The 144,179-nt window shown below is 36.6% G+C and overlaps 6 protein-coding genes and 1 pseudogene across 10 annotated transcripts; 5 read left to right on the forward strand and 2 right to left on the reverse strand.

Annotated features, from left to right (window-relative positions):
• The first annotated feature begins 2,837 nt into the window (after window positions 1–2,837).
• LOC110743005 (olfactory receptor 2H2-like) lies at window positions 2,838–5,734 on the forward strand. Its single transcript, XM_021936914.2, has one exon. The coding sequence runs from the start codon at window positions 3,109–3,111 to the stop codon at window positions 4,051–4,053; it is 945 nt and encodes a 314-aa protein (XP_021792606.2). The 5' UTR covers window positions 2,838–3,108; the 3' UTR covers window positions 4,054–5,734.
• A 2,369-nt stretch (window positions 5,735–8,103) lies between these two features.
• Window positions 8,104–92,629, forward strand: LOC110740371 (olfactory receptor 2G3-like). 4 transcript variants are annotated; one of them, XR_004184258.1, is made up of 7 exons: window positions 73,250–73,555; window positions 75,051–76,569; window positions 77,120–77,172; window positions 78,865–78,918; window positions 88,626–88,785; window positions 91,126–91,178; window positions 92,449–92,629. XR_004184258.1 is itself a non-coding variant. In XM_031667011.1 (6 exons), the coding sequence occupies exon 6, from the start codon at window positions 91,248–91,250 to the stop codon at window positions 92,181–92,183; it is 936 nt and encodes a 311-aa protein (XP_031522871.1). In that variant the 5' UTR covers window positions 8,104–10,158; window positions 75,051–75,113; window positions 77,120–77,172; window positions 78,865–78,918; window positions 88,626–88,785; window positions 91,126–91,247; the 3' UTR covers window positions 92,184–92,629. The 4 variants fall into 4 exon arrangements, 3 of the variants coding, with proteins under 3 accessions (XP_031522871.1, XP_031522870.1, XP_031522872.1); XM_031667011.1 differs by lacking the exon at window positions 73,250–73,555 and adding an exon at window positions 8,104–10,158 and having other exon boundaries at window positions 75,051–75,113; window positions 91,126–92,629; XM_031667010.1 differs by having other exon boundaries at window positions 91,126–92,629.
• Window positions 25,907–28,448, reverse strand: LOC116275264 (olfactory receptor 2G3-like). Its single transcript, XM_031667013.1, has one exon. The coding sequence runs from the start codon at window positions 27,599–27,601 to the stop codon at window positions 26,669–26,671; it is 933 nt and encodes a 310-aa protein (XP_031522873.1). The 5' UTR covers window positions 27,602–28,448; the 3' UTR covers window positions 25,907–26,668.
• LOC116275263 lies at window positions 39,252–44,612 on the reverse strand (annotated as a pseudogene).
• Window positions 78,929–82,665, forward strand: LOC101020438 (olfactory receptor 10C1-like). The gene has a single exon (XM_021939389.2). It carries the CDS (start codon window positions 81,214–81,216, stop codon window positions 82,162–82,164), a length of 951 nt encoding a protein of 316 aa, XP_021795081.2. The 5' UTR covers window positions 78,929–81,213; the 3' UTR covers window positions 82,165–82,665.
• A 5,663-nt stretch (window positions 92,630–98,292) lies between the features above and the next one.
• Window positions 98,293–105,302, forward strand: LOC103881079 (olfactory receptor 2B6-like). Of its 2 annotated transcripts, XM_021933249.2 has the most exons (4): window positions 98,293–99,164; window positions 99,705–99,870; window positions 101,090–101,227; window positions 102,441–105,302. In XM_021933249.2, the coding sequence occupies exon 4, from the start codon at window positions 102,962–102,964 to the stop codon at window positions 103,967–103,969; it is 1,008 nt and encodes a 335-aa protein (XP_021788941.2). In that variant the 5' UTR covers window positions 98,293–99,164; window positions 99,705–99,870; window positions 101,090–101,227; window positions 102,441–102,961; the 3' UTR covers window positions 103,970–105,302. The 2 variants fall into 2 exon arrangements, with proteins under 2 accessions (XP_021788941.2, XP_021788942.2); XM_021933250.2 differs by having other exon boundaries at window positions 98,293–99,870.
• A 13,491-nt stretch (window positions 105,303–118,793) lies between these two features.
• On the forward strand, window positions 118,794–125,634 carry LOC116275265 (olfactory receptor 14J1). The gene has a single exon (XM_031667014.1). It carries the CDS (start codon window positions 123,397–123,399, stop codon window positions 124,432–124,434), a length of 1,038 nt encoding a protein of 345 aa, XP_031522874.1. The 5' UTR covers window positions 118,794–123,396; the 3' UTR covers window positions 124,435–125,634.
• The last annotated feature ends 18,545 nt before the right edge of the window (window positions 125,635–144,179 follow it).

A 144,179-nucleotide genomic window follows, 5' to 3' on the forward strand; every position in this document is an offset into this window, starting at 1 on the left:
AATCAGAAACTCTGAGCATGGGGCCCAGAAATCTATGTTCAACAAGCAGTTGTGCACCAATGCCCTAGGTTGATAGTTGGCTTACTTGACTATGCTGTTCTTTTTCTTCAAGACTTCCAAAACAATCAACGAAAGCCAGTCAACTTGACAATTATCTAATTACTTTTACCTCCAAAACTTTCAAAGGCTAGAAGACCATATAAGCCAATGCTCCTCCTTCTACCTGTACCTCATCCCAGGCCACAATAGGTAAGACTATGAGTAGTGGTGATATTGAAGCATGCCAAGAGTTGCTAGCATTCCATTTACTCCCAACAATGGATGACCTGTTGCAATCTGACTGATGAGTAATTCATTTCCTGAATATTCTTCTAAAACTCTCATTTCTTGGTCCATTTCAGAACCAACTCTCTTAATTTAGGTCCCCCCTGAAAGCAGAACTTAAGATAAGGAATTAAGTACCAGTAAGTGATTTTGGAGGTGATTACAAGAAGAACGAGTGAAGAAACAGAAAGAGTTAAACATTTAAGAAAGAAAGGTAATTTAGGGATGCATTAGCCAGGTTGTGTGTAATGGGAGTCCAGTTCTCTAAAGACCTTTTGAAAAGCACACAGTATGTTTTTGCCTGAAGGAAGAGCTTCTGGACCATTTATTCCTAGTTAAAATTCTTCATTGTTGGAGGATTTCCCCTAGGGTCATTAAGCGTTTTGTACTTCTAGGCAGCACTTGTCTACAAGCCAAATGGGCTCCCATGGTGTCAGACAAGCCTTGGGGCTGAGGGAAGCCATATACAGCATACTTGAGGTAGGTCACTCTCAGTATGTGTGAAATGAATCTGAGTTCACACACAACTGTCCCTTGCAGCTCTGCTGTAATTAGAGCTGGGCTGAGGAGACGTGATACACTGGTACTAGAGGCACCTACTTTAGAAGGTGAGATAGAAATGCTGTATTTTACATTTATAACCATAGGAATGGAGGTGTGCTGGCTTTTACCATGAACTCCCCCAGATAGTGTTCTGCAAAGCAGAGGAGGCCAACTAAAATAAAATCACAGGAAAAATTGTATTTGCGGGAAGAAGATAATCTCAAGAGAAGCAGAGATTAAGAGTATTCTTGAATTTTGCATAGTAAAAACCATCTAGTCTAAGACTCTGTCCCCTAACCAAGGACCTTTTATAAATAGTTGATCCAGGAAAAAAAACGCATCTCCTTCAATGATTAGTAATTTAAAAGGAACTGGAAGAGATAAGACATACGGATGGATACATATATAAAACTAGCTAGGTAGAGACCTGTAGGTGATAATATACAAGAAAGAAAATGGGGAAAGGAAAAGCAATCTGAATAGGAAAAAAACAAAATCAGTAGTTAGTGGTTATGAAGTGGATGAAAATCAAAGGATGGGATAAGAGGCAGGTTGATTCTGGACATGGAAAAATCTACAAGACTGAGATTCTTTAAAACATCAAACTACTCTTCTATCTAATATAATATCAAGCTCAAATTCACAACTAAAGTGGTAACATTTCATCATTAATTTGAAAAATTCTAAAGAAAATAAAGGAACAATAACACACAAAAAACAGACAAAAAGGAGAATGTATAGATGTTCTAGAATGCACAGCATAGTAAAGACAAATGTGAGTAAAATTATGGTGAAATTTAAGCCATGAGGGTCAGTGCATCTTAATGCCCTGTGACATTTTACTTGTGGGTTTACCTGTAGATTAAAACCCTTTAAGCATGAGAACTACTGATTGAGAGAACTTCAAATGAATTTGCTTCTAGTGTATTGATAAAGTTATATGTGACATATCATAGGTGGGTAAGAATATGGTTGGAAGATAGGAGACAACAGGGCTAGGATATTCAGAAAATAACCTCCAGCAAGCTTTGTAAAAGCAAAAGCATATATTGATGTAAAAATTTTACATATGTAATTGCATAATATACCATCATATTGCTCCAACTACATTAAAGTGTGATTAAGAATTCACCACAATGTATGATGATGTAATAGTAAATATCAGACTATGTCATAATTTTCCTTAGAATTATGGCTTGAGTGGTCTATTTGACATGATTATTATTGTTAATTATTTTAAATATTTTCATCTAATTTCAAGCTTTTGGTTTTCTTTAATATACTTTATCATTCTTCATCAAAGAAGGTCATGTAGAAATATAATATTTCTTTTTTCTAAATGTTATTTTTACTCATGCTCTCTGCAAAACTTTGGTAATCAATTTTGGTTTCTGAAACAATCTATTGAACAGTGTCATCATCATGATAATTATTGCTAACTTACATTGAACAGTTACTTTGTGCCAAGAACACTTTTCAGTATTTCCCCCATTTTCACATTTAATTTCTCCAACAAGCATATGTAGGTTTTTAATTTTGCCTATTTTCTAAATAGAAAATCTAAGGAAAGAACTAAGGTAAGAACAAAAATGTTAACCACTTTTCCTAATATCACACAGCATAAAGGTGACTGAGGGAGAATTCAAGCTCATCAATAAGAGATAGAGTGAAAAGGAGGAATGGAGAAAAGGAGAATGAGAGAGAAAAAAGAGAAGATAAAGGGAGAATATCCAGGGAGAGAAGAGGGGAAGGAAAGAGAGGAAAGATGGGAGACAGTGAAATAAATCAAGATACAAGGTCACAGAGAACTAAGAGAACAAAAGAAATAGAGAAAGAGTTATAAAGCTAATATGCAGTGAATAGAACTATGTAATAAATGTAGTAAATGTATACTCTTTGAGAGCACAGATGGAACACATCTAATATTTAGCAAAGTGATTTTTTACTAGCTGGTGCTTACATATATTTTATATAATATTTATAATGAACAATTTTAATCAGAGACAAAATATGAGGAAGATGTAAAAGAGGAAGAGAGAGAGTGAATGATGAATATCAAAGATTAAAGCACTTCACTAAATCTTGCATTTTTTCCCAAAATACAGCTGGTGAAAATCTTATCCTTGAGAGGAATCAAACAAGTCATATACCACCCTTCTTCCTGTCTGTACTGGAACCATCACAGGCTTTTGAGCAACTACTTTTGAAACATTCCCCAGAGAGGTATTTGCCCCAGTAGCTATGATTATAATTTGCAATGACAGCCACAGTGATTTCATCCTTCTGGGCTTCTCTAACAAGCCACATTTGGAGAAGATACTTTTTTGGGTCATTTTTATTTTTTATTTTTTGACTCTTGCAGGAAATATGGTCATAGTTCTTGTGTCCTTGAAGGATCCAAAACTCCACATCCCTATGTATTTCTTTCTTTCCAACCTTTCCTTGGTAGACCTATGTTTCACCAGCAGCTGTGTTCCACAGATGTTGATTAACTTCTGGGGCCCAGAAAAGACCATCAGCTACATTGGCTGTGCCATTCAACTCTATGTTTTTTTGTGGCTTGGGGCCACGGAATGTGTCCTTCTTGTTGTCATGGCTGTGGATCGTTACGTAGCAGTGTGTCATCCACTGCAATATACCATGATCATGCACCCAAAACTTTGTCTGCAGCTGGCTATCCTGGCATGGGGGACTGGCTTGGCCCAGTCTCTGATCCAGTCCCCTGCCACCCTCCTGTTACCCTTCTGCTCCCATCGGATGGTGGATGATGTCGTTTGTGAAGTCCCAGCTCTGATTCAGCTCTCCAGTACTGATACTACCTACAATGAAATTCAGATGTCTACAGCCAGTGTTATCCTCCTGGTGGTGCCCTTGATCATTATCCTTTCCTCTTACGGTGCTATTGCTAAGGCCGTGCTGAGGATTAAGTCAACTGTGGGACAGAAGAAAGCATTTGGCACCTGCACCTCTCACCTTCTTGTGGTTTCTCTCTTTTATGGCACTGTCACAGGTGTCTACCTTCAACCAAAAAATCACTATGCTCATGAATGGGGTAAATTTCTCACTCTTTTCTACACTGTGGTAACCCCAACTCTTAATCCCCTCATCTACACTCTAAGGAACAAGGAGGTAAAGGGAGCACTGATAAGATTGGGGAGGAGGACCTGGGATTCTAAGAATAACTAACAAGGTTACCCCATCACAAAAAGCTGGAGATACACCTCCTAAGCCAAAAGTAGGAGAGAAAAAGCTGCATTCTGTTCAGGTTGAGATTTCAGTTCCCTTTATCAATCATTCATTGGGCCTTAAATTCTTCATATTGTGGATTTAGACACAGTATGGTATAGAAATTAATATACTTAATAGCTATTGTCTTGAAAAGGACACAATGCAATTGAATGGGAGAGGAGGAGAAGACACAAGAAACACATTACTTGCAAAATAAAATACCAAGTAGTACATTTCATGCCTTTTTATTTCATTCTTTTTTTGTTCTATTTTCCTACAAGCTTCACCAGTGCTTTCAGTCACAAGAAGATTTCTAAAGTTTTGAGACAGAAACTTCTTGAGCAACGTATATGTACCCCTATACTGTAATCTGGCAGGTCTTGGTTTTAATTGCTGTGTCTCTCTGTCTCAGCATCACCACTGTTGACGTGTAATGTGCCTTTCACTATCCAATGCAAAGCATTTGCCATGCCAAAGTCCACATTTACTGCTCTCTGGTGCTGTTACCAAGGTAAGAGTGTATGTGCAAGTTTCTCAGTTTGAGCCTTGATATTCTGGGCCCCCAGTTACAGGAATAGACTTATGATTCTTCTTCATTCTGAGGCCTTATTGTAACAAAATGGCTATCTTTTTATCAGACCCAATTATTCTTTCATCTTATAGATATTTATGGCTTTCCTATTATATACCTATTACATTTTAGATGGTAGTTATATAATAGTAGATAAAACATATAAAATAATCAACATCATGAAACTTATAATAATACCATCTCTTGCTCTTAGACTCTTTCACAGTATTGATGTAATGTTAGATTTCCCTCATTACAAAACCCATTTGTTTATTGCTTTGCTCTTAGCTATTATTTCTGTTCTCCATTTACAACCAAACTTTTTCAACTTTGGAAGTAACATTAGGGTCAGCCACTGTGTTGCTTCACACTGCAGCTAACAACACTGGTCTAGCAAGTGCTTCCCCCTCAGTTCACTCCTGCTCAGACAGAGTGACAATGTGATGGAAAAGAAAAACCCATTTTCAGAGAAGAAATTCAAGCAGGCTGCAGAAATTTGCATAAGTAAGGAGGAGCCAAATGTTAATCACCAAGACAATGGGGAAAATGTCTCCAGGGCATGTCAGAGGTCTTCACAGCAGCCCCTTCCATCACAGGCCCAGAGGCCTAGGAGGAAGAAACGGTTTCCTAGGCCAAGTCCAGGACCCCCCTGCTCTATACAGCCTTGGTGCATGGTGTCCTGTGTCTCAGCTGCTTCAGCCCCATCCTTGGCTAAAAGAGGCCAAGGTACAGATTGCTTCAGAGAGTGCAAGCCCCAAGCATTGGCAGCTTCCACGTGGTGTTGGTCCTGTGGGTGTGCAGAAGACAAGAATTGAGCTTTAAGAACCTCCACCTAGATTTCAGAGGATGTATTGATATGCTTGGATGTCCAGGAAGAAGTTTGCTGGGTTGGCAAGAGCCCTTATGGAGAATCTCTGCTAGGGCAGTGCAGAAGAAAAATGTGGTGTTGGAGTCCCCCCACAGAGTACCCACTGGGGCACTGCCTGGTGGAGCTGTGGTCACCATCTTCCAGACTCCAGAATGGTAGATCCACCGACAGCTTGCACTGTGTGCCTGGAAAAGCTGCAGACACTCAATGCCAGCCTGTGAAAGCAGCCAGTAGGGGAGCAAAGCCACAGGGATGGAGTTGCCCAAGGCCATAGGAGCCCACCTCTTACATCAGCTTGACCTAGATTTGAGACGTGGAGTCAAAAGAGATCATTTTTGAGTTTTGAGAATTGACTGCCCTGCTGGATTTCGGACTTGCATGGGGCCTGCAACCCCTTTGTTTTGGCCAATTTCTCCCATCTGGAATGGGTGTATTTACCCAGTGCTGTACTTCCATTGTATCTAGGAAGTAACTAACTTGCTTTTGATTTTACAGGCTTATAAACAGAAGGAATTTGCCTTGTCTCAGATGAGACTTTGGACTTGGACTTTGAGTTAATGGTGGAATTAATTAAAGCTTTGAGGGACTCATTGGAAGGGCATAATTGTGTTTTGAAATGTGAGGACATGAGATTTGAAAGGGGCCAGGGACAGAATGATATGGTTTTGTCTTGTCCCCACCTAAATCAAATCTTGAATTGTAGTTCCCATAATCCCCACATGTCTTGGTAGGGACCCAGTGAGAGGTAATTGAATCATAGGAGCGGTTACCCCCCATGCTGCTGTTCTTATCATAGTGAGTGAGTTCTCACAAGATCTGATGGTTTTGTAAGGGGTTTTTCCCCTTTTGCTCTTTTTCTCTCTTCTGCTGCCACCTGAAGAAGGACATGTTTGCTTCCTTTTCTGCCATAATTGTAAGTTTCCTGAGGCCTCCCCAGCCCTATGGAACTGTGAGTCAATTAAACTTCTTTCCTTTATAAACTATCCAGTCTCAGGTACGTCTTTATTAGCAGTGTGAGAATGGACTAATATACCTTCTCTCATGTTAACTACCCTTTTGGATCAGAGATCGTAGAGATAATTTCTCTTGTTCCCAACATAATTTTTCTGTTTGGGGTGGTTTTGAGGTTAATGGTCTGAGTTCACACTCACCAAAATCTGAACTTAGTCTAGCATTAAGATCTGCTTTGGCATTCTCTTTTAATTTCAGTTTAGCTATTACAGATTATAATAAGCAATGGATTATTTATTTTTCTTTTAAAAATTAGTTTGCATTTCTTTATGGATCTCATGAACCAACTCTCTGGGGGTTGGATTTGTATCTAAATTATAGAAAATTTGAATGATCCTGGGAAGATAGGAGGCTTTTCTCTCCAGTAATTAGCAGAGTTGGGTCTGTAGTTAAGGTCAAGAGCAGTTGACAGAATTGGTAGTAGGCCAAGAGATCATGAGCAACCTAAGGTGACCTAACTGAGTTGTTTCTGGAGATCTATTTTTTTTTTTTTTTTTTTGAGATGGAGTCTCACTGTCAGTCAGGCTGGAGTGCAGTGGTGCCATCTCAGCTCACTGCAACCTCTGCTGTCTAGGTTCAAGCAATTCTCCTGCCTCAGCCTCCTGAGTAGCTGGGATTACAGGTGCCTGCCACTGCATCCAGCTAATTTTTGTAGTTTTAGTAGAGACGGGATTTCACTATCTTGTCCAGGCTGGTCTTGAACTCCTGGCCTCGTGATTTACCCACCTCGGTCTCCCAAAGTGCTGGGATTATAGGCATGAGCCACCATGACCAGCCTCTAATTTCTTTTTTAAAAATTTAATTTAATTTTAAGTTCCAGGATACATTGTTACATAGGTAAATGTGTGCCATGGTGGTTTGCTGCACCTATTAACCCACCACTAGGTATTAAGCCCCACAAGCATTAGCTATTTATTCTGATGCTCTCCCTACCTACTCCTGGCAGGTCCCAGTGTGTATTGTTCCCCTCCCTGTGTCCACATGTTTTCATTGTTCAGTTCCCACTTATAAGTGAGAACATGTAGTGTTTGCTCTTCTGTTCATGTGTTAGTTTGCTGAGAATGATGGCTTCCAGCTCCATCCATGTCCCTACAAAGGACATAATCTTGTTCCTTTTCATGGCTGCACAGTATTCCATGGTATATATGTACCACATTTTCTTTATCCAGTCTATCATTGATGGGCATTGGGGTTGATTCCATGCCTTTGCTATTGTGAATAGTGCTGCAAAGTTCATATGTGTGCATGTATCTTTATAATAGAATGATTTATATTCCTTTGGGTGTAAACCCAGTAATGGGATTGTTGGGTCAAATGGTATTTCTGGTTCTAGGTCTTTGAGGAATTGCCACACTGTCTTCCACAATGGTTGAACTCAGACAACCTATAGAAAGGGAGAAAATTTTTGCAATCTATCCATCTGACAAAGGTCTAATATCAAGCATCTACAAGGAACATCACTGATTATTAGAGAAATGCAAATCAAAACCACAGTGAGATAACATGTCACACCAGTCAGAATGGCCATTATTAAAAAGTCAAGAAACAATAGATGCTAGTAAGGCTTTGGAGAAATAGGAGACAGCTTTTACACTGTTGGTGACATCTGATTTCTTAACTTAGATACTAATTTATTAACAGACAGAAAACTAATTTCTAATTTCTTAACAGATACATACTGGCTTCTCAGTCAGGCTACTGACCTTTACCCCTTACATACGCACCTTAACTTTTGTATGAACATGGACGTGGCTGCATTGGGTAGGGGAGGGGAGAGGTGGTGGGCAGGGAGAGAGGCTGGCCTCTTTGACAAAGAGGTGGGTAAGGATAGCAGGATTCTACTTAGGGGTAGACAGCAGTGAACTTTCTGTGGATCAGAGACCTGGGTTTTGATTCTATGCTTGTACTGTCAGAGTATGCATATTCCATGTAGATTGTAGCCTGGGGCAGATAGAAGAAAGTAGTCATCCTTCGATGCCTTCTCATCAACTTCAAGATAGTATGTCATTCATTGAAAATATATTTATTGATCTCTTAGTGTATGCAAGAAAATATGTGGAAAGCAGTGGTGACTTAGAGACAGTAAGAAACTGTTTTGACAATAGGATGCCAATCGGGGGGACAGTATTATTAACTGAGCCTGCAGAGGTTGGTGTGGTCTTGTGGGTCAAAGTGTTGTACTTGGACTTTAAGAGCAACAGAGAAGCACTGCAGCTGTGTAAGCAGGAGAGACTCTCTTGGCTTTCTCTGAGATTCTCTCCCTATGTGTCCAAATCTGTTTCTCCATGGATCTCTGCCTTTATCCACATGCTCTTCATCTGTTTCTCTGCTTCTCTGTCTCTTTTTGTCTCTCTACTGCTTTGTTTCTCTCCATTACTGTTATTGTAGCAGTATCTATATATCTCTCCGGGTCCCTTTCCAGCACTGGACCTTCCTATGCCTTTAAGAAAATAAAGGAGCATAGGGCATTGGACCTGAAGCAGTATGTTTTGTTTCTTACCCTCTACTAGATCTTGCTGTCTGCCCTTGTTGATTATGAGACCCTTTATTCTCCTCCTTCTACACTTGAGATCTGACCAAACACAAGAAGGGACAGGTTGCCAAAGGGAGGACTTTGTTTAACTTTTTTGGAGTATTAGAACCTATGGGTCTAAAACAATGTTTATATTAAGAAAATATTTACCATGAAGGAGGGCATGTAAACTCTGTAAAACAATGAAAACAAACAAGACAGAAGTTTCCAGTTTCCCCATTGCTTTCTACCTTTGTCCTCTTTTCTTATTCTTTCTTAATCTTTTATTCTTTTTTCCTTCTTCTTTCCTTCCTCCCTTCCTCTCTCTTTTCCTTTCTTTCTTCTTCTCTCTCTCCCCACCCAATGAAACTTGACTAACTAACAAACCTCAAGGCTTGCAAAAGTCATTGTCAAAAAATACTGTTCTGATGATTATTGACATGAAAGGGGCATGAAAGCAGGTATAAGCCCCCAACTGAGATTTTAAAGTAGAAAACTGTTGCCTTAGCCAAAACAAGGTAATGAGGATGTGTACTCTACTTCCTCTATCCTATAAAAACGGATCTGGCTTCAGTAAGGAGGTCCCAATGCCCATCAATTGAATAAAGTCTTTAGCTTTTGAGTCACATCATTTTCATCAGACAGTCTTTGTCAGTGATTCCCAAATAGCACATGTGTAAAAATACATCTATCCTCCCAGATTTTGGGATTGCTGGATGTCGCCTTGGATGAACAAAGTCCCAGTGGCCAATCTTTCCTGGTGAAAGTCAGCCTCGTACATCTAACTTATGTGTGCTATGAAATGAAAACGTTTGGGAAGCACTGCCTATTTTCCCGTATCGCCACCCACACTGCTGGTCTCTCTTGGTTGCCAGGCCCTGGTTTAGGTTCTGAGCAGAATACTCCACAGTGTTCTCTACAGTGTGTTGTAGAATAGAGGGGTCCTGGCAACCTGAGGCAGAGCTGGTGCTACAGAGTACCTGCTTACTGCTCTAAAATTTTACTGTATACAAGTTCTGGAGAAGCTGAGTGAGGCCATGTCTGTTACCAGGAGACATGAGACTCACAGCAGATCTCTCTGGCTTAACATGGGAGACGGCGGTAAGTGCAGTTATATCTGAAGTTTTTTTAATAGTTAAAAGCTGACTTTATCCAAATAGGGATAAATGTGTTTTCCATAAGAAGTTCTGTTCTAGGTAGAAAAAAATGTGAAGATTTTGGTTAGGTTAAACTGATTTTAAAAGTATAGGAAGAGTTACAGATTTTTTTTCTTATTGAGTCTAGTCTTGAGAACAATTTATCGAGAACTCCAAATTTAAAGGCAGTTAGTTAATTAAAAACTTGAAAGATCTAACTCTTTCAGTTTAAACTGGACTCATTAGAAAAAAAATGGAAGGAAAAGGAATCTAAATGTTCATAATGATTTGTGTCTGACATTAAAATAAGGATTCAGTCACTAGAAGATATGTTGAAGTCCATCAGTACCAAACGGATAAAGCCAAAATAACTTTAAAATTATATCACATGAATGAAGACTTGCCATAGGAATGAAGTCGAGTTTGGATGAAAACGTCCATCTTTGGGAAAACCCAAACTAGCTTTTACAAAAAACTGAAGGATGAAATAAAAGATTAAGCCAACAGAAATAAACATATTGAAAATATTTCAATAAACAGAAATAACTTAGAATGAGTCAGAACTCAGAACATCCAGAACAAGTTCCAAGGAACAAGAAAAGTCAGAGCAAATCTCTGACACTTGGAGGAGATAAAAAAGATGCAGGTATGTTAGAGTGGATGTAATAGACAAATCAGAACATGTCTATTACTTAGATAGCTCTGAATAATCTGATTTATGCTTTTGTAAAAACCTTTGGAGAGGACACAAACAAAATATAGTCAATTATCTGAAAAGAATAAAAGGGACACTTAAAATCATATTAAGCATATAAAATAAATCAAGCATCTTTGGACGAGAACATGCACAGTATGAAAGTTAGCTTCAAAATCTCCAGGACAGAGATTAAATAATTACTGATATGTATCAAGAAAATGAAATAAAACTTTAGGTCTTTTCCATATTTATATATCTTATACGAGAAGAAGATAACCTTCCTGGTTGATTCCACCATCGAACCTGGCCCTGAACCTACTTTTAATATCCAGGAAAAACAGCCATATCACTGTTGTCCTAAAGTAATTAAAAATTCTCTCTATTCTAGTTTCATTGCTGTTAAATTGTCATACAGGAGTTCAAATGGAAGCTTAATAGAATTAAAACTCTTAGGATGGTGTTTTCTAAATATGTATTATCTAAATGTTGGGGAAGAGTAAATCATTTTAATTTCTAGATAGTACATGTACAATATTCTGTTTTTTAAATAAGTTATAGTGGGAGATTTATAAAGGCAGTTGAACAATCGAAGACATTTGGAACTAACTTTCTGTATATCAAGTGCTGTATTTACTGTAGTTAAAACACAGGTATGAAAACAATAGAATGTTTACATACAAATGACTTTTATAAATGACTATTTCAATTGTTTTAAGAAGTCATTTGATGAAAATGATAAAATAGTTAGAGATATAGTGAAAAAATAAAAGAGACCTATGGGGAAACACCATGACAGACTGAGCCAAACGTAGAGCTCAGCTCTTCCTCCCCCAGGATCATAACATATCACCAGATAAACCTTTGAAAAAAAACGAAATGCAACAAAACAAAAGGAAAATCCAGAAAAGAAAATCGTTAGTTTTCTGTATTTCATAATTTCTGTACTCTCCCTCTTCCCAGGTGTCTGTTCACACCTTCTCTTCTCTATCCAAGTGCACATCCTTTCCTTTTCTTCACTCCCAGCTGATGCCCCTGCTTTTCAAAACTTCAGAGAAAATTGGAGAAATCAGAAAGGAATTTCTATCGGATTTCAATGCTATCTCAACACACCCAGCTGCTTCTATATCCATGTATTCTACTTTCTGTCTGGTTCCTATTGATGAACTGTTTGTGTTCTAGCAAAGGCTGATCAATCCTCTGCTGCCCTGGATCCATCCCCTCACCGACCTAAAGACTTTGTTTCAGAGTTCACCCTTGCTCTCCTGCTATGTAATTTTGCGTACTCTATAGGTCATTACCATGGAACACAAGCATGCTCCAATTACATCCATCTTACAGAAAAAAACTCTTTCTGCCTTCTCTTGACCCCCTCTTTCCCTACAGCTATTGAATCATTTCTTTCTGCCTTCAGCAAAGCACCATTAATGAGTTTTCTATGCTTTCTGTCTCTAAGTTGTCTCCTACTGTTCTCTCTTGCTTCCATTCCAGTGTGGCTGTTGCCTTCATTTTTCTCTAGCAAAACTCCTCTCTTAGTGTCACAGAAGACTTCCTTATTGCTAAATCCAATGGTCAGTTCTTAATCTTCATCTCACTTGACCTACTATATTAGCAGCCATTGACACAGCTCCTTCTACTTTGATATACTGTAATACTTTCTTTTCTTTTTCTTTCACTCAAAGCAAGATTCCTCCTCCTACCTTGTCTGAAGGAGGGTGGCAAGAGCAGATTAAAGCATCTGTGAGGCAGCCTTCTAAAGTTTCTCAAGAAGTGGTAGCCAGTGTGAAAATGCATCACCTCACCTTGCTTCATATTTCCCTTCTCTCAGTTCCCTTTTTTCCTCACCTTTGCTGCCCTCTATTTGTATGTCCCAAATAAAGCCTTAATATTTCCTTTTTTGCCTCAAGCTCTGATTTTTAGAGAATCTAGGCTAAGAAACTCACCAAGGTCTTAAGGTAAAAGGCCCAGTAAACACACTGTTATTTTGCTCAATCACTGAAGGCTCTAGCTATTCAAAACTCTTTTCTCTTTCTCCTTCTTCCACATGCACATCCACTAAACCCCGGACCCCAAATTGACAGACCATTCCCAAAACAATAACTTCTGGGTATGTGCTGGCCCTCACTGGTGGCTTTTCAGTGTTGAGTTCCATAGTTCTAAATTCTTGACCTCAGAAACTCTCCAAATTATATAAAATGGCAAACTCAACCAGTTATTATTACTTGAAATATATTTTTATTTATAAAGAAATAAATTTTAATATATTAAAGGATAGTCACAGAACAAATGACAAGTATCGTCGTTGTACAGTCATCTAATATGTTTGGATTATAAAGGCACACAAGGATTTTTATGATAGGGAAGACATTACTATTGTTTTCAACAGAGAAATAGGAGGATTTGGCAGAGGAAGGGAATTAGGAGAAATTTCACCAATAAAACCCAAGAATCTCTGGGTAAGGCAGAGGAGGCCGGATATGACAGGAAGAATTTGCTGGATGCATTGTGGTCTCCTGGCACCATCTGGTGTTGAACCCAAGAACAAAACAGAAGATGAAGAAAACACTTTCAGAAAGTAATGGAGCCAAGATGAGGCCCACTGAGGGTCTTGTTCAAGTGACATTGGGATTTCATAACAGAACAAATGGCTGTCAAAGTAGTTGGGAAACCCCTAGGCTATATCACCTTAAGGCTCCTTCCTTCCCCAACTTTCCAGATGTCCGACTCTAACCTACCTCAGAGATAGCACTTCACCTGTCACCCTCTCTTACCCATGTTTCTCCAACTCGTGCCATTCCCATCTGACTATCCCATCCCCACACCCAGATCCAGAAACTGGATAACCCAGCCTCCCTAAGGAGCAGATGCCATGGTGGAGAGGTGAATGCAATTGGAATCACTGAGCATTTACCTCACATTCTCATTTCCATAGATTTTACCTCATGCCTTAATATTTAATAATATAAAATTAAGTAAAATCTTTCCTTCAAAAAATTTTTAATTGAAATAACATTGCTCTGAAAAAGATAGTTCAACATGTCAAAATGGCCTTTTCTCTTATAAAAATGAAAATTTAAAACCATGCATAATAAAACAAAAGGACACTAAAAACATTTTATCAAATATGTTTGCATATGTTCTTGTGCTTTTGTGTTTATACGTGCGCACCTATGCTTTGTGCCCTGGAATGACTGCTGCTAGTCTCACTGACTCTGTAGGCTTACTCCTACGTAATAAAACATGCCTCCTGATATAACAGTATGCCCTGATTTATGGCAGTGCTTCTATGCCAGGAGCACTTTTGCTTTCTAGGGCATATTTGACAATGTCTGGAGGTTTTTTTGCTTGTCACAACTTAGGGGGAAAGGAGATGCTATTAGCATCTAGTGCACTGAGGCCAAAGATGCTACTGAGCATCCTAAAATGCAGAGGACAGACCCTGACAACAGATAATTATCTGGTCTAAAATGTCCATAGGGCTAAGGGTGAGAAATTTTGATTTATAAAACACTGATACCCGTGTCCTGTTTGGATCTGAGCTCTTTTCCTTTTGTCAAGTGTGCATAGTTTGAAAACAGGCCCCAGATGAAATTCTGTGAACTCTCTGTTTAATTGAAGATTGAAAAGATATCATTAATTACTAACTGCTGGTGAATGTCCCTTCTTGTGAATAGCTGAAATAAAAAGTCATTTGCTATCAAGTGTTAGAATGAGTGATCAAATATACAACGTTATTAAATCAAAGGTTAACTTCATGAGCAAATGTAAGATATCATTTAGTAATTCTTTATAATTCACCATACTACAAAACAAGATTGCCAAGCTTTTTTCCTTCTTTTTTTATTTAAATGGCCAGTTAATACATCTTTTGGGCTTTGTGGTCATATGGGCTCTGTCAGCCACTCATCTCTGTCTTCGTAGCAGTGTGAAAGTAACCTTTGATAATCCATAAATTAATGTGTCTGGCTGTGTTCTGATAAGACTCTATTACAAAACCAGGAAGCTTTTGGATTTGGCCTGTTCTCCCAGTTTACCACAGCCTACTCTAGAACACCGATACCTATTCCTTTTCAGTGCTTGAGTGTATTTAAATAAAGCATGCCCTAATTTATAACCAATTATTAGTAACAAAAGTTAAGTTTTAAGTAATTCAAAAAGGGCTGTATACTTTTCTCTGAGTTGATCCAAAACAATGACTAATATATAATAAACAAGACCTTGTATACCAAAATTGTGTTTGAGGGCTTATATGTCTTTTTTTAATGAATAAAACGAAACGTTATTTAAAATTACTGATGAATTCATTATAACCTTTTTCACTATTTATCAACAGATAATAAAAGTATAATTACTAACATGTGGGTACTCGTACAGTTTTGGACATTTTTAAAAAGTTTGTAGAGTGAAAAGATTGTTAATCTCTGGACTGTAAATCATATATTTCACAGAAATGTAATCCAGCCTCTACCAGCCTCCAGAGCCTTATTTTTGTACTAGCCGCCAGATACCCTATTTCCCAGGCTGTATTATGTCCCTGACCCTTCGTTTGGCTGTTCCCTTTTACTGGAATGCCTCTCTGGCACTTCTTTCACACCATTGTTAAGAGATTTGTTCATTCTTTTTTTTTTTTTTTTTTTTTTTTTTTTTTTAATTTATTTGTATTATTATACTTTTAAGTTGGCAGGGTACATGTGCATAGCGATGCAGGTTTTATGTGCTCACTTGTGCCTTGTTGGTGTGCTGCACCCATCAGCTAGATCATTTATGCAGGTATAACTCCCAGTGCAATCCCTCCCCTCCCCCTCCCCTCCCCATGATAGAGGCGATTGTGTGATGTTCCCAATTCCTGGAGTCAAGAGTGATCTCATTGTTCAGTTCCACCTATGAGTGAGAACATCGCGGTGTTTAGTTTTTCTATTCTTGTGATAGTTTGCTAAGAATGGTGGTTTCCAGCTGCATCCATGTCCTATACAAAGGACTGAACTCATCCTTTTTATGGCTGCATATAGTATTCCATGATTGTATATGTGCCCACATTTTCTTAATCAATCTGTCACTGATGGACATTTAGGTTGATTCAAGTCTTTGCTATTATGAATAGTGCACTTAATAAACATGCGATGTGCATGTGTCTTTATAGCAGCATAATTTATGAAATCCTTTGGGTATATACCCAGTAATGGGATGCTTTTTTTTTTTTTTTAATCTTTTCCTAATTCATGCGTTTTTCCTTAGGTAGAAAACACAGGAGAGAAAAAAAAGGCCAAACACATTTTAATATTTAAATTCATAGATCCAGAACCCAGAGTTACAGTATATTGTTTATTGAGATAAAGGGGTAGGTGGATTCAGTAAATGTCACATGGGCAATTGTCTTAAGATGATAGAAACCATATAAGCTTCCTTGTTGTCCATTTTTAAATGGTGCCTAATACTGTGCAGTTTACCATGCACCACTCTCTTACACGTACTGTTATGTAGCTGCTGTAGCCAGGAATTAAACCTGTGGTCTGTTTGACATGAGGCCAGATTTTATTAAACTAGGTCATCAGGGCACACACAGGGGGCTGGGTCACGCTGACACTGTGTCATCTCTGGAAATTAAATGTGTAAGCATGTCAGTAGGCAAACGAAATGGCTGCTCCTGCTATGAGAAGCAGACAGCAGGGAGGTGTGTAATATTTGAGCATGCATCCAATTAATGATGAATTACAATGGGTGTCCTGGAAAAGTTCCTGTGATACTGATATTATGTGAAAGGAGTTCATCATATTTGAAATTATCACAAAAATTGCAGAATAATTCAAAACGAATGGGTAATTATCCAATTGTTGTATGAGTTATTGCTTCAACTTGCACATTCTTAATACATGTGGATTTCTGCCCTCTCCTTGTAGAAGCACTGAGAACCTGAGCTGACATGAGTCATTTGGTCATGATTTCCTAGGGCAGAAGTGGGGTACCCTGCATAGGGAGATCATTGATAGTTCTTTTGAAGGGTGAGTTTGGTTCTGTCTAGGAGATAGGAGAATGAATTAAATGACATTTAAAAAATGGCTTTTTAACATCTGTCTTTGCCTGAAAGGGATTTTGTATTTAATTCTTTTTGATAATTATGGAGTTGTTATTCATTATAATTAGCATCAGGATTTTTTTTTTTTTTTTTTTATACTTTAAGTTCTGGGGTATATGTGCAGAACGTGCAGGTTTGCTGCATAGGTATATGCATGCCATGGTGGTTTGCTGCACCCATAAAACTGTCATCTACATGAGGTATTTCTTCTAATGCTATCCCTTCCCTAGCCCCCTACCCCCTGACAGGCCCTGGTGTGTGATGTTCCCCTCCCTGTGTCCATGTGTTCTCATTGTTCAATTCCCACTTATGAGTGAGAACATGCAGTGTTTGGTTTTCTGTTCCTGTATTAGTTTGCTGAGAATGATTGTTTCCAACTTCATCCATGTCCTTGCAAAGGACATTAACTCATCCTTTTTATGGCTGCATAGTATTCCATGGTGTATATGTGCCACATTTTCTTTATCAAGTCTATCATTGATGGGTGTTTGTGTTGGTTCCAACTCTTAGATATTGTAAATGGTGTTGCAATAAACATACGTGTGCATGTGTTTTTATAGTAGAATGATTTATAATTCTTTGGGTATATACCCAGTAATGGGATTGCTGGTCAAATGCTATTTCTGGTTCTAGAGCCTTGGGGAATTACCATACTGTCTTCCACAATGGTTGAACTAATTTACTCTCCCAGCAACAGTGTAAAAACATTCCTATTTCTCCACATCCTCTCTAGCATCAGTTGTTTCCTGACTTTTTAATGATCACCATTGTTAGAATGGTGATCTCACACCAGTTAGTGGTGTGAGATGGTAGCTCATTGTGGTTTTGGTTTGCATTTCTCTAATGACCAGTGATGATGACCTTCTTTTCATATGTTTGTTGGCCACATAATTGTCTTCTCTTGAGCAGTGTCTGTTCATATCTTTTGCCCACTTTTTGATGGGGTTGGTTTTTTTTCTTATAAATTTTTTTCAGTTCCTTGTAGATTCTGGATATTAGTCCTTGTCAGATGAATGGATTGCAAAATTTTTCTCCCATTCTGTAGGTTGCCTGTTAACTCTGATGACAGTTTCTTTTGCACAGAAGCTCTTCAGTTTAATTAGATCCCATTTGTCAATTTTGGCTTTTGTTGCCATTGCTTTTGGTGTTTTAGTCATGAAGTGTTTGCCTATACCTGTGTCCTGAATGGTATTGCCCAGGTTTTCTTCTAGGGTTTTTATGGTTTTAGGTCTTACATTTAAGTCTTTAATCCATCTTGAGTTAATTTTTGTATAAGGTATAAGAAGGAGTCCAGTTTCAGTTTCCTACATATGGCCAGTCAGTTTTCCTAATACCATTTATTACGTGGGGAATCCTTTCCCCATGGTTTTTTTTTTTTTTTTTTTTGGTCAGGTTTGTCAAAAATCAGATGGTTGTAGATGTGTAGCATTATTTCTGAGTCCTCTGTTCTGTTCCATTGGTCTATATATCTGTTTTGGTATCAGTACCATGCTGTTTTGGTTACTGTACCCTTGCAGTATAGTTTGAAGTCAGGTAGCATGATGTATCCAGTTTTGTTCTTTTTGCTTATGATTGTCTTGGCTATATGGGCTCGTTTTGATTCCATATGAAATTTAGAGTAGTTTTTTTCTAATTCTGTGAAGCAAATCAATGGTAGCTTGATGGGGATAGCACTGAATCTATAAATTACTTTGGGCAGTATGGCCATTTTCACGATACTGATTTTTCCTATCCTTGAGCATGGAATGTTTTTTTCATTTTTTGTATCCTCTCTTACTTCCTTGAGCAGTGGTTTTTAGTTCTTTCTGAAGAGATCCTTCACATCCCTTGTAAGTTGTATTCCTAGGTATTTTATTCTCTTTATAGCAATTGTGAATGGGAGTTCACTCATGATTTGGGTCTCTGTCTATTATTGGTATATAGAAATGACTGTGATTTTGCACATTGATTATGTATCCTGAGACTTTGCTGAAGTTGCTTATCAGCTTAAGGAGATTTTGGGGTGAGACAATGGGGTTTTCTAAATATACAATCATATACAGTCATGTCATCCACAAGCAGAGACAATTTGACTTCCCCTCTTCCTAACTGAATATCCTTTACTTCTTTCTCTTGCCTGATTGCCCTGGCCAGAACTTTCAAAACTGTGTTGAATAGGAGTTGTCAGAGAGGGCATCCTTGTCTTGTGCTGGTTTTCAAAGGGAATGCTTCCAGTTTTCCCTTTGTCCTTTTGGTCCATTCAGTATGTCATTGGCTGTGGGTTTGTTACAAATAGCTCTTATTATTTTGAGATATGTTTCATTGATTCCTAGTTTATTGAGAGTTTTTAGCATGAAGGAGTATTGAATTTTATCAAAGACCTTTTCTGCATCTATTGAAATAATCATGTGGTTTTTGTTATTGGTTATGTTTGTATGATGGATGATGTTTATTGATTTGCATATGTTGAACCAGCCTTGCATCCCAGGGATGAAGCCAACTCACTCGTGGTGGATAAGCTTTTTGATGTGCTGCTGGATTTGGTTTGCCAGTATTTTATTGAGGAATTTTGCATTGATGTTCATCAGGGACATTGGCCTGAAATTTTCTTTTTTCATTGTGTCTTGGCCAGGTTTTGGTATCAGGATGATGCTGGCTTCACAGAATGAGTTAGAGAGGAGTCTCTATTTTTCTATTGTTTGAAATAGTTTCAGAAGGTATGGTACCAGCTCCTCTTTGTGACTCTGGTACAATTTGGGTGTGAATCGGTCTGGTCCTGGGTTTTTTCTGGTTGCTAGGCTATTAATTACTACCTCAATTTCAGAACTTGTTATTGGTCTGCTCAGGGATTAGACTTCTTCCTGGGTTAGTCTGGGGAGGGTGTATGTGTCCAGGAATTTATCCATTTCTTCTAGATTTTCTACTTCATTTACCTAGAGGTGTTTACAGTATTCTCTGATGGCAGTTTGTATTTCTGTGGGATCGGTGGTGATATCCCCTTTTTCATTTTGTATTGTGTCTATTTGATTCTTCTGTCTTTTCTTATTTGTCTAGCCAGCAGTCTATTTTGTTAATCTTTTCAAGAAATCAGCTCATAGATTCATTGATTCTTTGAAGGGTTTCTTGTGTCTCAATCTCCTTCATTTCTGCTCTGATCTTAGTTATTTCTTGTCTTCTGCTAGCTTTTGACATTGTTTGCTCTTGCTTCTCTAGTTCTTTTAATTATGATGGTAGGGTGTCAATTTTAGATGTGTCCTGCTTTCTCCTGTGGGCATTTAGTGCTATAAATTTCCCTCTAAACACTGCTTTAGCTGTGTCCCAGAGATTCTGGTATGTTGTGTCTTTGTTCTCATTGATTTCAAAGAACTTATTTATTTCTGCCTTAATTTTGTTATTTACCCAGTAGTCATTCAGGAGCAGGTTGTTCAGTTTCCATGTACTTTCACAGTTTTGAGTGAGTTTCTTAATATTGAAGTCTATTTTGATTGCACTGTGGTCTGAGAGACTTTTGTTATGATTTCCATTCTTTTGCATTTGCTGAGGAGTGTTTTACTTCCAATTATGTGGTCAATTTTAGAATAAGTGCTATGTGGTGCTGAGAAGAATGTATGTTCTGTTGATTTGGGGTGGAGAGTTCTGTAGATGTCTATTAGGTCTGCTTGGTCCAGAGCTGAGTTCAAGTCCTCAATATACTTATTAATCTGCTGTCTAATTGATCTGTATAATATTGATATTGGGTGTTAAAATCTCCCACTATTATTGTGTAGGAGTCTAAGTCTCTTTGTAGGTCTAATAACTTCCTTTATGAATCTGGGTGCTCCTGTATTGGGTGCATATATGTTTACAATAGTTAGCTCTTCTTGTTGCATTGATCTCTCTTCCATTATGTAATGCCCTTCTCTGTCTTTTTAAACTTTGTTGGTTTAAAGTCTGTTTTAACAGAGACTAGGATTGCAACCCCTGCTTTTTTTTTTTTTTTCTTTCTATTTGTTTGGTAAATATTCCTCCATCCCTTTATTTTGGGCCTATGTGTGTCTTTGCACATGAGATGGGTCTCCTGAATACAGCACACAGATGGGTCTTGACTCTTTTTCCAATTTGCCAGTCTGTGTCTTTTAATTGGGCCTTTTAGCCCATTTACGTTTAAGGTTAATATTGTTATGTGTGAATTTGATCCTGTCATTATGATGTTAACTGGTTATTTTGCCCATTAGTTAATGCAGTTTCTTCATAGTGTCAATGGTCTTTACAATTTGTTATGTTTTTGCAGTGGCTGGTACTGGGTTTTCCTTTCCTTGAGGTGTTCAGGAGTTTTTGCAGGGCAGGCTTGGTGGTGACAAAATCTCTCAGCATTTGCTTGTCTGTAAAGGATTTTATTTCTCCTTCACTTATGAAGCTTAGTTTGGATGGATATGAAATTCTGGGTGGAAAATTCTTTTCTTTTAGAATGTTGCATATTGGCCCACTTTCTTCTGGCTTGTAGAGTTTCTGCAGAGACATCTGTTGTTAGTCTGATGGGCTTCTTTTTGTGGGTAACCCAACCTTTCTCTCTGGCTGTCCTTAAATTTTTCCCTTCATTTCAACCTTGGTGAATCAGACAATTATGTTTCTTGGGGTTGCTCTTCTCGAGGAGTATCTTTGTGGTGTTTTCTCTATTTCCTGAATTTGAATGTTGGCCTGTCTTGCTAGGATGGGGAAGGTCTCCTGAATAATATCCTGAAGAGTGTTTTCCAACTTGGTTCCACTCTCCCTGTCACTTTCAGGTACACCAATCACACGTAGATTTGGTCTTTCCACATATTCCCATATTTCTCGGATACTTTGTTTGTAACTTTTTGTGTTTTTTTTCTCTAATCTTGTCTTCATGCTTTATTTCATTAAGTTGATCTTCAATCTCTGATATCCTTTTTTCCACTAGATTGATTTGGCTATTGATACTTGCGTATGATTCATGAAGTTCTCGTGGTGTGTTTTTCAGCTCCATCAGGTTATTTATGTTCTTCTCCAAACTGGTTATTCTAGTTATCAATTCCTCTAACCTTTTTTCAAGGTTCTTAGCTTCCTTGAATTGGGTTAGAACATGCTCCTTTAGCTTGGGGGAGTTTGTTATTACCCACCTTCTGAAGCCTGCTTCTGTCAATTCATCAAACTCATTCTCCATCCAGTTTTGTTCTCTTGCTGGCAAGGAGTTGTGATCCCTTGGAGGAGAAGAGGCGTTCTGGATTTTGGAATTTTCAGCCTTTCTGTGCTGGTTTTTCCTCGTCTTAGTGGATTTCTATACCTTTGGTCTTTGATGTTGGTGACCTTCGGATGGGGTTTCTGAGTAGATGTCCTTTCTGTTGATGTTGATGCTATTCCTTTCTGTTTGTTAGTTTTCCTTCTAACAGTCAGGGCCCTCTGCTGCAGATCTGCAGGAGTTTGCTGGAGGTCCACTCCAGACCTTATTTCCCTGGGTAACAACAGTGGAGGCTGCAGAACAGCAGAGATTGCTGCCTGTTCCTTCCTCTGGAAGCTTTGTCCTAGATGGGCACCTGCCAGATGCCAGCTGGAGCTGTCCTGTGTAATGTGTCTGTCGACCTCTGCTGGGAGGTGCCTCCCAGTCAGCAGGCATGGGGGTCAGGTACCCACTTGAGGAGACAGTCTGTCGCTTAGCATAGCTGGAACTCTGTGCTGGGAGATCCACTGCTCTCTTCAGAGCTGGCGGGCAGGGACGTTTAAGTCTGCTGAAGCTGCACCCACAGCCTCCTCTTTCCCCAGGTGCTCTGTCCCAGGGAGATGGGAATTTGATCTATAAGCCCCTGACTGGGGCTGATGCCTTTTTTTCAGAGATGCCCTGCCCAGAGAGAAGGAATCTAGAGAGGCAGTCTGCCTACAGGGGCTTTGGTGAAATGCAATGGGTTCTGCCCAGTTCTATCTTCCCTGTGGCATTGCTTACACTGTGAGGGAAAACTGCCTACTCAAGTCTCAGTAATGGCAGATGCCCCTCCCTACACCAAACTATAGTGTCCCAGGTTGACTTCAGACTGCTGTGCTTACTATGAAAACTTCAAGCCAGTGGTTGTTAGATTGTTGGGCTCCTGGGGGTGGGATCTGCTGAGCAAGACCACTTTGCTCCCTGGCTTCTGCCCCCTTTCCAGGGAAGTAAACTGTTCTGTCTTGTTGGTGTTCCAGATGCCACTGGGGTATGAAAATAAAATCCTGCAGCTAGCTCGGTGTCTGCCTAATTGGCAGCCCAGTTTTGTGCTTGCACTGTCAAGGGCCCAGGGCCCTTTGACAGAGGCACCCAAGGAATCTCCTGGTCTGCGGATTGTGAAAACCATGGGAAAAACATAGTATCTGGGCCTGAGTGCACCATTCCTCATGGCACAATCCCTCATGGCTTCCCTTGGCTAGTGGAGGGAGTTCCTCAACCCCTTGCACTTCCAGGGTGAGATGATGGCCCACCCAGCTTTGGCTCACCCTCTGTGGGCTGCACCCACTCTCTAACAAGTCCCAGTGAGATAAGCCAGGTCCCTCAGTTGGAAATGCAAAAATCTCCTGCCTTCTGCATTGATCTCACTGAGAGCTGCAGATCAGAGCTGTTCCTATTCGGCCATCTTGGGAAAAGTTCCTCATTAAAAATTTATATAGTTGGCTGGGTGCAGTGGTTCATGCCTGTAGTCCTAGCATTTTGATAGGCCAAAATGGTAGGATCCCCTGAGGTCAGGAGCTCGAGACCAGCCTGGCCAACATGGCGAAATCCTGTCTCTACTAAACATACAAAAAAAAAAAAAAAAAAAAAGATTAGCCAGGTGTGGTGGCACACGCCTGTAGTCCCAGCTACTTGGGAGGCTGAGGCAGAAGAATCGCTTGAACCTGGGAGGTGGAGGTTGCAGTGAGCCGAGATCACACCACTGCACTCCAGCCTGGGAGACAGAACAAGACTCTGTCTCAATTAAAGAAAAATTTATACAGTTCTAGCTATAAAAATGTAAGGTACCATGTTATTTTTATTCCTGATGTATGTCATTGGAAGCCAATGACCTGATTTCTATCTTCCAGAGATAATGACCTCTTATCCTTAGCATATTCAGGATGTTTTCACCTGGAATGTAGTTTTCTTTACTCCACATATGTTTATAGTTTTATTTCTTCCTTCAAAATAATATTCCGTAGTTGGTAGCCCATCTATTCTTTACTGTGAATTTCTCAAACACATAGACATTCAATATGTTTGCCTTCTTGTTTTATTTTGCATCTAGTAAAACCTTAAATTGCTTTTTAATTCTTTTATAAGTCATGATATACCCTATACCCTCTAGAGGAATATTATATATTATTTGTTGACAGTGCTAGCATCTTCTAATCACTCACGATGATAAACCTACATAAACTATTACTGATTGAATGAATCATGAATACACTGATATGTTGATCTATGAGTTGACATCAGTTCTTAGTGCACATTTCTATTTAAAGGGCGGTTCTTAAAGGGCGGAGATCACAGTTCACTTTATGTCATATAAACTTATTATTGATTGAATTTCGATGTAATTTAGCAAGTATACTGTTTGTTTGTTTGTTTGTTTGTTTTTGAGACAGTCTCACTCTGTAGCCCAGACTGGAGTGCAGTGGCATGATCTTGGCTCACTGCAACCTCCAACTCCTTCGGAGGTTGGGTTCAAGCAATTCTCCTGCCTCAGCCTCCCAGGTAACTGGGATTACAGGTGTGTGCCACTGAACCTGGATATTTTTTGTATTTTTAGTAGAGATGAAGTTTCATCATGTTGGCCAGGCTGGTTTTGAACTCTTGACCTCAGATAATTTGCCTGCCTCGGCCTCCCAAAGTGCTAGGATTACAGGCATGAACCACCTCGCCCGGCCAAGTATGTTGTAAAATTTAAAAAGTGTAACAGGATAATAGAGGGAGAGAGATTACCTGTGGTAATATTAAACATAAGAACAAACACTAAAGTGAATAATTGTACAGGTGAGTAACAGCTCATGCTAGCACAGCTTTCAAGAGAACTTTGCCAATCAGGACTATCATAGATGAATCCAGCTTATAGGCTGGAAGGTAAACTAGATGACTAAACATGAGGTGTGCTGCATAATGCTTGCATAAGAATATTTGTTGAGCAATTGAGTTTTATGTGAATATGAGGAATACATTTTCCCCTATACTCTGGGAATGGGGAACCACAGAAATCAAAGCAAGAATCATATACTATAATTGAGTGACAATCATTAGATCACAGTTGAGTCAAAATCATTACATAATAGTAGACTTGTTATTATTGGCTTATCTATGCAAAAGTGCATGTTTTCATAAAACAGCTAAAAACATATTGGTCACATGTCAAAAGCAGAACCTGCTTGATTATTGCAAGCAAACTTAGTTGAGTATTAATGACTAGTGACTCTCCATACAATATATGACTGGAAAAGATCTGTATATTTGCCTTCAAGACTACTCAATCTGATATTATTATTACTGAGAAAATCAACAGTTTATTAATCATAACTGACATTTACTGAGTCCTTACTGTCTGCCTTCTAATTATCTACTAAAGTACACTGAATTTTTGAGGTTGTCCTCATTTTAGAAATGTTCCCATTTTAGAAACTGAGGCTCAGAGTTATTAAATCATTTACCCACACTTATGCAGCTGATAAATAAATGGTGGAGATAGGATATAGACTCTGGTGTCTCCAAGTTCAAATAATATTTTTTACTGCCACACTGAAGTATCTGTACTTCTGGAAATGACACCTTCAACTCTGCTATCACCATTAAAAGCAAGTGTGTCACACTTCTATAACTTAGTAGAGAAAATAAATCATGTTCTTCACATATTATAAAGACAAAACACGGATTGACTTATTTTTCTTATATTTTCAGATATTTGTTTTTCCATTTGTATAGAAACACAAGTGGATAAATATAGACTACGTAAGAATTTTTATTGAATACAATTGAAAGTAATAAGCATATAAGAGATCAAAATATGAAGAAAACTATGACTAAAAAAGTAGATCACACATATGTTAATTGATTTTTATTGATCATGTATTACCAGGTGCTTTATTTATATTTTTATAGCTTAATCAACATAACAGTCAAGCTCTTTTTTTTTTTTTAACTCTGAAGTAAACTTAGGTCCAAAACTCCAGTGAAATTTACACAAACTCAAAAAGGAAGTTGTAGAGTTAAAATCCGAATTCTCTAGTCTAATCTCTCCACTATTCCCCACAAAGCAAATGCAAGCTTTTTATTGTGATAAATGAGAAACACATTTTAGAGCTAGTTGTTTTCAGGAATTGTTAGAATATTCATGGGAAAGGATATAATGTAGAAGCGCCGGGAAAATGGCTGTAAAACATATCACACAAATGAGAAGTAAAGAAGAAATAAAAGGTGGAAAAGGAAGGAAGGGAAGGAAAAAAGCAAGAAAGGAAGGAAGGCTAAAGAAAAGCACAGGGAGGGAGAGCGAGAAACAGAAATGATGTGACTCATGCAGATTTAAAAGGTATGGGGGAATATTGCCTTACATGGGCTCAAAAGAAGTCTGGGAAGAGATTGGAGAGGATAGACAGTTCTGAGGCCAAGTGAAATACAGTAATGCAGATGGAGAAGATTACATCTCTTCCTTTATAGACTGCTAAAATTCTTGAGTGAAGAATTATACAAGATGACCTTTAAAGTTTCTTTGTGAAAAAAGTTGAGCGCTGTGTACTCTGTTTCATTTTTTATGTGAAGTCTCTGTGAAATAATCTTCGCAGTGCTCCTTTCACATCATTATTCCTCAGTGTATAGATGAGGGGATTGAGGGTCGGGGTCACAACTGTATAGAAGAGGGAGATGAACTTCCCATGAGCATGGGCATAAGAACTGTTGGGCTGGATGTAGACAGCTGTGATGGTCCCATAGAAGAGGGACACTACTATCAAGTGGGATCCACATGTCCCTAGGGCTTTGCACCAGGCCTGGACTGACTTGATCCTTATGATCGCCTTGGCAATATGTCCATAGGACAGTAATATTAGCATTAAGGGCAAGAGGAGTAAGACCAATGAAGCAACAAAGAGCTGAACCTCATTGTCATGGATGTCCACACATGCAAGCTTAATCATGGAGGGTACCTCACAGAAGAAATGATGGAGCAACTGGTGTCCACAGCGAGGCAGCCAGAGGGTGACAGTTCCCTGGATGAGAGTGTTTCCCACTCCACTCAGCCACGCAACCCCTGCCAGAGCCTGGCACAGCCGAGGGTTCATTACAGCTGTATAGTGGAGAGGTTTGCAAACTGCAGCATAGCGATCAAAAGCCATTACAGCCAGGAGGACGCACTCAGTGGAGCCCAATGCCAGGGAGATATAGAGCTGGATGACACAACCCAGGAATGTGATTGTTTTGGCAGGTCCTTTTAGGTTCCACAGCAGCTGAGGGACAATACTGGTGGTAAAACAGATATCAACTAAGGAGAGGTGAATAAGAAAAAAGTACATGGGTGTCTTGAGTTTAGGGTCTACAGAGCAGATCAGAATAATTACTGTATTTCCCACAAGGGTAAGGAGATAGGATATCAAAACAGCCACAAAGAGTATGTTTTCCAGGTGGGGCTGATCCGAGAAGCCCACTAGGATGATGTCTCCCTTGACACTGCTATTGGTCATGCCCATCACCCTGCTCAGAACAGGAGCAAGACATTACAAGAATTCAGGGAGGATAATGTGTTGGCCATTGGGCACAATATCAACCTTTAATAAACATTTAATCAAAACACTGACTCAGAGATGTTACAGTGACTCATGGAATAAATTTTGGTATAGAAACCACAAAGGAAGACCTTAAAGAAAATACGTAATACAGAGAGACACATGAAGCCTATTGTGGAAGCAGTGTTTTCCTGACAGATAACTATTAGAAGCTGAGATAAAATGTATCACTGAAAAAAAAGGGAAAGAAAGAAAATATCAAAGGAATAAAGTACATTCAATCAATTTATAACTTAGGACAAATAGTTCAAATTCAGTGAAAAAACTCAATAATGGTTAATATACACAAGTAATTAAAATAAATAGCATTTCCATTCTTCAACTGTAAATTTTGAGTTGGGCATTTTTTAAAGGTTTTTCTTTATATGAATGGTAGCTAGCTTCTGGAGATTATAGATGTTATTTTTCCTATAAAATGGCAAACATTTGGCTATTGAGAGTAATAATATTAACATTTATAACTTAATGTTTGATTATATGGACACATACTTTCAATGACATGTTTTCTTTAGGGATCAGTTGACTCATTTAGTCCACCAGCATATTGATGATGTAAGCTCATGCAGTTTATTCACAGCAACCCTCCTTCTCTTCTTTGGTGTGTGGTGTTAGGGAAGGGAGTCAGCTCCCGATCTTGTGTGTTGAATGAAGAGGTGGTTGATTCTGTATGGAAAGAGTGGTGATCGGGGTAAGGAGGCTTCTTTAGTAAGACAAAGAAGCTGCCTCCATGGGCATCAAACCAACATAGAATGTTTATCTTCTAGAAGACTAAAAGATCAAAATTTTTAATTGGCTCTTTAAAAGTCCAAACAGTTATAAATGCAGAAGTTTAAAATATATTCACTGATACAAAGTATATACCCAAAGTTCCTGACTTTACCTCATAGTTAGGACAAATAGGCACTTTCCACATGGTATCAGCAAAAATTACTCCAGCCTAAAATTCTTCCCCTATAATAATTGTATATCCTGAAATTGCATTAATATTTGTTCTGAAAATTAATCATGAAAGTAAAATATATAAGGTAATTTTCACTGATTTTGTAAATATTTATTTCACTTACGTAAAAATTGTACTTAGCAGAACTCAATGGAAATGAAAGGAAGTCGCAGGAAAAATCAGAGGAGGCATCTGGGTACCCCATAAGAGGATGAAGACACTGAGCGATCCCTCAAAATAGGATGAGGAGAGCACAATAGTAAAAAGAGAACATGAAAGGACCCCTAAGGAACAAACCAGTTTATATATATGCTGTATGTGATATATTCAATATAACATACACTAAATATATATAGTTCTAATAAATTCACTCACAGTTATACACATATATACCCATAAAGACATACATACATGCGTAAGTCTTCTGATCCTCTCACTTACGTTAATTCCCACCCATTTAGCTACACTAAATTGTACTCATTTTACTTCTATCAAAGGAATGAGATAAAACCAGACACATGTCACTCTTGTTCTACTCTCTTTAATGCAGCCTGCTCATTGCCAATTTACCCATCCCAATCAAAGGAGACTTTTCCTGTGTTTTTAACACACACTCACACACAATACCTCCGAAGAAATGTGATGAGAGATCAATTCACAGTCATGAACCAGCTCCTTATTTGTAAGAATATGTTTGTTTCAGGCTTGTAGAAGAATTTTATTTTACCATGGTGCAAAATTTAACATGTGCACTATATCACCTCCCCTCACCCAGATGAACGTCACTTTAAACCAGTTTGCCATTAAAAGTTAAGAATCATGGGCATGGTATAGAAATAAAATCAAAGCATAAAAAGAAGTAAATATGTTACAAGAAAAAAAGTTTTCCACATTTTTTCACACTAATAATCATATTTTAATACAAAAAGGAAGTTTAAGCCACAGAGTTCAAACCATTATTACCTTCAAGTGACAAATCAGTGTCTAAGGCTCATGTATTGGTTGTCGAGGCTGTTATTTGAGATTCGAGATCGCTGAAGATCAGCAAATCAGGAGACACTGGCAAGGACACAGGACACTGAATCCAAAAAGGTCCCAGGGACACAGTTCTCCCAACGTGGCAATTAATATCAGGCTCTGTAGTATCCAAAGATGAACTGTCCCAGGAGATTATTCTGAAAGAAATACTTTTGACTCTCTGATCTTTCAATATTGTTTAAATGTGAGCAAAACTGCAAAGATATTTAACTTCTGCCCTCATAGCCTCCCAATATTTAATTTTCTCATTTCTGCTGTTAAGTTTCTATCAAAAATCTAGTATTTTATATATGCAAGTACCTATAATTAATTTATCATGTTGACTCATAACTTTAAATTCTCTTCTTAATAACTTTAAATTTTGGGGCACCTTGCCTTTACCTCACCTCTACTGAGACAAAAATGGCAGGTCTGGAGCCTTCCAACAGGGCCTTTTCCTTCATATCTAATAGGCACTTGACTGTTGCTGGAGATGGATATATAAATGTTTTGAATAGTGCCCTTAAACACCTCTGGTCTTTCTCAACTTCAAATGGGCTCTCTTCTGCCCAGAGGTCATTCTGTGTGTATCTTGTTGTTTGTCTCTTGCATTACAATAGCAAATTTCCAACAAATTCTTAAATCCTCCAACCCAATGTCCCACAGCTTGGACTTCCAAGACAAAACAGAGGGCCCAGGGGGAAATTCCATTAACTTCCTGTCTGTCACCTATAAATCTATACATATTCATATGCTTCCTTTATGATTTTTTTCAGGTCTCAATAGAGGAAGTGAACCTCTATTTGTCTAAGGCAAATTCTATAAATATTTTAGGGTCCAAGAAAAATCTCATGCATATTCAAGTATGAGCAGGTGATATGAATGACTGAGTGGATCAGGTATAAGAAAAACAATTGCAGAAATGCAATGATGAACGTCAACAAACATTTAGCTAAGGTCTATATGCAGTAATAAAAGAGTGGTGCACATTTTACTGCACATGCCACATCTGAAGAAAAAACAACTGCTGAGCTCTAGTTGATCAATTTTCTATGCATTGAGCCCCATGATTGCAAAGTATTTTGAATCTTCAATAGAATCTAGATTTTTATGAAAGCTTTCATTTTAAAAAATAGTCTATATAAAATAGTTCATGAAGGTGCAGCTTAATCAATTATTACAAAGTGAACACATCTTGATCAAGGAAAGAACGTAAGAAACATTCCAGAATGACTCTCAATTTCATTTCCATATACTACTTATACCTGTCCCTTGTAACCATTATTATGATTTTTTGAACTATATATAAATAAAATCATACAGCATTATTTCTTTTGTTTTTGCTAATATTTATTCAATGTTATCTTTGTGAGATTCATTTATGTGGTTGCATGTACCAGTACAGCACTGTATTTTTACTGCATTGTATTTCATTGAATAAATATGCCACAACTTTTTAATCCTTTGTAGTACTGATAGGCTAGACATTTGGGTGTTTATGATTTTTGTCTTTTGTGAATATTGCTGCTGCAATCATTTTAGTACATGTATTTGGTAAGAAATGTAAGCATTTTGTCAGGGACTATACTGTGGAGAAATTACTTAGGTTTGAGGTATGCATATATTCAGCTTTGGTAGATACCACTAATTCTGGAAGTTGGTTGCACAAACTTAAACTCCACAGTATGGTAAGAATTACAGTTGCTCCAAATCTATGCTAACAGTGTTTTCTGCCCTTTTAATTTTAGCCATTCTGGTAGTATGTCATGAATATATCATTATGATTTTAATTTGTACTCACCTACTAACTAATGAAGTTGACCAGTTTTTCTTATATTTATAGTCATTGAGAAATCTTAAGTGTAATATCCATTCAAGTCCTCGCCTTTTTCCAAATTCATTTGTAGGAAATCTTTGTATATACCAGAGGTTAACAAAATAAAAGGCAAGGTTCAAATACTATTTTAGTCAAGTATAACTCTGGCAACAAAACATCTTAAAATTGCATAATAGTCCCATGAATTAACATAGATTTGAAAATATTACAAATTAATTCAATTATTTAAATTATTCTACACACTGCTGAAAGTAAATTTATTCTTGTAAATAACAAAAACACAAAATAACACAATAAAGAAACAACATTTTATAATCATATTACCAGATAAAAAATCAAGTATTTGATAAATCTCAAAATACACAAAAATAATAAAAATGACTTAGTAAGCTATGAATAGAATGATAGATCCTAATCTGTTAAACAGGATCTGAAAGCCCTTTCAGCAAGCATTATGAATATGTTGAACATTTTCTCTTTGAAATTGAGGAAAAGACAAGGACACCTTCTATTTCCATTTCCATTCAAAATACTTTGTTCTAGAGACTTTAGCCAGTATAATAGGATAAGACAAGGAACAGGCAAGATTGGAGTAGAAGAAATAAAATTTCATTATTATATATATGATTATGTCTGTAGAAAATTCAAAGTGATTACAACTATTCATAGGTGATTCAAAATTGTATGGCTATTAATTATATCTTTGATCTCTATATTCAATGCTAACCCAATCAAAATTCAAAGACTATTTGTAAAATTTTCTAAGATTATTCTAAAATGTATATAGAATACCAAGTACCATTAATTCTGAGACACTCTTGAAGAAAAAATTGTCAACAAAAAAGAGTCAAACTCCATAAAATATTTAAAGGGTTTTATTCTGAGCCAGATGTGAGTAATCAAGGGCCTGAGGCGCAGGCTCAAGACATCCTGAGAATAAGTGCTCAAGGTGATTGAGTTACAACTTGGTTTTACACATTTTAGGAGCACATAAAAAAATCAATCAGTACATGTGGGGTCTATGTTGGTTCAGTCAGGAAAGGTGGAACAACTCAAAGTGGGGCCTTCCAGGTCAAAGGTAGATTCAAAGATTTTCTTACTGGCAATGGTTGAAAAAGTTATTACTATTTAAATACCTAGAATCAATAGAAAGGAGTGTCTGGATTAAAATAAGGGATTACAGAGAACAAGGTTCTTATTATGTAGATGAAGTCTCATAGGTGGTCACCCTTACAAGCAATAGGTGGGAAGTGTATTGTATTCAGACCTTTAAAAGGTACTGGACTCTCAGCTAAACTCTTCAGGATCAGAAAAAGACCTGGAAAGGAAAGGCAATTCTCTACAGAATGTAAATTTCCCCCACAAGAAGCAGTTTTGCAGGGACATACTCTCCTCCCTTTGGAATTCAGGCACAACTTGCCAGCATTATTAACTTTAAAACAGAGATCTTAAGACTGACAAAACAGACTCTTTATAGCAATAACATACCAAATTGCAACCTGACTCTAGTATAGCATCACATGATAGATAGCAGGTCCTGAAAGAAATCAAAGTATTTTACCCCAAAATAGATTTCTTTGACACATTTTGGAATGCCTTTGCAAAGCTGTTGAAGTGGCATTGTTGTATGGGGTAAATACCCAGGGTTCATTGTCTTGCACTAAGAAGATTAAAGACACGGACACATGTGGGTGAGTTAAGGATCAGAGAGTTTAACAGGCAGAAGAAAGGAGAGAGGCAAGCAGCTCTTTCTCTCTCTGTCTCATGAGAAAGAGGCTTTGGAAAGGGGAAAAACTGGCTTGTGGCAGACTATAGCATATTTTATAGGCAAGCTTGAGGTGGAGCTGGTGTCTGATTTACATAGGGCCCACAGATTGGTTCTATCAGGTGTGATATTTACATGGCCCACAGGGAAGGCTGGTTGACCCACCTTAATCTTATGCAAATGGGCTTTCCACTTGGCCAGCACCATCTTGTCTCCTCCTTATTCTACACGTGGCTGACAAAGAGAAGAGAAGATGGAGCCACCATTTTGATCATGCTTAATCCTAGGTAGCCTTTTTCTGTTAGCACAACTGCCAGCATTCACCAATGCAAACTTCCCGCTTGCTTGTCTATGTCTGCAGCTAGGTTCTATACAGCTGCTCTTTGTTAGAAAAACTGTTTTTGGGGCTGCTTTTTATTAAAAGGAAAACCTTACCCAGGAAGGATTTCCTTACCCTCACTATCTGCCTAAATAATTTCTTTATAACACCTATATTATTGTTGCTTGTGGGGAAAATCTACATTCTGTATAGAATTCCATACCCTTTCCACATCTTTTCCAGATCCAGGAGAGATTTAACTAATAGTCTGGCACTTTTTATGATCTCATAAGAGACATTTACCACTTATTCTCTCTGAAGCCTGATACCTGGAGACTTCATTTACATAACAAGAACCTTGGCTTCCACAACTCCCTTTATCTTAAACCCAAGCATTTCTGCTGACTTCAACTTTTTTTTTTTTTTTTTTTTTAAATAAAAACGTTATTTTAGGTTCAGGGGTACGTGTGAAGGTTTGTTACAGAAGGTAAACTGTGTCACAGGGGTGGGTTGTACAAATTATTTCATCACCCATGTATTATGCTCATTATTCAGTAGTTATCTTTTTCCCCTCCTCCCCCTCTCCCACCTTCCACCCTCAAGAAAATCTGTTTCTGTTGTTTCCTTCTTTGTGTTTATGAGTTCTCGTCATTTAGTTCTCACTTATAAGTGAGAACATGTGGTATTTGTTTATCTGTTCCTGCATTAGTTAATTAAGGATAATGGCCTCTAGCTCCATGCTCCCATAGAATACATGATCTTGTTCTTTTTTTATGGCTGTGTATACCACATTTTCTTTATCTAATTTGTTGTTGATGGGCATTTAGGTCAATTCCATGTCTTGCTTTTCTGAATAGTGCTGCAATGAACATTTACCTGCACATGTGCTATATCCTTTTTTTTTTTGAAACAGGATGCTACTCTCTCGCCCAGGCTGCAGTGCAGTGGGTGGCACAGTCATGGCTCACTGCAGCCTTGACCTCCCCAGTCTCAGGTGATCCTCCCGTCTCAGCTTCCCTGGTAGCTGGGACCACAGGCACACAGCACCACACTCGGCCAATTTTTGTATTTTTGGTAGAAATGCGGTTTGGTCATGTTGCCCAGGCTGGTCTCAAAGTGCTTGGATTATAGCTGTGAGCTGCCGCACCTGGCCAAATGTGTCTTTATGGTAAAATGATTTCTATTCTTCTGGGTATATACCCAGTAATGGGATTGCTGGATTGAATGGTAGTTTTGCTTTTAGCTGTTTGAGGAATAGCCATACTGTTTTCCACACTGGCTTAACTAATTTATACTCCCATCAACAGTGTATAAGTATTCCCTTTTCTCTGCAACCTTGCCAGCATCTGTTATTTTTTGACATTTTAATAATAGCCATTCTGACTAGTGTGAGATGGTATCTCATTCTGGATTTGATTTGCATTTCTCTGATGACCAGTGATATTGAGCTTTTTTTTTTTTTTTTTCATATGCTTATTGGCCATTCTGGATTTAATTTGCATTTCTCTGATGACCAGTGATATTGAGCTTTTTTTTTTCATATGCTTATTGGCCACATGTATGTGTTCTCTGGAAAAGTGTCTGTTCATGTCCTTCACCCACTTTTTGATGGGGTTGTTTTTCTCTTGTAAATTTGTTTAAGGTCCTTATAGAAGCTGGATATTAGCTAGTTCTAGTTATCCCAGCATGTTTGATGGAATAGGGAGTCTTTCCGCCTTCAGCTTTGTTGAAGATCAATTGGTCATAGGTGTGCATTCTTATTTCTAGTCTCTCTATTCTGTTCCATTGGTCTATGTGCCTGTTTTCATACCAGTACAATACTGTTTGGTTACTGTAGTCCTGTAGTGTAGTTTAAAGTTGGGTGATACCTCTAGCTTAGTTCTTTTTGCTTTGGATTGTCTTGGCTATTCAGGCTCTGTTTGGTTCCATATGAAATTTAAAATAGATTTTCCTAGTTCTGCAAAGAATGTCATTGGTATTTTGATAGGAATAGCATTGAATATGTAAATTGCTTTGGGTAGTATGGCCATTTTAATAATATTGATTCTTCCTATCCACAAGCATGGGATGTTATTCCATTTGTTTGTGTCTTCTCTGATTTCTTTAAGCAGTGTTTTGTAATTCTCATTGTGGAGATCTTTCACCTACCTGGTTAGCTGTATCCCTAAGTATTCTATCCTTTTTGTGGCAATTGTAATTCCCAAATTAGAAAGGGATTGCTGTTCTAAGTTGGCTCTTGGCTTGGCTGTTGCTGTATAGTAATGCTAGTGATTTTTGTATATGGATTTGTATTCTGAAACATTGCTGAAGTTGTTTATCAGCTGAAGGAGCTTTTAGGCTGAGGCAGTGGGTTTTCTAGATTTAGCATCATGTGGTCTGCAAACAGAGATAGTTTGACTTTCTTTCTTCCTATTTACGTGCCATTTTTTTCTTTCGCTTGCCTGATTATTCTGGATAGGAACAATTCCTTTATATATATATATTTTAAGTTCTGAGATACATGTGTAGACGTGGAGGTTTGTTACATAGGTATACACGTGCCATGGTGATTGATGCACCCATCAACCCATCATCTACATTAGGTATTTCTCCTAATGCTATCCCTTCCCTGGCTCCCCACCCCCTAAAAGACCCCAGTGTGTGATGTTCCCCTCCCTGTGTCCATATGTTCTCATTTTTCAACTCCCAGTTATGAGTGAGGACATGCAGTGTTTGGTTTTCTGTTCCTGTGTTAGTTTGCTGAAAATGATGATTTCCAGCTTCATCCATGTCCCTCCAAAGGACATGAACTCATCCTTTATTATGGCTGCATAGTATTCCATGGGGTATATATGCCACATTTTCTTTATCCAGTCTATCATTGATGGGCATTTGGGTTGGTTCCAAGTCTTTGCTATTGTAAACAGTGCTGCAATAAACATACGTGTACTTGTGTCTTTATAGCAGAATGATTTATAATCCTTTGGGTATATACCCAGTAATGGGAATGCTGGGTCAAATGGTATTGCTGGTTCTAGATCCTTGAGGAATTGCCACACTGTCTTCTACAATGGTCGAACTAATTTTCACCCCCCAAAACAGTGTAAAAGTGTTCCTATTTCTCCATATCCTCTCCAGTATCTGTAGTTTCCTAACTGTTTAATGATCGCCATTCTAACTGGCATGAGATGGTATCTCATTGTGGTTTTGATTTGCATTTCTCTAATGACCAGGGATGATGAGCTTTTTTTCATGTTTGTTGGCCACATATATGTCTTCTTCTGAGAAGTGTCTGTTCATATCCTTCACCTACTTTTTGATGGGTTTTTTTTGTTGCTGTTGTAAATTTGTTTAAGTTCCTTGTAGATTCTGGATGTTGGCCCTTTGTCAGATGGATAGATTGCAAAAATTTTCTCCCATTCTGTGGGTTACCTTTTCACTCTGTTGATAGTTTCTTTTGCTGTGCAGAAGCTCTTTACTTTAATTAGATCCCATTTGTCTATTTTGGCTTTTGTTGCCATTGCTTTTGGTGTTTTAGTCATGAAGTCTTTGCCCATCCTGATGGTATTGCCTAGGTTTTCCTCTAGGGTTTTTATGTTTTTAGGCCTTACATTTAAGCCTTTAATTCATTTTGAGTTAGTTTTTGTATAAGGTGTAAGGAAGGGGTCCAGTTTCAGTTTTTTGCATATGGGCAGCCAGTTTTTTCAATACCATTTATTAAACAGGGGATCCTTTCCCCATTGCTTGTTTTTTGTTAGGTTTGTCAAAGATCAAATGGTAGTAGATGTGTGGCATTATTTTTGAGGCCTCTGTTTTGTTCCATTGGTCTATATATCTGTTTTGGTACCAGTACCATGCTGTTTTGGCTACTGTACCCTTGCAGTATAGTTTGAAGTCAGGTAGTGTGATGCCTCCAGCTTTGTTCTTTTTGCTTAGGATTGTCCTGGCTGTACAGGCTCTTTTTTCATTCCATATGAAATTTAAAGTAGGTTTTTCTAATTCTGTGAAGAAAGTCAATGGTAGCTTGATGGGGAGAGCATTGAATCTATAAATTACTTTGGGCAATATCGCCCTTTTCACTATATTGATTCTTTCTATCCATAATCATGGAATGTTTGTCCATTTGTTTGTGTCCTCTGTTATTTCCTTGAGAAGTGGTTTGTAGTTGCGCTTGAGGAGAGGTCCTTCACATCCCTTGTAAGTTGTATTCCTAGGTATTTTATTCTCTTTGTAGCAATTGTGAATGGGAGTTCATTCATGATTTGGCTTTGCGTTTGTCTGTTTTTGGAGTATAGAAAATGCCTGTGATTTTTGCATGTTGATTATGTATTCTGAGACCTTGCTGAAGTTGCTTATCAGCTTAAGGAGATTTTGGGCTGAGGTGTTGGGGTTTTCTAAATATACAATCATATACAATCATGTCATCTGCAAACAGATACAATTTGACTTCCTCTCTTCCTAATTGAATATGCTTTATTTCTTTCTCTTGCCTGATTGCCCTGGCCAGAACTTCCAATACTATGTTGAATAGGAGTTGTGAGAGAGGGCATCCTTGTCTCGTGCCGGTTTTCAAAGGGAATGTTTCCAGCTTTTGCCCATTCAGTATGATATTAGCTATGAGTTTGTCATAAATACCTCTTACTATTTTTAGATATGTTCCATCAATACCTAGTTTATTGAGTGTTTTTAGAATCAAGAGAAGTTGAATTTTATCAAAAGCCTTTTCTGCAGCTATTGAATGCTCTGTTCTTCCCCTGTCCCTAGACAAAATCTTCTATGCCACTTTTCCAAGGCCAGTGCTGTAGCCAAGAGTGGTAGCTTTTACTTTTCTTTGCTTGCCTCTCCCAGTGTTGGACCTCTGTTTACAAGTGAGCTAGGGCAAGGGCGATAACAGTTCCAGTATTCTTGGCTTAACATGCTTGGCGTAGGGTATCCACCTTATATGTGGAGGGCAGGAAGGTAGCCCCAGTCTTTTATTTAGATCTCTGGGAATGTAGCCTTGATAACTCAGAAGTGAAAGTGATAAGAAATGCTGGCATTCTGCCCCTCCCAGTGAGATACTATATTCCATGACTGGGAGCTGAGGGGAAAGGGATCCTTTTCTTCTTGGCCACACCTGTCCAGAGTGGAGCTTCCATCACACTGAACTGGTTAGGAAAGCAGGCTGTGGCTCAAGTGCCTTAGACTCTTGCTCTTCTTACTGAGATTTAATAGATTATCTTGAATAAGTATTACTTCATTTGTTGTTTTCTCTTAAGACAATTTTCAGAGACTTGGAATTGAAAAAATTCTATCAGTCATGGTTGTTTTACAGGGCAATGAGCCACACCACCATTATGGAAGTGCCATTATAATTTATGAACATTTCTTTAAAAATCACAACTGATTAAAAGTATTTATAAATCAGAATGTGAACATGTTATTATTTTTCAGATATTATCAAAACAAAATTTGAGAAAAAGGACATATCATAAATTTTAATAGAAAATTCAGTGATGGATAAACCATGTGGTTCGATAGGACCCAAATGAAACCATTAATACACATAGTAGAAAAATATTCCTTTTCTTAATAAAAATAGCTTTTTGACTTTTTATTTCCCCCAAATTAAAAAAGTTTCTACAAAAATGGACAAATATCCTAAAAGACATTTTGGAAAAAAAGAAATAAACACGTGAAAATAATTTCAATCCTATTCTAATTAGTATGTTGAAATCGAAAAGTTGAGGCATCTTTTCTTCCTGAAATGGCTTATATTTAAGTGATTGTTAAGAACCAGCAATGTTGCAAATGTTTAGAAAATGGTCAGTTTCATAATCTGTATGGAGAAGTATAAATTCTTTTTGGAAGATAATTTGCTGTTATCTTTCACAATAAAAATGTACATAATAATATTTTGAACTAACTTTCATTAATTTCACTTCTAGGAATTTATTCTGCATGCATCCTAAAATATTTGCAAAACATTATTTTAATGTAAAAAGTTGGAAACAGCACACATGATCATCAAGAAGGAGCTAGTTAACGGAATATTATATACATTTAACATAATTGCACAAATTTGCATATACTCATATAGAAACAGGGTCAAGATATATTCGTAATTAAAAGTGGCAGAGCGTTGAATATATTGCATTTCATTTGTATGATATAATGCAGCAAAATTTGCCTTATAGCGACATTATTGGTTTTTGCAGGGTGATGTGCCTCATGATAGAAGAGTTACATATTTAATTTTCATTTAATACTATAATAGACATATTCTCTATATATGTAACAAAATTTGAATTATTCAAAATAACTTAAAATTTGAAAATAATTAAACAGTTTATTTGTATTCTCTTACTTAGGTTTGACAAACAACATAGTAAAGGAAATATCTTTTTATATAATTCCCAAAGCATTAATGTGATTAAAGGATGTGTATTTTATCATATACAGTGTCTACCATTGTCTGAGGTACTTTAATTCTACAACTTAAAGCTTTCCAGTTGCTGCAGTTTCTGACTGCACAATATTATAATCACAAAATTAAAATTAATACCAAATGATTTTCTTATAATATGTCAAACAATTTGGTGAGTTAAAAATAGGTGTGCTTTAAAAAAGTAAAATAAAAAATGATTTTTGAAAAATACGCATTTTGATTTTAGATCCCTGTATTAGTCAAATAAAAAAAAAACCTATTAGAGTCTCTACTAGACTGGTGCACTCTGTGGCTTAGTTTGTGTAAGTTCTACTACTACCTATTTACTGCTAAACTCAGTTTCTCACTAATGGTTTGCTCATAAATTTTTTCTTCTAACAACAAAGTATCAGTTCAAATAAAAAGATTAGAAGTTTTCTTTTCTCAAATGTTTGGTTATTCTTGAAAGCAGACAATTATTTACTATAAATTACTTTCAAGGTCTTTGATTTCCTATATTTTTACTACATTTCTCCTCAGCTCCCAAGTTAAAACGAAGATACAACTTGACATCTATTTTTCTGAAGCCTCATTTGCCTTATGGCTTTTATATTCTAAAGGTCTGAGAAAGGAAAAATGGAAGCACACATTGAGGTTAGATTGTGCTTCTATCTGTTGTTATCCCTGTTTCAGGCAATTCATTCCTACTTTCTGAGAAATTGATGAGTTGTTGTGTTTGCCCTTGCTATCTATCCTGGATAACTGGGGAAAATTCTCAAGGATTCTGAATAACAGACTCGTATTTGAGGTTTAAAGTCAAAGGAGGAGCAAGACAGATTTTCACGTAAGCAGTTATTTACCAGAGGGAAGGGCAAGGCCCAAGGGATCTCATTATGAAGTGAATGGAATTACTGGCATGGATGATCTCACTTTCTTCCTATCCCAAAATATTCTGTCACTTTAGATTTTAACTTCTCCCAATGCTATTTGAAACAGTTAAAAAGTTTCAGATAAATTTCATAGTAGTTCGTAGAGCAAAATTACTTTTAGAGTTTTTTCTCTTCAAGGAAATAGACAATAAAATAATTAACTGTTCAGAATGAAAGTGAACTAGCTAAAACTCAACCCATGTCTTTCATTTTCAGACACTAGGAATTCATCAAAGCAACCAGATCACCAGGGACTAGCAACAGTATCTAATAACCCCCTTCTTCAGTGATGATTAGCTAGTTAAGTGCCTGGAATGTCTCTCTAGACAAGACTTGAGGGAAAAACCTTGAATATTATGTTGCTTCATTGTCAGATCTATTTTTAAAGGGATTATTCTACCTCTCAGATGAGAAGATCTGGATCTGCAAACTGGCTTAATATGGAAACTGGGTAAAAAGCTATGAATTCCTATTATATTGTTTCAAGTTATGTTTCTGTCTCCACACCTAGTATTTTTTTCTGCTAATATACTCCAGCTAACATCTTAGTAGATATCTTAGTTCATTTGTGTTGCTATAACAAAATACCATAAACTGGGTAGCTAATAAACAAAAGAAATTTACTTCTCATAGTTCTAGAATTTAGGAAGTCTGACATTAAGGTTCTGGTAGATTGGTGTCTGTTGAAGGCCCCTTTATGGTTCACAGATGGTGTCTTCTCACTGTGTCTTCACATGGTGGAAGAGACAAAGCAGCTTTCTGAGGCCTCTTCTATAAAGGCATGAATTCCATTCGAGAAGGCTGTGCCCTGATGATTTAATCACCTCCCAAAGGGCCTACCTGCTAACACCATCACAAATAGGTTTTAACATATTTTGGGGGAGACAAACATTCACAATACAGCAGTAGGTTACCCAAATATTGTATTTTTAAGTACCGTTTGATAAATTATGTATCACTACAGGCCCTTTAGGTCAAAATACCATAGCCAATGTGACTTACTTGTAGTAACTACTTCCACTTTGTCTGCGATGGTGTCAATTCCTGGCATTTAATTTTCCAGAATTATCCTTTTTCTCAAGACCATATAATCCAATTTCACTGTTTCATTCCTCACCATCATCTCTGCACCAAAGAATTCAGATACCACAGAGCATTTTAAGACCACTGATGCCCTCCTCACTGATCCATTTCTTAATGCTGTAGTGAAGAAAATGTCCTCCAATCTTATAGCACAGGGTCTTATGCACAGAGGGCAGATGTGCATACTGTATTAGATTCCAAAATCCCTATCTTCCTGGGACTACTGATTCCTTATTTTACAAGGAAATTCTAGCTTTTCAAGCTCGTTAACTGTAGGCTATCTCTGAGTTCAAGCCTCAGTGAGCTAATGTAAAAGATCAATAACACTTTCAGGAGCTTGAGCCAATGCTTGTATCCTGTGCTCTGGGTGATAGCACTCACGTCATTAAATTCAGTTCATTCAAGCTTTCTATTTCATATTCCTTGACATCCACCCCCAAACAGACTCCCAAAGTTCTCATATACATCGTAAGAAACTGCATATCTTTTTATATTAATAGACCATGTTATTATGGAGCAGTATTTGTGTTTAACCATATCTCTTTGTTGTTATAATTTTCCCTGATGATTGGTGAAGTTGAGCACATTTTCATGTGTTGGCCATGTGGATATCCTCTTTTGTGAAGTGATTGTTCTATCATGTTGTTTGTGTTTTTTCTCACTGATTTGTAGAAATTCTTTTTATATTCTGAATAATTCCAAAAAAATCAGTGCATAGCATGTTATTTTTAGTGTTGGCACTTTAGTTTATAACTTCATTTTAAATATGAGTTTTTGTACATATATCAATCATCATGGATTAAGTATTCAATAAATACATTGGGCTTAATTATAATTTTTATTATATTTTTAATGGATATTACCTTTATCTCAGGCGACTACAAAATAAATTGTCTACATTTTAGATTGGGAAGGTCAATTGCCATATTAGAAATTGCTGAGAGGAAGAATCAATGTCCTCTTTTTTCCACGCAATCTTTTTCTTTTCCAATTAATCTCTTCATGGCCCCCTTGAACTCCTTATTCCTTAGCGTATAAATTAATGGGTTCAAGCTGGGAGTCACAACGGAGTAAAATATACTGAAAAGTTTGCCCTCATCCTGATTTGGACTGTTTCCTGGTTGTATATACATGTATGTAACTGTCCTGTAGAAGATGGATACCACAATGAGATGGGAGGAACAGGTCCCGAAATGCTTTTTTTCCTGCTGCAGACTTGATCTTGAGTACAGCCACAGCAATGAAACCATATGAAACAAGAATAAGAAGAAGAGGAACAAGAACTATAATCAGGCACATGGCAAATGTGGTTACCTCCATGGCTGTGGTGTCCACACATGCAATCTTGATCACTGCAGACATTTCACAAAAAAGTAGTCTAGGTGGTGGTTTCTACATCAAGGAAGACTCATGGCACAGGGGGAAAGTATGATGCGATTAATCACACCAACTACCCAGGAGATGACCACAAGGCCCTGGCAGAGTTGGGGGTTTATTATGGTCATATAGTGCAGAGACTTGCAGATAGCATTGAGTCGAACATATGACATCATGGCCAGAAGGATGCATTCACCTGAGTACAGTGCCACATCAGTGAAAAGTTGAAAGGCACAGCCGCCAAAGGTAATTCTTTTATCTTTGCCCCAGATACTGACCAACATTTGTGGGACTATATTTGTGGTATAACAGAGATCCAAGATGGCCAAATTTCTAAGGAAGAAGTACATGGGGGTTTGGAGATGGTCATCTGGGAAAGACAACAGGATGATGGCCTTATTTCCCATGAAGGCCACAGTGTAGAAGAAAAAGACAACCCCAGAGATCATCATCTCGACCTGAGGCTGCCCTGTGAATCCAAGGAGTGTAAAACCACTGAAGTGGCTATCATTGATCATTCTGTTTTTTCTTAAGGGAAATTCTGAAGCTATAATGATGAAAATATTAGAAGCCACAGTGAGTATATTCAGAAACTTCAGTGCCAGACTCAAATCAGACATTATAATCAAGATATAGATAACAGTTTTACTATCAAACAATTTTTAGTAGTCTAGATAATGTAAAAATTTAAGCTATGATAGCAAGAGAGATGGTGTATTAGTTTTTAAGTGTCAAATGAAGTGTTCAAATGTGTGTTATAATGGAAAGAGTGATAAAATCTAGAGATCGACATCAATCATTAGCGTATATAAAGAGCTTTGTTCAATTTAATGTCATTAAATGTCTTTTAATGTAACTAGTTCTTTACTGGAAGAATTTGCTCTAACAACATAGCAGCAGTGCACACTAAAGGATGCAGAATTTGAATCAATAACTTTACATTTGCTCCATTTTATTAAAATTATTTTATGCATCATTCCACTGAGTTATTTTCAAATATAGAGATTCCTGGGACCTCTCTTGAACATTCCATTTTATTGATAACTCCAATAGGTTTTATTGATCAGATAGGATTGGAAGTTACTCCTTTTGCTTCATTTAATATTAATGTGGTTTTCCTTCTCAGTGGAATGATTTTTTGGATTATACATATTGCAATTTATTGATATTGACCAATTTAACTCTAATAGTCTCCTTTGATTATGCTAACTAAATATTGTCATTAATTTAAGGAGATTAAAAGATGTTTTCATTGCACTCTATTTTAAGGTACAACACTTTTGCTCCAGCCTGTCCCAGGAATATTTTTACACAGGCAAATCTGCAGCCTGAAGATGACAGCAGCAAAGCTAGTCATTAACCAAGAAGACCAAGAGTTCTAGCTTTCAATCATCTTTAAAAAGATCTCATGTTAATTGACCACAGTAATTTTCCCTTATCTTTCTCTGCTTAGATAATCACTCAAGGAGCTCAATTTTTGTGATCACAAAAAGAAAAATATTTTTTATCAGTTCCAATAATCATCTTTAAGATAATGCTTCTTTCTTTTTCCACTTGACCTTCCAAGTTTTTACTACTTATTTTGGGGATGAGCATGCAGGTATTGGCATGTCACCTGGTTTTAGAAGTTCTAAATTTTTACTCTGAGTGCTTTAAGAAAACTGACACATTGAAAGGTGATTTATTTAGCTATTGAAATGGCCTGTGTTTTTCTGAAGTATGTTTTTAAATGTATTTCTTTCTCATTTTTGTTGAGTTATTATCCTTTTCATATTTTGACTGAAGATAAATTTGATTTTGTCTTGAAGATAAATTTTGATTCATGGAGGATAGTTCAGAGCTATGTTACCAACTTGTAGCTTGAAAAAGAATTTTTGAAAACTTCCTTTTTGTTTCTGGTCCAATATCCAATATCACTTTTTCTTACTCCATCTCTTACTCATGTCCTGGTTATTTATACAGTCACATAATTCCATTCATGCCAAAAAGATTTTTTATTAAAAAAGTTAGAATGATTAATTTTATTCCTTATACCCTCTTTCTCCCATCTCATTGTGGTATCCATCTTCTATGGGACTGTTACATATACATCTAGGAAACAGTTTATCTCAGGATGAGGGCAAACTTCTCAATATATTTTACTCCATTGTTACTCCCACCTTGAACCCATCCATCTAAGAAACAAGGAGTTCAAGTGGGCCATGAAAAGGCTGATTGGGAAAGAAAAAGGTTCTGGAGACACAACAGGTCACTAACATCTTTTTACAAGAAATTTCCAATAAAGAAATTATCTTTGTTTAACCTCTAAATTATAGTCAACTTATTTTAGTAGTAGTCATCATCTGAAAAAGAAAATACCTAAAAATTTTGCTTGTATTTTAGTATCAATGTCCCTCATTGTCAAGGGTTCATTCTTTAAAAAATTAAAAATGTCTTTCAAAAACACTACTTATTATCTCGGATGATTTATCTACAGTTGTGGCAACAAAACAGATTCCCTAAAGTCTAAGGGTTATGTCAACTGGGGTATGGAGGAGCATTTTATAAAGATTAGATTCAAATTATAATTTATATCATTGAATAATTTTAAATATAATTAAATTATCATACTGTAACAAAAATTCATTAATGCTTGAATAATTCTTACACACACACACACACACACACACACACACACATATTGCCTCTCTTAATGGACCTCCTTTATAGATTTGATTTGTTAATATTTAACTAGGGATGTTTGCATCTGTGTTCATGACAGATACTGGTAAACATTTTTTCTTTTTTTGTAATATCCTTGTAATGTTTTTAAGTCTAGTTTATGCTGGTCTTATAAAAAGAATTAATGAACACAAAATGTTTACTTACTACCAACTTATATAAAAAAGATTAGTGAAGTGTTGAGCGAACACAAAAATGTAAAACTAAGAATGATTTATTAACATTGTAACCGTATCAACATCCATATTCAATCTATTCCTACATTTTTAGTAGCAAAATTTTGAGAAAGTCCAGATTCATGCAGAAAATAGCTACAAATAGAAATATATTTTAGTCCAGTAACCTAATATGTCTTAAAGTAGGTAGAGATGGCAGGAGTGTTTGGAATCTAAACAAAAATGTTTAATCTTAATAGGAACAGACGAATGGTGAATTATAGCAAAAACTCATAGTTAATACATGAATTATGCTTGAGGAAAGAGGCTGCCCCTGCTTCTCACCCCTTCTAACTCATAGCCCTGATTAATGAGTAAACACTTGTCTCCTCATGTGTAAAAAAATCCAACAAAGAGACAGATGTGCTGTAAATGATAAACAATTAGTTTTCCCTTAAGAGCAATTATGAGATTTGTTAAGCAATGATGAAATACCTGGGGATCATATGCCATTCATGTATATTGATTACTGCTCAGAAACACAGAAAGCAAAGCAAAGCAAAACAAAACAATTCCCCCTGAAGATAAGTTTTCTTTCTTTTTTTTAAATTATACTTTAAGTTCTAGGGTACATGTGCATAATGTGCAGGTTTGTTACATATGTATACTTGTGCCATGTTGGTGTGCTGCACCCATCAACTCGTCAGCACCCATCAACTCGTCATTTACATCAGGTATAACTCCCAATGCAATCCCTCCCCCCTCCTCCCTCCCTGTGATAGGCCCCGGTGTGTGATTTTCCCCTTCCCGAGTCCAAGTGATCTCATTGTTCAGTTCCCACCTATGAGTGAGAACATGCAGTGTTTGGTTTTCTGTTCTTGTGATAGTTTGCTGAGAATGATGGTTTCCAGCTGCATCCATGTCCCTACAAAGGACATAAACTCATCCTTTTTTATGGCTGCATAGTATTCCATGATGTATATGTGCCACATTTTCTTAATCCAGTCTGTCACTGATGGACATTTGGGTTGATTCCAAGTCTTTGCTATTGTGAATAGTGCCGCAATGAACATACGTGTGCATGTGACTTTATAGCAGCATGATTTATAATCATTTGGGTATATCCCCAGTAATGGGATGGCTGGGTCATATGGTACTTCTAGTTCTAGATCCTTGAGGAATCGCCATACTGTTTTCCATAATGGTTGAACTAGTTTACAATCCACCAACAGTGTAAAAGTGTTCCTATTTCTCCACATCCTCTCCAGCACCTGTTGTTTCCTGACTTTTTAATGATTGCCATTCTAACTGGTGTGAGATGGTATCTCATTGTGGTTTTGATTTGCATTTCTCTGATGGCCAGTGATGATGAGCATTTTTTCATGTGTCTGTTGGCTGTATGGATGTCTTCTTTTGAGAAATGTCTATTCATATCCTTTGCCCACTTTTTGATGGGGTTGTTTGTTTTTTTCTTGTAAATTTGTTTGAGTTCTTTGTAGGTTCTGGATATTAGCCTTTGTCTGATGAGTAGATTGCAAATATTTTCTCCCATTCTGTAGGTTGCCTGTTCACTCTGATGGTAATTTCTTTTGCTGTGCAGAAGCTCTTTAGTTTAATTAGATCCCATTTGTCAATTTTGGCTTTTGTTGCCATTGGTTTTGGTGTTTTAGACATGAAGTCCTTGCCCATGCCTATGTCCTGAATGGTATTACCTAGGTTTTTTCTACAGTTTTTATGGTATTAGGTCTAACATTTAAGTCTCTAATCCATCTTGAATTAATTTTTGTATAAGGAGTAAGGAAAGGATCCAGTTTCAGCTTTCTACTTATGGCTAGCCAATTATCCCAGCACCATTTAATAAGTAGGGAATCCTTTCCCCATTTTTGTTTTTCTCAGGTTTATCAAAGATCAGATGGCTGTAGATGTGTGGTATTATTTCTGAGGACTCTGTTCTGTTCCATTGGTCTATATCTCTGTTTTGGTACCAGTACCATGCTGTTTTGGTTACTGTAGCCTTGTAGTATAGTTTGAAGTCAGATAGCGTGTTGCCTCCAGCTTTGTTCTTTTGACTTAGGATTGTCTTGGCAATGCGGGCTCTTTTTTGGTTCCATATGAACTTTAAAGCAGTTTTTTCCAATTCTGTGAAGAAACTCATTGGTAGCTTGATGGAGATGGCATTGAATCTATAAATTACCTTGGGCAGTATAGCCATTTTCACGATATTGATTCTTCATATCCATGAGCATGGTATGTTCTTCCATTTGTTTGTGTCCTCTTTTATTTCACTGAGCAGTGGTTTGTAGTTCTCCTTGAAGAGGTCCTTTACATCCCTTGTAAGTTGTATTCCTAGGTATTTTATTCTCTTTGAAGCAATTGTGAATGGAAGTTCATTCATGATTTGGCTCTCTGTTTGTCTGTTACTGATGTATAAGAATGCTTGTGATTTTTGCACATTAATTTTGTATCCTGAGACTTTGCTGAAGTTGCTTATCAGCTTAAGGAGATTTTGGGCTGAGACAATGGGGTTTTCTAAATATACAATCATGTCCTCTGCAAACAGGGACAATTTGACTTCTTCTTTTCCTAAGTGAATACCCTTGATTTCTTTCTCTTGCCTGATTGCCCTAGCCAGAACTTCCAACACTGTGTTGAATAGGAGTGGTGAGAGAGGGCATCCCTGTCTTGTGCCAGTTTTCAAAGGGAATACTTCCAGTTTTTGCCCATTCAGTATGATATTGGCTGTGGGTTTGTCATAAATAGCTCTTATTATTTTGAGATACGTTCCATCAATAGCGAATTTTTTTGAGAGTTTTTAGCATGAAGGGCTGTTGAATGTTGTCAAAGGCTTTTTCTGCATCTATTGAGATAATCATGTGGTTTTTGTCTTTGGTTCTGTTTATATGCTGGATTACATTTATTGATTTGCATATGTTGAACCAGCCTTGCATCCCAGGGATGAAGCCCACTTGATCATGGTGGATAAGCTTTTTGATGTGCTGCTGGATCCGGTTTGCCAGGATTTTATTGAGGATTTTTCCATCGATGTTCATCAGGGATATTGGTCTAAAATTCTCTTTTTTTGTTGTGTCTCTGCCAGGCTTTGGTATCAGGATGATGTTGGCCTCATAAAATGAGTTAGGGAGGATTCCCTCTTTTTCTATTGATTAGAATAGTTTCAGAAGGAATGGTACCAGCTCCTCCTTGTACCTCTGGTAGAATTCAGCTGTGAATCCATCTGGTCCTGGACTTTTTTTGGTTGGTAGGCTATTAATTATTGCCTCAATTTCAGAGTCTGCTATAGGTCTATTGAGGGATTCAGCTTCTTCCTGGTTTAGTCTTGGGAGAGTGTAAGTGTCCAGGAAATTATCCATTTCTTCTAGATTTTCTGGTTTATTTGCATCGAGGTGTTTATAGTATTCTCTGATGGTAGTTTGTATTTCTGTGGGATCGGTGGTGATATCCCCTTTATCATTTTTTATTGAATCTATTTGATTCTTCTCTCTTTTCTTCTTTATTAGTCTTGCTAGCGGTCTATCAATTTTGTCGATCTTTTCCAAAATCCAACTCCTGGATTCATTGATTTTTTGGAGGGTTTTTTGTGTCTCTATCTCCTTCAGTTCTGCTCTGATCTTAGTTATTTCTTGCCTTCTGCTAGCTTTTGAATGTGTTTGCTCTTGCTTCTCTAGTTCTTTTAATTGTGATGTTAGAGTGTCAATTTTAGATCTTTCCAGCTTTCTCTTGTGGGCATTTAGTGCTATAAATTTCCCTCTACACACTGCTTTAAATGTGCCCCAGAGATTCTGGTATGTTGTATCTTTGTTCTCATTGGTTTCAAAGAACATCTTTATTTCTGCCTTCATTTCGTTGTGTACTCAGTAGTCATTCAGGAGCAGGTTATTCAGTTTCCATGTAGTTGAGCGATTTTGATTGAGTTTCTTAGTCCTGAGTCCTAGTTTGATTGCACTGTGGTCTGAGAGACAGTTTGTTAGAATTTCTGTTCTTGTACATTTGCTGAGGAGTGCTTTACTTCCAATTATGTGGTCAATTTTGGAATAAGTGCAATGTGGTGCTGAGAAGAATGTATATTCTGTTGATTTGGGGTGGAGAGTTCTGTAGATGTCTATTAGGTCTGCTTGCTGCAGAGATGAGTTCAATTCCTGGCTATCCTTGTTAACTTTCTGTCTCATTGATCTGTCTAATGTTGACAGTGGGGTGTTGAAGTCTCCCATTATTATTGTATGGGAGTCTAAGTCTCTTTGTAAGTCTCTAGGGACTTGCTTTATGAATCTGGGTGCTCCTGTATTGGGTGCATATATATTTAGGATAGTTAGCTCTTCCTGTTGAATTGATCCCTTTACCATTATGTAATGACCTTCTTTGTCTCTTTTGATCTTTGATGGTTTAAAGTCTGTTTTATCAGAGACTAGGATTGCAACCTCTCCTTTTTTTTTTTGTTCTCTATTTGCTTGTTAGATCTTCCTTCATCCCTTTATTTTGAGCCTATGTGTGTCTCTGTATGTGAGATGCGTCTCCTGAATACAGCAAACTGATGGGTCTTGACTCTATCCAGTTTGCCAGTCCATGTCTTTTAATTGGACCATTTAGTCCATTTATATTTAAGGTTAATATTGTTATGTGTGAACTTGATCCTGTCATTATGATATTAACTGGTTATTTTGCTTGTTAGTTGATGCAGTTTCTTCCTAGCACCGATCGTCTTTACATTTTGGCATGTTTTTGCAATGGCTGGTACCGGTTGTTCCTTTTCGTGTTTAGTGCTTCCTTCAGGATCTCTTGTAGGGCAGGCCTAGTGGTGACAAAATCTCTAAGCATTTGCTTGTCTGTAAAGGATTTTATTTCTCCTTCACTTATGAAACTTAGTTTGGCTGGATATGAAATTCTGGGTTTAAAATTCTTTTCTTTAAGAATGTTGAATATTGGCCCCCACTCTCTTCTGGCTTGTAGAGTTTCTGCTGAGAGATCCACTGTTAGTCTGATGGGCTTCCCTTTGTGTGTAACCCGACCTTTCTCTCTGGCTGCCCTTAACAGTTTTTCCTTCATTTCAACTTTGGTGAATCTGACAATTATGTGTCTTGGAGTTGCTCTTCTCGAGGAGTATCTTTGTGGCGTTCTCTGTATTTCCTGAATTTGAATGTTGGTCTGCCTTACTAGTTTGGGGAAGTTCTTCTGGATGATATCCTGCAGAGTGTTTTCCACTTGGTTCCATTTTCCCCCTCACTTTCAGGCACCCCAATCAGACGTAGATTTGGTCTTTTCACATAATCCCATACCTCTTGAAGGCTTTGTTCATTTCTTTTTTTTCTTTTCTCTTTAGACTTCTCTTCTCGCTTCATTTCATTCATTTGATCCTCAATTGCTGATACTCTTTCTTTCAGTTGATCGAGTTGGTTACTGAAGCTTGTGCATTTGTTACGTATTTCTCGTGTCATGGTTTTTATCTCTGTCAGTTCGTTTATGGCCTTTTCTGCATTGATTATTCTAGTTATCTATTCTTCCATTCTTTTTTCAAGATTTTTAGTTTCTTTGCGCTGGGTATGTAATTCCTCCTTTAGCTTTGAGAAGTTTGATGGACTGAAGCCTTCTTCTCTCAACTCATCAAAGTCATTCTCCATCCAGCTTTGATCCATTGCTGGCGATGAGCTGCGTTCCTTTGGAGGGAGAGATGCGCTCTGATTTTTTGAATTTCCAGCTTTTCTGCCCTGCTTTTTCCCCATCTTTGTGGTTTTATCTGCCTTTGGTCTTTGATGATGGTGACATACTGATGGGGTTGGTGTGGGTGTCCTTCCTGTTTGTTAGTTTTCCTTCTAAAAGTCAGGACCCTCAGCTGTACGTCTGTTGGAGATTGCTTGAGGTCCACTCCAGACCCTGTTTGCCTGGGTATCAGCAGCAGAGGCTGCAGAAGATAGAATATTGCTGAACAGCGAGTGTACCTGTCTGATTCTTGCTTCAAAGCTTCGTCTCAGGGGTGTACCCTGCCGTGTGAGGTGTGAGGTGTCGGTCTGCCCCTAGTGGGGGATGTCTCTCAGTTAGGCTACTCAGGGGTCAGGGACCCACTTGAGCAGGCAATCTGTCCTTTCTTAGATCTCAACCTCTGTGTTGGGAGATCCACTGCTCTCTTCAAAGCTGTCAGACTGGGTCGTTTGCATCTGCAGAGGTTTCTGCTGCTTTTTTTTTTGTTTAGCTGTGCCCTGTCCCCAGAGGTGGAGTCTACAGAGACAGGCAGGCCTCCTTGAGCTGCTGTGGGCTCCACCCAGTTCGAGCTTCCCAGCGACTTTGTTTCCCTACTTAAGCCTCAGCAATGGCGGGAATCCCTCCTCCAGCTTCACTGCTGCCTTGCTGTTAGATCACAGACTGCTGTGCTAGCAATGAGGGAGGCTCTGTGGGCGTGGGACCCTCCTGGCCAGGTGTGGGATATAATCTCCTGGTGTGCCATTTGCTAAGACCCTTGGTAAAGCACAGTATTGGGGTGGGAGTTACCCGACTTTCCAAGTGTTGTGTGTCTCAGTTCCCCTGGCTAGGAAAAGGAATTCCCTTCCCCCTTGCACTTCCCAGGTGAGGGGATGCCTCACCCTGCTTCAGCTCTCGCTGGTCGGGCTGCAGCAGCTGACCAGCACCGATTGTCTGGCACTCCCTAGTGAGATGAACCCGGTACCTCAGTTGAAAATGCGGAAATCACCTGTCTTCTGTGTCGCTCACCCTGGGAGCTGGAGACTGGAGCTGTTCCTATTCAGCTGTCACCTATTTCGTTTTCTTATACTCTGGAGCTCCAAGTACTCATGTGTCAGAGGAGTTGATAATATCCTACATAACTTGGATGCTTTTTCTTTTTTCTCTTTGGGTTAAAGTTTGGATAATTTTGATTGACCTGCATTTCAGTTCATGAATTCTTTCCCCTACTGAGTCCGGCCTATTGTTAAGCCCACCAAATTAATTATTTGTTTCTTATTTTATTTCTGGTATGTTATTTTTTATATCTAACATTTCCATTTAGTTCTTCCGTACAATGCTAATCTCTTTGTTGAGATCTCCCGTTTGTTCATAAATCTTATATGCTTTTACCAGCGAAATGTTATAACATATTTAAAACATTCTTGTCTGATGATTCTAATATCTGAACCATGTCTGAGTATACTTCACTTGAATATTTCCTCTTTTTAGCTTCGAATGATTCCTGTTTCTTTCTTTTTCTTTCTTGTTCTTCTTTTTTTTTTTTGAGATGGAGTCTCACTCTGTTACCCAGGCTGGAGTGCAGTGGCATGATCTCGGCTCACTGCAACCTCTGCCTCTCAGGTTCAAGCGATCCTCCTGCCCCAGTCTCCCTAGTAGTTGGGATTACAGGCGCATACTGTTTCTATTTTTCTTGCTTGTTAGTGTGCCTCATAGTGTTTGATTTTTATTTTATGCCAGGCATTGTGTGTCTTGGTCAGCTTGGGCTGCTCTAACAAAATACCACAGGCTGGGTGGATTAAACAACAGACACTTATTTCTCGAAGTTCTGGAGGCCAGGAGGTTTAAGATAAAGGAGTAGGAGGTGCAGTTTCTGATGAGGTCCTTCTTCTTGATTTGCAGACGGCTGCCTTTTCACTAGCTGTTCCCTCACGTGGTAGGGAAAGAGTGTGCTCTTCTTTCTATGGTCCCTCTTCCTTTTATGAGGTCACTAATCCCCTTATAGAGCCCCACCCTCGTGACCAGATTTAAACCTAATTACTTTCCAAAGGCGCCATCTCCAAATACCACCACATTGAGGGTTAGGGCTTCAACATATGAATTTTGGGGGAACACAGACAGTCAGTCCATAGCATTCTGTCCTTTGTCTCCCAAATTAATGTACTTCTTATATGCAAAAAAAAATTGATCTTATTTCAGTAGCCCCCAAAGTCTTATTCCAAGATCAACTCTAAAATCGGAAGTCCAGTCTCATCTAAATATCATCTAAATCAGATATAGATGAGGCTCAAGATATTATTGATCCTGAGGGAAAATTCATCCCCAGTTATAAGTCCGTGAAACTAGATAAATTACGCATTTCCAAAATACAATGGTAGATTAGACATAGAATAGGCATTCTCATTCCAACAATTGGAAAAAAGAAAGAGTGGCAGGTTCCAAGCAAATCTAAAACCTTGTAATGCAACTACCATTAGATCTTAAAGCTCAAGGATAATCTTCTTTGGTTTCATACTTTGCCTTCTGGGTCTACTGGGATGACAGTCCCACTTTCTGGACAAACTGGGATAGTAGGTAGTCGGACCTCTGTAGCTCTGCAGGAAAGGGGTCATGTCCCCGTGACTCTGCATTGTACCCAAAAGGCTCTGGCAGCCACTCTGACACCAACTGCCCTTTGAAACAGATGATAGACCCAACCTTTAAAACTGAGGAGGCAGCCCTGATAATCTCTAAAACACCTTTAGGGTCTTTTCTTCCCTTGTTTTGAAGAGTAATATCACACTTTCACATCTGAATAGCTCTATGGTCTAGTCCCACAGAATCTAAGAAGTCTGACAGACTTCCTTCATTTTATCCCATTCCCATATCCTTCAGTTCAGACCGACAGTGTTTCTGCTTATATAATCCCATAATCTCTTTATTGAGTGATGGTCCAGCCACACCTTTGGTGTTTTTTTTTTTTTCTCAACATGCTTTCTCATCTTTTGCAGTGTGGCTAGGCTGAGAACTTTCCAATTTTTTTAAGTTCCAGCTCCTTTTTGTTTAACAATTCCTTTTTTGATTCATTTATCTCTCTCTTTTTTCTTGCATTTTAGTAGAAGCAGTCAGGATGAACAAAGTAACTCCTTCAACACTTTGATTAGAAATGTCAGCTATTTTCACTTTTAATTTCATCACTTACTGGTTTTACATTCCACAAAACAATATAACATGAACATAATTCAGCCAAGTGCTTTACCACTTTATAAAAAGAATCACTTTTTCTCAATTGTCCAATAGCATATTCTTCATTTCTGTCTAAGCCTTCACCAGAATGACCTTTACCATACGTATTTCTGCCAACATTCTGTTTATAATTATTTATGTATTCTATAAGCAAATGGAAGCTTTTCTCCAGCAGTCTTATATTCTTTATAAGCCCTAAACAGAATAGCTATTAATGTGCATATTTATAGCATGCACCCCCAAATTTCTTCAATTTCTACCCCTTTTCCAGTTTTAAAACCACTTCTACATTTTCAGCTACATCCCACTCCTGGTACAAAAATATGTCTTAGCTCAGGATGTTATAACAAAATACCATATCTTGGGTGGCTTAAACAACAGACATATATTTCTCACAATTCTGGAGGCTGGAATGTCCAAATTTAAGATGCCTGAAAATTTAGTTTTTGGTGAATTCTCTCTTGCTGACAGACCTTTCACTGTATTCTCACATTATGTAGATAAAGCTCTGATCTTTCTTCCTTTTCTTATAGAAACACTAACCCTGACATGGGGGCCCCACTCTCATGACTGCATCTAAACCTAATTTAACTTCCCAAAGACTCTACCTTCAAATATCATCACACTGGGGTAAGGGCTTCAACATATAAATTCGGAGTGACACAAACAGTCTATACCATTGTATAAAAAATAATTGTAGGGAGAGAAATAAATAATAAGTAATATTTATCCCTAGGATAGGACACATTCCATATTTGTCAGGGTATGAGTATGGGGAAATGAGATTGTCTGTTGTGTAGCTAAGCTTAAATCTGTTGCAAATTTGGTTAAATCCAGTTAACCACTGGCTTCAAATATTTTGAAGGAAGGGTGGGCCTGAATTCTAGTGAGTCCATATAAGTAGTGAGGCTACCAGCCTTTTGGACTATAGGAGATTTCTCTTTGCTTTATAGTCTGGCTGCCAGCCTTTTGGGTCAGTGAGGACTTCTATTTGCTTCCCAGTCCTGTTCCTAGCTTTCTGCCCTTTAAGGGCACTCCCAAACTTTGGAGGGACATTTCAGCACCCATTATGAAAGCTTGTAGTGCATTGGAGTGAATTATCTTAACTTTTCTGCTGCACTTGTGGCAAAATACCCATCCAAGTTTGTTCCTGTAGCGTTGAGAATATCTAGATAGTTTCAAATAAATTAGAGAGCTATCAATCTCCCCCCACCCCAAAAAAATATTTGTTTTCATCTCAGGCCACCCTATTTCTTTTGTTTGGTGAAATGACCATGATTTTGTTGAAGTTTTTGTGATGATATCTGAGGCAATACCTTTAAAGAGGATATCAGTTATCATGACTAATCACAACACAACTACGTAGGATGTTTCTGTCTCCCTGGAGCATGCTGAGAGATGACTCTGGTTGTGTGTCAGGAGACAGAAAATAATTATACAATTTGCCATTTTAAGCTACAAAAATCTTAGGGATTATGTTGGAATGGATTGTCATGAAGACAGAAAACATTTGACTGAACCAAATGTGGATTAAGCCAAATTTATCAACATGAGAGCATTTAAAAGAGACTCTAATTGTATGTGCTGGCTCAAACAGCTGGGAGAAGCTAAGACCGTTTATTCATTGGGTTAATTTAAAAACTCAACTAACCAATAGCTTCTATTAAGTGAAGTGTTAAACAAAGTTAATATGCCATGAAATAATTAGTGTATTTTAGAAAAAATCTGGAGATTTATGACGATAAACATTTTGGAGTACATTTAACACATCTGACCCTCTCACTCACTTCTTTTCATGTCTCAGGATTGCCCAGATGATACTCCCATTGCCAGAACATTAAAGCACATTAGTGAGGGAAGTATTCACATTTTAAAAAAGAAGTAGTTACTAGATTTTTTATTAGCTAAGAAAGTGGTTGAAAATGTCATAGGAATAGGCTTCTTGATTTCTATAGGGACAATTCTACACTGTAGGGTGGAGGCCATGTGAAAGCACATGTCTAACAAAGGCAAGGTGAGTGAATTTGCCATAATAAGGAATAAGCCTGGGGAGAAATCAGAAGGGTTTAACAGAAACCAGAAATGATTCATCTGTGGGAATCCATGGTGGTGGTTAGTTGATAAGGATGTTCATAAGCCTGAAAAAGGTCAGTAAATGTTTAATTTGAGCTATAAAATTAAAACCGCTAAGATTGATGAATAGGGAATTATGTTGAATTATCACTTGAAGAGCCATTGCCATAACTAACTTTTAGACCTAGGCCAGTGTCCTAGTTAATTCAAGCTGCTATAACAAAAATACCATAGACTCAGTGTCTTAAAAAAGAGAAATTTAATTTTTATTGTTCTGGAGATTGGGAAATCCAAGATCAGGGTGCTGGAAGATTCAGTGTCTGATGAGGACCCCCTGCCTAGTTTGCAGACTATCTTCTCCTTATATCCTCTGTGGCAGAGAAAGATAACTCTAGTCTCTTTCTTTTCTTATAATGGCACTAATCCTATCATGGGGGCTTTATCCTCATGGCCTCATCTAAATCTAATAACTTCCTAGAGGCCCCACTTGCTATTGGAAGTTAGGGTGTCAACATATGAATTTTGGGTGGAAACAAGCATGCAGTCCATAGCAGTCAGTTAACAGTTCAAGGTCTGGTTGGATAGAAAAAGAGCTAGTTCCCTTGCAGAAAGACCTAAGACATTATAACAATTATGCCTGCAAATCTGCCTCTAGCTTTGGAATTTTATAAGTACGCAATAAGAAAAACAAAATCTACTTATTGAATAGAAGGAGGAAAGGTAAGAGAAAGTCCCTCAAAATTCTGTCTACACGTACAGAATAATAAATCAAAGCTTCAGGGTAATCACAGACATTGGTGCTACCATTAAAGGTTTGAAAATGCACAGGTAGTAATTTACATCACATCACTGTTTAATTCAGCTTTTGACTTGTGCAAAATATAGACTGTAGCATAATTAATGGTAAGCTAGATTATCTTACAGTAACAATGTTAATAACTAAGAGGCTTAATATACTTCTTAATCATTAAAAATCTTCAGTGAGTGCTAGCAAATACTCAGACAGTAGCTCAGCATTCTAGGCCTCTTTGCACTTATGGATCCTTAGTCTCAGGATGTTAACCCACAGTCACTGTGGCAAACTTCCACTGAGGATGGAAGTTTGCATATTTGCTCTTAAATTATTTTACCAGGGTCAAAATGTATAATTTAACACATTTTGTTGGCCAACTTGCCACAATACTACTCATAACTTTGAGGCAGAAGGAAGAAGTGTAATCTTCAGATATGACCAAGAAAAGGAGGGAAGATGGAAACATCTTTGAGCACCATGAATATCTACTACAGATGGAGCTCAAAGAATAATACTTGGGTTACTGTAAAATTAAGTAGATGATAATTTTACTGCAGATGCTGTTTCAGATATTGTCTCTTTAATGGAACAAATCAATGTAACTCCCAAGCCCTCTATTTAGATATCAAGCAGACAAATGTTATTGTCTTCCAAATTAAAAGGACTCAGTAGGAAAAGCTTTCTTTCAGTACAAGTTCACTATCTTACTCCAGAGTAATATAAATTACCTGCTTCTCTGTTATCATCTGGCTTGTAAAACTTTGATATCTTGCTGTCCTACAGAATGCCATACTATATATTGATGACATCAGCGATTCGTTTTTGTACACCAGAAGTAGAAATTGCAATAGATGACTTGGTAAGACAATGTACAAGGGTGCATGGTAATAAGACTAATGAAAATTCAGAGGTCTTCAACTTAATACAGTTCCAGGTGATAAGGATTCAAAACAGTTTATGTGGTGCAAGATTCAGCAATTTTCACTTTACAGAAGACAATTTATTTGCTAGTATTTTGTTAAGGATTTTTAATTTAAGAAAATATCGTAAAGTGAAAATTGCTGAATCTTGCATCACATAAATTTGAAAAAGGAACAATGCTTGTTTGGCTATTTTGGAATTTAGAGGCAACATATAGCTAATTTGAATGTTGGGCTCTGATTTGTTTACTGTGTAACATATAAAGCTCAGTATTTTAGTGGGGTCCAGAAAGCAAGAAGAGTCTGTGACTTCTTTAGTCCTCCAGTTCAAATAGGTCTACCACTGATTATGTCTTACAAATGAGCAGATCAAATCATGCTCAGAATATCTAGCAGATGAGGATGCTAAAAACAACATTTCCAAACTCATTTTACATGGCTAACATTACCCTCATACCAACACCAGACAAAGAAACTACAAGAAAATAAAATTACAGGCCAATATCCCTGATTAACACAGATGCAAAAAACAAAAATCCTTAACAAAATACTAGCAAACTAAATTTAACAGAATATTAAAAGGAAAGAGGTCTATCCCAGAGATGAACAAATAGTTCAACATAAGCAAATTAATAATGTGACACACCACATTAACAAAACAAAGAATAAAAACCATATGATTATCTTAATAGATGCAGAGAAAGAATTTGGCAAAATTCAGATGTGGATACTTCCATTTTTTCACTGTAGGATTGTCTGACAAGTAGCCCTAAACTCTGTTAGAGGAAAACTGTATGAATTGCTACCGAATAGATTTACTATGACATTGCAGAATGCCTTTAAGAGGGCCTGTCCTTTTCTTTTCAAGACAGAATCTGGGTCTGTGAACTGGCTTAGATTTGAAAAGTGAGTAAGTGATTTTCCAATGGGGGAAAAAGCCAAATAAAAAAATTTAACAGGTTTTAAAAAAATTGTTAAGCTGATTTTAAAATTGATACAGAAATGCAAAGAACAAACATTGGTTAAAGCAAACTTGATGAATCAAATCTAAGCTGGAGGACTTGTACTACAAGATATCAGACTTATTTGAAGATATATTAAGACCATATGGTATTGGTGCCAGGAGAGAAAAACTGAGTAGAGACTTGAGAGTCAGACCCATAAGTATATGGGAAAAATGTATGTGATTTATGATAAGGGTACACAGAAGTTAAGTAAGGAAATGATATTTTCAATAAATGATGTTGGGTGAATTGGATAGTGAGTAGAAAACATGAATATTGACCCCTATCCCACATAATACATAAACATCAATTACTAGCAGGTTATACATCCAAGTGTGAAGGTCACATAATAATAGTTCTAGTACAAAATAGAGAAATATATCTTCATAGCCTTAAGGTAGAGAGGAATTTCAATAATCAGACAAAGAAAGCACCAATCAAAAAGGAAAATTTTGACAAATTGGACTTTCAGAACTCCTTTTCAAAAAAAATACAATTAATAAAAACACAGTTGGATACTTGATGATATAAAGAATTATCTTTTTTGTATTGCAAAATGATGCTTTTTATAAAGAATCACTATATTTTAGAGATGAATACTGAAATATATGGATGAAATAATTGATAGTTGAGACTTATTTCAAAATAACAATTGGGGAGTAATAGGGAATGTAAATTAGGCAAAATGGGCCACATATTCATTATTATTGGATGGATATATCAGGTATATTGCGCTATTCTCTATATATTTGTATATTTTTAAAAAATGTCCATTAAAGGTAATGACATTATTAAAAAGAGTAAAGCAATAAGCCAAAGCATAAAAGATACTTGGGGTGCATATATTTTATAAATACTCATGTCCAGAATATATAAAAATCTCTCAGAAGTTAATAAGACAAAACAAAAAGCTCATAGAAAAAGTGGACAAAACACTTGAGCATTCATTTTTTCAAGATAGACTTGAAAAGTTCTCTATCCTCCAAGTCATCAAGAAAATATATTGAGATACCTCTTATATATCAAACAGAAAGTATATATATATTTTTTAAGTTGGCATTGCCAAGTGAACAGGCTGTAGTGGAAATGAATGCTCATACATGCTGGTCGGAGTATAAATCATTTCAACCCCTTTGGAAACATGTTGGCAGTTTCTACTAAAACGGAATATACCCTATACTTTTAAACTAGAAATTTTAACTTGTAGTTATAGGCCCAAAAAATTCATACATTTCTTCACTGAAAGGCATGTTACAAGAATGTACACATAAACACTAGTTGTAATAGCCTCCCACTGAAATTATCCAAATGTAAGAATAACAAATTGTGATATATTCATAAATGTAGAAGTATATGAGAAAAATGGCACATGCAAAAACATAGATGAATCTCAAAGGCATAACATTTAGCAAAAGAAACCAGATACAAACTTATACACATATATATAAGATAAATTCAATTATGAAAATTTCAAAAACAGGTAAATATAATTTATGTTTTCAGTAGTGTTTGAGGGTATGGTGATTGGGAGGAGGCACAAGGAGTAGTTTATGATCCGGGTGATATATTCTCTCTTTGTGTGTTGTTTACAGGGTTCCATCCACTTAAAAAATTCATTGAACTCTATAGTTTTTACATTTTGGTGTATATGTTATACTTCAGTGGAAAACACATATTAAGCAAAATTGAACCATAAATGATAGCCACAAAAATCATATTTATAATTGGCAAATTACGGTAAAGGGCCAACTCCCTAAAAGAGTTTTCAGATATCCAAAGGAAAGATTTATAAGCCAAGAGTAAAGGGAGCAATGGTGTCTTCAAATATGGGCAGATATTTCATAAATAGGCAAATGGCATTGAAACATACAAAAAAGAATATAAACCTCATTTATGATAACCTAAATACAAAATACAGTGACACTGACATCATTTCTCAACTATGAGGTTTGATAAAATTTCCCAAAATTTAACAGTGTACTACATTGATGAAGCACTGGGAAAAAACCTAAATGATGTAATTCATATTAAGCTCTAATAAAAGATCCTTAGCACAAAGTAAACCTATTCATTTTAAGATTCATGAGTTGGGTATATTTCTATCAAAAAGGACTATGGATTCAAAACTCAATCCAGAGAGTGTACATTTTGCCCACAATTCTCACTAAGCCCTGAAAGAAATACTGATTTATCAGAAAGACATTTCAATAAATACAGATTAAGAGCATTCTGAATGGGTTTGGAATTTTCCATGAAGCCATAAATTGGTTTCAGTATCTAATTATAAATAATAGAGGCAGAAAATAACCTAGAGAAGAAACAGATCTGAAATTCAGGATTTATTCTATAGGAAGGAAAGCTGAATGGAATAATTGTATAGAATCCATTCATGTTGTAAGCAATTTAAGATGCTATTTTTTATATTTTTCCCTGTGGCCAAAGTTCCTATTTCTGAGTTCTGCTTAATTGCAACTGGGAGATTGGCTCCCCAAGGTAAAAATTTCTAGCATATTCTATTCTAAGGTGGATCTATTCTCTGAGGAATAAAGGAGAAAAATATTCTAGGATCCCTGCATTCTTTTAAACATAGCACAAAAGATGAGTAGTCAATATTGTGATGAGATTTAGACAGAAAGAAGATGAGACCTAGGAGGAACTACAGAGCATGAATCATTACCTCAGAAGCAGAAAAACTTAGCAAAACTAAGATGTAAGGGGCACAACAGAACCTCGAAAACACTTCTTTCAGGGGACAAGGAACTCTTGTTCTAAAAGAGGTAAAATTACTCTAACTTTTTATGCTTTTCTATATCTTAGAGACAGAAACTTTTGCTTAGAGGATTGTCATTTTGACAAAAAAGGAGTTTGTCTTACGGAGGGTGAGACTATAGGTGACTAGGAGAGAAAGATGTTATCATGCTATGTGATTTAAAAATGAATTAATCAAAAATAAAATTTGTTTACAGTAAAATAAAAAAGAATACTCATGTTTAAATTTAAGATATTGAATTTAGGTAATTTTTCTTTCCTAATTTCTAGGATTGTTGATTATGGGATAGATAACTGGCAGACAAGGAAAATTATTCTGGGTAGTTCTTCTAAAGCTGAGCCAATTTTTTTCCCTAATACAAATGTAGATTTGGTTTTAAAAATTGGCTTATTGATTTGGGAAGTGACATAAATAATAAAGTGGATGAGTCCCTACTTACTGTGGAGTCACATTTCTGCACATATATAATTTGAAAATGATTACCAATGGTTTTAAAAGTACTATAAATTCATTTTGGCAGCACCACACAAGAGTATAGTGCTGTCATGCACTGTGCAAATGAGTTTGCTGTTTTACCAGTTAGGTAGCATACACAGTACAAAGAGATATACTTTCCAAAAGCAATTTGATCATGCATTTTGCTCACAATGATGTCATCTTGTATTGAAAAGAAGAAAAAAGATGTTTTATACTACTAAAGAAAACATGAGAAAAACATCTTAAATTATTGTTGTGAGATATGTTTAGATGAAGTAGGATATAAAAATATTTTATGAATACTCCTTCTGCTTAGACTATGTGATGACAAATCTTTGAAATCTGCCCTTGTATAATAAGAGCTATTCCTATAGTTTTTTTTTTTTTCAGATAACAAAATTAAGATTAGGATGCTTCTCTCTTTCTTTATTTCTATTCCTCTGAAATCAGTAGTGAATGATATCCTTTAAAGTGGTAGAAGTTACATCTGGCCATTAACAACATGGTGAAATCTGGTTTTTGTTATTTCATTTCTGTTTTCATTGCCTTGCTCCCCTTTGATGCTTTCTCTGGTCTGAAGTTCTTCTACACTGTCCAAATGACCACCTATGAATCAAAGTTTTCATATACTGTAGAATGATCTATTCTTTCCATTAGAAAATTCTCATATTTATATCAAACACATCTCAATATGAATGGTCAATGATATATGTAAGAGAACAGTACAAATTTTAACAGGATAATACATAAACCCAAAGGAATTAAACTTTCACTTTTTTCTTGCCATCTGTCAAATAATTCTACATATTTGTACTATGAATATGATTAACTGTAAATAAATAGATGGCTAAACTAAAATAGTATTAGCCATCAGAGAAAGATAATTACTACAACAAAGCAACCATTTAGCATCGAAATTTTTTTTGTCCAATTATGTGCTGTTTTACATCAACTTATTGAATCCCTATAACAACCTCCATGTGACAGTTACTTGAGTCAGTTGCCCAAGGGCATAAAACTGATATGAAATAAATGGAATATATGCAGGCGCCAGTCTCAGTAACTGCCTGTTGGAATGATTTAATCGTGTCTGGAGAGGGAAGATTTCAAGCACAAGAGCAAATATAATGTATGGGAATGGAAGCACTATAACAAGAACTCAGTAATAAGAAATCTAATGCTTGGAGGAGGTGCCATGTTCAATGTCATCTATTATATACGGTAATTCCTCCTTATCCATACTTTCACTTCATGTGGTTTCAGTTACCCACCATCAACCATGGTCTGAAAATAGGTGAGTAGAGTGCAATAAGGTATTTTGAGGGAGGGAGGGAAAGAAAGGGAGAGCACATTCACATAATTTTTATTATAGTTTACTTTTATAATTGTTTTATTTTATTGTTATTGTTGTTAATATCTTACTGCGCCTAATTTATAAATTAAACGTTATCAAAGTATGCATGTACAGTACAGGGAAAAACAGGGTTTGGTGCTATATGTGGTTTCAGGTATCCACTAGGAGACTTGGAAAGTATCCCCTGAGGATAAGGGGGAACTACTATATTAACTAATTATAAAAAATAATGTCTAATTACTGAATAAAGTTTGGAAAAGTAGACTACAGTCATATAATGAAAATTAGTAATAATGTCAAACCCAGAGATAATCCCAATTATCATTTTTGTTGTATTTGCTCATGCTTTTATAAGCTTATATTTACATAAATTTCAACAATATTTTTAAAACTTCATATTTTATATTATGCCTATTTCATGTACGAAGATATTGTGAGAATCATGAAAAGGTACTACATATTTAAAATTAGTTTTATTGATAAGCAAAACATATTCAACAATTCTCTATTCTAAAATATTGATTATTTTATGTAATTTTTCAATAATGTGAATATACTAATTATGCATATCCTAGCATGTAAATATTTATATGCATCAGATTACATATCTAGAGTATTTTCTTTAGAAGAAATTTCTAGGTAAAATATTATCATTCTAAAATAGTATTCTTTTATTAAACTCTTGGTGGTGTTTAACATTTTTTATTTTGAATTATTTGTATAGTAATCTTTTTGGTGTTGTGCCTTTAGTAACTTCATTTTACGAACTTCGTAGAATTTTTAAATAATTGGATCTCAGGATAGTAATTATTTATAAATTATGTTGAAATGTTTCATTCTTCCAGCAATTTTACTTTCTATTTAGTTTTATTATGTAATTGTGCTGGCTCCTAAACCAGGTTACTTTCTTTTCCCCCAGGGCATAGTCCCGCTCTGCCTCGTGTGCTTTGTCATCTCTAAGTTGAGACAGAAGAGTGGCCTTAATTTCTGGCTTGCAGATAACTGGAGATGACAGATTTTTATGTTTACCAGATAATATCTAATGTCATAAAGAAAACATTTTACTGAGTGAGTGCTTAACTATTCACATGCCACAGGCTTGTTCATTAATCCTGGTGGCTACATGCAATAACAGTTAAAAGCATAGAGTTTACTCTGAGATATACCAGGAGTCTGAGGCCTCTTCTGCCATTTACTACCTCTGTGATTGGAGGCAAACTATTTAAACTTTCTTTTTTTCTTCTTTTTTTTTTTTGAGATGGAGTCTCGCTCTGTCGCCCAGCCTGGAGTGCAATGGTGCGATCTTCACTCACTGCAAACTCCGCCTCCCGGGTTCACCCCATTCTCCTGCCTCAGCCTCCCGTGTAGCTGGGACTACAGGGGCCCGCCACCGCGCCCAGCTAATTTTTGTGCTTTTAGTAGAGACGGGGTTTCACCATGTTAGCCAGGATGGTCTCGATCTCCTGACCTTGTGATCCACCCGTCTCGGCCTCCCAAAGTGCTGGGGTTACAGGCGTGAGCCACTGCGCCCGGCTACTATTTAAACTTTCTAAAACTCAGTGTCCTTGTCCGTAAAATGGATATGATTAGTTAATTTGTGAGAATTAAATGAAATAAATCAGGCATTAAAAGACAAGTTCTGCATAATCTCACTCATAGGTAGAAGCTAAAAAGTTGATCTCATAGAATGGGTTACCAGGCGATGGTGGGTGGCAAGAGGGACCTGAGGGGTGTTGGTCAATGAATACAAAATTTCAGTTAAACAGGAGGAATAAGTTAAAGGGGTCTATTGTATAACATGGTGACTATAGTTAATAGCAATATACCATATTTTTGAAAAATGCTGACAGAGTGGATGCTAAGTGTTCTCAACACAAGAATGGTAACCATTTAAGGTAATGCATATGTTTATTAGCTAGATTTAGTCATTCCACAATGTATACATACTTCAAAATATCATGTTTTTCATAAATGCATACAATTTTATCAGTTTAAAAATAGTAAAAACCTGAATGAATTCACTTAAAACTGTCCAAAAATTTTGCAATAAAAGGTGAATAAAAAGAATTACAACTTTATATTGAAAATAAATAAAATTATTTAAAAATGAAATGAAATGCTATATGTAAATTGCTTATAAAAGTCTTTCACTGAGAATCATTTTATGAATGATAATTATTACTACTTTAATAGTAATACTTATATTTATGTGATACATTGTACATAGTTCAAAGCTTCAATAAAACATTCTCACTGAAATTATATATATGTTTTACACGTAATGAAAACGAAGCATGCAGATAATGTGTGTATATTGATATGTATGTGTATGTGTGCATGATCATATATTTGAGAATTACCACATCTAAGACAAACACCAGAGATTTTCTTAGGTACACTTCATAGTTTTTTCCACTTTGCTATACAACATCCATTGTGTAGGCAAATTTTCCCAGAAAACAGAAGATTATGTGATACTGAAGATTATAGGAAAGCCTGTTTTGATACTTTTTCTTCATGGATATGTGGCTAAATAAGAAATAGTGAGAGCATCCGTAGAAACCACAAACATTTTTGTAGTTCATGTTGACATAAGTGATATGGCAGGGAAGTACTGGGTAGAGAAAGGCAGGGCTCCACCCCCATGGACCTAGGTGAGGACAGACGCTCCTGCTTTCGTCCTCAAATGTTGTATTTTCCAAGACCACCCTGGCCCACCATGCCCCATCTTGAGTCTATAAAAACCTGAGACCCTAGCAGCCAGACACACAGGGAGCCACACGTCAGAGGAGCACATCAGCAGAAGACGACAGAAGCTGCTGGATGGCGAGGGTAGCGGGTAAGCAACGGGGCATCGAGAGGACGCCGAGGGGAGCACGCTAGCGGAATAGCCTACCGACAGACGCCAGCAGATCAGCGGGATGAGGCGGAGTTTGGCCAGGGCAGCCAGAGGAGATCGGGCCGCTGAGCAGCCCAACTCCAGGGGAAGACCATCTCCCTTCCGGCTCCATTTGTTGAGAGCTACTTCCTCTTAATAAAACTTTACACTCCTTCTCCAAGCCCACGTGTAATCCGATTCTTCCCGTACACCAAGGCAAGAACCTGGGATACAGAAAGCCCTCTGTCCTTGCCACAAGATAGAGCGTCTAATTGAGGTGACTAACGCAAGCTGCCTATAGATGGCAAACTGAAAGAGCACCCTGTAACACAGGTCCACTGGGGTTTCAGCTTAAACATTCACTCCGAGACACTGCCCTTGGGTTGGAGCCCCACAGCCTGCCCATCTGTAAGCTCTCCTAGAAGTTTGAGCAGCAGGGCATTGAAGAAGCGAGCCACACTCCATCGCACGCCCTGTGAGGGGGACAAGGAACATTTCCCATTTCATAAGTATACATTATTTAATATAAATGTAAATGTTTTTGATATAAGCAAAATAAATGAATATTTTATGTATTGTTAGTTCTAGTCATGTTAACTCTTACTAATCTCTTGACTAAATACAATACTAAATTAATTTAATGAGTGTATTGCCTTCAGTCCTTGGAGTTTTATTCATATTAACTTAATTACAATAAGCAGAAAGGAGAATTTACCTTCCCTAACCAATAGTATCTTTCATCAGTGGCAATTTCCATATTCTATAATAGAAATGCACTAAAAAGCAGCAAGAAGATAAATTAAATTGAATGATTAAGAAACATATTGGGTAAATTAGAGATTTAATGGAGCTCCAATGAAGTCTCCATTTTCCTTAATCTTCATAGATCCAATACCTTTTTATAACAAACATTTTGTAATAAATCTTTACTATCTGTATTCTTGTAAAACCTCTTTACTTAGTAAACTTTTAGTAAACTCCTAAGTAAAACTTAGTAAACTCTGAGTTTACTAAGTTAAAATCGTGGATTAAAATATGATTGCTAAAATATAGATATATAATTGTTAAAAATTCATTTTTCTTACTGAGGTAATAAGAGGAAACACACTAATGAATTTGTTTTCTTTTACGCAGTTTCTCTATTGCATGCAGATGTATGAGCCAACATTTAGTTCTAAGCACGAGATAATCAGGCTTCTAAAATTCTGGCTTTGGTATTACCAGCATATAGTGTCACAGCAATGAGAAGATTCAATAACACCTTTTATTACAACAATGGCTTTATTCTGGTGGGCTTCTCTGAATGGCCCAGACTAGAAATGGCTCTTTTTGTGGCCATCTCCGTCTTCTACATAATGACCCTCATTGGGAATTCAGCCATCATTATCTTATCCTGCCTTGATCCCATACTCCATACACCCATGTATTTCTTTCTGGCCAATCTCTCCTTTTTGGACCTCTGCTATACAACTTCCACTGTTCCCCAGATGCTGATAAATATATGGAGCCATCAGAGAGACATTAGCTTCATAGGATGCGTAGCTCAACTCTTCATCTCCCTTGGTCTAGGATCCACTGAATGTGTACTTCTCTCAGTAATGGCCTTTGATCGTTATATAGCAATTTGCCAGCCACTCCATTACATGGTTATCATGCATTCTCAGCTATGCCAGCAATTGGCAGCAGTGGCTTGGGTAACAGGTTTCAGCAACTCCTTGGTGCAAACAGTGCTGACTTTCTTGTTATCTCGCTGTGGTCAATACCAAGTGGAGAATTTCTTCTGTGAGGTACCTGCCATGCTTCAGTTATCATGTGTTGATACATGGATCAATGAAGTGGAGATGTATGCAGCTGTGGTGGTCATAAAGGTCATCCCAGTTGGATTAATTCTGTTCTCTTACATCAACATTGTCAAAGCAGTAGTAAGCATCCAATCTTTTGAGGGTCGCAAGAAGGCCTTCAATACATGTGGGTCTCATCTGCTGGTGGTTATTATGTTCTATGGCTCTGCCATTAGTGGTTATGCATATATGGCACCTAAGAGCAACACAGCCAAATTGAAGGGCAAGCTTCTTGCACTTTTCTATGGACTCATAACTCCAATGCTCAATCCCCTCATCTATACCTTGAGAAATAAGGATGTTAAGGGAGCAGTGAAGAAGCTACTAGGAAGAGAACAAGAGCAAGGTCAGAACATGGCTTAGGAGAATGCAGTCCTCTTACAATTCAAATTCCACACTCCCAGAATGCCAATTGTCAACTGTCAACTGCCAACTGCAATGTTCCATTATTCCTCCCATCCCCAAATAACAGTGGCTGATTGTGACTATTGTTATCTATGTATTTCATAGCAAGAAAATTATTTATTATCCTTCCCCAGAAATAATGAAACAGAGCTCTAAAAATAATGAATACCCATAGATTTTAACAAAATGTTACATTTTTATTAATATATGTTGTTTTTCCTAATGAATTTTAAAATTAACCAAAATGAATTTTTTTATCACCTAGCATGTTAAAACTAATGATTAAGAAAATAATCATAAGACTTGTTTAGAAAGAAAGAAAATGACTCTTTGAAATGACTAAATCACGCCACAAAATTAGAATGCACCCATAAATAATCAAGAGAAACTTCATTTTCTCCTTGCATATTCTTTCTTTTGGATATTGTAAGCATAGTTGTCTTATCTAATTTTATTTTATCTAATTTTATTTTAGTCAGTGTTAGGATGGTATATTCTCAGTGAGCCAAATGCATGCTGTAGTCATCTACACTGTTTGGGAGAAAAAGGAGTGCAAATATAGAAAGTTCTGTGCAATGACTGTGCCTACTTATTCTCTTAGATAATCCTAACCATCCCTTTTAGTGTATTCCTTTATATCTACACCTCATTCTACAGAAGTTTTTCTTAATGGCTAACATATGGAGGACGCATATGTCTCTCAGTAATGGACTTTGATTTAAAAACATATTGCTGCCCAATCAGTATGCATTTTATTGTTGGTGCTCAATAATCGTAATCAGCATTATGATAGCTATTCCCAGCAGGCCAAATGGAAAATAGCAATTCTTTTCAAACTGAAAGACAAGAAATCCAGTAGTTTCTGACCTTCTTCCTGTATATAGGATATGTATCCCCAATACCCTATTTCAGAGACTCTACATCATTATGTAATGGTTGGTGGATGAAAGGCCTATAACTCATTTAAAGTGTCTGGTTTTGACATTATAAAAAACTCTTGGCCTGACATGGTGGCTCAGGCCTGTAATTCCAATTACTGTGGGAGGCCAAGGCAGGAGGATTGCTTAAAGCCAGGAGTTTGAGACCAGTTTGGGCAACATAGTGGGACCCTCATGTCTACAAAAAATAAAAAATTAGCAGGCATTGTGGTGCATGCCTGTAGTCCCAGTTACTTGGGAGGCTGAGGCAGGAGGATCCCTTAAGCCCAAGTGGTTGAGGCTGCAGTTAACCATGATCATGCCACTGCACCCCAGCCTGGGTGAGAGAGAAAGACCTTGTCTTTAAAAAAAAATCTGAAAGAACATTTCTCCTAGCAATATATCTCATTATATTTTTATCATTTATTATCATCTCATGGAGATTATGATGTTCATCATTCCAAATAGAAAAGAAAAAAACAGATGGAACGTTCATTTGTGTGAATTTACAGTAGAAAAACGTCAAAAAGCACCCACCCTCAAAGATTGTAATGCAATGGTCATTTTATTAATAGTGACATACGCTTGCCCTTTACAGATATTTGGGCAGCGGATACATAGTTCACTTCTTCCCACAGAGCACGGAAAATGAAGAGCTTACAGATGTGACAAAGTGTCTACCATCTTTAAAGAATATATATATAATACATTATACATATATGCAATATATATACAATTGACTCTTCCTCTTCTATTATGAACTGCACACATTTTAACACTATGAAAATACAAATATCCTTGTTTTGTGTGTATATATATACACACATATATAACATATGTAACTATATAAATACATTTATATGTGTCTAGTATTTCAGAAGGATATATAGGAGTTGGAAAATTAGGTTTCAAATAATATAAATATCATAGTCACCACTATGATAGAAGAGTAGTTGTGACTATTGGAAGAGTTAATATTGTTAAAATGTCCATACTACCCAAAGCAGTCTACAGATTTAATGCAATCTCTATCAAAATACCAAGGACATTCTTCACAGAAATAGAAAATATAATTCTAAAATGTATGTGGAACCACAAAAGGCCCAGAATAGCCAAAGCTATCCTAAGGAAAAAGATCAAAACTGAAGGAATCACATTACCTGAAACTGACTTCAAATTATACTACAGAGCTATAGTAACCAAAACAGCAGGGAACTGGCGTAAAACAGATACATAGACCAAGGGAATAGAATAGAGAAACTAGAAACAAATCCATACACCTACCGTGAACTCATTTTCAACAAAAGTTCCAAGAACATACACTGAGAAAAAGACAGTCTCTTCAATAAATGCTGCTGGGAAAACTAGATATATATATAGGCAGAAGAATGAAACTATACCCCTGTCTCTCACCATATAAAAAAAATCAAAACAAAATGGATTAAAGACTTAAATCTAAGACTACAAATTGTGAAACTACTATAAGAAAACTTTGGGGAAAATCTCTAGGACATAGGTATGGGCAAAAATTTCTAGAGCAATGCCCCGACAAGCACAGGAAACCAAAGCAAAAATGGACCACTGGGATCACTTAAAGTTAAAAGGCTTCTGCACAGCAAGGGATACAATCAACAAAGTGAAGAGACAACCCACAGAATGGGAGAAAATATTTGCAAACTCTCCATCTGACAAATGATTAATAATGAGCGTATATAAGGAGCTCAAACAACTCTACTGGAAAAAATCTAATAATCTAATAAAAAATGGGAAAAAGATCAAATGACAAACAGATAAATGGAAAGGTGCCCAATATCATTGATAATTACAGAAATGCAAATCAAAACTACAATGAGATATCATCTCACTCCAATTAAAATAGCTTATATCTGAAAGACAGGCAATAACAAATGCTGGTGAGGATGTGGAGAAAGGGAACCTTTTGTACACTGTTGGTGGGAATGTAAATTAGTACAAGCACTATGGAAAATGGTTTGGAGGTTTCCGAAAAAAACTAAAAATTGAGCTACCATATGATCCAGCAATACCACTGCTGGGTACATAGCCCAAAGAAAGGAAATCGGTATAGTAAAGAGATATCTGCACTCCCACGTTTGTTGCAGCACTGTTTGCAATAGCTAAGATTTGGAAACAAATGAAATGTCCATCAACAGATGAATGGATAAAGAAAATGTGGTACATGTACACAATGGAGTTCTATACAGACCTAAAAAGAATGAAATCCAGTTATTTGCAACAACATAGATGGAACTGGAGATCACAATGTTAAGTGAAATAAGCCAGGCACAGAAAGACAAACATTGCATGTTCTCACTTATTTGTGGGATCTAAAAATCCAAACAATAGAACTCATGAACATAGAGAATAGAAGGATAGTTACCAGAGGTTCGGAAGTGCCAGGGGATGGTGGAGGAACTAGGAGTGGTTAATGAGTACAGAAGAATAGAAAGAATGAATAAGACCTACTATTTTATAGCACAACAGGGTGGCTATGGTCAATAATAACTTAACTGTATATTTTTAAATAACTTGAAGAGTGTAATTGGATTGTTTGTAACTCAAAGGATAAATGCTTGAGGGAATAGATATCCCATTCTCCATGATGTGATTATTTCACATCGCATGACTGTATGAAAACATCTCATGTACCCCATAAATATACACACCTACTATGTACCCACAAAGATTGAAAAAATAAATGAAATAAAATGAAACAAATAAAATTAGAAATCATGAGGTAATTCCCAGGAGAACTTGAAACTTATGTTGGGAAGTAGCAGAGACTGACTGCACAGCTTATAAAAATGGTTGTATCCTTTGCATTCCAGGAAAGGAATGACAAAGAGTCTTCATCTCCTTTGCCAAATGGGGAGGATTCTGAAGGAATGTCCCACTTCAACACCAGTGCTGGGATTGACTGACTATGTCTGCTGTGAACATAGGATAGAGTGTTAGCGTGTGTGCCAGGTATTTCTTCCTTCTCAGTGGCATGTTCCAAGAGACCATGAAGTTATAGAGCTTTACAAGTTTTCACATGAGCTTTGGCAGCAAAATAAATTTAATAGAATATCAAAATTTCTAAAGGACTTAAAACCAGCTCTAGTGAATTAATAGTATTTTATGCTTTTGAACAGCAGAAGCTGTACCTGTGTACTTGTCCACAAATGCTTACCCAGTAGATATTACCATGCTCCAATTAGGCCCATTTTCTCCAAAAGGCTGCAATAAAACAAAGGTTATAAAAAAATTAAAATAAACAAAAAAAATTAAGTCCAAACTAGCAATGCCACAAAATAAATACATACTGGTTAGTTAGTAATATATTTGCTCTTTTCTTTTTTTTTTTTTTTTTTTTTTGAGACGGAGTCTTGCTCTGCCGCCCAGGCTGGAGTGCAGTGGCCGGATCTCGGCTCACTGCAAGCTCCGCCTCCCGGGTTTACGCCATTCTCCTGCCTCAGCCTCCCGAGTAGCTGGGACTACAGGCGCCCGCCACCGCGCCCGGCTAGTTTTTTGTATTTTTAGTAGAGACGGGGTTTCACCGTGTTAGCCAGGATGGTCTCGATCTCCTGACCTCGTGATCCGCCCGTCTCGGCCTCCCAAAGTGCTGGGATTACAGGCTTGAGCCACCGCGCCCGGCCTGCTCTTTTCTAAAATAACAAATATAATGCTTTTCATTTAATTTAAAAATTATCCTATTATTATAAATATTTTAATATATTATCATGTTGAATAAATGTTAATGAACTCTATTGTTAATTGGCTCTACAATCAACAGAGACAACCTACAGAATGGGAGAAAATATTTACAAACTACCCACTGGACAAGGGGTCAATAAAACATACAACACCTGATTGTACTGATCGATAAAGGCACCAGAGTATTTTAGAAGAAAAAAGGCAATGATAGCACTTCTTTTAGCCAGGCATCTCTTAATTACACAACTTTGTACAATGCACCAACTGCACAAACATATCTAGTAGCTATGAAAACTTATCTTTATTTTCCTCTCTCATACTTCTGCTTTCAATCTTTTCTTCATCAACAAAAATTTCCATTATTAATTCAACTTGCTACTGGCCTTTAGTATTCCTTCAGTGCTTGAGTAAATTATTTAATTTTATGCAAATTAATGGATGTGTTTTATCATGTCCCAGCAAGTACCTGTGCTCTTTGGTGCTGACTGAAAGGGAGAACTAACTTTCTTAGTCAAGAATAGAGAGTATGCACAATTGCAGTAGCTTTTCTCAACTTAATGGAATCATCTGCTTGAGAGGTTATTCCTGAATCTGTAAGGGTTAGCCTATGGAGCACATAATGAAAATCCTAAAATACCAGTACCTTTCTAAAAAAATAGAAGTTTATATCTCTCACCTAAAAAAGTTCAGTTTGTCTGGAATTCAGCCTCCTTCTATCTTTCCGTTCCAACATCCCTTAGCTTTGGTACTTGTCCTTCTTGTGCAGGCTAGCGCTTCAGGCATCACATTGAGTTCCAGGACAGCTGAATGGATGAAGAGTGAAAATAAGGTATGCCCTTTCCCTTTAAGGAGCTCTCCCAACCTACTTCAATTTACATTTTATCAGCCAGAATGATTTGTAGGATGCAACAAGTTGCGACAGAAGCTGAGAAATAGATTATTTCTGAATGCATTTGCCACACTAGGTAAATTCATTATTCTGTTACTAAATAAGTGGAGAACGCTAGAGAAGATAGCTGTCTTGCTTATCCCCATAAACTTAATAAAAATCCCTTGGCTTTATATGTAATCCAGAGAATGATAACTGTAAGAACTACATTTTAATCATTTTCAAGCAACCAGATTCTAGTTCAAAGGTACTAAAAAGAGTAAGCCAGATAATATAAGATTATATTATATTAATATAATAGGGCAATAAAAAATTCCAAAGAGGACATTGTGCCTATTTTATAAGGGGGTTATACTAAGGGTAATTTCCTACCCAAATGACACTTTCCTCTTCCTTATTCCTTTTCCTTTATATAATTTAAACTATATATATTCACTACCATACTTACTTTTCTTTAAAACTAGGTACCTTACCGAATTCGTTATCTTTCCTAATATATACTTTTGCTTCTCTATTTTGTTATGTTTACTTTTGATAGGAAAAAGCGGATGCTTTGTGAAACTCATTTGTGACTAGAAGATTATGATAACTTATTAGTTTGAATCTTTTCTAATAATCAGTATAAATATTAACTTCATCAACATAATGTGACATGATAGTTGCTTGTGTAGTTTTTTAACTATTTTTGATGATTATTATGCTTAATTCATACAAAAGTTAAAATCTGAATATTTTAACAGTTTAGAGTGATCAAAGAATTGGTTGCAATAGCACATTTCACATTAATTCATATTGTACTGTGTGCACAGCCTGTGATAGCAATTAATACAAGTTAGTTTTACTTAACTGTTAATTAATCTGCCTTTTATATTTACTACTTTTGCTTCCCAAGTGAGACAGATCTGTCCATGAAAATCAGGAAGTGGTTGAGAGATTCAGTCAAACTGCTTCCTGATATTCTCCAGTGAGAAGACAATGTAAGTCCCTAGGGAGGAGTGTGGCAGGATAGGGATTCAAAACACAGAGAGAACTGAAGTATGACGTATTCATATCCCATTGCTTTTTAGGAAGAATTATGTAATCCTTATGTAACTAGCACAGCCTCTCTCTCTCTCTTCCTGTGAGTGAGTGTGTGTGTGTGTGTGTGTGCGTGTGTAGCTGAGGGCATTGCTAGAAGGGATATGGTGCACTCTCACGAGGCACCCAGTCTTCCTGAGATCAGATACTGTCTCTGACTGCAACAAAGTCTTCTCAGCACATTCTCAGGAGTGAAGATGGGGCAGATTTACATCGTCTGAATTTGGGAAGTTATAAGGAGCTGGTGCAGAGAAAATCAGGAAGTGGTTCATCAGAAGCAAAAATCATCTATTTTTTCTCTCAAATGTTATGATTAAAGGTATGCAACATAGCTGATGCCTTAAGAAAAGAGGGCTGTGGAAGACAGTGAATTAAGGTGTAAAAATGTACAGCCAATACCTAAAGAAATTGTCAGTTCAGGTCATTATTTAAATTAGTTATTTTTTCTTTCTCTGAAGTACAACTCAGCTTCTTAGTACTCCTGTCACAAAATTGCCATAAGTTGTTCAAAATTAATTATTTCATAGGACATTGACATAGCTCTTATTTTTGGGGAATGGACATACGATTATCTTGTACATGGTAATTCTGTCAAAAGATTAAGCAGTTTCTAAGGGGTTAAGATATCACCCAGTTAAACATTAAGTCCTTGATGAAGTGACTATGGGGAAATAGTAGAAAACAATGGGTGGTCCTATCCATAATTTTTAATAACTAATTTACATAAATTATATGCACTTCTAAAGTGTTTAAAAGGATTGTATCATAATTAAGGTTAACATTTATTGTATTTTGTATGCCAGAAAGTGCATTAAATGTTTTAGATACAATATTTAATAGTGTATCACATGTTTTCTTTCTGCTGATAGGAAACAGAGAAACACTTCACCATGAAAACAGATGAACTAAGGGACTGAGCCAGGTAAGGAACACTTCTAAATATGCAGAGCCAACCTAAAATGAATGACTTGTGCTGGATTATTTCCAAAGTATAACTACAGAGAGTGTGTTCATCTTAGATCTGGAGTCTGTGTAAGGTGGCATGAGGATAAGTCATTGACCTATCAAAATTAACTTACGTCCTTCCTCTGTCTTTTTCATAAATCCAACCACTGAAAGTTCATCTTCTTATTGAAACCTTCAGAAACTTTCCAGTGTTTAGTGCCAACGTAAGGTTTTGTAACATTAAATAAGAATCTATAAAACATAATTTATCAATGGGTGTGAAACCCCATCTTTTCAGATTATGTCACAGTGCCAATTTGAATGACTTGATTACTGACTCTTAATATAGATTATTTTATAGGTTGATGGTAACAGAATATTCCATGCAATGTCCTATGAGTTCATTAATATGAGGCTTTAAAGGGCAGAAGTTTTGCATTTTAATAGCTATTTCTTACTTTTTATTCATGGTTTGCTTCTGCAATGTTTGCATATTTATTTATTTATTTATTTATTTAGAGAGAGGGTCTCACTCTGTTGCCCAGGCTGGAGAGTGGGGGTGAGTTCTTGGCTCACTGCAACCTCTGCCTCCTGAGTTCAAACAATTCTGCCACCTCAGCCTCCTGAGTAGCTGGGACTATAGGCAATCGCCACCGTGCCCGGCTAACTTTTGTGTTTTTTGGTAGAGACAGGGTTTCACTATGTTGGCCAGACTGGTCTCGAACTCTGGACCTCAAGTGATCACCTGCCTCAGTCTCCCAAAGTACTGAGATTACAGGGATCAGCCACGGTGCCTGGCCTGTTTGCATTTTTAAATCAAAACAATTCATCAAGAAAACCAGAAAGTGCTTCATCATTCTATCTTTACAAAGAAACGATAAATCAGAAATTTTAGGTCAAGAAAACGTATCAGATGAGAGACAGAAGCAATATCCACGCCAAATTGTTCTACTACCTACCAACGTTTCTGCAGGCCCCTGACAGTTCTTCTTCCAAAGGTAGTGATGAAAATAAAACATTTTTGGTATGTTTACAAAGCTGACCTCTACTACATAGACCTCAGCGTGCCTAGACTAGGGTCAATAGGTGAGGAGTCCTAAAAAACAGTAGAAAGTGTAATTAAAAGTCAGATTTTACCTAGTTCAGTGCTATTTTGAGTGATAGGAAGGGAGAGGAGAATTTTGCTACATTTGTTTGTATTCTCACTTTCAGTGAGTCCCATACATTTATTTTTATACGATTTGGTATTTATTCCTAGATAGAATACCATGCATTGTCAGTTACCTTGGAAGTACTCACAGACATTCACTATGTCTGATATTGTATACTTTTTAGTTGTTATTACTGAACTTTGTTAGATTTTAAACTGTACTTATCATTGGATGCATGCTTTCATTCATCCTGTGAGTCTTAAAAGTATCAAGCGATTTGCAGAGTGCATTAGCCTTTGTGGTCAGTCTTCACTGTGTCCGACCCACTACTAGGTGCCTCCTGTTCCCCAACACCCACTAACTAACCCTCATCCCCAACACAGACATTTGCATTTGTTGTACACCCTCTAAATGGGACAAGGGTTTTTATGAAAGGAAATCTTCATCTTATCACCAGTTAAGAAACAATCAGACATTCTTCTTTCCTGACTGGATTTTCCTTTTTGTCCTTCCATCAGTGCCACTGAAAAAACTATGGAAATAGTCACTTTGGAAATAAGGAGATACAATGGGTAAGATATATAGCTGCACATTTAACTGACAAGTGAGATGACAAACTTTCTACATACAGAGCTTTCTATGAAACTGCATTAAATATTATTGAATAATTAATCAATTTAAGGAAATCTTTTGTGTTCACACACATGCACAGAAAGATAGGTAGGCTATTGTCTCAGTTTTCTTTGGCTCAGCCTGAAGTGAATTGTGTTGCTTCATGAGAAATATAAATATTAAAATTAACTGCAATGCAAGGACAATGTTTATACAGGCTTTACTATGTGTGTGAATGCTTTGTAATAGACTACTCAATGTGCAGGCAATTCTTCCAATAGCCATATGTCTTGAGGGTCCATGCAATCATGCAGAGTTGCTGCTTCATATTTAACAGTATTTTGATTAATCCACTTGTTCTTCATCTTTAACTTTTTAGTTAAATGTTGCTTAGGTGAATAGTACTCAATTTAATAGATTTAAATGATCTATAATATACAACTATTTTTCCCTAAGACATAGCATTCAGGTGGCATGTTTATGTATGTATGTATGTGTGTTTGTATTTCTTGCATTTCTTCTCTCCATGATGGTAGATGAATAGACAAAGATATAAAATAGAGATGAAGATGTTGAATAGAAGGAACGATTAGGAAGTGTGTTGTAAAATTTCCCAACAGGTAAAATAGAGGAAGATAAACATATTGCGACAGTACATATGTGTATATGCACTGCTATACCTGGTACTTACTGAGCACCTAATTACTTTCCTAAGTGATTGTGGGAATTAACTTAATCATCACAGTAATCTCATGAGGAATCCAAACTGCAGTACACCAACTGCAAGGAATATTTTGTCAAGAGTAGATAATTATTAGATTGAGAGAAAAATAACTAACATTTGAGATTCTTGAGGGAGACCAGATTTAATTTCAGAAAATAGAATATGTACCTATGGGCAGAATATATAAGCAGCCATAGTAAAACTTAGCATTAAAAATTTTTTTTCATTACATGAGATCTTAATTGTTAAGGGTGCTAGGTATAATGGCAAGCAAAAATAAATAAATGAAATCCCAGATGCAGTACCTGTGTCTGGGGCTATTGTCAGGAAGAAATTAGCAAGTAATTGTCACCAGAGTGGTAAAAGTGCTATCACAGCTGTTATAGGGTGGTGAAAACACAGCGGGGTTGGAAGGGGGGTCATGTAACTGACTACTATGGGGATGAAGGTGAAGGGGCGTCGGAAAGAGTTTCCAGAAAGAAGACAAAACTATGCTGGAACTTGAATATTGATAGGCGATTTACTAGGTGGACAATTAGTGAAGCAAATGTCCAGCCCCCCATGGGAAAATGAGCACAAACAAAAGAAAGTATGTGTAAGCAAGGCATATACTCAACATGCAAGTAATTTGATATAACTGTAACATGAGGCCCATTTGGGTAAGGGATGAAATAAAAGTTTCTATCAATTGTCAGTGGCCCAGCCCATAGATTTTCACGAACCTTATTAAGCACTTTGAATTTGCACTTGCAGGCGATGGTAATTTTTATTTAGCAAAGAGCAGTCTGATAGAGAAAGAGTGGCAGACGAGAAATATTAAAAGTAAAAACATTAGTTGCTATGACAAAAATTATCTAAGCAGTACAATATAGATAGGATTTGAATGGCTGTGATGCAACGTTCACATGGTTGTCCCTTCTTGTCTTTCACATCTTAGCTCACGCCCCTCATTCTCAAGAATCCTCTCTGACCACCTGATCTCAATTGGTTGGCCATCAGGACATGCCCTCATTTTAATTCTCTGTATCATAGCAATTATTTATTTATTGAATAATTAATTTGTTTTACTGTACTAAAGTATAATTTCCATTTGGGGAGAAATGCTTTTTGTTTATTGCTGAATCCCAAGATCGACAACAGTAACTGCAAAATACTCTGGCTCAATACCTGTTGAATGAATGAATGAAGAAAGCAAGTCAGTGTCAAGATAAATGGATAGGTACAAGAGGCCCTTTATTTGGTAGTATTTGACAACTGATTAAAGGAAGGGATGAAGGGAGAATTGAGCTAAAATTAACATTTTAAACTTTTATGCTTGGTGATTATATTTTGGACAAATCAACTGAGATAGTGAACACAGAATAGGATTTGGTTTGAAAAGGTATGGGGATGAGTGTAATTTCTGAATTTTATAATGCAGGTAAGAAATTCATTTCTCTGATTTACTAAAACTCCTAAAAAGTAATAATGACTTATTTCCCTCATCCAAAGGAATCTTTTTAGTGACTTTGGTGTTTCTCTTTCCCAGGTCATGAGTCTTAATTGTTCCATGTGGCAGGACAACAGCATGTCTGTCAAATACTTTGCGTTTGCCAAATTCTCTGAGGTCACTGAACAGTGTTTCCTTCTATTTTCCCTCATCCTACTCATGTTCTTAGCATCACTGACAGGCAATGCTCTCATAGCCCTTGCTATCTGGACCAACCCAGTCCTCCACACCCCCATGTACTTTTTCCTGGCCAACTTGTCTCTCCTGGAGATCGGCTACACTTGCTCAGTCATACCCAAGATGCTGCAGAGCCTGGTGAGCGAGGCCCGAGGAATCTCTCGGGAGGGTTGTGCCACACAGATGTTTTTCTTTACATTGTTTGCTATCAGTGAATGCTGCCTTTTGGCAGCCATGGCGTTTGACCGCTACATGGCCATATGCTCCCCATTGCACTATGCAACACGAATGAATCGTGGAGTGTGTGCCCACTTGGCAATAGTTTCTTGGGGAGTAGGATGCATGGTGGGCCTGGGCCAGACAAACTATATTTTCTCCTTGGACTTCTGTGGCCCCTGTGAAATAGACCACTTCTTCTGTGACCTCCCACCTATCCTGGCACTCGCCTGTGGGGACACATCTTATAATGAAGCTGCAGTCTTTGTCGTGGCAATCCTTTGCATTTCCAGCCCATTTTTACTGATCATTGCTTCCTATGGCAGAATTCTAGCTGCAGTGCTGGTCATGCCCTCACCTGAAGGCCGCCGTAAAGCTCTCTCCACCTGTTCTTCCCACCTGCTTGTAGTAACACTCTTCTACGGCTCAGGATCTGTCACCTACTTGAGGCCCAAGGCTAGCCATTCACCAGGAACAGATAAACTCCTAGCTCTCTTCTACACAGTGGTGACATCCATGCTGAACCCCATCATCTACAGCTTACGGAACAAGGAAGTTAAGGCAGCTCTCCAGAGAACTGTGGCAAGAAAAAAATTTTGACCCATAGTTAGGTACCAGAGGACTTTGAAAATTTGCTTCTTGGAAAAGATGTACAAACAGCCTAAAAGTTAACAAACAAACAAAAAGCTGTGTACTCTCCCACATGTCTTGTAAGGAGCTTCTTTAGTTACAGTGATGGTAATTTTTGAGTCATCTCTGTACTTAGAGTATAAAATTACCAGTTTATACCTCAGAAGCCAGGCAAATTCTTACTCTACACGCTTAGGCATTTTCTAGCCCCTGAGGGGCCTATCTGACTTTTACTTTGGTCACAAGGGGGTGTGTTCTTAAAGGTACCTGTCCCCTATGATTCTTAATTACCTAATAATTCTAGAAAGTTTATTATTTCCTTCCATAAAAATGTCTTAAAATTCAACTTTAATTATCGGTACATAGAGTCAAATAATTATTTTTGTGATTTGCATGTAACTATAAAATATGCAAACATTAAAAAAAAGCACCCTCTTAAGTTTCAAAAGCATTTGTTACAGAATATTAAAAGAAAAATATGGGCAATTTTTACTGAGAGTTCTCATGGTAAAATGTTTTTAAAAAGAGAAATAGTATTAAAATGCAAAGATGGAGAAAGAAAATGCAACTAAAATTAATATAAACTTTTTAAAATGTAATTTAAAAATGTATATATGTGCAGATGGATCCTGATGCAATAGATTTGGAGATCATCCAAAAAACTTGCTCTTCAGAGGACTGAACATGGTTATAGCACAATTCAGTAGCTCTAGGCACCTACAGAGGCATTGCCTTGGATTTAAACGTCTAGTTCTCAGAAAGGGGCTCTGTTAACATTTGATCTATGAGGAATTAATAACTACTCATATAATAGTTGTAATAGAAGAACCAGTGGAGAATTGTGATACTTCCATGATCTTGCTTAAGGTTATCTGCCAAATAGAGAGATGTAATCTTCTCTCAGAATGTGATATTTCTACTATTGGGGAATAATGGTGATGCTCACTAATGACCAAGGTGTATGTTTTGCTGGATATCCCAATTTTATGAAAACCTGACTTATTAATGTAAACGTGAAACTGTGGTTTTTATTTATACTGTGTGGATAGTAATTGACAATGTAAATAATCTGAACAGGCAAGAATAACTGACTAGTTAACACAGACTACAATTAAAAACAGAAAGTATATTTAGTTATTAGATAATTTGTAAGTATGTTTATAAGTTTAGAAAGAAATGTAAATGTGATTTATTAAGTAATGGAGCATGTTTTAATAATTGTATAGTATGACCTCTTGTTTTTGCAAGAACTTTATATATAAATTTGAGTGGATCCAAATGATATGTCAACAGTAGTTTCTTTAGGCAGTTATATTACCAGTGAATTTTTTTCTTCTCTCTGTTTCTGAAATATCTTCAATAAATATGTATGTCATGTGAATAAAGATATAAAATATTAAATTGTTGACTTCTTTTTAAAAGCCTTTTTCTTATTTATTTATTTATTTATATTTTCCTTCCCTTTTCTTACAAATTGTTGAGGTTTTTCTTAAAACAAATGTAATACATGCTTTTCAGGACAATTTATAAAATACACAAAAATCTAAAAATTAAAATCTAATTGAGTTATATTCTTGCAACCCAGCAATAATCAATGTAAATATTTGAGTTAATTTTTTTTTTTTCTTTCTTTCTTTCTTTCTTTCTTTCTTTCTTTCTTTCTTTCTTTCTTTCTTTCTTTCTTTCTTATTATTATAATACTTTAAGTTCTAGGGTACATGTGCATAACGTGCAGGTTTGTTACATATGTATACTTGTGCCATGTTGGCGTGCTGCACCCATCAACTCGTCAGCACCCAACAACTCGTCATTTACATCAGGTATAACTCCCAATGCAATCCCTCCCCCCTCCCCCCTCCCCATGATAGGCCCCGGTGTGTGATGTTCCCTTTCCTGAGTCCAAGTGATCTCATTGTTCAGTTCCCACCTATGAGTAAGAACATGTGGTGTTTGGTTTTCTGTTCTTGCGATAGTTTGCTAAGAATGATGGTTTCCAGCTGCATCCATGTCCCTACAAAGGACATAAACTCATCCTTTTTTATGGCTGCATAGTATTCCATGGTATATCTGTGCCACATTTTCTTAATCCAATTTGTCACTGATGGACATTTGGGTTGATTCCAAGTCTTTGCTATTGTGAATAGTGCCACAATAAACATACGTGTGCATGTGTCTTTATAGCAGCATGACTTATAATCCTTTGGGTATATACACAGTAATGGGATGGCTGGGTCATATGGTACATCTAGCTCTAGATCCTTGAGGAATCGCCATACTGTTTTCCTAAATGGTTGAACTAGTTTACAATCCCACCAACAGTGTAAAAGTGTTCCTATTTCTCCACATCCTCTCCAGCACCTGTTGTTTCCTGACTTTTTAATGATCGCCATTCTAACTGGTGTGAGATGGTATCTCATTGTGGTTTTGATTTGCATTTCTCTGATGGCCAGTGATGATGAGCATTTTTTCATGTGTCTGTTGGCTGTATGAATGTCTTCTTTTGAGAAATGTCTGTTCATATCCTTGGCCCACTTTTTGATGGGGTTGTTTGTTTTTTTCTTGTAAATTTGTTTGAGTTCTTTGTAGATTCTGGATATTAGCCCTTTGTCAGATGAGTAGATTGCAAAAATTTTCTCCCATTCTGTAGGTTGCCTGTTCACTCTGATGGTAGTTTCTTTTGCTGTGCAGAAGCTCTTTAGTTTAATTAGATCTCATTTGTCAATTTTGGGTTTTGTTTACATTGCTTTTGGTGTTTTAGACATGAAGTCCTTGCCCATGCCTATGTCTGTTCATATATATGCCCACTTTTTGATGGGGTTGTTTATTTTTTTCTTGTAAATTTGTTTGTGTTCTTTGTAGGTTCTGGATGTTAGCCCTTTGTCAGATGAGTAGATTGCAAAAATTTTCTCCCATTCTGTAGGTTGCCTGTTCACTCTGATGGTAGTTTCTTTTGCTGTGCAGAAGCTGTTTAGTTTAATTAGATCCCATTTGTCAATTTTGGTTTTTGCTGCCATTGCTTTTGGTGTTTTAGACATGAAGTCTTTGCCCATGCCTATGTCCTGAATGGTACTACCTAGGTTTTCTTCTAGGATTTTTATGGTATTAGGTCTAACATTTAAGTCTCTAATCCATCTTGAATTAATTTTCGTATAAGGAGTAAGGAAAGGATCCAGTTTCAGCTTTCTACTTATGGCTAGCCAATTTTCCCAGCACCATTTATTAAATAGGGAATCCTTTCCCCATTTCTTGTTTCTCTCAGGTTTGTCAAAGATCAGATGGCTGTAGATGTGTGGTATTATTTCTGAGGACTCTGTTCTGTTCCATTGGTCTATATCTCTGTTTTGGTACCAGTACCATGCTGTTTTGGTTACTGTAGCCTTGTAGTATAGTTTGAAGTCAGGTAGCGTGATGCCTCCAGCTTTGTTCTTTTGACTTAGGATTGTCTTGGAGATGCGGGCTCTTTTTTGGTTCCATATGAACTTTAAAGCAGTTTTTTCCAATTCTGTGAAGAAACTCATTGGTAACTTGATGGGGATGGCATTGAATCTATAAATAACCTTGGGCAGTATGGCCATTTTCACGATATTGATTCTTCCTATCCATGAGCATGGTATGTTCTTCCATTTGTTTGTGTCCTCTTTTATTTCACTGAGCAGTGGTTTGTAGTTCTCCTTGAAGAGGTCCTTTACATCCCTTGTAAGTTGGATTCCTAGGTATTTTATTCTCTTTGAAGCAATTGTGAATGGAAGTTCATTCATGATTTGGCGCTCTGTTTGTCTGTTACTGGTATATAAGAATGCTTGTGATTTTTGCACATTAATTTTGTATCCTGAGACTTTGCTGCAGTTGCTTATCAGCTTAAGGAGATTTTGGGCTGAGACAATGGGGTTTTCTAAATATACAATCATGTCATCTGTAAACAGGGACAATTTGACTTCTTCTTTTCCTAACTGAATACCCTTGATTTCTTTCTCTTGCCTGATTGCCCTAGCCAGAACTTCCAACACTATGTTGAATAGGAGTGGTGAGAGAGGGCATCCCTGTCTTGTGCCAGTTTTCAAAGGGAATACTTCCAGTTTTTGCCCATTCAGTATGATATTGGCTGTGGGTTTGTCATAAATAGCTCTTATTATTTTGAGATACGTTCCATCAATACCGAATTTATTGAGTTTTTAGCATGAAGGGCTGTTGAATTTTGTCAAAGGCCTTTTCTTTATCTATTGAGATAATCATGTGGTTTTTGTCTTTGGTTCTGTTTATATGCTGGATTACGTTTATTGATTTGCATATGTTGAACCAGCCTTGCATCCCAGGGATGAAGCCAACTTGATCATAGTGGATAAGCTTTTTGATGTGCTGCTGGATTCGGTTTGCCAGGATTTTATTGAGGATTTTTGCATCGATGTTCATCAGGGATATTGGTCTAAACTTCTCTTTTTTTGTTGTGTCTCTGCCAGGCTTTGGTATCAGGATGATGTTGGTCTCATAAAATGAGTTAGGGAGGATTCCCTCTTTTTCTATTGATTGGAATAGTTTCAGAAGGAATGGTATCAGCTCCTCCTTGTGCCTCTGGTAGAATTTGGCTGTGAATCCGTCTGGTCCTGGACTTTTTTTGGTTGGTAAGCTATTAATTATTGCCTCAATTTCAGAGCCTGCTATTGATCTATTCAGGGATTCAACTTCTTCCTGGTTTAGTCTTGGGAGCGTGTAAGTGTCCAGGAAATTATCCATTTCTTCTAGGCTTTCTAGTTTATTTGCACTACTGTGGATATATCTTTTCTTCTATTGTATTTTCCAACTGGTTACAGGATGTTTACAAAAATAGAAATCCCATTACCACAAGTGGAAGCATTTTATATGAAATTCAAGAATAAATTAAAAGAATGATATGCCATAGCCAAGTGGAATTTATTTGAGAAATTCTTCAAGAGTGTTTCAATAGATTACTGTTCCAAATAATGAGTAAATAACACTGATTAAAATTCAAAATATCTTACCAATTTTTAAAAATGCTTGGTGACATGTGACATTGTAGGGAACAGTAGGAAAATTATTTAATGAGACAAAAATGTTTACTCAAAATTAAATCTACTATCATGTTAATTAGAGAAATACTAGAGAAATCTCATTAATATCAGGAAAAAGTAAAGATTGCCAGCATTTGTCACAATTATTTACTCTTTTTAAAAATATTTACTACCTAGTATAATTTTGGAACTGTAACTGGTTAAGAATTCTGAGACATGGGCATACATACATTTTAAAAGTCATGTGAAATTAAAACAGAACAACAGTAGTAAATGCACTATACAATTTTCATGAATCAGTACAATCAGTGGATATATTTCTGGGAAACGTATCACTGGAAGAGTCATAAACTTTGCAATAAAAATGCAATTGTCTGAAATAATTTAAAATGTCATAAATCTGGTATTTAAAATCAATGACAAAATAATACATTATTTAATGGATCAAATGATGACCCACTAAAATAATGATGATATTAGATTACTGACTCAATGATTTAACTAATACATTAAATATTTAAAGGATTAAATATATAAATATTTCACTGCAAACTGTGAATCTTACTTGAAGAATGGGGAGAAAATGTAAATTCTTGCATAAACTTGGGATTTGGAATTTTTTATAAATCAAATTAAAAGTCATGATGATATGCGATTTTTTACCTAACGGATTATAAGACAAAAATAATCATTGAATTGGAATTGGCAGGGGGGAGGTGAGGAGGCTCTATTGCACAAGTGTTAAGAGACATAGGTGGATGTTTTAAAATTCTTTTATATATGACAATGCCATATTTTTGACTCATATATTATTTCTAAGTAAATACATCATAGTATGTGTGCATATTTAATTATAAATCATATATTGAATTATAAAAATATTTTATCACAGCAGTTCTTAATATAAAGTAAAATTATAACAAATTTAGTAACCAATAATATGGCATTTACTCAAGTAATTTGGGACATCCTTATAATGGAGCATTATTCAGGCACGGACATTATACATAATGGTAACTGATGTTGAAAAATGTTTATATTTGTTAAGGAAAATAACCAGTTATTAAAGAGAAACAAGTCTCATTTACATGGTGTGTAGCTAGCTTCTAATAGTAAAGACATTGCTTCTTTCCTTTTTCTCCAACCATAGCGATGAACATAAGGATGTATACACTTGAGGGGCCTGAGCATGGGTAAAATAATTTGTCATGATATTGTCTCACTGCAGATATAGCAAATGTCCACTTGAGAAATGCCTCACTTCATGTTTCTCCCTTGAGAAAGCCCTGCCTGGACACTAAACACTCCAGGCTAATTAGCAATTTGGAGATGCAGATCTCCAAGGTGTTGAGAGAATCTATATCCTACATACTTCTAATTTTTTTCTAATCTGATTTTCTCCAGGGACTGTTGCCCAAGAAATATTTACTTTCACCAGACTTGTAGGTATTGGGCAGTGATATTCACTTCAGGGGAGAAACTCTAATATGCTTAAGTCATGTCACCAGAGATACTGTCTGCACGCTGACAGAAGTGAAAGGAAGAAGGAGACTGACGAGAGAATGTAAGTAACCTGTCTTAATGCCTCATGTCACCATTCCTTTCTCCCTCTTGAGTTGCCTCCAATCACATTAGTCAGCTTTGACTGACTTAGCTACTTCTTTTAATGACTCACTTTGTGTCTCCTACGGATCTCCTTTTAGGAGTCATTTCTAAGGTCTGACTTTTATGTATTAATATCAAATGTAGTCATTGTTCATACCACAGAAATAATTAGAAAAATGCACTGGGAAAACAAAGTTCTTGATCTTCTTGCCAAGAGGAAATGGATTTTCCTCTAGATAATTCTTCCTTTCCCAAATAGCACTTAATAGCATTTCTTCATCTTTCAGATTTGCAAATATAGTTTTTCACAATACTATTTTCTGATTAAAATGTATATATACATAAGTATTTTATAGTTTATATATAAATTTCATAATAAGGTAAATAGAAAAATTACATATAAAATGTATAAAATGTATATATGTATAGTTTCTCTCCATATATATGTATGTATATATATGAGTGTGTGTATATATATTATATATATAAAACAACTCTCCTTCTCAGATCGTGTTAGGAGACTTTCTTCAAGTCACAAGTCTTAGATTTAAACCATAGAGAAGGCAAATGGCTACACATCTCACCTCCAATTTGTAAGCTGGTTCTCAGTGAATTGGAGAGAGTATGATTTCATATGATCAAGATAGAAAGTTAGTAATGAGTTGAAAGGCCCTTGTAGAACCATTCCTTATAATACAAACATTCAAATAAAATTGGAATATAATAAAAATATATTAGAGGAATAGATTATTTTGATTTCATTGATAATTCTGACATATAAATAGTACAGTCATAAGAATTTAATGTATTAAATAACTGAAATATGACTTTTAGTGACTAGCACTAGAACACATCAATCTCGGATAAATTAGCATTGTATGTTAAGAAGCATTGGGAATAAGCAGAATATGGGAATCTATGCAACATGATTTTCCATTTTTTTAAGTAGAATTCTTTAGTATCCATATAAATTTAAACATTTAGTTTCAGAATTTAAAAATTTAAATCTTTATTTACCCCATTTAAATCACCATTTTACTTTCTGAAATATAAAATTATCTAAACAAAATAATAAATTTAGCCTTCATTATTACTAAAGATAAAAGATTCAGTTAGATTCTATGTGAAGGGCAGAAAATTTTCGTGCATAGAGGATAATACCATTAATAAAATAGTAAGTGAAGCATTATGGAGTATATTATAATCCAGACAGTTTTTTTTTAAATGTAGAACAATGGAGAAATGAGCTGACAAAGACATATTTTGTCTCTTCATAATCATGTGAAATAACACCTTGTCTTTAAATGAGTCAGAGTAGATGAGTTTTTAACTTTATTTTTAAACAAAAACATTTTGTGGCTATCAGTCTGAACAAATGTGTGCACTTCTGAATTTGTGAGTTTGCCTTTTGATGTGCATATGTTACAAATGTTTTATTTTTCAACTATAATAGATAAAGGATTTTGTGGTAGTCATGTAAGTTGTTAAATAAAGAAAATAGCTTCCTTCCATATTGAAATTCATCTGTGTCTGACATTGTATCATTCTGATCAGAAAATTAGTTATACAAAACCTTATCATAACCAACCTTGTCTATAAGACAGAAAGGACACAAAATATGTTAAATTTATTTTTCTGACCCACTTCCTCACTGTTATGTATTATTTTTGCATTACAATTTCTGTTAGAATGATCAATTGTCACCCATAATTTACTACTGGGTATTTATAGTCTCAGTATTCAGATAAGTTTTTTCCTCCAAACAGAATTTCCTACTAACAGAATTGTATAGTCACCTGAACTGGGAGCTTTCTTTCATCTTTGAGTAGATTATAGTTAGTAATAATTTTCAACAAATGGGGAAAAGAGCTGATCATATAAAAAAAGGCCCACACCTGTAATCCCAACACTTCGGGAGGCTGAGGCGGGTGGATCATCTGAGGTCAGGAGGTCAAGATCAGCCTGGCCAACATGGTAAAACCTTGTCTCTACTAAAAATACAAAAATTAGCCGGGCATGGTGGTGCGTGCCTGTAATCCAAGCTACTCAGGAGGCTGAGACAGGAGAATCACTTGAACCCAGGAGGCGGAGGTTGCAGTGAGATGAGATCGTGCCATTGCACTCCAGACTGGGCATCAGAGCAAGACTGTGTCTCAATAAATAAATAAATAAATAAATAAATAAATAAATAAAAATAAGGAGGATGGGCCAATGTTTATTGAGACCAAAAATAATGACCTAAAGAATGTTTTTGTTTTTAAGAATATCTTTTTAATAATTATTATTTTTTCCTTTTCAGAGAAATCCCTCCAGTTAAAAACCTCAGTTAAGATTTTACTTCAAATATTGTATGTGAGTAGTAACAACATTTCTCTAAATTGAATTCCCTATACCTAGTTTTCTCTTTACCTTGGATGACTAATGGAAAGAAACAATCAAACATCTGGGGGAGATTTTATTTTGCTTGGATTCTCAGATCAGCCCCAGTTGGAGGTCATCCTTTTTGTGGTAGTTTTGATATCGTATCTTCTAACCCTTGTGGGCAACACAGCCATTATTGTGATCTCCTGCCTGGACTCCAAACTCCACACGCCTATGTATTTTTTTCTCACAAATCTCTCCTTTCTTGACCTTTGCTTCACTACCAGCATTGTTCCCCAGCTATTGTGGAACCTGAAGGGACCGGCCAAGACCATCACACCCACTGGCTGTGCCATACAACTCTACGTGTCCCTCTCCTTGGGTTCCACTGAGTGTGTACTCCTTACTGTCATGGCATTTGACCGCTACGTAGCTGTCTGCAGACCTCTCAATTACACTACTGTCATGGCCCCATCACTTTGCAAGGCCTTAGCAGGAATAGCCTGGCTAAGTGGAGTAGGAAACACTCTCATCCAAGGCACCATCACCCTCCGGCTGCCTCGATGTGGGAATTGCCATCTCCACCACTTCCTGTGTGAGGTGCCTGCCATGATCAAGTTGGCGTGTGTGGACATTCATGCAAATGAAGTCCAGCTTTTTGTGGCCACATTGGTTCTCCTCCTTCTTCCTATGGCATTGATATTAGTCTCCTATGGATTCATTGTGCAAGCAGTGATAAATACTAAGTCAGTCAAGGCTTGGCGCAAGGCCCTAGGGACCTGTGGTTCCCATCTGTTAGTGGTGTCCCTCTTCTTTGGGCCCAGTTCAGCCATATACATTCAACCAAAGAGATCCTATGGCCGCAGCCAGGGCAAGTTCCTCACACTTTTTTATACCGTTGTGACTCCTACCCTCAATCCTCTCATATATACTCTGAGGAACAAGGATGTAAGAGGAGCCCTGAGGAGACTGCTGAGGAGGGAACAAACTTTCTAGTGGAAAAATCAGGAAACAGTAACTTTCTGTGCTGGAATTTTAGATAATAAATATGACATGAAATGACTTCCAAGTATGCACATATTACAAATGTCGCTTGTCTCTCTGGCTCTATTTACATACAATATGGCTAACATAGTCCTCGAAAAAAGAAGCAAGCATATAAATTCAAATTACTTAGCTCATGGAACCGTGTGTGTGTGTGTGTGTGTGTGTGTGTGTGTGTTTACAAACATTTTAATACTCTCTCTTATTATCTTTGAAGGCTGAAGCATATACCAACATTGGGACATTTCGTGATGATCTACCCACTATATTGTGCCTACATATAGGATTAGGGAATTAAAATAATATTTAAACAGAAAATTTTAAAGTATTGATTACTGTAAGGAGAGAATTGTAGTATTTTCTTTGTAAAAGACTCACAGTGTAATATTATTTAAAACATTAAGTATACATTTTCTTTCAAGAAATACAGTAAAACAAAACTTGAAAATATATGTGTATGTGATTTTCTTTGTAGTAAAGGAACATATCTGTGAATTCACTTAAAATACTATTAAGAAAAAATGAAATATTTCTTTTTAATACAAATAGAAATAATTGTATTATAAATAATTATTGAATAATTTAATGAAATATCCAATATTTTTAAATGTAATTTCAGAGAGATTCAGGGCCTGCTTGAACAAACCTTGCATTTTATCCTATCTGACACTCTCTTGCTTCACTCAGTGTCTTTAAACACACGAACTCTTGGCCAAGACAGCCTTGGTTTGAAATTTTGTTCCACTAAGTAGCTGGGTATAACCCTCTGCTCTTTACCCAACCTGTATATTTTTCAGTTTAATCACTTTGTAGGTTTGCAGTGAGGGTTAAATAAATTAATCCATGTGACATGCTGAAAAATTAATCACGGCACTGGTAAGTGCTAAATAAATCTTTAGAATTATTAAAATACTTTTCAAAAACTGTTTGGTGTTTAGGAACCTCGAGTCTTCACATTCTTCCTCTATTATATTAAACATATGCTTGGTTTCTTTGTATTTGTTTTGTGTTTCATATTATATGGCACTTGATATCACTTTTTTTTTACTTGACTGGAAATACCAAGACCAACCAAATTCTCTTGTCACACCTCTTTGTATTAACACCAATTTGCACTTCTTTTTTTCCCAACTTTTATTTTAAGTTCAGGAGTACATTTTAAGACCAAATTTTTAAACTTTTCAAACTGTTCCTTTCATGTCTTATTTTTTTCTCCATGATAACTTTGAATATTCTACAATAATTAACTTTTCTCTATGACTATGCTATTCTAATAGTAAATAAACTCTAAAGTATCGAGCAGTTCATTGAATGTTTATGTTGTTTTTATTACTAGTTTCTGTTTTTATTGTTTACTCAGTTATCTGACAAAAACACTGAAATCTATGATAAATTAATAAAGCTGGGACATTTATATTTATTTATTTATTTTGAGACAGAGTTTCGCTCTTGTTGCTCTTTTTTTCCCAACTTTTATTTTAAGTTCAGGTTTGTTATATGGGTAAACACAATTTGTGCTTCTTATGTGCCCATTTGCACTTTGGAATTTGTGCTCTAAAAAACATGCTTCAGACTCTGAGTCAGAGTGCTGGTGTTCCAAGCCCCATCCTATCAATCTAATTAACTAGGGCAATACTTAAGAACTTCATTACGCTATGCCAAGTTATAGGTTCCTCACCTGGACAGGAGTGGTAACAGTAGTTCCTAAATTACTTGGCTGTTGTGATCCATAAATCTGACAACCCAGGTAGAGTTTAGCCCAAAGCCTGTGTCATGTTAATAGAAACCGCCCAATAACTGTTAGCTACCTACAACACTTACGTAATTCTAAACCTAATAACTTAATAGACTTAACCCATTTAATAATCTCCTGTCTATCTTTAATCACTTTTCAGGAATCTAACTCAGCATAAACTCTAAATATGGGTCCTGTGTTACCTTTAGGCCTACCCTGCCCTCACATGCAGAGAAAAGTGTTCTCAATACTGTCCCCTCATGTGTCTTAACCAATGTCCTCCATCTCATTCACACGACGCTGCCCTTATTCACATCTGCTATCTTGCTTCCAGTGATGGCAAACATGTGGCATGGGCTAAAATGGGTTTATGGACATGTTAAGTTTGGAAAGCAGAGTTTAATGTAATGACTGTGAGTGCCTTCAGCTGTGTAATACACTCTCTGCCTTACCACAGACCTTCACCCCTGGCCCACGGAGAACATATGGGTCACTCCTAGCCCTGAGGCACTTAAATTGTTGGTACCTATGACCAAATTTTTAAACTTTCCAAACTGTTCTCTTCATGTCTTATTTTTTTCTCCATGATAACTTTGAATGTTCTACAATAATTAACTTTTCTCTACGACTACGCTATTCTAATAGTAAACAACTCCTAGTTACAAATAAATTCTAAAATTCCATAAAATCTGTTTCTCTACCATCTTGATTCAATTTATGTCTTATTTTCCTCAGCATGCCCTCAATCACCCTACAGCTAGCTTTTGAATTTGTTTGATCTTTCTTCTCTAGTTCTTTTAATTGTGATGTCAGGTTGTTTATTTTAAAAGCCTTCAATAAAATTAAACAACTCTTCATGCTAAAAACTCTCAATAAACTAGGTATTGATGGAACATATCTGAAAATAATAAGAGCTACTTGTGATAAACCCACGGCTAATATCATACTGAATGGGCAAAAGCTGGAAGCATTTCCTTTGAAAATCAGCACAAGACAAGAGTGCGCTCTCTCACCACTACTATTCAACGTAGTATTGAAAGTTCTGGTCAGGGCAATCAGGCAAGAGAAAAAAATAAAGGGTATTCAAATAGGAAGACAGGAAGTCAAATTGTCTCTGTTTGCAGATGACATGACTGTATATTTAGAAAACCCCATTGTCTCAGACCCAAATCTCCTTAAGCTGATAAGCAACTTCTGCAAAGTCTTAGGATATAAAATCAATTTGCAAAAATCACAAGCATTCCTATACACCGATAATAGACAAACACAAAACCAAATCATGAGTGAACTCCCATTCATAATTGCTACAAAGAGAATAAAATACCTAGGAATACAACTTACAAAGAATTTGAAGGACCTCTTCAAGGAGAACTACAAACCACAGCTCAAGGAAATAAGAGAGGACACAAACAAATGAAAAAACACCCCATGCTCATGGATAGGAATAATCAGTATCGTGAAAATGGACATACTGCCCAAAGTAATTTATAGATTCAATGCTATTCCCATCAAGTTAGCGTTGACCATCTTCACAGAATTAGAAAAAAAAACTACTTTAAATTTCATATGAAACCAAAAAAGAGCCCACATAGCCAAGACAATCATAAGCAAAAATAACAAAGCTGGAGGCATCATGCTACCTGACTTCGAACTATATTATAAGGCTACAGTAACAAAAACAACACGGTACTGATACCAAAACAGCATAGTACTGATACCAAAACAGATATATAGACCAATAGAACAGAACAGAGGCCTTAGAAATAATGCCAAACATCTACAGCCATCTGATCTTTGACAAACCTGACAAAAACAAGCAATGGGGAAAGGATTTCCTATTTAATAAATGCTGTTGAGAAAACTGGCTAGCCATATGCAGAAAACGGAAACTGGACCCCTTCCTTACACCTTATAAAAAATTAACTCAAGATGGATTAAAGACTTAAACATAAGACCCAATATCACAAAAACTCTAGAAGATAACATAGAGAATACCATTCATGACATAGGTATGGGCAAAGACGTCATGACTAAAACACCAAAAGCAACATCAACAAAAGCCAAAATGGACAAATGGGATCTAATTAAACCAAAGAACTTCTACACAACAAAAGAAACTATCATCAGAGTGAACAGTTAACGTACAGAATGGAAGAAAATTTTTGCAATCTATCCATCTGACAAAGGGCTAATATACAGCATATACAAAGAACTTAAAAAGTTTACAAGAAATAACCCCATTAAAAAGTGGGTGAAGGATATGAACAGACACTTCTCAAAAGAAGGCATTTATGTGGCCAACAAACATATGAAATGAAGTTCATCATCATTGGTCATTAGAGAAATGCAAATCAAAACCACAATGAGATACCACCTCATGCCAGTTAGAATGGTGATCATTAAAAAGTCAGGAAACAAGAGTGGCTGGAGAGGATGTGGAGGAATAGGAGTGCTTTTACACACTGTTGGTGGGAATGTAAATTAGTTCAACCATTGTGGAAGACAGTGTGGTGATTCCTGAAGGATCTAGAACCAGAAATACCATTTGATCTAGAAATCCCATTACTGGATATATACCCAAAGGATTATAAATCATTCTACGTGCACATGCACACGTATGTTTATTGCAGCACGATTTACAATAGTAGACTTGGAACCCAAATATCCGTCAATAATAGACTGCATAAAGAAAATGTGGCCCATATACACCATGGGATACTATGCTGCCTTAAAAAAGAATGAGTTCATGTCCTTTGCAGGGACATGGATGAAGCTGGAAACCATCATTCTCAGTAAACTAACGCAGGAACAGCAAACCGAACACTCCTTGTTCTCACTCATAAGTGGGAGTTGAACAATGAGAACACAGGGACACAGTGAGGGGAACATCATACATTGGGGCCTGTTAGGGGGTGGGGCACGTTAGAAGAAACACCTAATGTAGATGATGGGTTGATGGGTGCACCAAACCACCACGGCATGTGTGTACCTATGTAACAAACCTGCACGTTCTGCACATGTATCCCAGAACTTAAAGTATAATGAAAAAATATCATCTTGGCAACCATGAGATTTAGTCTTGCTTGAACTAATTTTCTTTCTTCTTAGATGACTCTCCAAATTCACATGCCCAAAGTTTGTATTTCGTTAGAAACATTTTCTTGGTTTCTTCTGTGGTGTCCTCATTTTCTAGTCCCTCTGGTTATTTTCCCCTGGACATGTTGGCAGCAGTAGAGGCTAATTATTTTGAATCTCGGAGGCTTAAACAGAAGTATGAGAGTGAGGTAGTAATGGCATGAAAGCTCCCTGAAGAGCTTTCATCTATGGATGGCCATAAGTTGAAGTTGGTTTATTGAGGTTGACCCTTCAGTAGGTCAGAGAGAACTGGGTTGATGTTAAAGAGGGCTGAGAAGAAATTCAGACAACAAACTGGTCTGAGGACCATGTTTGGGCCCCAGGTCAGTCTTCCAGGACTCCCCATCTCCAGACAAACTGATGGATTACAACCCAGCATCAGGTAAATGCTGAAGGGATTTGGGGAGGAAACATTAATCAAAGTTGTCATGGCTTCATGGAGTAGGCTAAAGGGAGCACTCAGGAGTAGAACTATAAAATAAAAATTTTAAAAAATGTAAAGGGTTTATTCTACAAGCCACATACATTTTTGTTTGAGATAACAATAAGCTTATGAAAAGTATACTGATGTAGGATTCAAAATATTGTATTATTCAAATATTTTCTTCTGAATTTACTAGATCTATAAGCTTGAGCAAGTCCTATAACCTCTTGGTGCCTGAGTTTCCTCTCTTCTATTGTAAAAAAAAAGTTCTTACTTTAGAGGCATATTATAAGAAGAAAATGAACATACTGGTATGAAAGCAATTATATACTTAAAAATTTAAGTTTATGGATAGAAAATTTGATATGAACTATCTGGTGTTTGCCAATCTTTGTTAAATACTATGTTATTATGAGGAGACTGATGGAAAAATATGTGTTACCAATCATGTTATTTACCTTTGAAACTTTGTATTTTCATTTAAATATTTTTAGGTGTACTTTTTTTAACCACTTTTCTGGAATGAAACTGCTATTTCCATTACAAAGATTGTAGATATTAAGATACTGATTTTTGAGAAAATTTAGCTCTAAAAGGCCTACCACTCAGATAAATCAAAGGTTGTTTAAATTCATTAGCTGGGCATGGTGGTGCACATCTGTAATTCTAGCTGCTCTGGAGGCTGAGACAGGAGAATCGCTTGAACCTGGGAGGTGGAGGTTGCAGTGAGCTGAGATCACATCACTGCACTCCAGCCTGGGTGGCAGAACAAGACTCTGTCTCAAAAACAAAACCAAACCCAAAAACAAACAAACAACAACAACAGCAACAAAATGTTGTTTAAATCTATGACAATTTGGAACAAGGGAATCTGATAGAGAGCATGGAATTAAACCTATAGCAAAAGTTCTTAAGAAGTATATAAAATAAGTCAGGTAGAATGAAAATCTAAATATTGTTTCAGTTTTGTTTATTAACATATTGTATTAGAGCCATGCTTAGAAAGTCAATGAAGAGTGTATTAGGATGTAAACATTTAAAATAATGGGCTTCATGTGTTCTTAAACCATGTGGTCAGATACTTCTCTGATCACTCTTCGTTTTTTTGTGCACCCCATTTGCCAGAGATCTATAGATTCTTCTGTCTCCCATCTCCAGGTTTTCACCCTCAAGGGGATCATCAGCATGTTTTTAACTTCTGATATAGACAAATTAAACTCTCCTATTTCCGTTTTATTCTTGTACAGTCAGAAAGGCAAGTACTCCCTGCTGTCCTTTCTAGACATTTAAGCTGAATTACTGAATTTAGTCTTAGATCTTTCATTTTTATTTTCTATTTTTCTTCCATTTCTTTTTGTATTTGTATATTTGACAGTTACTTATGTGACTATTATTATGTATTAGACAAAAATTTACTATCTTTATGTACTTCTTTTTTCTGTCTTATTGTTTTTCTTTCCTTTCCATTTTTCTTCTCTCTTAGCTCTACTTTATGAGTTTACCTACTGCTATTATTTCCTTATTACTCACTTTACCTCTATTTCCTACATATTTTCAATATTTAGGCACAAATGAAGTATATGGAACACCAGGGAACAGGCTACATATACTTCTTTAATAACTTTACTGTTTTCATCGGGTAAAGTATATAATTAATTTTATTCATAACTTTCCAAACTTATCCCAGAAACTTAATAGCACTTAATAGAAACAAATAGCTGTGCCTACTGGAAGAGAAGCAGTAGGAAAATATAAAGATTGTGAAAATGTTATTACTAATTTTTAAATGTAGGAAAAGAAACACAGCTTTCTTCAGATTTAGAACATTTTCTGAGTTCTAACTAAATGAGATTCTGAAAGAGACTCTAGTAAGAAAACAATCCAGACAGAATGAAGGTAGCATTCTAAAACTGTCTTTTTAGGAAGTTAATTGGACAAGGAATTACTTGAATACTGATTAAGAAGCATTCTTCTATAAGAAATCCTACAACACAGAAGAAGTCTTCCTTTGACAATAATAGATAAGGCAAAATTGGATTAAGAAATATATATGTAAAGATAAAATTATTTCTCAGTATTGAATCAAAATTTATTTATATAATAATCTTCTAATCAACTGGCAGTGATATGTGTTCCATTTCTTTGGGGATACAATACAAAATGTAATCATATTTTTAAGGCTCTATTCCTAAAGACTCACTGTCCCAGGTGAGAAATGGGAGAAGAAAGGAATTGGATAGCACCAGTTTGAATGAAGAGTGGCATTATAGAGATACAAAATGACAAGGTTTAAAAAAGGAGAAGTCCCAGAAGTTTCTAAAATCACTTCTATGTAATTTTACCATGTGAGTAGTCCTACTAATATTGCAGCTACTGCTTTTGTATTATATATGGTCTTGTATAGGTTTTTTTTTTAATTTACAAAGGAAATATACATCTAATTGTCATTGAAGTACTATGGAGTTTATATGCAAGTATTTTAATTCTCTTGATCTGGTTGAACAAACCAGGTCACAAGAGTATGAAGTGACATATTTAAAGTCCATTAGTTTTTAGTAAGTAAAATAAATGTATTTATTTATTGGATAATCAGTTACATCAATTTGAGAATTAGCAATAAAACCCTAAAACTGCCAATAGGGCATATTTTGACTCTGCTTTGACCTCTTGGGCTCTGAATTAGTAAATGATGTATATGGGTTTGGTTGTGCTGAAATATGAGTGAAACTGATTGAGGTCATAGGTGAAAAATAACGATAAAAATGCTAATGTAATCTAGGAATAACATATCAGAGCACCAAAGGAAAAAGCTTCATGATTGCTGGTTTCAACTAAATTCAAACTGATTAACACATAGTAAATATCTATTATATTTAACATATGCTTTTACTTCTAAAAGTCACATGCTGACTCTTTCAAAAAAGTATGTAATTGATATAGTCAGGAAAACGTCAAGTACAAAAAAGACAGAAAAAAAATCTCTATCTCTCCCATATATGGATATATATCTATATATGAGTATATATGTATGAGTATATCATGAAAAAATTATCAAATCATATATACATGATATATATGATATATCATATATATGTGTCATATATATAAATGAGTATATCATCAAGAAATTACAAATAAAACATTCTGGATGACCAGTAAGAAAGGACAGCAGGAAATACTTAAGGACATTTTTGCATTTGAGATGATCCTTACAGGATACAAAACAACAATGGCATTTCGCATCAGCCTAAATACAAGGAGTCAAGGGGGATGGTCACAAGTTTGGTTGCATCAGTGAATATGTCTGCATTGGTTCAAGTGCTTGTTATATGAGGCCTGAGTCCAAGGGTGCATTTTAATATAATGTGTCAGAATAGGGAGAGCCACTGAAGAATTTTGAACTGAAATGTACATGGCCACATTTTAACAATGGAAAGGCTGTTCTCCAAACCAGCTAGGTTGTTTTGAAGATGAGAGAACAATTGTAAGTAAGAATAGTAGTTTGAAACTTAGAGATCAGAGGACACTGAACTATTTTCTATATGTCTGCCTTAATGTTTTCAGATAGATACAGATTTAATGGATAGATTTGAGAGACAATGGTAAAGAAGAAATTAGTCCAGCTGACATCTTACGTGACATGTATGCAATTATAATTCAAAGAGAAGGATGACCTCTGCATACCAAAAGAATTGTTATTCTGTAAGCAAATGAAGAAATTAGAAGTGTTAATGAATGGATACTAAAATCAGTTTTGAATTTAGTGATTCTTACGTTTAGCTGTGAAACAAGTTTTTATCCCCATCATTTCTCACTGTCACTCACATGGTCATTCACATGGTCTAAGTCCATAACTCAGATGACACAATTTGAAAAATAGAGCTGGCCAACTAAGTACATGAACCCTACTAAGTCCGGATCACAAGAAGAATATGACGTAGGGCAAATGAGAGGATCAGAAAAGTAAATAGAGGACCTGAGCTGATTTCAGAGCAGTCACATTTTGTTTACTATCCTCTAATAAATATTTATTATTACAAATATAATTATAAACTGTGTATAAATGCACAAAAATAAAACAATTGTAATATATTTGGGGATTCATAATTAGGTAAGTATATAATAATCATTAATAGTCATTGAATTATTAGTATAAGACAAGAACTGAGCTATGTTTGCAATGTACACTCTATTCCTTAATTTGTACAGCAGTTCTATGAGATGGGTATAATTATGCTCATTTGAAAGATGAGAAAATTGAAGCACATGAAGATTAAATGACATCTCCAAAGTCACACAGCTGATGAATGGAATGACTGGGATTTGGAGGAAATCCCAGTCTTTTATAAATGTCTTTTATAAAACAACTAGAGAAAAATATGACAAATTTACTAAAAGATAAGAGTCAAACAAAAACAAGAAATTTGGGATTGTAGGGAATGGAAAAATTTGCAATTGGAGTTATTCTTTAGAAATTATATGATAAAGGAATTGCATAATTTGGATGGGCAAAGAGCAGGATAGAGGCAATTTAAGTGGAAAAAATAGTATCAGTAATTAGAAAATATGTGAATAAAGAAGGGAGAGGGAAAATGATTAAGTTTATATGTGCTGAGAATGATCCTGAGGGACTAGAAATTCATATACATCCTCAAATTTCAAGGATTTAAATATTTAAAACTCTTTCTGGTGATTTCTTCCAGAGATTAAAGTTTCATCAGATTTATCCAGATACTTTTAAAGTTGCATTTTCACAGCAAACAAATTTCTAAGGACTGATTGTTTTTGTGTGTGTATAATTTTGTTTGATTTTTCTGGCTGTTTTCTCCCTATTTTTAAATTTTCTGAGTAAGACTAGCATTAAAACTTGAAAGGGGTAAAACGAGTCCTGACACTCCATCCTTTTATCATGCAGACTTTATGAAGTGCTGCAGTTCTTACGGTGTTTTCTGACCATGATCTGTACAAAGCGGATGAACGTGTCAAGATGTCTTTGCTCTCCCTGGCTGCAGATCCTCCTGTAGCCTCCTGTGGCCTTTGTTTGACCTGTTTGTGGGAAGTTCTGCCTTTTCCTTCTGTTTTAATCTACACTTTGTTGCCACCATTAAATATCCATGAATGTAGAGTTGATGGTGGTACTAATAAAACTGTTTAGAAGAGAAAATATGAAAACTCAAATGAAGTGAGTAGCTAACCAGAAGACACATATTAAAGAAGCAAAATTCCCAACTATGTTGCTGGTGTGGTATTTATTCTTTTTTTAGTAATCTTTCAATATTACATTGATGATGTTGTCTCCACAATTTATCATAACCAGGATATAGAGGCAAATGACATTTTACTGTCATGAAGATACAGATGCAGATTAGAGCAAAAATGAAAATTTAATCTCAGCATCTCTGATCTCTAATTCTCAGTGGTTTCCTCTTACTATTGATGTCTATCCCTAACTGTGGGTATTTAGAGGTCTCAGCTGGAATTTCGCCTACCAGTGCTGACATGTGGATCTACAATCAAAGCTCGCTACATGATTTTATCCTATTGGGATTTTCTGACCATCCCTGGCTAGAGACACCCTTCTTTGTAATCTTTCTGGTGGCCTACATCTTTTCCCTATTTGGAAACATCTCCATTATCCTAGTTTCCTGCCTGGATCCCCAGCTTGACAGTCCCATGTACTTTTTTGTCTCCAATCTATCCTTTCTGGACCTCTGCTATACCACCAGCACTGTCCCACAGATGCTGGTCAACCTCCGGGGAGCAGAAAAGATCATTAGCTATGGGGGTTGTGTTGCCCAACTCTATATATTTTTGGCCCTGGGTTCTACTGAATCCATACTTCTAGCCATCATGGCCTTTGACCGTTACGCTGCCATTTGCAAGCCCCTTCACTACCCAGTCATCATGAACCAGAGACGCTGTATCCACATGGCTGCTGCCACTTGGATCAGTGGTTTTGCTAACTCCGTTGTCCAGTCCACTCTCACAGTGGTGGCCCCAAGATGTGGACGGAGGGTGTTGGACCATTTCTTCTGTGAAGTTCCAGCCCTTTTGAAACTAGCCTGTATTGATATTGGTGTGAATGAAACTGAGCTCAATGTACTAGGCGCTTTGCTTCTCCTGGTGCCACTCACCCTCATCCTGGGCACTTATGTGTTCATTGCTCAGGCAGTAATGAGAATCCGCTCTGCTGAAAGTCGCTGGAAGGCTTTCAATACCTGTGCCTCACATTTGCTGGTGGTCTCCCTCTTCTACGTCACGGCCATCAGTATGTATGTACAGCCTCCCTCTAGCTATTCTCGTGACCGGGGAAAGGTCATGGCTCTCTTCTATGGCATTGTCACACCCACCCTCAACCCATTCATCTATACATTGAGAAACAAGGATGTGAAAGCTGCCCTGAGAAGATCACTGACTAAAGAGTTTTGGATTAAGACAAGATGATCTCTGAAAAGAAGTCCTAAGAAGCAAGGATAGATATGTTTGACTTTCAAAAAGATGTCAGACATGGAATTGATGAGGGAATAGTATCAAGTGACACAAAGTTCACAAGTGGAACAAGACTAAGAAAAAAGCAATTAACTCTTGGTAAAATCTACGTAGCATTTTTTCACTTATGAGAATACCTGCTTTACAGTATTGAATTTCATCAAGTCAGTCGTTTTTTCTCCCTTTTCCTAATGACTAGTTAATCTAGTTAAAGTAGGGGAAAACGGGATAATAGCTAGAGAAAAAGATATTTACAAAGTTTAGGAAATATATTTAGCATAAATTGTTTATAAATGAATCCCAATTAAATTAGAAATGATCCCAACTCCTAGAAAAACATGTCAGTACTATTGTGAGTTAATTTTGATCAACATGTATTGCCACCATGTAGCCATCTTCCAACATTCAATGTCCAATTCTATCACCCTCAAATGCTTTTTTAAGGTCTCAGTGGCAAGTAGAATCAAGAGACTATTAGTTCAAAAACATTAAGATGAAATTATGGAAAGAGAAATTAATGAACAAATTTAGAGGTGATGATTTTAAATATAATTTTTTTGCCATGAATTCTTTTAAAATTCTTTTTTGCCATCAATGTTTTACCTTAGTCAGTCTTATGCTCTCGTGGTACACAACAACGAGGCCTAGGTCAATACACATAGAACTTACTCTGGGAGGAAGGATGAACAGTGAGATGCTTTGGACAGTGATCAGCAGGGGAAAAACCTGAGATGGAAAAAAATTCTAATTTAGGGACACAAACTCAGTGGGAATTTACATGTTTTGACAAGGAAACTTTCTTCACCACTTGACTGGGCAAGTTAGTCCTATTTCAGTGTGGGGGTTTGAGAATACCATGTGGAATTCAAAACTTTGGTTGGTCTATTATCTTTATTTAGAAAAATAAAACTTTTATAGCCTATTGCTATAAACTGCCTCACAAACCTATGAGCCAAAGATACCACGACAAAATAGAGTGAGTTCACCAAAAAATCCACGTCATTAAAAGAACAGTGCAAAGCTCTATTTCCTGTACTGTGAGCATGTCCACTTTCTGTGGTTCCCAGTGTTAAGACAGATGAGAAGGTGGAACACAGAGAAAAGGTTTTTGGGAACACTTTAGAAGGCCCGTGGCTATATAAGAGAAAGTGAGTTCATTTCCTTAATTCTAGTATAATCTGGAAAAGGATCCTAGACATTATGAATTTTTTGGATCACAGTATTTTTCCCAACCCATGACTCATTTTTACATGGAGTCTGCTATTGGCATGAAATAAAATACATCCTAATATGTATTATGAAAAAAATGCTTATTGTATTTATTTATTTATTCTATTAAAGGAGTATGTTTCTCAGAGGTTAAATGTTGTGGGGTTTTTGGGGTCACTTAATAAAAATGTTAACATATTCTTGTTTTTGTTTGTTTAACTTAGAAGTATAAATAGAACTCAAAATAATTGAACATTGAAACTACTATTCTGCATTGGAATAAACATGGATATATTATTTTGAGAAAATCGCATGTATTTTTAAATAGAAATACGGGTGCTTGGAGAAATGTTTTGCTGATGTGGGTGGCTGCTCAAGATATGTCCCCAAAGCTCTCGAAATACATTTTGATTCACTTTCATTATTACAGATATGCCAGAGAAAAGTTTTATCTTTAAATAATTTAAAATTTTTGACTTTATAAAGGTATAATGTTCCTGCATGTATGCTGCCTGAGATTTTGGAAGGCTATATATTTAAATATATCATTAAATAAATTATAGTACCTGTACTATCAAGCAAGCAAATCAAAACAAGGCAATGTTGAACATATTTAATAAGGAAATATTTTAAGTATTCCTGAAAGTATTACCAAAACATTAAAGTTATTAAATATTAAAAGTTATCAAATATTACATCAATTATGCAAATATCCAGCAAGCCATTAAATAGAAATATGCCCTGTGCTGTAGGAACAGTAGGAAAACATATTCAATAAGGTAAAAATATTTATATCAGAACCAAGTCTACTATCATATTTATTCTAGGAGCAGTGGATAATTCCCAATACTTTTAGAAACAATAGAAATTTTCTGACTCTCATCACAGTTACATATTGTTGATTTGGATTAACTACCCAATACAACTTAAAAATAATATTAGTAAATTATTAAATAAAAATATTTGGCATATGTTATAAAACAACAAAAACAGCATCATTTAAATGAGCTGTTGCTATGATGAAGTTTATCTTATGATGAAAATGTTTATTCCTTTATTTGGTAAATATTTTCTGATGGCAACTATGTACAAGTTGCTGAAATAAAATTAGATATTCACCTTTATATCAAGGAGTACAACTTTTGAACAAAACAGAAATAAAAGAGACAGAACTGAGCAACCAGACTAAGGCAGAATTTGTCATAAAAAGCATCAGAAAAGATAATGCTAAACATAGAAAAATCTTTCACGACTTGCAGAATGATATGATTTGGCTCAATGTCCCCATCCAAATCTCATCTCAATTGTAATCCCCATATGTTGAGGGAGGGAGGTGATTGGATCATGGGGGCGGTTTCTCCTATTCTGGTCTCGTGACAGTGAGTGAGTTTTCATGAGATCTGATGGTTTTATAAGCGTCTGGCATTTTCCCTGCTTGCACTTCTCTTTCCTGCCACCACGTGAAAAAGGTCATTGCTTCCTCTTGACCTTCCACCATGATTGTAAGTTTCTTGAGGCCTCCCCAGCCATGTGGAACTGTGAGTCAGTTAAACCTCTTTCCTTTATAAATTACCCAGTCTTGGGTATTTCCTTATAGCAGTATGAAAATGGACTAATACACAGAGAGAGGGCCCTGCTTGAGTTTAGCTGAGCGCTGATCTGCATATGTGTGTGAGGAAGCTATCCAAGAATGAGGAAAGAACTACTTAATGGATTAAGGTAAATAGTGCCCAATGCTTATGCAAAGGCTGGGAATTTTGTGGGTTCTCAAGCTATTTATGTGCCAGAATGAAAACCTAAGAATTCCTGAGGCATTGAGTTTAGCAATCAAAAGTGTCTTGCTTCAAGAGTTTCAATAATTAGCTCTAAACTAAACACTGTTCTGGTTGCACCTAATAAATCTTCGAAACAAGTAACTAAAGTTTCAAACTGTATCCACGTAATTTAGTAGCACTACTCCAGAAGAAATTCAAGGATATTTCTAGGATTACAAATATACCCAGTAAAAGAAAATTTTCCAATGAAAATTTACTAAGCATGAAAAAAAGCAGGATAATATGATGTAAGGGAAAAAATCAACAAAACAAACCTGACTCAGAACTGACACATATGTTACAATGATTCAAGTTATGGCATTAAAACAATTATACTGTTTACCATATGTTCAGAAATTTATAGATGTGGAAGATACTTTAAAAAATCCAACTTCTAGAGACGAAAACCACAACGTTTAAATATACGTAGTACCTAAAAGCACTGGATGTAATCCATAGTGCATTCAACATTGGGAAGCTCCGTGACTGCAGTTGGCATGCTGGAGTTCCTGGGCCTCGGGAGGAGGCTCTGCGCAGGCGTCCCAGGGCCAGTCCCCTGGGGTCCGCCAGGCGTTTGGGTGACCTCGGAGCCTGCCACTCCCTACAGCCAGGGCCTGCGTTCTACTCTATCCAGGGCGCCCCTGAAAGCCCCTACCTACTAGGCACAGCTGCAGCCGCCAAAGTCGGTGCAGCATATCCGGAGTCTCCTAGCGCTTGGGGTAGGTGCAGGATTCTGACTATCTCTCAGCGCTGCTGTAGGCCCCACACTCAGGCTGTAGACTGGGCCTCGCGCTCTTTATTTTATTTTATTTTATCTTTATTTTCATTTTATTTCATTTTATTTTCATTTTTCAATATACCTCCCCAAGTTCCAGGCCACGTCAGAGACAGAGCGAGAGATGGGGAGAGCTTTTAGGTGAGAAGAGGCAGTACTGACACTTGTTAGCATCGACACTGGCTATTTACTGTATAACTTCTACGTAATCTTCCCTCTCCCCTATGATAGGGCTCCTTGTAGATGTTCTTCTGGAGTCTGGTGGATTTATGAAATTGTTTCACTTTGCGGAATATGCGGGCGAGCCCCTCACGCCCACGTCCACACCGCCCACCTTGCCACGCACAACACCCGCCGCGCTACCTCTCAACCAGCCCGCCCCATTTTGACATTTAGCTTCTCGATTCCAAGTCTCTTGCTATTGTGAGCAGTGCCGCAACAAAACACACGCAGCATGTGTCTCTTTATACAAGTACGATTCTATAACTCGGGCATAAGTAATTTGTATTGATGGAGTATTATAAGATTTTAGTTCTAGATCCTTGAGGAATCGCCATACTGTTTTCCATAATGGTTGAACTAGTTTACAATCCCTGAGGGCTGGGAGCAGGCAGGAGTCCCGCACCCCCAGGCACAGCTGCAGCTGTCCAAATCCGGACGGTAGACCTGGGCCTCTGTGTGCTCTTGAGAGCCCGGAAGGCCCCCTTTGCCATTGCAGGCTCGGAAGTGCCTGCTCCTACGGCCTGGTCTCTCTCCACTCTCTGCACCTGATCCAACCTAGGAGTAGGTGGAGCTGAGCCCAGGCACTGTCATAACCCTGCCACGTATAGGCATGATCGAGCCCTGCCACCTCAGCCCCCTCTGGATGTTGGGCCAGACAAGAGTGGATGAGGGGGAAGCGTTGACCTGCAGGTGCCCCTTGGCACAAGCAGCCTGTGCACCATGGAAGGCGTCAGGAGGCAGATGGGCTCCTCGGTGGAAGGGAGAGGGTTCCTGTAAGGCCCCATGCTCAGGCCAGGAAGAGTCTGAAGGCTGGGGGTCAGGCTGCCACACCGGTGGACTGGAGTGGGGTCTTGTGGTGCCTTTTTCTGCCCACCCATGGCCACAGATGGACCAATCCACATGCACTTCCTCCCCTCTGAGGTCAATGAAAGTCCCAGGATCAGCAATAGCATGGTAGAGGACAACTGAGAGATGACGGGATGACCAGCTGCAGAGAGTAGCTATCCTTTCTGCTGAGAGTTGGGAAGTCAACGGGGACCTGCCTGCAGAGAGGAGTTACTTCTGCAAACACACCCAGAATGATGTTCGACCAAATACAGGCCTACCTCATTTTATTATGCTTCACTTTATTGCACCTGAAGGTTTGTGGCAACCTTGCAATGAGCAAATCTATCAATACCATTTTTCCAATGCCATGTGCCCCCTTCATATCTCTATGTGACATTTTGGTAATTCTCGCAATATTTCAAACTTTTTCATTATTATTGTATCAGTTATGATGATGTGTGATCAGTGATCTTTGATGTTACTATTGTAATTGTTTTAGGGAACCACAAACTGCCCATATAAGTCAGTGACCTTAATTGATAAATGATGTACGTTTTGATTGCTCCACCCACTCATCTCTCCCTCTCTTCAGGCCTTTCTATTTTGTAAGACACAACAATATTGAAATGAGACCAATTGATAATCCTACAATGGCCTTTAAGTATTCAAGTGAAAGGAAGAGTCACATGTCTCTTATTTAAATCAAAAGCTAGGAATGATTAAGCTTAGTGAAGAAGGCCTGTCAAAACCAAGACAGGCCAGAAGCTAGGGCTTTTGCACCAGTTAGCCAAGTTGTGAATGCAAAGAAAAGTTATAGAAAAAAATGTAAATGCACTACTCCGGTAACCACATAAATAAGATAGCAAAACAGTCTTATTGCTGATATGGAGAAAATTTTTTGTGGTCTGGATAGAAGATTTTGAAAAGCTAGGGAAAAAAAGAAAAATAAATCCATGTCAGTAGAAGCCAGGAAATAATAAAGAAAATATTTAATAATAGAAATTAATAAAATAATAGATAAATTAATTTTTGTATTTTTTGTGGAGACAGGGTCTCACCATGTTGCCCAGGCTGGTCTTGAACTCATGAGCTCTAGTGATCTACCTGCCTTGGCCTCTCAAAGTGTTGGGATTGCAGGCATGAGCCACCTCGCCCTGCTTGAGGTAAACTTCCAGTGGAAAACCCCTTTTATATAAGCCACATAAGCAGCTTCAGACTGTCCAATGTTATTGTTAGTAACATAAATTAATATGGGCTTTCTTTTATCCTGGAGGAGTTGTGGAAACACATCTTCATGGCTTGAATTAGGAGTCAGAATATTAAAGGTGTAGACACAGGAGTTGGAAATTGAAAGTGTAGATGGAAAAAAAAAAAGAAAGAATTTTATGACAATATCGAAATTAGATTTTTTCACTGAATTCAAAAAGGTCTACACAGAACTTTTGTAAGGGATTCAAACCCTTGCTTTAAAAATAAATAAATAAATAAATATTTCTTTATACCAGTGTGTTTACTGTTTCATCAGGAGCAGGTTTTGAAAATTATTGTTTATGTTGAGAAAACAACTATCTGAATATAACTAATAACCATTATTACTAGATTGAGTCTAGGAACATAGATACATTTAAATTTATTTTTAAAAGACAAACATTTTTAATATTGAAAATATAGGTCACCCTGAGCTTTCTAGTAATTGGAATGAATGACAATCGCTTTTGTTTGCTAACACATCCATTTGTCTACAATTTTCTTTTTTTTTTTTTATTTTGCCTATTTATTTTATTTTTTAAATTTATTTATTATTATTATACTGTAAGTTGTAGGCACATGTGCATAACGTGCAGGTTTGTTACATATGTATACTTGTGCCTTGTTGGTGTGCTGCACCCATCAACTCTGTCATTTACATCAGGTATAACTCCCAATGCAACTCTCCTCCCCTCCCCATGATAGTCTCCGTGTGTGTGATGTTCCCCCTTCCCGAGTCCAAGTGATTCATTGTTCAGTTCCACCTATGAGAACACGTGGTGTTTGGTTTCTGTTCTGTGATAGTTTGTTAAGAATGATGGATCTCAGCTGCATCCATGTCCCTGCTACAAAGGACACAAACTCATCCTTTTGATGGCTGCATAGTATTCCATGGTGTATATGTGCCACATTTTCTTAATCCAATCTGTCACTGATGGACATTTAATGATTCCAAGTCTTTGTTATTAGGAATAGTGCTGCAATAAACATAATGGTGCATGTGTCTTTAGAGCAGCATAATTCTATAATCCTTGTATATATACCCAGTAATGGGATGGCTGGGTCATATGGTACATCTAGTTCTAGATCCTTGAGGAAGCTATACTGTTTTCCATGGTTGAACTAGCTTTACAATCCCACCAACAGTGTAAAAAGTGTTCCTATTTCTCCACATCCTCCACACCTGTTGTTTCTGACTTTTGAATGACGCCATTCTAACTGCGTGAGATGGTATCTCATTGTGGTTTTGATTTTGCATTTCTCTGATGGCCAGTGATGATGAGCATTTTTTCATGTGTTTGTTGGTCATGAATGTCTCTTTGAGAAAATGTTCATTCATATCCTTTGCCCACTTTTGATGGGGTTGTTTGTTTTTTTCTTGTAAATTTGTTGAGTTCTTTGTGGTTCTGGATATTGCCCTTGTCAGATGAGTAGATTGCAAAAATTTTCCATTCTGTAGGTTGCCTGTTCACTTGATGGTGGTAGTTTCTTTTGCTGTGCAGTATTCTTTTAGTTTAATGAGATCCCATTTGTCAATTTTGGCTTGCTGCTGTTGCTTTGGTGTTTTAGACATGAAGTCTTCTTTGCCCATGCCTATGTCCTGAATGGTACTACCTAGTTTTCCTCTAGGATTTTATGTGGTATTAGGTCTAACATTTAAGTCTCTAATCCATCTTGGAATTAATTTTCGTATAAGGAGTAAGGAAAGCGATCCAGTTTCAGCTTTTCATTTATGGTTGTAGCCAATTTTCCCAGCACTATTTATTAAATAGGGAATCCTTTTCCCCATTTCTTGTTTCTCCCAGGGTTTGTCAAAAGATCAGATGGTTGCAGATGTGTGTATTGGCTCTTGAGGACCTGTTCTGTTCCATTGCCCATATTCTGTTTCCTTTGGTACCAGTACCATGCTGTTTTGGTTACTTCTAGCCTTGTAGTATAGTTTGAAGTCAGGTATGATGCCTTAGCCTTTGTTCTTGTTTAGGATTGTCTTGGAGATGCGGGCTCCTTTTTGGTTCCATATGAACTTTAAAGCAGTTTTTCCAATTCTGTGTGTAGTTGAAACTCATTGGTAGCTTGATGGGGATGGCATTGAATCTATAAATTACCTTGGGCAGTATGGCCATTTTCACAGATATTGATTCTTCCTATCCATGAGCATGGTATGTTCTTCCATTTGTTTGTGTCCTCTATTTCAGTGAGCAGTGGTTTGTAGTTCTCTGAAGAGGTCTCCATCCCTTGTGTTGATTCCTAGGTATTTGATTCTCTTTGAAGCAATTGTGAAACGGAAGTTCATTCATGATTTGCTCTCTGTTTGTCTGTTACTGGTGGTATAAGTGCTGCGGATTTTGCACATTAATTTTGTAGTCCTGAGACTTTGCTGAAGTTGCTTATCAGCTTAAGGAGATTTTGGGCTGAGACAATGGGCTTAAATATACACCTGTCATCTGCAAACAGGACAATTTGACTCTTCTTTCCTAACTGGAATACCCTCTTTGATTTCTCTTGCCTAATCGTTCTAAATAGCCAGAACTTCCAACACTATGTTGAATAGAGTGGTGAGAGAGGGCATCCCTGTCTTGTTGGTAGTGTTCAAAGGGAATTTTCCAGTTTTTGCCCATTCAGTATGATATTGGCCGTGGGTTTGTCACAGCTCTTATTATTTTGAGGTAATGCCCATCAATACCGAATTTATTGAGTCGCTTTTGTATGAAGGGCTGTTGAATTTTGTCAAAAGCCTTTTCTGCATCTATTGAGATAACCATGTGAATTCTGCCCTTGGTTCTGTTTATATGCTGGATTATGTTTATTGATTTGCGAATGTTGAACTGTGCCTTGCATCCCAGGGATGAAGCCCACTTGATCATGGTGGATAAGCTTTTGATGTTGCTGAACTGGTTTTGCTGCATTTTATTGGGAGGATTTTGCATCGATGTTCACTAGGGATATTGGTCTAAAAATTCTCTTTTGTTGTATCTCTGCCAGGCTTTGGTATCAGGATGATGTTGGCTTCTCTCATAAAATGAGTTAGGAGACTTCTTTTCTATTGATTGAATAGTTTCAGAAGGAATAAAACAACTCACTTGTACTCTGGTAGAATTCAGCCAGAACTTATATATCTGTCCTGACTTTTTGTTGGTAGGCTATTAATTGTTGCCTCAATTTCAGAGCCTGCTATTGGTCTATTCAGGGATTCAACTTTCCCGGCTTGTCTTGGAAGAGTGTAAGTGTCCAGAAATTATCCATTCTTCTATTCTCTCAGTTTATTTATGTGAGGTGTTTATAGTATTCTCTGATGGTAGTTTGTATTTCTGTGGGTCGGTGGTGGTGATATCCCTTTATCATTTTTAATTACACATTTGATTCTCTTCTTTCTTCTTTATTAGTCTTGCTAGTGGTCTCGTCAATTTTTGTTGATTCTTTCAAAACCAACTCCTGATTCATTTTCGATTTTTGAGGGTTTTTGTGTTCTATCTCCTTCAGTTCTGCTCTGATCTTAGTTATTTAGCCTCTGCTAGCTGAACGTGTTTGCTCTTGCTTCTAATTTTTAATCATATGTTGAGTGTCAATTTTAGATCTTTCCTGCTTTCTCTGTGGGCATTTAGTGCTATAAATTTCCTCTCTACACACTGCTTAAATGTGTCCCAGAGATTCTGGTATAAGTTGTATCTTTGTTCTCATTGGTTTCAAAGAACATCTTTATTTCTGCCTTCATTCGTTATGTACCCAGTAGTCATTCAGAGCAGGTTGTTCAGTTTCCATGTAGTTGAGCGGTTTTGATTGAGTTTCTAGTCCTGGAGTTCTAGTTTGATTGCACTGTGGTCTGAGAGACAGTTTGTAATAATTTCTGCTCTTTGTACATTTGCTGAGGAGTGCTTTACTTCCAATTACGTGGTCAATTTTGGAATAAGTACGATGTGGTGCTGAGAAGAATGTATATTCTGTTGATTTGGGGTGGAGAGTTCTATAGATGTTCAGGTCTGCTTGCTGCAGAGATGAGTTCAATTCTTGGATATCCTTGTTAACTTTCTGTCTCGTTGATCTGTTCTCATCGTTGACAGTGAGTGTTGAAGTCTCCCATTATTATTGTATAGAGTCTGTCTCTTTGTGTCTCTAAGGACTTGCTTTATGAATCTGGGTGCTCCTGTATTGGGTGTATATATATTTAGGATAGTTAGCTCTTCCCGTTGAATTGATCCCTTTTACCATTATGTAATGGCCTTCTTTGTCTCTTTTGATTTTTTGATGGTTTGTGTCTGTTTTATCGTAGAGACTAGTATTGCAACCCCGCTTTTTTTTAATTCTCCATTTGTTTGGTAAATCTTCCTCCATCCCTTTATTTTGAGCCTATGTATGTCTCTCAGGTGAGATGGGTCTCCTGAATACAGCAGGACTGATGGGTCTTGACTTTGACCAGTTTGCCAGTTCAGTTCTCTTAATTGGAGCATTTAGTCCATTTACATTTAAGGTTAAGATTGTTATGTGTGAACTTGATCCTGCCATATTATGATATTAACTGGTTATTTTGCTCGTTAGTTGATATATAGTTTCTCCCAGCCTCGATGGTCTTGTATTTTGGCATGTTTCGAGATGGCTGGTACCGTTGTTCCTTTCCACATGTTTAGTACTTCCTTCAGGGTCTCTAGAAGGTGGCTTAGTGGTGACAAAATCTCTACATTTGCTTATCTGTAAAGGATTTTATTTCTCCTTCACTTATGAACTTAGTTTGGCTGGATATGAAATTGGGTTTAAAATTCTTTCTTTAAGAATGTTGAATATTGGCCCCCACTCTCTGGCTTGAGAGTTTTCACGAGATCTGCTGTGAGTCTGATGGCTTCTGTGGGTAACCCGACCTTTCTTTCTTGGGCCGTTCTTAAGATTTTTCTCCTTCATTTCACCTCGTGACCTGGCAATTATGTGTCTTGAGTTATTCTTCTCGAGGAGTATCTTTGTGGCGTTCGTATTTCCTGGATTTGAATGTTACCTCGTCCTACTTCAGGGTTGTAGTTCGGATGATATCCTGAAGAGTGTTTTCCAACTTGGTTCCATTTTCCCTCACTTTCAGGCACCCCAATCAGACGTAGATTTGGTCTTTACATAATCCCATACTTCTTGCAGGTTTTGCCCATTTTTCTTTTCTTTTGGTTTCTTCTCGCCTCATTTCATTCATTTGATCCTCAATCGCTGATACTCTTTCTTCCAGCGATCGTAGTCGGCTACTGAAGCTTGTGCATGTCACGTATTTTCGTGTCATGCTTTTCATCTCTTTCATTTCGTTTATGACCTTCTCGTATCACTCAGTTCAGCCACAATTTCCACTTTTTTTCGCGATTTTAGTTTCTTTTGCGGCAATGTAATTCCTCCTTTAGCTCTGAGAAATTTGATGACTGAAGCCTTTCTCATCTCACAAGTCATTCTCCCGCCCAGTTTGATCCGAGAGTTGGCGATGATTGCGCCCTTGCCGGGAGATCGCCTGTTTTTGAATTTCCAGCTTTTCACCCCTGCTTTTTCCCCATCTTTGTGGTTTTATCTGCCTCTGGTCTTTGATGATGGTGATGTACTGATGGGGTTTTATGTGGGTGTCCTTCCTGTTTGATAGTTTTCCTTCTAACAGTCAGACCCCTCAGCTGTAGGTCTGTTGGAGATTGCTTGAGGTCCACTCCAGACCTTGTTTGCCTGGGTATCAGCAGCAGAGACTGCAGAAGATAGAATATTTGAACAGCAAGTGTACCTGTCTGATTCTTGCTTTGGAAGCTTCCTCTCAGGGGTGTACTCCACCCTGTGAGGTGTGGGGGTGTCAGACTGCCCCTAGTGGGGGATGTTCCAGTTAGCTACTCAGGGTCAGGGGACCCGCTTGAGCAGAGCTCTGTCCCTTCAGATCTCAACCCTCCGTGTTGGGAGATCCACCGCTCTTCAAAGCCGTCAGACAGAGTCGTTTGGGTCTGCAGAGGTATCTGCTGCTTTGTTATTGCTTACTGTGCCCTGCCCTGAGGTGGGAGAGTCTACAGAGACAGCAGGTTTCCTGAGCTGCCGTGAGCTCCACCCAGTTCGGAGCTTCCCAGCAGCTTTGTTTACCCACTTAAGCCTCGCTAGCAATGGCGGGCGCTCTCCCCCCCAGCCTCAAGCTGTTGCCCTCTTTATGGGTAGGATCACAGGACTGCTGTGATAGCAAATGAGGGAGGCTCCGCGGGTGTGGGACCCTCCCAGCCAGGTGTGGATATGATCTCCTGCGTTCCTGTTTGCTCAAAGCTAGTATTGGGGTGGAGTTACCCGATTCTCCAGGTGTTGTGCAAGGTCTCAGTTCCCCTGGCGTGAAAAAGGATTCTCTCCCCTCATGCTTCCCAGGTGAGGCGCATGCTCGCCCTGCTTCATTTGGCTGGAATGTGGGCTGGGAAAGCAGCTGGACCAGTGCACCGGCCCTCTCCGGCACTCCCCAGTGAGATGAACCCAGTACCTCAGTTGAAATGCTGAAATCTCCACTGTCTTGTGTCGGCTGGCTGGAGTTGAATGAGCGTCTTATTCAGCCATCTTGTTCACCACAATTTCTTTAACGTGTATTTAATTTGTAAAACGATCTATTCGTTTTGGTTCACTGAAGAGTAGCGGAAAAGATACTTCATCAATTACGAGCGTGACCAGCGATGGATTGTCATTGATGCCGGCATACACTTTGCTCAACCCCACCTTTAAAAGAAAAACACACATCTCTCAAACTTTAATGTGACTTTATATATGGAAAGTATTTTATTAAAGTTTATCCTATTTGAACTATCACACAATTTTCTCTAAATTATCCATTATTGTTGTATGTTGAAATTTTTGTACTATTTGTCTACTAACCACCATGTATAATATTGAATCCACCTACTATCTGTATCCAAAGCTTTTACAAAAATATTGATCAGATCACAATCAAAGTCTATGTTAAAATAGAAAATTCTTTCCTCAAAATGAAAAGAACCTCAGAGTATTTTTTTGATCATTCATTAATTGTCTTTCTTATTGTTCATAAACAACCTTATGAGAACGTGTGATCCTTATTGAGACACTGTATTATTGTATTGTGGTGCTTAATGTGGTACTATATTTGCCACTGGAGATCAAAATAAAGTTTATTGGTCTGCAACATTTACAATTCAGTTTCTTATATTTATATATATAATTCATATGTATATAATATACATAATATAAATTATATATATACACACATATATATACAGGGAAACTTAGAGCTATTTTTAAATGTTTGCCAAGTAAAATATACAATATATTAAATTTTTTATGCTAAAAGTTTTTAAAAAATTTCTTTCAATGCTAAGAAGGTAGATTTTATGTTGTGTCCTTATCATGATTTAAAAATGCCTTTTCCATAATCACACATATTTAAGAATGGAATTCATTCACTTTTGAGTAAAAATTATTCATATTCATCTAGCGGATTGTTAAAATGAGGACTGGATTATAAGTTTCAAGTTATTTTAGAAAAGGCACCATGTTTGAAGAAAGTTTAGCTCTCTAAGTAGTGGTTTTATTCTGAGATTATTTGATTCTACTATTATGTATGGGTTTATGTAACTAAACAATTACTAAGTATTCCTTTTTTTTTTTTTTTTTTTTACATAAGGCCAGTGCAATCATGTATGATTTTATTGGTGACCAGTTAAACTGAAATTGTTAATTAATGAAAAAATAGTTTTTACTAGAAAAACCTGTGAACTTACATTACAGAAAACGTTATGTATAATATTCATTTTTTAACCTGAAATGCATTGACTACAAGAGTTAGCTAAACCAAGATAGTAATTAACTACTTTCCACTGAGGCAATTCCTTGAGGGAGAGGTCCATGAAATCCCCTGCTTTGAACTCATAGTATTTATCTGAAACACCAACTTCCCTGCACAGGATATTTGTCCCTAGTGCCTGGACAGCACTGGCTTTATTTCAAATACCACTTAGTTAATAGGAAATTTAAATGTCCCTGGGCAGTTACATCCTGTTTGGTCCTATATAAAAGCATTTCAGTCCTTTCCCTACAAGGAAATTTCACGGACTGAAATAACAGCTTGATTATAGAACAAAGATGCTCAGTCTCAGGATCAACTGAGATTTGTTTCTACTAAGAAATCCGCTCTGGTGAGTAAAACTTCTCCGAATTTTATGAAATTTATCCAGAATTTATGTAGCATCTGCTTAGTGCCAGTGACTATGTGAGTCATCAAAATTATAACTGTAAATAAGGTATATAATTTCTCATTCCTTAACTAAGAACAGTTAAATAAGCTGGAAAATCTATGCAAATAAGTGTAATAAAGTTAGTATAAATTATAAGGAATCTTAAATGAATGCAGTCTGGGCTCCAAACAGTGTTCAATTCTTCTTGGGTCAACAGTTAAACTCAGGTGAATTTTAGATGGAAAGAGACAATGTAGCTGTGTTAAAAGATAGTTAAGTATTTGCCAAACAAATGAGGGGAGATTTTATTTTTTTATTTTTTTACTTTTTTTTTTGAGACGAGTCTCACTCTGTTGCCAAGGCTGGAGTGCAATGGCACGATCTTGGCTCACTGCAACCTCCGCCTCCCGAGTTCAAACAATTCTCCTGCCTCAGCCTCCCGAGTAGCTGGGGTTACAGGTGCCCACCACTGTGCCTGGCTAATTTTTGTATTTTTAGTAGAGACAGGGTTTCACCATGTTGGCCAGGTTAGTTTTGAACTCCTGACCTCAGGTGATCTGCCCACCTCAGCCTCCCAAAGTGCTGGGATTATAGGCGTGAGCAACAGTGCCCAGCCACGAGGGGAGATTCTAGTGGGAGGACTTTCAGACAGGAGGAATAGTATGATTTAAGAAAACAAACACAGCATGGTGATACAACCTGATTGATTTATTAAGAGTGATTAAGTCAGTCAGCATTATTAAACATGGAGATTGGCATGGGGTTGGAGAAGTCACAATGATAGATAATATGGGAATGGCAGTCAGGAAGCATTGTAAAGATATTGTTTGCCATCCTAAGCTTTTTGGGCATCTTTGCATAATCAATTAAGTCAATAAAGAGTTAAAAGCTAAATTAATGTTACAAGATGTGATTGGCATCACCATTTATCCTGACAACAGCACTGAAGTTGGATTAGAATTACATAAAGCTGAAGAATGAAATATTGCCAGAGATAATGAAGGTTTGAACTAATCTGTACGTGTGACAGCAAGAGGTAATAACTACAACAGGTAGTAAGCAAATAAAATTTTGGTGTTTGATTGAATATACAGATTAAAGCAAAGTTGTGCCATTCTTTGAAATAGGTAACAGTGACAGGGAGACGGCTGGAAGAAGAGGTGAGTCCTTATGGCAAAGACCCATTCAGGGGCAGTGATGTGCCAACCATGAAGTAGGAGATGAGGACCTGCAACCCAGAAGACCTATGGTAGTGCCCAAAACAGCCGACTATTATTTTCTATTCTGTAAGAAAATAGTTAATCTGTCTTCTTTAAAAGGCACAATAGTGTATTTGAGTAAACAGAAGTACAGAAAGAAAGTGTCAGGACAAATTTTTGGAAACCGTCAAATTTCAATAAATGTTAAAAGAAGACTCAGAAAAAGAGACTAAGAAAAAATATTTAGAGCAGTGAAATTGATCTGTATGACATTCACATGGTGAATTCATGTCATTATGAATTGCCTAAACCCACAGAATGTACAGCACCAAGAATGAACCCTAAATGTAAGCTACGGATTTTGGCTGGTAGTATGTCAATGTAAATTGATCAGTTATAACAAATGTACAACTCCAATGGGAGATGCTGGTAATGGGGGAAGCTGTGACTATGTGGGGGTAGGGGCATATAATCTCTGTATCTTCCTTTCAATTTATTTTGTAAACTTAAAATTGCTCTAAAAATAAAGTACATTTTAAAAAAAATTTTTTAAAAAGAAAAAATATTCAGAGAAGAAATAGAAAACCAGAACTAAGTGGCATAGAGCCAATGGAAATGAGCTGTTTCAGAACAAAGAACTGTATGATAGTGTCATATATTTGAGAAAGTTTAAAATAAAAACAAAGTAGAAAGAGTGCATTGAATTTTCCATTGCGACAGTTATTTGTGGATTTGCTGGAGCTGTTTGTGAGCACTCATGAGGCAAGCATGATAAACATGGTTCAAAATTGAACTAAATGTGCCAGGGCACAGAATGATACCTTATTCTGCTCATAAAGCATGGCTGTAGAGAGAAGGGACATTATAAGTAAGTCCTAAGTATGGAGTGAAGGCTTTTCTTTTTCTTTAAAGTGGATAAGTCTTAAGATTGTCTATATTCATCTGCCTATCTCTCTCTCTCTCTCTCTCTCTATCTACATCTATCTATCTATCTATCTATCTATCTATCTATCTATCTATCTATCTAATTTATCATTTATCAACGGAGAATAGTGAAACAATCTGACTGGTTCATTAAAAGTAATCTCAGTAAATCAACATTATTAGAATTTTTAGACATGGAGTTTGTGTGAATTTTATACACACACATACACAGACACACACACATAAAATGTGTGCTCTTGAGAGAGAGAAAGAGAGAGAAAGAAAGAGAGAGAGAGACAGACAGAGAGAGAGCAAGCGCATACTGTGGCAAAGATGCCCTTTACAAGGCTGTGTATAGGGTTGGTCACTGACTTAGAAAGGAAAAAAGAGCTCTTTCTCTGCTTTTGAAACCCTGGAATGGGTAGAATTGAATCATATTAGAGTTAATTTCATTTGTATACAGGTAGGAAACTGAGATATTTAACATATAATTGCCTATGTTTTCTCACTGAAGTTGTTGGCAATGTGACCTCCCAGGAAATAGAGGAAAATAGAGAAGAAGAGACTTAGGATGCGACTCTCTAGAGCAGCTACTGGAATGAATTAGAGTTTACCTACATAACATGCCTGCACATGTACCACTGAACCTAAAAGAGAACTACTTTCAAAAAAAAATTGAGTGTTTCGACAACATATGAGAGTTAAAAAACAGACAGTTTATAGATGTTTTGTAAGATAAAATTTGCATATAAGTGGTTAGTGAAGAGAGAAAAAAAATGCTTGGGGGAAACAAATAACATTCAAAGAATCATTATACTCTCCACCAAAAACTGTTTAGTTTTATTATAAAATAAAGTATTCAATGCAGGTATGACTTGGAAGGATTGAACACAGGTTTTATATGTTCTCACAGTACATCCTTAATCCTAAGTGTATCTCCACATGTATGTGATTCCCTTCCTTCTTATTTGATAAGTGATGAATTAATCAATACAATTTGCAACTAATGAAATTAAAATGATGAAATTTTCCATGTATTCATCAGATATAAAAATTATTCTCTATGTCTTCAAAGAAAATAAAAATAAAAATAGGTTGGTGGGAGTTGTTGAGAGGAGAATACGGTGTGTGCATTCAAGTTTTTTCTAATGATTTTTCTCCTCCTTCCCTCTATGGAGAAACCTTAATGGGGACGCTAAATGATAGAGGTTTTTCTTAAATTACACTAACAATGTGTATTAGAAGTGGTAAATAACATGATGCTCTTGATTTTCAAGCCAGAGACAATAAGTTTTAAAATATAAGTGAATTGTTTTAATCTATTTATTTTAAATTCCAAAACTACCATCTGATATTTGGAGCAAGTTAAGCCAGGCACTAAGATTGGCAGCAATGGGAATTAAGCCATATCTGATGGAGGATCAGGAAAACTGTAGGAGTAAGAAAGCTAGAGAAACTTTGAAGAAAGTAACCCCTGTTTTTCTCTGATTCTTACTGTCGTGAAGCAGGGGATGTGACCATCGGTGATGGATTAAGGGCCCTTCTATCCCTGAGACTGTGCCTTGTGGAAAAAAAAATATACTTCCTAAAAATTAGTTTCAATCAGTTCTCAAAATAAATTACAACAAAATCAGAAAGATCGTGGTTTAAGTGATTTTTAACCATTTCCTACAGCTTAGGGATTAATAAATGAAACATACTACAATATCAGATACAGTAACTTCAAAATCCGATGCAGTAACTCATGTAACTTGGCCATTAAGTTTTTATCTATATAGAAGTGAAATCAATTATGTAGATATCCAGTTAAATAACTATTTACTTAGTACTTATATGTTAGATACCATTGGTCAAGGGTGAAGAAATGGATTGAAATGATGAAGGAATAGTCTTTGTGCAAAAGAAACTCAGTGAAAATGATACTGATTGACCTTTCAACAAATGCACAGATTTAAAAAGAAAAAAAAAAGAGGCAAAAATTAGTTGGCAGAGTGATTCTGATACACAAAATGATTCTATGATGATAATAATTCTACAATAATAGCACATTTAAAATGAAATAGGAAAAGTTACATCATTTAATCCTCCTAACAATTGTTACATCTGGTATAGATGTTTCTTTTGTTAGGTTGGTTATTTTAAGAAATGGGCTCCCACTATCTAATATATTTCAAGTCCTAGAGAGAAAAAAATACTGTTTTTTTTTTTTTTTTTTTTCATTTGGGAAGACACAATGAGACATAACACTAGAAAGATACATACTCCACTACCTAGCATTCTGCCTATCACAGAGATTTTAGAAAATCTCTTTATTTCTTCAAATGGATTTGATCGAAAATGTCCAACCCCAAGTTGTCATAAGAATTCTGAGAATTAAACGTTCTTTGACAGTGAACCTTTGTCACTTAGTTGCAAGATCTCCAAAGCTCAGGATTCAATGCCTGATATCAGTGGCATCTGCAGTTTACAATTTTGAGACATTTCATTTTTCAAAATTTCTATGGAAAGTTTATTACAATCAAATGTAATCTTTTTTAGATGTTAAGAGCTTTTCAGAGGAAAAAATATGACTGTTCTTTGAGCGAACCTCTCTTCTAGATTAGCTTCTGAGCTGTTTCTAGATCTGCCTCTGAGTTGAGGTGGTATCAGTAACTTCATGTTAGCTGGTTAGCAAATGAAGCTATATAGTGCATAACTATAATACTAAGGCATCATATAGAAGATGTAATGAGATTGGTATGCTAATATCATTTTCATTGACTTTGTTGAAGGTAAAGATTTTATCATTTCCATCAATTTCTCCCTCTTTTGACAACGCAAATTCTGCTCCAGAAAACGTTTATGACTTGTTGATCACATTTAGGGATTCTGTTTCTGAATAATTGCTAAATTTTTTAAATTGAATATTAACTAATCACAATGGAGATAAATTCATCTCATTTCAGTACCTCTATGCTGAGAAACTGAGTTACTTGACATACAAATATATTAGATGTCATGCATTTTCTTCCTAATGTTCTTTGGCTTCCTAAACAGAGTCACACTTGGTATCTTCAGAGAGACTATGGTCAATTTGACTGCAATGAATGGATTCCTCCTCATGGGGTTTTCTGATGAGCGTAAGCTTCAGATTTTACATGCATTGCTGTTTCTGGTGACATACCTACTGGCCTTGACAGGCAACCTCCTCATTATCACCGTCATTACCTTGGACCATCGTCTCCATTCCCCCATGTATTACTTTTTAAAGCACCTCTCTCTTCTGGACCTCTGCTTCATCTCTGTCACAGTCCCCCAGTCCATTGCAAATTCACTTATGGGCAACGGTTACATTTCTCTTGTTCAGTGCATTCTTCAGGTTTTCTTCTTCATAGCTCTGGCCTCATCAGAAGTGGCCATTCTCACAGTGATGTCTTATGACCGGTACGCAGCGATCTGTCAACCACTTCACTATGAGACCACTATGGATCCCAGTGCCTGTAGGCATGCAGTGATAGCTGTGTGGATTGCTGGGGGCCTCTCTGGGCTCATGCATGCTGCCATTAACTTCTCCATACCTCTCTGTGGGAAGAGAGTCATTCACCAATTCTTCTGTGATGTTCCTCAGATGCTGAAACTAGCCTGTTCTTATGAATCCATTAACGAGATTGCACTGGCTGCATTCACGACGTCTGCAGCATTTATCTGTTTGATATCCATTGTGCTCTCCTACATTCGCATCTTCTCTACAGTGCTGAGAATCCCATCAGCTGAGGGCCGGACCAAGGTCTTCTCCACCTGCCTACCACACCTATTTGTAGTCACCTTCTTTCTTTCAGCTGCAGGCTTTGAGTTTCTCAGACTGCCTTCTGATTCCTCATCGACTATGGACCTTGTATTCTCCATATTCTATACTGTGATACCTCCAACACTCAATCCAGTCATCTATAGCTTACGGAATGACGCCATGAAGGCAGCACTGAGGAAGATGTTGTCAAAGGAAGAGCTTCCTCAGAGAAAGATGTGTTTAAAAGCCATGTTTAAACTCTAAAGAACCATAGAAATGAAAGGCATTGTTGTTATGTTTCAGATTGGAAGGGGGTGAATCTAATTTCTTCCCAGAATGCTCTTCCAAGCTGTCTATTGCATATATTCCTCTCAAATATAATTCTTCAAAATTTAAGATGTTGTGCTTCTAATAATATTGGCTTTCCTTGCTCCCTCCAATTCAAGTGCTATTTTAAGTCATCTTTGGGAAATTTTTCTGAAATGAAGGAGAAAGACAATTAGTTTGGAGTCTGGCCTGTATAATTTAAAAGCCATTATTAACAAATAGGTTGGAGATAGTTGAAGCTAACTGGGATAATATGATAGTGCATATATGGTCTTTCCAGCGGGCCTCCTAGTTTCCTATTCATATTAAGTATTCTTATTAAGTTCTTTTGCTATTATTACAGTGGTGATTTCAACAATTTATTCAGCCCCTAGCAAGTATCAAGTGTTTATACATATTTTTTTCTTTTGACTCAAGAAAACAACTCTTCTAGCTATGCCATATTGTCCCCATTTTGCCAATAGGAGCAATAAATTTAGGAAGGATTAATTAATTTTTTCTGAGATTTCTCAAACAAATAGTAGTTAAGCTGTGATTCAAATTAATATTTGTCTGACTCAAACAATAAGGTCATTTATGTTCCTTACTCATGGCAAATGCATTATTACCCAAATGTGAGTGTGTATGTTTATGTGTGTGTGTGAGGTGTACAATCTATAAATATAAGCATATACAACTATAATCTATTAATAAAATTGTCATCACCCTTGTGTATCCCTATTACTGGAGATCTTTATATTAATTCCTTTACTTTTCTGATCTGTACAAGAGTTTGACAAATTGGTTTTACAGAGTTAGCCTGGGGATACTCCCTATTTCCATGAAACAGAATATAGATAAACTGCAAATGCAAAGATCCAGCTTATGAATGTGTGATATAAGGAGGCATAAATCTTGTGAATCTGAATATCTGATTCAATTTTGTGTAATGCTGCAGATTTCTTCAAGAAAGACTCATAATTTCCAAGAGTACAAAACTGGACTAGTCCCCTCAGTTTTGAAGTAAATCAAAGTACATGTTTTAATGACAAAGGGAATGAGCAATTGCTCAGTAATGGGGAATGTTTTTATAGGACTTTTTTGAATTAATGGTTATGATATTTACACATGCATACACCTTAGTGAGTTTTTTTTCTTTAATCTTCTACATGAGATTTTGTTTTCCTTTTTTTAATATACTTTAAGTTCTGGGGTACATGTGCAAAACTTGCAGGTTTGTTACACAGGCATATATGTGCCATGGTGGTTTGCTGCACCCATCAACCTGCCATCTACATTAGGTATTTATCCTAATGCTATCCCTCCCCTACCACCTTACCCCCCAACAGGCCCTGGTGTGTGATGTTCCTCTACCTGTGTCCATGAGTTCTCATTGTTCAACTCCCACTTATGAGTGAGAACATGCACTGTTTGGTTTTCTGTTCTTGTGTTAGTTTGCTGAGAATGATAGTTTCCAGCTTCATCCATGTGCCTGCAAAGGGCATGAACTCATCCTTTTATGACTGCATAGTATTCCATGGGTGTATATGTGCCACATTTTCTTTATCCAGTCTATCATTGATGGGCATTTGGGTTGGTTTCAAGTCTTTGCTATTGTGAACAGAGCCACAATAAACATACATGTGCATGTGTCTTTATAGTAGAATGATTTATAATCCTTTGGGTATATACCCTGTAATGGGATTGCTGGGTCAAATGGTATTTCTGGTTCTAGATCCTTGAGGAATCGCCACTCTGTCTTCCACAATGGTTGAATTAATTTACACTCCTGCCAACAGTGTAAAAGTGTTTTTATTTCTCCACATCATGTCTAACATCTGTTGTTTCCTGCCTTTTTAATGACAGCCATTCTAACTGGCATGAGATGGTATCTCATTATGGTTTTGATTTGCATTTCTCTGATGACCAATGATGATGAGCTTTTTTTCATATGTTTGTTGGCCGCATAAATGTCTTCTTTTAGAAAGTGTCTGTCGGGCCAGGGCCGTGGCTCATGCCTGTAATCCCAGCACTTTGGAGGGGTGCGGCGGGCAGATCACGAGGTGAGGAGATTGAGACCATCCTGGCTAACATGGTGAAACTCCATCTCAACTAAAAATACAAAAAATTAGCTGGGCATGGTGCCATGCACCTGTAATCCCAGCTACTCAGGAGGCTGAGGAAGGAGAATCACTTGAACCCGGAGAATCCCAAAAGTGTCTATTCATATCCTTCACCCACATTTTGATGGGGTTGTTTTTTTTTTTCTTGTAAATTGGTTTAAGTTCTTTGTAGATTCTGGGTATTAGCCCTTTGTCAGATGGATAGATTACAAAAATTTTCTCCCATTCTGTAGGCTGCCTATTCACTCGATCATAGTTTCTTTTGCTGTGCAGAAGCTCTTTAGTTTCATTAGATCCTATTTGTCAATTTTGGCTTTTGTTGCCATTGCTTTTGATGCTTTAGTCATGAAGTCTCTGCCCATGCCTATGTCCTGAATGGTATTGCCTAGGTTTTCTTGTAGGGTTTTTATGGTTTTAGGTCTTACGTTTAAGTCTTTAATCCATCTTGAGTTAATTTTTGTATAAGGTGTAAGGAAGGAGTCCAGTTTCAGTTTTCTGCATATGGCTAGCCAGTTTTCTCAACAGCATTTATTAAATAGGGAATTCTTTCCCCATTGCTTGTTTTTATCAAGTTTATCAAAGATCAGATAGTTGTAGATGTGTGGCATTATTTCTGAAGCCTCTGTTCTGTTATATTGGTCTATATATCTGTTTTGGTATCAGTACCATGCTGTTTTGGTTACCGTAGCATTGTAGTATAGTTTGAAGTCAGATAGCATGATGCCTCCAGCTTTGTTCTTTTTGCTTAAGATTGTCTTGGCTATGTGGGCTCTTTCTTGGTTCCATATGAAATTTAAAGTAGTTTTTTCCTATTCTGTGAAGAAAGTCAATGGTAGCTTGATGGGGATAGCATTGAATCTATAAATTACTTTGGGCAGTATGGCCGTTTTCACAATATTGATTCTTCCTGCCCATGAGGATGGAATGTTTTTCCATTTGTTTGTGTCCTCTGTCCTTGAGCAGTGGTTTGTAGTTCTCCTTGAAGAAGTCCTTCACATGCCCTGTAAGTTGTATTCCTGGGTATTTTATTCTCTTTGCAGCAATTGTGAATGGGAGTTCACTCATGATTTGGCTCTCTTTATTATTATTATTATTATTATTGTGTATAGGAAATCGCAAGCCTTCTGGGTGGGTTTCCTTTTTGCATGCTTGATTTCTGGTATCCCGGAGACTCCTTTTGCTGAAATTCTTCTGCTTTGGCAAGCTTAAGGGAGGATTTCAGGGGCTGAGGATGATGGGGTTTTCTTTAAAATATAGAACTCACGCTCACCAAGTAAAACAGAGACAATTTGACTTCCTTCTTTATATTTTGAATATTCTTTTATTTTTTTATTCCTTCCTGATTGCCCTTGGTCTTGGTGAACTTCCAACACTATGTTGAATAGATGTTGAGAGACGGCATCTTGTCTTGTGACAGTTTTCACAGGACGATTCCAGCTTTTGCCCATTCAGTATGATATTGGCTGTGGGTTTGTCATAGATAGCTCTTATTATTTTGAGATACATTCCATCAATCCCTAGTTTATTGAGAGTTTTCAGCATGAAGCGGTGTTGAATTTTATTGAAACCCTTTTCTGCATCTATTGAGATAATGATGTGGTTTTTGTCATTGGTTCTGTTTATGTGATGGATTACATTTATTGATTTGCATATGTTGAATCAACCTTGCATCCCAGGGATGAAGCTGACTTGATCATGGTAGATAAGCTTTTTGATGCACCGCTGGATTTGGTTTCCACAGTATTTCATTGAGGATTTCACATTAATGTTCATTAGGATATTGGCCTGAAATTTTCCTTTTTATTGTGTTTCTATTTTGTATCAGGGTTGATGTCCTCATAAAATGAGTTATGGAGGATTTCCTCTTTTTCTATTGTTTGAATAGTTTCCAGAAGGAATGGTACCCAGCCTCTTTTGTAATTTGTGGTAGAATTCGGCTGTGAATCCATCTGGTTCTGGGCTTTCTGGTTGGTAGGCTATTAATTACTGCCTTAATTTCAGAACTTGTTATTGGTCTTTCAGGGATTAGATTTCTTCCTGGTTTAGTCTTGGGAGGGTTTATGTGTCCAGGCATTTATCCATTTTTTCTAGATTTTCTAGTTTATTTGCATAGAGATGTTTATAGTATTCCTTGATGGTAGTTTATATTTCTGTGGGATCAGCAGTGATATTCCATTTATCATTTTTTATAGTGTCTATTTGATTTTTCTCTCTTCTCTTCTTTATTAGTCTGGCTAGTGGTCTACTTTGTTAATTTTTTTCAAAAAAACCGAGCTGCTGAATTCATTGGTTTTTTTTTATTTTTTTTTTGTTTATCTCCTTCATTTCTGCTCTGATCTTTGTTATTTCTTGTCTTCTGCTAGCTTTTGAATTTGTTTTCTCTTGCTTCTGTAGTTCTTTTAATTGTAATGTTAGGGTGTTGAGTTTAGATCTTTCCTGCTTTCTCTTGTGGGCATTTAGTGCTATAAATTTCCCTTTAAACACTGCCTTAGCAGTACTACTGCAGCTAGCTCAGTCTCTGCCCAAACGGCTGCCCAGTTTTGTGCTTGAAACCCAGGGCCCCGGTAGCATAGGCACCCAAGGGAATCTCCTGTTTCTGGTTTGTGAAATCTATGGGAAAAGCGTAGTATCTAGCAGGAGTGCACTGTTCCTCACAGCCCAGTTCCTCATGGCTTCCCTTGATTAGGAAAGGGAGTTGGTCCGACCCGTTGGGCTTCCTGGGTGAGGCGATACCCCACCCTGCTTTGGCTAGCCCTCCGTGGGCTGCACCCACTGTCTAACCAGTCCTAGTGAGATTAGCCGGGTACCTCCGTTGGAAATGCAGAAATCATCCACCTTCTGCATTGATCTCAGTGGGAGTTGCGGCCCGAAGCTGTTTCTATTCGGCCATCTTCCCAGCCACCTACACTGACTTCTAAAGTAGTTGTTCCATATTATATTCCCTAGATAGTCCAGGGAGTATAATATTCTAAGCAGTGTATGAGAGTTCCAGTTGTTCCACATTTGCACCAACAGTTGATATTGTCAGGTGTTTTCAAAACTTTTAGCTTTTTAAACACATTCATGGTGATATATATCGATGAGTTTATTTTGCATTGCCCTGTTCAACAACGTTGAACATCTTTTCATGGACTTATTAGTTATTTGTGTGTCTTCATTTGTGAAGTGTTTGCTCAAACACTTGGCCCATTTTTAAAATGAGTTGTTAATCTTTCTATTAAGAAGACATTTACATATGTGTGTATATATGCATATATACTGGATAAAAATCTTTTGTCAGATACATGTATTACAAATGTTTTTTCTAATCTCCTGTGGTTGTCTTTTTTTGTTGTTGTTTTCATCAGGTTCTTTTGGAGAGTAAAACTTTAAAAATTTTGGTGTAGTTCAATCTATCAACTTTTTGTTTCATAATTCATGTTTGGTGTCCTATCTTCCAAAAATACCTTCTTTAAAATTATAAAGATTTTTTTTCTTTTGAGACAGGGCCTCACTCTGTCACCCAGGCTGGAGTGCAGTGGTGCAATCTTGACTCACTGCAACCTCCACCTCCTGGTTCAAGCAATTCTCGTGCCTCAGCCTCTCAAGTAGCTGATATTACAGGTGTGTGCCACTATGCTGGCTCATTTTCTTTTCTTTTCTTTTTTTTTTTTTTTTGTATTTTTAATACAGATGGGATTTCACTGTGTTGGTCAGGCTGGTTTTGAACTCCTCACCGCAAATGATCCACCCGCCTTGGCCTCCTAATTTGCTGGGATCAAAGGTGTGAGCCACCATGCCCGGCCTAAAATTATAAAGATATTTTTCTAAATGACCATTTAGAAAATGAATAGTTTTAGCTTCTATACTTAATTCAGTCCGTGATCCCTACTGAGTTAATTTTTGAGTGTAATATAAAGTGAGTATTAATGCTCATTCTTTTTCTATACAGATATATGGCTTTTAGTTGATTTATTGAAAAGACATTATGTTCCCCCATTGATTTACCTCAGAACCTTGTCAATATATGGGCTTACTATTCTTTTTCATTGATCTATGTGTTTATTTTTAACTAATACCATACTGTATCAATTACAGCACTTTATAACAATTCTTGAAGTCAGATAGTTTAAGGCCTCTAATCTTTTGATTTTCTAGGCTTTGATTTTCCAAGTCATTTGCATTTCCATATACACTTTAGAATTAGCTTGTTAATTCCTACTAAAAAGAAGCATGCTGGCATTTTTATTAGGATTGCATCAAATCTATAGATCATTTCAGAGAAAATAGAAATCTTAATATTGAGTCATTTAATTCATAAACATGACATAGCTTCCCATTTTTTAGGTCTTTAATTTCTTTCAGTCATGTTACATAGCTTTATGAGGCAGTCTTGCTCCTTTATTGAATTTATTACTAATTATTCACATTTTATGTTTTGAATACTAAAATTACACATCATGCTCCTCAAATTATTTTAAATGTTGTAGAAATAACATTAAAATAAGTATTTCCTCTTTAATAGTGATTCCTAGAGGTTTTCACTATTTTAATTTTGATATATATATATAGACAAAATTGTATATATTATTTGTTTTTTCCTTTTATTATGTGGTTGGATCTCAAGTGCAGAAGGTTGAATTCATTACATTTATCAGTTCATGGCACCCTATCCTCATTGATATGTGCACAATCTCTCTCATCTTACATTAATTAATTTATAACATTTCTTTCCTATCTATTTCTACTACCATTCCCCCTAAAGAAAACAATTATTATAAGTTTCATGTGTAACTTTTTATGGGCTCTTAATTTCTATTAGTATTGTTGTTTTAGGATACTTTATTCTATAAAATAGTATTACATTATAATCTTTTCAGTTTCTTACTTTTTTTCACTCAGCACACTACTTTTAAGAGCTATCATGTTACAATGTCTGTATCTAGCCCACTTTTTCTAAAAATTGCATGTTTTTTGATGGTGTACATCCTCAACCTTTGCAGATCTACTCTCCCACTGATGGACATCTCGGTTGCTTCTAATTCCCCATTACCATGAATTATGCCAAACAAGTGTTGTTATGGACCTGTGTAAGGATTTATTTAGGATATGTACCTGGAAGCAAAATTGCTCAGGTCCAATATATGAGAGGCTTAATTTGAATTTTTATACCCAGAATATGCTCCAGAATGCTTCCATGAGGCTACACTCCTACCAGTGGGGCAGACGTGTTCCTGTCATTTCCTCAGCTCTCCCAATTCTTGGCACTACCCTGCTTTCTAATACTTACTACTCAAATAGAATACAACGTTACCTCACTTTTAAACTTTGGAGAAATTTTAAACCTATAAAAAATTTGTAAAAATAATACAGAGGTTTCTCTTTTATCCCTCACCTTGTTTCCCCAATGTTACTATCTTGCAAAACTGTAACACTTCTCTCTTTATAAAATAGCCTAAATAGCTTGAGGTTTTTTGTTTGTTTTTGTTTTTGTTTTCACTTTTAGCTTTTTGGAAAACTTTTTGCTCATATCTCTAGATCTACTTTCTTATGCCTATGCTAGTGTATAATAAAACTATAATAATAACAGTGACACTTAATAAGTACTACTTATGCCAAGGATTATTCTAGGTTTCAAAGGCATTATTGTGTTCAACATTCACAATAAATCCTGTGAGGCAAATAATATTGATATTCCTATTTTAAAGATAAGGAGATTAAGGCACAGGTCACTAATCAACTTATCTACAGTCACTAGCAAATTACTAGCTAACCCTGGGACTCAAACTCAAGGCAGTTTGGCCCCAAAGTTTTCATTCTTTACCACTATGGTATTTTAAGGAAAAATTTGACATTATTTTATGAGTATAGTTTTGCTTCTTTTTTTTTTCAGTTGTAAAACACCTAACGCATCTGATATATCAAAATATCAGTCAACCATTATGCAGAAAAGGGTTAACTTTTCACGTCTCTATTGCAGAACCCTGTATACTCCCAAGAAAGGCCTATATTCGGGACTGGCTCTTGGCAGGCTCCTGGGAGAGGAGCTCTAAGTTCTTGGAATATCCTGCCTAATAAAATGTTTGTGTTTTTTAAAATAATTTGTTTTCTTGGGTCACAGAATATAAATTTGATCAGATAGATTATGCTAACAGGGTGATTTATGGTGCCTATTTTGCTCTGGTGGGCTGGGTCTGAGTAGCTGAGGTCAGTCACACAGGTGCCATATGCGTACCTGACTGATCCTCCATAAAAACCCTCTACATCAAACTTGAATGAACTTCCTGGTTGACATTATTCTGCATGTGTTATCATACCATTGATGGCACATTAAGCACATCAATGTAACTCACTGGAAGAGAACACCTAGAAGCTTATTCCTGGCTTCTCCTAGACTCCCTGCACCTCATGCACTTTTTCCCTTTGTTCATTTTTAATATAACTTTTCAGTACTAACTTGGACACAAATATGCACATACACACATTATGCCATGTCTTATATCTTTCTTGAGTTGACATTCTATGAGATATATTATCACATCAACACATGAGTTAAAATTGTCCTATGATCCATATCTTTCAAAGCTGTCCATGATGTTGAATTATAGCAGCTTTCTATTTTGATTTATAAATGGACAGGAATATATTAGTAAAACACTACCAGAGTGGTGCAGTGAATATGCATGTATTCTTATGTGTTTACAGAGAGAGATAGGAAAAGAGAAGGAAAGGAATGGGATGGAAAGAAAAGAAAGAAAAGGAAAGAAATAAATAAATGAAAGAAAAGAAAATGAAAGACTAAGAAAGGAAAGGGAAGGAATTCCAGCCTTTCCATAAAGAAGCATGACACGACTTGAGACCAAAAGTCATAGCATTATAAACAGAATCCCTACTTTTGTAAATCTTTCTGTTTGATTTTTACCCTCAGAAGGAAGATTACAAAAAACAGTGCAACTGAAATTCATATTTCATAATAATGGTTGAAACAATAACCATTAATAGTTCGTAAGATTTGAGTCCAATAACTTTTAAAGACAATAACTTTTAACTTTTAATTCTTTATGAGCGTATTTTATTTCCCTTTATAGACAGCTCTAGGCTCCTTTTCCTACTTCCCTGTTTCTAAAAGATATCTACTATAAATTTCTGAAAAAATTATATTTTTCCCTTTGACTTCTAAAACTTTCCAATATGATGTGAAATTATTCTTCAAAGTAGTTTTAGCAATTTACACTCTTACCAACCTTGTATATGAGCTCTCAGAGCTTTACATACTTACCCAACGAGGTACTACTCGAAGGATACTGACAGATATAGCACACTCTACTTTTAATTTGCTTTTTCTATTTTATTAGACATTTTTGTTTATGTGTTTACTAGGCATTTGGATTTCTTTGCAGACTTTTGCTCATTTTCATTTTGGTCATTTTCTTTTTCTTATTTTTAAGGGAATTATGTGTCTCTTTAGAATACTAAACTGTGCCACTTAATAGAAGTGGCAGATATCTCTTTCCCTTCTGTAGCCTGAATTTTCATTTATTCTGTGGTTTCCTTTGATGTAAAGATGCTCTAATTTTATATTGTGGAATTATTAAAATAAGTCTTCTCTTTATGCTAAAGTCTTTTTTAGTTCTTCTGTTAAGGAATGTTTTCCATTCCCAAGGACATAAAGATAATGACTTTATAGGTACTTTAAAAAGTTTTAAAGTTTTAACTTTAATATTTCAATCTTTAATCCGCCTGAAACTCATTTTTAGATATACTTATAGTGAGAAATATTTCAATGTATTTATTTTTCTTTTCTTAATGTGGAAAACCAATTGCCCCAGTGCCATTTACTGACTTGCAATGTGTGTATACATTGTGTGTATGCAGATCTCTTCGGTGCCCTCTCTTTTTGTCCACTCATCTACCTGTCTGTTCCTGTGCTAACATTACACTGTCTTATTTCCTATACATTGTAAATATTGCTATTAGAGCAAATCTCTGAATTTTGTTCCTGTTTTTCTGCTTTTTTTTTTGTTGTTGTTGTTATCTTGCGCTCTTCCTCCTTTGCATAAATGTGAGAATTGGTGCAATAAATTTTTTATAAAGTAAAATATCTTTTAATTAAAATTTCATTGACTCTGTATGTCAGCAAAAAAATAAAACTACTAAAGATAACTCCTCAACCATTATCAAGGTAAATATCCATGTTTACTTAGATCTTCTCTAATGTATTTCAGTAAAGTTGTATAATATTCTGTGTAAAGCCTTTCCATGTTCTATTAGATTTACATCTGGACATTATTACTTTGGTAGTCATCAAAATTATATTTTCCAAACTACATTTTACTCTTTGTTGCTGATAGATAGAAATAAATTTGATACCTGGGCCAAGGGATTTGCTAAATTATCTCATTTTTCTAATGTTTTATCTGCAGATTTTTAGGGATTTTTTAAGTAGGGAAATATAGCTCCTATAATTAAGGAAAGTTTTTAAATTTCCATTCTAGTTCCTATAAATTTTCTTTATCTTAATGCACCAGCTACAACAATCAAAACAGCGTGGAATTAAAGTGATAACAAGTGGCAGTCACGTCTTGTTCTCACTGAGTACATGTTTTGACCTAGGTTTTAGGTGGACAACTGTTCCACTTATCTAGTTTTACATAAGGAGATATCCCAAAACAGTGACTTCAAACAATAACTATTTAACTTACTTACTTTAGCAGAGCTTGGTAAAGACAGCTTGCCACTGTTCCAATAAAATTCGTATTAGGTTTTGCCGAGTCCAGCTAGAGACGTTGGCTGGTCCTCCATATGGCTCTCCATATGATCTTTCTACATGGCTAGGTTGGGCTCCTCAAAAAATGATGGCTAGGTTCCAAGAATAATCTGAAGAACAGGTGTTTCAAGAATATAAGCAACATGTGCAAGCCTCTACTTAGATCTGTCACATTGGTCAAACTTATCACATGGCCAACTGTGGAGTATGTCATTGTGAAACAAATGTGAGTACTGGGGGCATAGTTCGTTGAGCCCATTAAAGTGCTGATCTACCCCAGGAGCCTTTATTAAATTGACGAAGTCCCTTCTTATTTCAAGTCTGCTAAACTTTTCATCATAAATATATGCTGACTTGTATGCAATGTTTCTTTTTCCTATATCTACTAAGACCATCATGCAGTTTTAATTCTTTTATACATCATTTATTCAAGTGAATTTATTGGAACTCCAACTGAAAATCCGGAAGTGATGAATTAGACAAAGTTTTCATATTCATGAAGTACAATCTATAGTGGTAGAGAAAACAGTAAAAAATAAACATGTAAGCATGAAATGGGTTAGATGGCAACACACATTACAGAGGTAAAGAAAGCAAGGCAAGTGACATAGTGCAGGAAACAAATTATTTTATATTGTAAAGTTTTCACTAATAGCACCATATGTAAAAATAAAGCTTAAACACAGTTAGCTAATTGAGTATCTGAGGAAAAACATTCCAAGCAGAGAAACCAATGCAAAGTCCAGAGATGGGAGCATTCTTGGAATGTGTAATTAACAGCAAGGAAGCCAGTATAGTTTTTTTAAATTGTTCTTCACCATTACTAAATTATATTCACTATTTTTTCAAACCTGTTGGCATAACGTTTCATAATTTATTCCTTTATCTTATTTCTGTGGTTACCTGAAGTTACGGTTCCTTTCAATCCCTATTATTATTAATTTGTGCATTATCAGCTATTATTCTTAAAAGATTTTGCCAGAAATTTGACATTTTAATATCTTTCCCTCTATTGTTCTTAATTTCAATAACTCTTGCTCTTATTGTAACACCGTATCACTTCTTCCACTTATTTTGAAATTTTTCCATTTGTATTTGTAATTTTTCACATTAGAGACTTAACTAGTTAATATTTAATTTTTTCTTTCTTAATGTAACTATTTATGGCTAAAATTATTAAAATCAGTTTAGCATATTTGTCATAAATTTGGCAATGTTTATATGTGATGTGATTCTTGATACTTGATTCTATGCCACAGTTCTAATTAGTTATTATAGCTTTGTAAGTTTTGATATCCAGTGGTGTGAATTCTCCAACTTGATTTTTCTTCATGTCATTGTGGCTTTTGGTTGCCTGCATTTAGATATTAATAGAATCATTTCATGAATTTCCATAAAGCCAAACGGTTATTTGCAGAGAATGAGAGCTCCTGGCATTCAGATAATAAGAATTGACTTAGCAATATTGAAATTTAACTGATAAAAATGCAGATTCCTTTGATTTATTCGTCTATTTTAAAATTTTTTAGCAACAATAGTAGTTTTCAATGTAGAGATTTTGCCAATATTAATTAAATTTGTTCCCAAATATTGGGAGCCTTTCCTTCCGTAGCAAGAATCAGACAGGCACAATTTGCTGGTGTCTGTAGAAATATCTCATCTTCTGCAGCCCTGCTGCTGTAGATACCCAGGTAACAGGGTCTGGAGGGACTCAAGCAATCTCCCAACAGATTCCACAGTTGAGGGTCCTGACTGTTAGAAGGAAAAATCTATCAAACAGGAAGGACACTCTACACCAAAACCCCATCAGTACATCACCATCATCAAAGACCAGAGGCAGATAAACCACAAAGATGGGGAAAAGCAGGCAGAAAAGCCGGAAATCCAAAAATACATTTACAGCGATTCCCCCGCAAAGGAGCGGCAGCTCATCGCTAAAAGCAACGGATCAAAAGCTGGACGGAGAATGACTTGACGATGAGAAGAAGGTTTCAGTCCATCACCCCTCAGAGCCAAAGGAGTACCATACCAGCGCAAAGAAACTAAAAATCTTGAAAAAGTGCGTAAAGAATTGATCGGCTAGACTAATTAATGCAGAGAGAAGATCAGTAAACGAAATGAAAGAGATGAAACCATGACACGAGAAATACGTGACAAATGCAATAAGCTTCCAGTAACCTAATTAACAACTTGGAAGAAAGAGTATCAAAGTAAATTGAGGATCAAATGAATGAAAATGAAGCCAGAAGAGAAACCAAAAGAAAAAGAAGAAAAAGAAATGGAACAAAGCCTGCAAGAAGTAAGGATTATGTAAAAGACCAAACGCATGGCCTGACAGGTGCCTGAAAGTGAGGGGAAAATGGAACCAAGCTTGAAAACACTCTTCAGGATATCCAGAAATGAGAACTTCCCCAACCCAGGGGCAGGCCAACATTCAAATCCAGGAATGGTTTGGCAAAGACAATACGCAATAACGCATGTTTACGCAAGACCATTCACAATAGCAAAGACTTGGAATCAACCCAAATGTCCATCAGTGACAGATTGGATTAAGAAATGTGGCATATATACACCATGGAATACTATGCAGCCATAAAAAAGGATGAGTTTGTTTCCTTTGTAGGGACATGGATGCAGCTGGAATCCATCATTTACAAACTATCACAAGAACAGAAAACCAAACACCGAGATGTTCTCACCAGCAGGTGGGAACTGAACAATGAGATCACTTGGACTCCGGGAAGGAACGCCACCTATCATGGGAAGCGGGGAGGGATTTGCATTGGGAGTTATACCTGGATAAATGACGATTGATGGGTGCAGCACACCAACAAGGCACAAAGCATACATATGTAACAAACCTGCACGTTATGCACATGTGTCTCTACAACTTACATAGTATAATAATAATAAATAAATTTAAAAAATATTGGGAGCCTTTCAATGCTACTAAAATTTTATGGCCTTTTGTATCTTATTTAGTTTACTATTTAATTCCAATAGTTTAGGTGTATATTTCCTTTCCAAATTATTATGTACCCAAACATCATCTGTTTTCAAATTTTATACCTTCTTTTGTCATTTTCCTGACTCTATCAGGCTACTGAGCAGAAATACTGACAGTAGTCATTGTTGTCTTATTTCTTAACCTATAGTGGAAATTTAAAGTATTTCATCAAATATGATATGTACTGTAGCTTTGACGTAGAGTCTTTTCATTAGATCAGACATTCCCTTTTCATCTGAGTATGCTCAGTAATTCAGTGATTTTAGCTTTAGTAGATGTTAAATTTTTTCAAATGTTTTGCTGGATCTATTGGAATAGTTAAAATTATTTTTCATCTGTGTGTATGTCTGTGCGTGTGTGTGTATAATGTCTTCGTTTAATTTTGTTATCAAGTTGATACTGGCCTCATAAGACAAGTTGGAAGTGTTTCTTCTTCCCTATTTCCTGGACAATTTTGTGTAAGAAAATTTTATTTATTTATTTATTTATTTATTTACTTTAAACATTTTATTTTGACATAATTTCAAGTTTACCTAGAGATTATCAGAATAGAACAAATGATACTCATATGTCCTTTACCCAGATTCACAAATTATTAACATTTTTGCCCTAGTTGCTTTATTTACTCTTTTAATAAAATATTTTTAACCTTTTGAACAATGTGTATTTCCTAAGAACAGACATTCTCCTGCATAACTAGTAAAATGACCTATATAAAAAAATACCATTTATACAGTAGTAGTATGTCATCCAGAGTCAATATTCAAATTTAATCCATTATCCAAATAACATCCTATATTGATTTTATTTCCTAGTTTAAAATTCAATTCAAGAATAAACATTTCACTTAGCGGTCATGTCCCTTGAGGGATTAACTCCTCAGTCTTTTCTCTTATAACCTTGGCAGCTTGGAGTACATGTTACTTTGTAGAATGTCACTCAGCTTGGGTCTGTCTGGTATTTCCTCTGATTAGATTCAGGTCACAAATGTCATATAGGAAAACAGACATGAGATTGTCTTCTCAGCACATTACATCGGAAGGCACATGATGTTTATCTGTACCATTACTGGTGATATTAGCTATAATCAGTTAGTTAAGATGGCTCTGCCAAGTTTCTCCAATATAAATTTACTATTTTCCCCTTAGTAATTTATAAGTAATTTGTGGAGAGGTACTTTGACGATACATAAATATTCTTTATTCCCCAAACTTTGACCTACTCATTTAAGTATTCACTGAAAATTTTTGCTTAAATCAATTTTTATTATATTTGTTGCAAAATGGTGACTTTATAAGTCTACCATCTCTTCCACATTTATTAGTTGATGTTCTACTTAAATATATTAAATCCTCTGCTATTAAATAATTTTTTAATTTATTTTTTGTTTCAATAGGTTTTTGGGAAACAGATGGTGTTTGGCTATATGAATAAGGTCTTTAGTGGTGATTTCTGAGATTTTGGTGCACTCATCACCCAAGCAGTGTACACTGTACCCAATGTGTAGTCTTTTATCCCTCACCCTGATCCCACCCTTTCCCCTGAGTTCTCAAAATCCATTGTGTCATTCTTAGGCCTTTGCATCTTCATAGCTTAGCTCCCACTTATGAATGAGAACATGCGATGTTTGGTTTTCCATTCCTGAGTTACTGCACTTAGAATAATGGTCTCCAATTCCATCTAGGTTGCTGTAAATGCCATTATGTTGTTCCTTTTAATGGCTGAAAAGTACTTCATGGTGTATATGTATACATCTCCCACATGTTCTTTATCCACTCATTGATTGATGGGCATTTGGACTGGTTATATATTTTTGCAGTTGCAAATTGTGCTGCTATAAACATGTGTGTGCAAGGAATCTTTTTCACATAATGACTTCTTTTCCTCTGGGAAGATACCTAGTAGTGGGATTGCTGGATCAACTGGTAGATCTACTTTTAGTTTGTTAAGGAATTTCCACATTGTTTTCCATAAGGGTTGTACAAAGTTTACATTCTCACCAACAGTGTAAAAGTGTTCCCTTTTCACCACATCCATGCCAACATCTATTATTTTTTGAATTTTTGATTATGGCCATTCTTGCAGGAGTAGCATCATATCACACTGTGGTTTTGATTTACATTTCCCTGATCATTAGGGATGTTGAGCATTTTTCCATATGCTTGTCAGCCATTTGTATATCTTCTTTTGAGAATTGTCTATTCGTATCCTCAGCCCACTTTTTGATAGGATTCTTTGTTTCCTTCTTGCTGATTTGTTTGGGTTCTTTGTAGATTCTGGATATTAGTCCCTTGTCAGATGTATAGATTGTGAATATTTTCTCCCACTCTGTAGGTTGTCTGTTAACTCTGCTGATTATTTTGTTTGCTGTGCAGAAGCTTTTTAGTCCTATTTATCCTTGTTTTTGTTGCATTTGCTTTTGGGTTCTTGGTCATGAAATCTTTGCCTAAGCCAATATCTAGAAAGGTTTTTCTGATGTCATGTTCTAGAGTTTTTATGGTTTCAGGTCTTAGATTTAAGTATTTGACTCATTTTCAGTTGATTTTTGTATAAGGTGAGAGATGAGGGTCCAGTTTCATTCTCCTACATGTGGCCTGCCAATTATCCCAGCACCATTTGTTGAACAGGGTGTCCTTTCCCCACTTCATGTTTTTCTTTGCTTTGTCGAAGACCAGTTGGCTGTAAGTATTTGGTTTTATTTTGGAGTTCTCTATTCTCTTCCATTAGTCTATGTGCCTATTTTTATACCAGCACTGTGCTGTTTTGGTGACTATGGCCTTACAGTATGAAGGCCATAGTCACCAAAACAGCTTGAAGTTTGGGTAATGTGATGTTTCCAAATTTGTTCTGTTTGCTTGGTCTTGCTTTTGACTATGCAGGCTCTTTTTTGGTACCATATCAGTTTTAGAATTGTTTTTCTAATTCTGTGAAGAACGGTGGGGGTATTTTGATGGGAATTGCATTGAATTTGTGGATTGCTTTTGGCAGTATTGTCATTTTCAAAATATTGATTCTACCCATCCATGAGCATAGGATGTGTTTCCATTTGTTTGTGTTGTCTATGATTTCTTTGTAATAAAATTTTAAAATAAAACATTAATGGACATAATATGTAGCACCATTAAGTGTCTATTTTTGAGTCACTTTACGAAGCACTTTACAGAATTATTTATTCAATATGCTCATTTTACAGAGGCAGAACAATTCAGCGACTAAAGTTACCTCACAAAGGATAAATGGTAGCACTAGAATTAAACCCAAGGAAATTGACTGTAATTGTTATGTACTTATATATGATACAGTATGCCTTCTATTATTAAGTATAAAAAATAACAAATGATAACAATACTGGAAGCAATATAATATTTTACAATAATTTTAGAAAGGAATTTATCAATATTTAAATGCATACAGTTTTAGAAATAAACTGAATAATCTTATATTCTTTAATTTTATTTTAAGGAAAAAATCAACTGCAGAAAATGCAATGTTGATAAAGATGATTATGCTATCACTTTGTTGTTATTTTATTCATAACGCAGAAAAAATATTAATAGAGCTATTTAACCTGTTTTGGTGATGTGATAATGATTACAGAAAACATTGACTAATGCTGCTTATAACAATGAAAAACCACCCAAGGTAATTTATAGATTCAATGCCATCCCCATCAAGCTGCAATGACTTTCTTCACAGAGTGCAGGAAAAACTGCTTTAGAGGTTCATATGGAACCAAAGAGCCCGCATCTCAAGACAATCCTAAGTCAAAGAATAGAAAGCTAGAATCACTGGCACTACCTGACTTCAAACTATACTACAAGGCTACAGTAACCAAAACAGCATGGTACTGGTACCAAAACAGAGATAGACCAATGGAACAGAGACAGAGTCCTCAGAAATAATACCACACATCTACAGCCATCTGATCTTGACAAACCTAGGAGAAACAAGAAATGGGGAAAGGATTCCCTATTTAATAAATGAATTGCTGGGAAAATTGGCTAGCCATAGAGTAGAAAGCTGAAACTGGATCCTTTCCTTACTCCTTATCTGAAAATTAATTCAAGATGGATTAGAGACTTAAATGTTAGACCTAATACCATAAAACCTAGAGGAAGCTTACAAATTAGTACCATTCAGGACAAGGCATGGGCAAAGACTTCGTAATCTAAAACACCAAAAGCAGCGGCAGCAAAAGCCAAAATTGACAAATGGGATCTCATTAAACTAAAAAGCTTCTGCACCTTAAAAGAAACACCATCAGGTGAGGAGCAGGGCAACCTACTGGGGCCAGGGAGAAATTTTGCAATCTACTCATCTGACAAAGGCTAATATCAGAACCTACAAAGGAGCCAAACAAATTTACAAAGAAAAAACAAGCAACCCCATCAAAAGTGGGCAAAGGATATGAACAGACATTTCTCAAAGAGACATTCCTTACAGCCAACAGACATATGAAAAAATGCTATCATCACACTGTGCGTAAATGCAAATCAAAACACAATGAGATACCATCTCACACCAGTTAGAATAGCGTCATTAAAAAGTCAGGGAAACAACAGGTGCTGGAGAGGATGTGGAGAAATAGGAACACTTTTTCCACTGTTGGTGGAATTGTAAGAAACTAGTTCCAACCATTATGGAAAACAGTATGGAAATTCCTCAAGGATCTAGAACTAGAAGTACCATATGACCCAGCCATCCCATTACTGGGTGTATGCAAATGATTATAATCATGCTGCTATAAAGACACTGCACATGTATGTTTATTCTTGACACTATTCTAATAGCAAGACGGAATCAACCCAAATGTCCATCAGTGACAGACTGGTTAAAATGTAACATATACACCCGTGGAATACTATGCAGCCATAAAAAGGATGAGTTTGTGTCCTTTGTACTTAGGGACATGGATGCAGCTGGAAACCATCATTCTTAGCAAAACTATCACAGAACAGAAAACCAAACACGCATGTTCTCACTCCTTAGGTGGGAGCTGAACAATGAGATGCTTGGACTTGGGAAGGGGACATCACACACGGGGGCCTATCCTGGGAGGAGGGAGGGGCCGGATTGCATTGGAGTTATACCTATTGATGTAAATGTGAGTTGTTGGAGTGCTTTACAGTAAGGAGTTAATGGGTGGCACAACAACATGGCACAAAGTATACATATGTAACAAACCTGCGTTATGCACATGTACCCTAGAACTTAAAGTATAATAATAAAAAAGAAAAAGCAGAGGGACTTGGAGGGAGAGAATAACAGTCACTAATTTGACTGTACTTGTATTAGTCCATTCTCACACTGCTATGAAGAAAAATACCCCAGACTGGATAATTTATAAAGAAAAGAGGTCTAATGAATGCACAGTTCTGCATTGCTGGAGAGGCCTCAGGAAAATTACAATCATGGCAGAAGGTGAAGGAAAAGCAAAGACACATCTTACAGAGTGGCAGGCAAGAGAGCTTGTGCAAGTGCAGAAAAAACCACCAGTTATAAAAACATCAGGTCTTGTGAGAATCCACACCCTGTCATGAGAACAGAATGGGTAAACCACCCCCATAATCCAATCACTTCCCAGGTCTCTTCCACAACACCTGGGGATTACAATTCAATGTGGATTTGAGTGGGGACATAAAGCCTAACAATATTAGTGCCAAATGCAATCCTAGATGAATTCTAGGAAATTTCTAGAGCAGGAAATTTTAAATATAAGTTTTGAATGGAAAGATTCAGCTATAGAGGAAGAATATGATTTCTCAAAGAACTATTATAAGTATCCTGTTCTTGTCTAAAAAAATTCTTCCCTAGCACAGAATCTCAC

The sequence above is a fragment of the Papio anubis genome, chromosome 6 (assembly GCF_008728515.1).
Source record: "Papio anubis isolate 15944 chromosome 6, Panubis1.0, whole genome shotgun sequence".
NCBI classification, from domain to species: domain Eukaryota; kingdom Metazoa; phylum Chordata; class Mammalia; order Primates; family Cercopithecidae; genus Papio; species Papio anubis.

Bases quoted from the DNA above. Each gene is read 5' to 3' on its own strand.
- LOC110740371 (XM_031667011.1), top strand. From the start codon at position 91,248: ATGGAAAGAAACAATCAAACATCTGGGGGAGATTTTATTTTGCTTGGA.
- LOC110743005 (XM_021936914.2), top strand. From the start codon at position 3,109: ATGATTATAATTTGCAATGACAGCCACAGTGATTTCATCCTTCTGGGC.
- LOC116275265 (XM_031667014.1), top strand. From the start codon at position 123,397: ATGTCATGCATTTTCTTCCTAATGTTCTTTGGCTTCCTAAACAGAGTC.
- LOC103881079 (XM_021933250.2), top strand. From the start codon at position 102,962: ATGTCTATCCCTAACTGTGGGTATTTAGAGGTCTCAGCTGGAATTTCG.
- LOC116275264 (XM_031667013.1), bottom strand. From the start codon at position 27,601: ATGGGCATGACCAATAGCAGTGTCAAGGGAGACATCATCCTAGTGGGC.
- LOC101020438 (XM_021939389.2), top strand. From the start codon at position 81,214: ATGAGTCTTAATTGTTCCATGTGGCAGGACAACAGCATGTCTGTCAAA.